The 130,877-nt window shown below is 37.5% G+C and overlaps 5 protein-coding genes across 9 annotated transcripts; 2 read left to right on the forward strand and 3 right to left on the reverse strand.

Moving 5' to 3' along the window:
- Positions 1-2,464: 2,464 nt before the first annotated feature.
- Positions 2,465-6,145, reverse strand: LOC311069028 (leukocyte elastase inhibitor-like). The gene is made up of 8 exons (XM_084091953.1): positions 6,082-6,145; positions 5,902-5,956; positions 5,514-5,688; positions 3,975-4,112; positions 3,710-3,827; positions 3,447-3,589; positions 3,098-3,265; positions 2,465-3,005 (listed from the first exon to the last, which is right to left on the reverse strand). The coding sequence occupies exons 3-8, from the start codon at positions 5,679-5,681 to the stop codon at positions 2,598-2,600; spliced, it is 1,143 nt and encodes a 380-aa protein (XP_083948079.1). The 5' UTR covers positions 5,682-5,688; positions 5,902-5,956; positions 6,082-6,145; the 3' UTR covers positions 2,465-2,597.
- A 5,531-nt stretch (positions 6,146-11,676) lies between these two features.
- mylk4b (myosin light chain kinase family, member 4b) lies at positions 11,677-44,541 on the forward strand. Of its 4 annotated transcripts, none has more exons than XM_084091433.1 (15): positions 11,677-11,890; positions 17,661-17,891; positions 37,720-37,807; positions 38,012-38,336; positions 39,106-39,341; positions 39,419-39,524; positions 40,687-40,780; positions 41,232-41,341; positions 41,517-41,658; positions 41,748-41,818; positions 41,913-42,041; positions 42,131-42,283; positions 42,374-42,452; positions 42,534-42,582; positions 43,098-44,541. In XM_084091433.1, exons 2-14 carry the CDS (start codon positions 17,763-17,765, stop codon positions 42,576-42,578), a joined length of 1,707 nt encoding a protein of 568 aa, XP_083947559.1. In that variant the 5' UTR covers positions 11,677-11,890; positions 17,661-17,762; the 3' UTR covers positions 42,579-42,582; positions 43,098-44,541. The 4 variants fall into 4 exon arrangements, with proteins under 4 accessions (XP_083947559.1, XP_083947558.1, XP_083947557.1 ...); XM_084091431.1 differs by lacking the exons at positions 11,677-11,890; positions 17,661-17,891 and adding exons at positions 25,403-25,522; positions 35,926-36,239; XM_084091432.1 differs by lacking the exons at positions 11,677-11,890; positions 17,661-17,891 and adding an exon at positions 24,847-25,522.
- A 1,195-nt stretch (positions 44,542-45,736) lies between these two features.
- On the forward strand, positions 45,737-113,098 carry gmds (GDP-mannose 4,6-dehydratase). 2 transcript variants are annotated; one of them, XM_084091434.1, is made up of 12 exons: positions 45,737-45,995; positions 51,506-51,550; positions 53,416-53,503; positions 53,586-53,606; positions 54,331-54,440; positions 66,281-66,473; positions 67,407-67,511; positions 74,044-74,171; positions 98,431-98,549; positions 98,765-98,861; positions 110,540-110,608; positions 110,699-113,098. In XM_084091434.1, the coding sequence occupies exons 1-12, from the start codon at positions 45,900-45,902 to the stop codon at positions 110,759-110,761; spliced, it is 1,134 nt and encodes a 377-aa protein (XP_083947560.1). In that variant the 5' UTR covers positions 45,737-45,899; the 3' UTR covers positions 110,762-113,098. The 2 variants fall into 2 exon arrangements, with proteins under 2 accessions (XP_083947560.1, XP_083947561.1); XM_084091435.1 differs by lacking the exon at positions 53,586-53,606.
- Positions 113,099-115,524: 2,426 nt separating this feature from the next.
- Positions 115,525-117,731, reverse strand: foxc1b (forkhead box C1b). The gene has a single exon (XM_084091895.1). The coding sequence runs from the start codon at positions 117,479-117,481 to the stop codon at positions 116,177-116,179; it is 1,305 nt and encodes a 434-aa protein (XP_083948021.1). The 5' UTR covers positions 117,482-117,731; the 3' UTR covers positions 115,525-116,176.
- A 6,755-nt stretch (positions 117,732-124,486) lies between these two features.
- Positions 124,487-127,212, reverse strand: foxf2b (forkhead box F2b). The gene is made up of 2 exons (XM_084091398.1): positions 125,864-127,212; positions 124,487-124,959 (listed from the first exon to the last, which is right to left on the reverse strand). Exons 1-2 carry the CDS (start codon positions 126,813-126,815, stop codon positions 124,790-124,792), a joined length of 1,122 nt encoding a protein of 373 aa, XP_083947524.1. The 5' UTR covers positions 126,816-127,212; the 3' UTR covers positions 124,487-124,789.
- Positions 127,213-130,877: the final 3,665 nt, after the last annotated feature.

Genomic DNA, 130,877 nt, shown 5'->3' on the forward strand with positions numbered 1-130,877 from the left:
ATCAGGGTCTTGGGAACCAGTTTGGAAGACACTTTCAGAAGTCCCCACAGCCTGCAGAGAACTTATCAAATGTTGCTGTAAGGGGGATTGTTCCACCTGCAAATGTGGCAAAGCAAGTCTAGACTGCTCACCTCTTTGCAAATGCAACTGTAACGACTCGTAATTATCAATTACAGGGCCAATAAAGACCATATTGCTAATACTTTAACATGTATTGAAGCTTTAGTTATGTAAAAGTTCATAAACATAAATAAACATATCAAAATGTTAACTTTTGGATTCATTTGAATACTTTATCTTGTGCAGGAACTTGAAAATCTCTGTGTTTTTAAGCATATTTCATTGATAATGATATACTTCTAATATGACATGTTACAACATTTATTTCTGAGGGCTCCTAGGCCAAAATTACACTATAGACCCTAAGGAAACACCATGCAAAATTTGGTGCTTTTATCACCTCGGTAACGGTATTTTCACTACACCACCGGACTATAAGTGTTGAACTTTTTGTATGTGCGTGTGTGTGTGTGTGTGTGTGTGTGTGTGTGATTTTAAACCGGGTGGGAGGGTTATGATGAACTGAATTCTTATGTAGTAGTCTGATGGCGTCTTGGGTGTGAAGTTTACGTGCATTGTGAACGTGTGCAGTGTTCTACGGGGGTGATGTGGGTGCTATAGCTTTTGCCTATTTATTGTGTGTGCGCTAGCTTTTGTATGGCCTATTTATTGCGATGTTCTTGTGTAACATGCTCCATTGTGGTGTTGTTCGCCCAGGCTGATTAGCATTTGTGTTTGGGACTTCAAAAACCTGACCCAGTCTGATATGTTTGGTAACTGTGTGAATTAAATTAAGATTATTGTTTCTACATCTGTGGTGCTGCTTGTTCTGTAGAGTGGATTCCTCAAGCCGCAACAATCCGACCTCACTTTCTAGGTTTATTACAATATTATATAATGTTAGTATTTCTTGCTGTCTATAATTAAGCTGAATAAAGAAGCATTGCATTAATGCTTTACAGTAATAACCATTTCATTCCCATCACACCATGGGAATGAAAAAACAAAACAAAATGCTGAACAAAAAATGCTTTTATTTTCTTTATGAACAATTATTATTTTATTTGTTTGGTGTGAAATGTATTTAATGATCCATTTCCATTCAGTGTAACTAAACACTTAGAAAGCAGCAGTGGTATGATTTACAGAAACAGGTTCTCTCACTTTGCGTAGGCTAATGCAAATTTGAATCCAGTGCAGTCGGAAAATCTGATTGACTTCTGAAGTTCGTGAATAGGCTAATGTATTTTAAAATAGAAGTGAGACTGAAATTAATAGCACCAATAGTAATACAATACTAATACCTTCGCCATGACTGATGATGGCACTGCTGCAAATACAACCCAAAACATCAGCAGTGAATACCATTGTGTAACCATCTTTCAATTCACTTATAAATGTATTATAAACGAAGTCCTTTCTTCGTAATTCAGTTGTCCTCTTATTTGTTTCTTAAGCTCCCTACTGCATACGTTTATAAAGTATTGTAGGCTACGTTATAATATTAACTGGATGTTCTAAAAGGTGTGGTTAAGCTCTAAAATGTTCAAGAATGTGTTTAATAGCCTATTGCACTGTGTGCATTGATTTGCGACACAAAAAGGGCGTGTCCCAATCAGTGGGCGGTTTTCAACCTCTGTACCTGACTTTACTAAAATCATGAAAGCTCATCCCTAAACCAAGCCCTAGTGGGTTAAAGCAAATCAGGTAATGCGGTTGCATTGGACTGCATTTGGTCTAAGTGTTCAAATGGGCATGAAGATTTAATGTCTGTTTTGATTGTATATTTGTTTGATTTCAATAAAAAAAGTGACATGAAGACAGCAAGAGTGTAGAACTTTTGATTTCCAGTAGCACTCCCGATGTGAGCTGTATTTACACATTTTTAATGTCAATACTTTGCACATACATGTCTAAATGTCTGTTCAGAAGTCCCTATGTAACGGATGACAAAATGTGCTTCTATTTAATGTAATAAAAAGCAGTTGCAAACGTTTTACAAAATACACATGCCCTACTCATCTCTGCAGCAATTCAATATGCAACACTTATCGTTTTATTCCAAATTGTATGTAATAGGCCTATCTAATTAATTTACCTTGCACTGCAAAGTTTCCCTGACATCTCATTATTTCTGTGCATAATGAATGATGGGATACGCTTGATCTCAAAAAGTGGTATTAGAGAATGTGTTGATTTAGTGCGTGTCTCAGCTGTATTATCCATTTTTTAGCAAACAGAAACATTAGCCTGCTTAATGACTGTATTTTGATTTACTTTTTGTCTCGGCTAGCAAATTTGCACAAAACAATACTGTGATAGTCTTAAAAGCATTATGAAAAATGTGTTGAAAATGTATTGCATTGAGAGCCATCATTTTCCATAAAAAGTGTTAATTTCTAAATGTGTGTATTTCAAGTAAATCCATTATCTTTGTGTTGTGGTGCTTCCTCTTAAAAACCGAACACACAAGATGTGAATTATTTAATAATAGTATTTATTGTTTATATTTTGGTGTTAAGACAGCCATCACAAATTTAAGATGGTCCTCTGAATCTGCCAAAGAAGAGGATGCTGTTGGTGGGGTTGTGCCTGATGTAGAATAAGAACGGGTGATCTGCCATGAAGTGCTCTTCTCGAAGCATACAGAAGTTCACAATGGCTGCTGTTGCTGCTGCCGCCTCTGTGCCTTCTTCATTCACATCAACAAATGCCTTATGGGCCACTGCTGAAATGAAGAGGCCACCCTGACTGCTCATGCCTGTCAGATCAGCCTTTCCTTCCAGGAAAACAGAAGTCATCCCCATCCCCATCAATGTTTCTGCTAAGGAGCTCTCAACCTCCAGTTTGAACTTTGGCAAATAGACTATGATATCTGTCTGGGTGTCCATATTGTTTCTGTTGGTCCATTCATGAAGCTTGTCAAGGGTCAACTCACTCTCCAGCTGTCAAACACACAAAATAATACTGTTGAGTCTCCGAACATACAAGATACCAAATATAATCAAGAAGATCAGTACTAAAACATTTAGCCAACCTTCAGAAGAGGGTCAGAGCCATCCTGAGTTTCCTCAGGAAGAAGGATCAACATGCTGAGCTCCTCCTTCACGTATGGCAACTCCAGCACTTGCAAGCGGTGCTCATAGATGTAGTTGAAGGGGAACTTTTTCTTCTGGTTCATCATTTGCACTGGTTGGCTCTCATTCTGATAAAAGACAGATACATGTGGAAATGAAAGAGTGAACAGGAAGAATATGACTCTCTGTCAAGGTATGATGTAGTACATCAAGTGTAAGGACGTACCATTGCAGTTGTACAATATTTTGCAAACAGACTTTGATTTTGATTCAGCAGAGAAATGTTTCTGTGTTAAATAAGAATTGCACCTGGTTTATTTTAAATGGCATTTCTTTAGTGTCTTGAGCATTAAATCTCTGCAGCCAGTTCCCTTTGAAGTAGATGGCATTAACCAGAGCTAGTCTGGTCATTCCAGTCACCATTCCTGGTTTGAGAAGATCTCTGATTTTATCTGAAAAACACAAGTTTGTGTTTCTGACTTCACATCTGTGACTTTTTAAAAAGGTTTTCTAGCAACAAGTCTAAACGAATTATTTTATCCAAAATAGAACTGTATAACTGTTCTTCTCACTCTCAGTCTGCTCTTCCACCCATTTGTTAATGAGCTGTCTTGACTTGTCCGATGCTCCAATGAAGTCCACAGCCTGAAGGTCAGCGTGGTACAGCTTCAGGGTGGACTCCAAATACTCCTGCAGGACACATGACAACACATTCAGCAAAAAAGAGGCCTCAAGAAAGACCTTGAGATTAGAAAGTTAAACTATAATGAAGCCAAAATGTTACATATCTTGGATTAGCCTCAAAATGTCTCATTGTTAAAGGCAGAATGGTCTCACAGGTAAGAAGCTGAAGGTTTTCTCTCCATAAAGGCGGTTGGCCAGTTTGAGGATGTAGGAGGCTGATGGACTGTTGATCGATGAGGTGAGGGTCTCAAAATGAGAGTGAACATCAGAGACAGAACTGAAAGACAAAACCTGCACAGAGAAATACTTTTTAAATAATAATACATCACAATTTTGGCATTGTGATATATGCCAATAGTATGAGTGTAAAAGTTTTTCAGCACACGTATATTAACTGTGTTTGTTTACACAGGAGAGGCTTTGCATATAATATTTTACACTACTGGCATATTATCATAGATTTCTCTTTTATTCAAAACAAAAACATGCCTGAAAGACTAAGCTACAAGTATGCACTGAAGAGCCTGTTCTGAGCACATTTATTGAAAGGAATAACTAAATCAAAGATTTCATATAATTTTCATTGAAGTTTGTGGTCCGTTGTCAAGACAGGAATGTATTATCTAAATGAGTGTAATTAAAACAAATACATGCAACATGCTGAGGATTGTTGGCCAAGTTGGCCTTTGTGGCTACAATCTGGAACATTTTATTCTAGGTCCATTTTAGTTGATTTTTCTTTAGTATTTTGAGGCAAGCTTCTTCTAAAAGAGCCACTGGTGGAGAGTGAGAGTGCAGCTGTTATCATTTGTTTACATTTATTTACATACTTCACCTCTCCCTCTCTCTGTTGAGTCAGTCGCTCACTGGTTATATCACAATCTGCATGCACTCTTTGGCCAATAAAATGTTCTGCTGTATTTAATCTATAAAAGTTAATACTTTGCATTCAGTATTGAAGTGAATTGTAGTCTAAGCATATTCAAAAACCTTCTAAAAGACTAAAAACATCTTATTGACAATGTATTCAGTCAGCATAGACACTGTGTTCATACAAAGAACATTGCCATTTTCTAATATGCAGTCAATATGTAACCGCAGTGACTAGTTCTTACCAAATACTTCTATCATGAATTTATTAGCTTATAGTAGGGAACTGAACTCAAAGAGAGCACGGTTTGCTTTGGAAATTGTAATGAGATGGCCACATCAACATGAATGATGAACTGAAATGTCAGGAAGAATAATGATAATTCAAAGAAACTCAAAGTTACACAGGAAAAATGCCGTAATGTTTTCTCAACCCTAATTAAAACTAATTTATTAATGAAATCATTCTCAAATCACTTTTAAAATAATTATCAGGCTCTATGAGAATGAAATTTATCCCCACCCCCACCGAATCGGTGTAACTCACTGGGTAACCATTGCATAACTGTGTGCCATTGTTTGAATATGATAAATGCATCTCTGTACTAAGCTCAAACCGTGTTTAATCTGACATCTGGGCCTCACCCCATTTTTTCAATCATAGGGTTGTTTTTCTCTGTCTTGTTTTGGGTTGTGTTTTTGTTTTCAAGCAGGATTTCCCAGTCACCAATTTTGCGTAATAACTTGTAGATTCACAATTACAAAAATTCGTTGGAAACCCTCACAGCCCTTGCTTGGTCTCCTGCCGCCTATACATCATACCTTTGCCATTTCTTTGGATGTGTCTCCTCGGGCTCCTAAGTAAACCATGCTGAGCGCTGCGCTGATGCTCAATGGGGAAAAGAACATGTTTGCCTCGGCGTTGCTCGCGCTCAGAGCCCGATAGAGATCCAGAGCGAAGAGACTGTTAGCACGAGCGACACCCTCCATGATGATACTGCAAAAAGAGCCCAAGTATTATGATAGAACCATAGTTTATCCCATCGTTACAATAGCGCTTCTGACAAAACAATTAGCCTACGAGTCAGATAACCTGTCAGGGAAACGCGGAAGTCGTACATTAGTGTTCATTATGGGAAACAAAACTGCAGTTCTGTGCGCCATTTTTTAGACACACATATATTTATTGATTAAATAGCCTATTACTTACATTTAATGAAAGATGCTTGTCCCAAACGTACGTCTGTGTGAGAGAGAAACCTGCCCTAGAGTCATGCGATATAAATGATCAGCAACGCCCATAATTAGCAGGAAAAAAACTAGAGAAGCAAACTGCAGAAGTTGGACATAACAGGTGAGTCAGTCTCACACTCATCCGCCCTTTTATTACCTTTTCATATGCTTCCCTTATTTTATTGCATGATTTCCAGCCAAGTTCAAAAGTGAATAAAACATTTTTTGGAATGGTTGTGTGCTTTCTTTGGAGAGACAGAAAGAGAGCGAGAGCGAGTGAGAGAGTGGACAATAGGAGATAGACTTTATGTTTTGTCAGCAACACAACGCAGATGCATTCAATGAATGTGACTGTGTGAATGCTCTGGACTAATCAGTTGGACTTTGTACATAAAGGCTGAGTCACACAGTTGGATCAGAGGTTCTGCGCAATAAAACCGTCAAAGGCCTTTCACAATAGCTGTGTTAGTCAGAAATGCTTCTTCCGTCAAGTGTTTTTCAGCCTATCAAAATGGTTCTTTGTTTTTTATTGATCTATTTGGCATAGATTGATTTATTCAGGATACCCGAGGTTTATACCTTAAGAGATAACATCATTTGGCAGGATAAGGAATTATGAATGAAAGAGTTGACCTCACTATTAATGCACATATAGCCCACAGATTGAGCAACTGAATTCATTGCTCAATCGACATTGCTCTGTTAACTTAAGGTTGGACCTATAGCCTACACACACACACACACACATTCTTGTAGATCTCTTTTTGTAGATCAACATTCATTGAAACAATACTATCTCTAGCTCCTTACCTTATTCACTTACAGGACTCCCTTGAGACTGTGTCTCAATGGGACTTTTCTTGTTTAAATAAAGGTTATACTACCCTAACCCAGGGGTGTCAAACTCAGTTCCTGGAGGGCCACTGTCCTGCAGAGTTTAGCTCCAACCAGCTCCAAAAACACCTGCCTGGAAGTTTCTAGTAATCCTGAAGACCTTGATTAGCTGGATCAGGTGTGTTTAATTAGGGTTGAAGCTAAACTCTTTAGGGTTGTGGCCCTCCAGGAACTGAGTTTGACACCCCTGCCCTATAACCCATACCTAACTAACTGCCTAACCCGAACCCTTACCCTAAACATATACCCTTAATAAAAGTCTTTACCATCAAACCGGCCTTTAAAGGGGTCTCAGAATAGTTTGGGATCAGTAAGACTATGTTTTTGAAAGAAGTATCTCAGCTCAAAGCTGCATTTATTTATATATGCCTATATATAAACAGTAAAAACAGTGATAATGTGTCTTAAGTTTCACATTCATGATCCTTCAGAAACCATTCTAATATGCTGATTTGGTGCTCAATAAACATTTCTTATTATTATCAATATTGAAAACCATTGTGCTGCTGAATGTTTTTTTTTATTATCTTTTTGAGGATGTATTGATAAATAGAAAAAGTTCAAAAGAACAGCAATTTCAGTTTTGATCAATTTACCTTGCTGAATTAAACTAATTTCTATAATTGTTTTATCTTAACCTACATTATTCAGCAATTATACAGTCTACTAAACAAAACAGCTGAAAACCCTTTGATTGTGAACAATAATTATTTTTAAGAGCTGAGTAGACGGAGTACTGTAATTTAAATATATAGCCTACATATTTAATATGCAAAGTAGTGAATTGGGTGCACACTGCACAGAATGCTTGAGGACTCAACAGCAGCACATAAATTAGCCTACAGTGGAAAATAAATTACAAGGAAGGGATTAGGCTTGCTGTGGTAGTCAGCTCAGCCGAAACACCGATTACAACACTTGCCCACCACGGCAAGTGAGAGTGAACAGCACCAGGATTCCACAACCTGAATTAACCCCCTGAGTTTCTGAGATGAGAGAAATCAGGGGAGAACAAACTGTTGATCAGCTATCCAGGTTTCTGGGCTCACAGCCTCAAGCACATATGAACGACCTGACTGTGAATGCATTACCTCTAGCGGCCTCCAGTGGCCACTCAAACAAGGTAATGTCGGCATACCACCATGTACAACGAACCACATACAACAGGTGTAACTGTGGATGTATAAGAGGAAGCTGTCTGAAAGGGATGTCCAGGTACTAACCCGGACTGTATCCATAAAACATAAAACCACAGCTGCCCAACTCACTGCAGAATTAAATGCGCACTTCGGCTCTCCTGTTTCCACCAAAACAGTTAATCGGGAGCTCCACAGAGTCAATATTCATGGTCAGTGTTTTGGAGTGGAGAAGCACCAAAGAGGCTTAACACCCACACTGTTGCTGCTCAGAGTGAAAGCATAGGGTGATGGTGAAGGTTTGGGCTACAATATCATGACATTCCCTATTGTGCTTGATAGCCACTTCACTGCCAAATAACTATTTTGACCATGTGCTCCTAATGGTTCAAACATTGTACCCTAAAGGGGGTGCTGTGTATCAGCATGATAATGCACCAATACACACAGCAAGACTTGTGACAGTTGAACATGTCCCATAGCCTGCACAGAAACAAGTTTGGGGTACCACTTTGGGGTATTTTTGAGGAGTGAGTCAGAAAATGTTTTCCTCCACCAGCATCACATAGTGACCTGGCCACTGTTCTGGAAAAGGAATGCTTCAAAATCCCTCAGGCCACTGTTAAGGACTGTCATTCCCAAGGCGAATTGATGCTGTAAAAGGAGGCTGTTCACCATAGTAATAAAGTATTGTCTTCTAAAACCAGGTGTTTCCGTTTCATTCAGTTTCATCCAGCCACTGTAGATGTTTTTGTACGTCGCAGGCAGACAATCACTCACTTACAAACATACACACACACACACATACAAACACAAACCATTGCTGCTCTTGAATTACACACAGACAGCAGCACTTACTTGGACGTCAGAATGAGGTTTAAATAAAACTCATCTTGTCAGCAACATGGTTTGCTGTTTCCACACCTCACACTGCATGCATACTTTCTCCAGAGTGTGTGTATGTGTGTGAGTGTGTGTGGCCTGGTAAACCCTATTATGGGGACAAAATGTCCACACAAAGATGGCAATATTCAAAATCCAAAATCCTTGTCCCTGAGGGGACATTTTTTGGTCCCAATGAGGAAAACAGCTTATAAATCATACTAAGTGATTTTTTTTGAAAGGTTTAGGGGTAGTGTTAGAAAACACGTGTGTGTGTGTGTGTGTGTGTGTGTGTGTGTGTGTGTGTGTGTGTGTGTGTGTGTGCGTGTGCGCGCGCGTGTGTGTGTGTGTGTGTGTGTGTGTTTGGCATTAATTAGCCATATAGTGTGTCCTCAGAAGTCAGCTAAATATGACAACCTCCCTTTGGGGGCATCCCCAATTAGAAAACTGATTCATAAATAAAGCAAATAATGTTTTTCTCTGATGATACAAAATATTTTCTGCTAGAGTTAAGTTTTGGAAAATGATTCATGTGTAATAATAAGCTTCATGTAAAACAATAGCAGTCTACGGTATGTCCTCATTTAGATAGCTAACTAATTCGGTAGGCTATATACATGTGAGAGGAGAGAGATTTAGTCAGGAGGGACTAAAGGGTATAATTTGGCTCCCTGGAAGTGAGGGAGGAATGGTTGGCTATGAAAATGCTGTATGTAACATTGCTCAGTGGCTGACAGACAGGCAGGCACAAACATACACATCAGCTTCCTAAGTGTACCAAACATCTGCAAATGTACTGAAACACTTTCCCCACCAACACACAGACAGACAGAGATACACCCTGACACATGCACTTTCCTTGACCCCATTCCCAAAACATCTGAAGAGATGATGTTGCAATTATAATAATAATTATTAAATCATAAATAATCAAATAATATATACATTATGTAAATATAAATGAAATATTTTTAGTTTTCTGTTATGATTATAAAAGCATGTGACCGTGAAACTTTAGAACCTTTTTAAATGCCTTACATGCTCATACAGGTTTATGAAAGGACACGGGCAGCTGCAGTTTGACTTTGATCCTGCTATTTTCAATGAGAGCACAATCCATCATATACAACAGCACAAGTGCAAGCTCATAGCATAGCTAACCCATATTCCAACACAATAAAGGAATCTTTATAGCTTTAATCACAAACACCAAGTAAGAAGAGATCATCAACCGTCTTAAATAAGCCAAGGAGAACAGAATTTGACATGGTTCTTCTGTCTGTTGGTCTGTCCCTTTTCATTGCACTAGATTTTCCATTCTCAGAATTATTATTTATCTGCAGATGTGGATTTGCCATATTGCCTAATGGGTGTTAAACCTTGAACAGTATTATTAAAACAGCATTTTTGGAAAAGAAAGTGCACACTTAAGTCTTAAGCCACGTACACACTGTTAAGTTTCAGGAGTGACAACCGTATGGAGAGAGAATTGTGTCTTTATTACATGCGAGAAAATAAATGATCTGAGAGAAAAAAAAAAAGTTTGAGAGAAAAAGTTATCACACTGATAGCAAAAAAGCATTTCATGAGAGAAAAAAAAAATATTTGAGAGAAAAAGTTTTCATACCAATAGCAAGAGTTTTTTTCAAAGTATTTTGAGAGAGATTTTTTTTCTCAGAAATAATTTTTAAAAATTCAGATTTATATATTTTTTTGTTCTATGAGAAAATACTTTCTCTCAAAACTTTTTTTAGTCTCAAATATTATTCTTTTTTGCTATTGGTATGAAAACTTTTTCTCTCAAATATTATTTTTTTCTCTCATGAAATGCTTTTTTGCTATCAGTGTGATAACTTTTTCTCTCAAACTTTTTTTTTCTCTCTCAGATCATTTATTTTCTCGCATGTAATAAAGACACAATTCTCTCTCCATACAACCGCATTTAAATGGGGGAATGAATTATCGTTCCATGTTTGCTGATTTGCTTGCAAGATCTGGCAACACGAATGAGTCAAGGCTCGTGTGCTACTTTCCCTCTGATTTCTTCTTGCACTGCACAGACGAGAGACACATCTCTGATGTATTTTAACGTTCATCTAAACGTTGCATCTCTCATAAATCTCGTCGTACGTCATTAACTAGTTCGGTTCCGTACACACTGCGTAGATTTTTTGTAGCTTAATGCACTCCAGTAAATTACTGAACTGTGTGTGTACAGAACAGGATTAAGCACTAAAAGGTGAACTGATAACCGAATTTAACTGCAGTTCGTGGTCATAGACTTAGTCCATTAGGTGGTTTCAATCACAGCTGAAGGCTATAAATAATATCAGTGACAAGACAAAGGTTTATTAGACTTCACAAAGCTAGGGAGCAGGTGCTTTAGACTGAATTTTCTCTAAATGTAGTATAGATAAATAGTATTGCCATTAAACATTTCAGTTAATAGGCTACTACTTACAAATAATATTTTTTTTCAAAGTCACTGACTTCACTTCTCGTCAGTAAATTCTTTCACCATCGTCATGCTATTTGATTAATCAAAATGTAAGAATTTATGGGGTATTTTTTTATGAATTGGTGTGTTTTTTAAAATAAGTATACTGGATATCTTTACTCTAAGATTTTGTACTTTGTTTGGGTTTGTTGGCTTTTACGGTCATGAAATTGCACAAGCACACACATAGGAAAGGGGAACACATGGCACTGAAATTCCAACACCCTCTACAATAACGTTTAACCCCCTTCCCACTCCCTGCCCTTCTGTTACACCCCACACCCCTCCACCCCCACCTCACATTTACACTTTGACTTGTCTCTGACTTTGCTGACCCGTTTCCACATCCCACAGACTCTCTCTCCTTCCTTATTTTACTGTGTGCCACTTATACAGTGTATACTATGGAGACAAGACACCATGTTTTATGCTGTTCACAGATTTATGGATAAACATATTTGATATAGAGTATATAGAATGTGTTTTACAACAAAAGGAAGAAAAAAGGAAAAGCCGACTTGTGACTTGGGAGCGACTTGTTGAACGCCTCATTGAATGTAAGTGGAAAACAAATAACATTTTGTATGGTATCAGTGTGATATTCTAAATATGCAACAATACTGTAATTAAATATGCTTTAATTGAATGAACAGCTGCTGTAATGTTGCATTAACAAGCCTGTACATTTAGCATGCCTAATGATGAACTATCAAGGTGCATTTGTGTCAATAAATGTTTGTGTTTAATCTATTGGTGTAAGTGGAAAGTGCATTGTAGTATGTGTAATTTTACACTGCACGGTTATTACCATGAGGCAGCTGCAAAAGTGATGGTGTTGATACAAGATCTGAGATTAAATGTTCCCTGGTCCGTCTGAGTATGAGGACAAAATGGCTCCACAAAATTTTATAGTCATCATATTTATTGTCATTTTACAACAGACATCAAGACATTCCTTCTGAATTTACTATGAATATTACAGGTTCCTGACCAAAACCCAATGTGAAATATTCTTTATTTGTGCTGTAGTTACGTCTATTGGTCTTGCTGTATGGAAGCAAAGCTTTAAAGAAACAAGTCCTGGCTTCAAAACTCAAATGTTTCTCCTAACATATGTTATCAAGTGAAAACTGTCAGTCAAAAATAATTAAGAAGAAGTGACGTCAAAGAAGCTATGTTCCAAGAAACAGCCTGCCAAAATCTCACTGAGTTCTTGGCTGGGTGGGGGTTAATGTAATGATATATTCTCATAGGGACCATATCAAAAGAACATCCTAACTCTAGAATCTAATCTGTTTAACAAACACGACAATTTCATTTAGTAGGCCTATCTAATTTAGGACAAATTCCCTATAGAGATGTAATTTGATGATTAAAAAAATAACTTAAATGGATAGTTCACCCAAAAATGAAAATTTGCTGTTAATTTATCCACCCTCAGGCCATCCAAGAAGTAACGTTATGTCATTTTTTCTTCATCAGTTGAACAGTAAAGAAGTTTTTAGCTGATGGTGATTTGTATAATGTAAGTCAATACTGTCATATTGAGAGTCAAAAAAACATGCTACAGCTTACAGGCAAAACAAAATTAATACGGAGGTCTGAAGCGAAACGATCGGTTTGTGCAAGAAACTGAACATTAGTTATAACAACATTATTGCCTGTAATCCACAGTCTCGGCAAACGGTCCTGAGCGCACAGCACTCTGAAGCACGAGCTTCCTGTCGCAAAATGACGTATGCGGGATCAAATCAAAAACTCACACATGAGCTGACTCTGTGTTTGTTTACAACAGAGATGGAGGACAGACGCGTGTGTTGTGTTGTTCATCAAAATCGTACTTACTTGTGCTTATACTGAATGTAGCAACCTATATATATGCCTGATCTCAATCGGGAAGATTGACTTTTCACAGATTCTAAACTTTTGAGCTCCCGCGCATATGTCATAATGTGACCGGAAGCTCGCACTGCAAAATGCCATGAACGCACACAGGACCGTTTCCGTTTGTTGAGGCGCTGTCAAAAGAGCTTAGTGCTGTCACTGATTATATATTTTTCATCCAAAGCATCACTGAAATATATATATATTTTTTGTTTATTTACATTAAAGTTATGTTCAAATCTATTTTCTCTCTTACTGTTATATTTTCAATGATTCAATAACATTAAAGTTAAAAGTACAATCTGTAATTTGTTCGCGCCAGAGGTCGCATTTTCAAAACAAAAACAAAGGCGAAGCTTGATGACTATGAAGGAGAGTGGAACGATGGGAGATGTCGTTTTCACCATCCAGAGATGTATGGAATTCACAAATCATATAAATTAGGCTATATATCAGCTAATAAATTTGTTTTATTAGCCTGTTACTATAATATGTGACTATTTGTCAAATTATTTGGTGGGTTAAAAGTACATTTGAACAAACCCACAGTATTTGCAAGTAATGGCTAAATATTTTTGTGAAACACATACTGTATTTAATTTCACTGCCATATGCTTGGTCACCAGACTTGATTAAAAGCATTACTGAAGTACAAAGAAAGTTCAATATAACTATGTGTGTACAATAAATATTATTTGTTTACCTGTCTATTAAAACACATGCGAGAACAGAGTCTCTGTCAAGTCCAAGTTTGTCGTGAAGCTCTCTCCATCTCGAAAACGCCACACCGATATTGATCCAATTGTTTTATTTCATACATTTATTTCGTTTTAATAATCGTGAACCACGAAGACTGAACGACACAACAGCGGCCTGCGCGATATTGTATCATAGATATGTATAGATTGCTCATTAGTGGATTACGCTTATTGAAACGGCCGCTAATGAGTGATCTATGTATTATAACTATGATTTCTACAAGCGGAAACCGAGGATAGCGCAGATATTACGTGATTGATATGCGACAATGACAAGGGACGAGCCATTATTTAAAACTGGAATTTCTCTGGATTTACAAATCCTTGGGAACTTTTGGGATAATGTAAGTACACAACTGCATGAAATACTGTATATCACACTGTGCAAGTGGTTTTTGAATATTTTAATACAGAAATCTTACAAATATATAATTTTTAGTTAAATTATTTAGTAGTCAGAGGTTTTTTTTATTTTTTAAAGGGGGCGTGACCAAAAAAATTGAAAACCACTGAAATACACTATCACACACTCAGTTTATGGACTGCCAGGCAGAAAGCATCTCAAAAGGCTGAATGGCTTGATCACAATGAATCTGATCACTTGTTATTTTACTGTTCACAAAAGATAGGGCTATGATCGGTGTGATATCTCAGGACAGTTATTTCAGTGATATCTTTCAGAGAGTATAGTTTTGTTACTATTTCCATAAAATAGCCTACCCAACATCACTATTTAAAGAGATAAACAAAAAACAACAACAACGTAATATTATACAAATGATAAATGCTGGCACAAACATATTATTTTGTTTGGTTAGTATCTCGGTATGTTCTGACAGAGAGTCAAAGAGTTTGCCTTTCATCACTAAGCCGTTCAAAGCCCTTTAATTGAGACTCTGTAACACTGCACCAGAGAATATGAAAGCAAGGCTAAGACCACAGTACATAGTCACGCACTCATTGCTCTGTACAGGACAAAACACCAACAAAATTGTCCACTATGAACATAACTGGGGGGGTGGGGGGTGTGGGGGGGGGGGCAATAAGTCAGCAATACTTGTTTTTTTAGAACAAATCCAAATCATAGGAGTTTTTTTAGGATTTGTTTGACTCCATATCAAAGTATTATGGAAAGAGACCTAAAGTGAACCTAAAATACAATGTGACATAAGGTATCCCTACTAATAGAGAGGACACAGTCAGAACCAACATTCTTATTTCATTCTAGGGAATAATGCTTGACCACAGGCGCCAGAGCTGATTGAGGCTTGTGTCTGGTTTGAAAATAGAGCGTTTTTCTTGTTGTTGGGGTGTCCCAGCTCCAGGGGAATCACTCCACTCTATGACTTTCTGTTATCCTAGGGCATGCAGATGGATCAACATGCTATGCACAGAATGGCATCTCAACTGATCCCTTGGAAACAGAACAACACACTTAGTTCCTATCAGAGTATGTTGAGCTAGAGCTGATCTGAATGATAGAGATAGAGCTGTCTAAATGCAGCTTGGATCATTGGTGACAGATATAGTGCATAAACTGAGTTATGTGAAGAGAGACTTTTGGAGTCACAGTATTTATTTATTTTTTGTCACATTGTAAAAGTACTTACCTTTAAACAAGACATAATAATTGATGATAATTATTTGAACTATGCATTTTTCAAAAGCAGTATGGACAAACGTCTTTCAAAATAAGGATCACCACCTGGGCCAAGTGCATAAAGTCAAATGCGCAAAATGACCACCCAACCCCCATAAAGCTGCTTATAGCTGCTCACCCTAAACATTACCCATCCCAGATGTCAGCACTGACCTGCACCTGCTCACTGACCCAAAACACATAACCATGAACTCATACATAGACATAACATGACACATTTCCTACCAATCTGTTCTTGTGTGTAATGAAATCCAGAAAAACAACAGACTTTCTACCTTTATGTCTAAATAAAGATGCTTAGATTATTGGACTATTAATATATCCACCTTATTATTTTGCAATGTGGAAGTAAGCTATTTTCTGTGAACGTGTGAGACTTCTGATTCATTAGTCACTATAGATAAATAAATAACTAAAATAATAACAAAGTGCATGAAACAGTAAAACTATTTGCGCACCAAACCAGTGTGTTTATAATTTCAACAATACATTAAAAACAATATGGTAAGAAATAGCTGACGAATGACGGATGACGGAAGCCAGACACATAGGTGCGTCCCAATTCAAGTGCATATGCACTATGCCGTTTTATAGTAGTGTGAGTGTGTTCACACTGAAAATTCCATATAGAAAAAGTGCACTTTAAATACCCGAATGATGCACTTAATTAACCAACAAAACAAATGGGTGTTTCTCAAATGTAAGGCTGCATTCCTAGTTTAGTCCTTCTAAGGCTTGTAGGCTAGTGTCCTCCTCAGCATTAAAGGGATGGTTTTGAGTAAAATCAACCTAGGGTCCTTTGCACCATGACCTCGAGCCAAACACGCCCCAGAAAAAGCCTTTTTTCCCTTGGTCGAACATTATTAAATTTAGAGCTTATTTAGAGATATCAGCCGAATGGCTTAGTGCAGGCACTAACGGATCCAAGGATGTATCTCGTAAATTACCCCACTAATAATGCCCAGAATGGTACCAAACTTCTACAGTAGTACAAATAAGTTCTGTACTCATAAAACGAGGCATTGGAAAGTTTGTAAGTACATCAGGAGTTTATTTAAATAACACTTGCCTGATGGATCATGCTACTGCTAACCTGGACGTCGAGGTCATTTCCGTGATATGGGAAAAGCACGTAAAACTCCAGGCAGAAAGCGATGCATTTATTTACTGTTAGTTGTAACGAGTGTTTTGTGTACTTCGCTGTGTATGTTGTTGATAATGAAAGGGATAACGTTAGAGAGAGAAGTTATGGATAAGACTTTAATGTGCACTTCTCATACTGTGTTTATTCAGCTCTTACAGTGATTTTCTGGAGTAAAACTAACGCTTCATCATTTGTGTGATGTACAATAAACTTAATTGAAATCATCAGTATATTTTTGGCCATCATTCGGAAGGGGTCTGCTACAGCAGGCTTGTAATAGAGGATAAAAGAAGGTGAAAATACGTTATAACAGTAATTAAACTAAAATATACCTGTTCTATCTCCATACAGCATATATTCTCTGATTCTATGGGCACTGAGAGTTTCTGTTTTGATATTATCATTCTGTGAGATGAGATTGTCCTGCCACTGAGCATGAGCTCGTGAAGCTCCGCCCTCTGTGCGACAGCAACAGCTCATTTGCATTTAAAGGGATACACAATAAAACGATGTGTTTCTCTGAGCCCCAAATTGTGACAATTTAAACATGCTGTAAAAAATGATCTGTTTGGTATTTTGAGCTAAAACTTCACACTCTGGGGACATCAGAGACTTATTTTACATCTTGTGAAAAGGGGCATAATAGGTGCCCTTTAAACAATGTGGAACAGGACGTGAAAATGATAACTGCGTCAGGCTGAAACTACTAGCAAAAAAACACTCGCGTCACGCTTGGCGCTGCATTGCAAAAAGTACACTGATGACCTACTTCTTCCGCTTAGGCTACTAAAATTAACATGTACCACCCAACTCCCCCCTGACTGATTTGTTACTTTTTTTTATTTCAAAAATGTTACTTTTTTCTCTTCTACTATTTTCAGCTCAGAAGACAAAACCAAGTTTACTGCCGACAGGAAGAGGAGGGGTGTTAGGTCCAGTTAAACCACCACTGCCCATGCACTGCATTTCTTAACAACAGAGCCATGGGGGAGGAATCACATGTCAAGGAGCTTGATGTGGGTCAACTTGCCGTTTTTGGGCACCTTGAACGAGTAGAAAGAATGCGTTGCTACTGGGAGCTCAAACATGTCCAACTAAAGACTCTAGAGCAGGTAACTCCAACAGATATGTTAGACACACACGTCATAGGTGTACACACTAGCGTTTAAAAGTTTGGGGTCAGAAAGATTTTTTAAAAGAAATAACATATTAAACTGATCACAAGTGGCATTTATAATGTTACAAAATATTTATATTTTCTGCTGTTTAAATGCTGTTCTTTTGATGTTTCTAATTATAAAAGAATCCGGAAAAAATTTATTACTGTTTCCACAAATGTATTAAGCATCACAACTGTTTTTATCATTGATAATAATAAAAGGGAGGGAGGGTCGGCCCCTCCTTGGAACTGCTAACCTTATCGTGGTGGAGGGGTTTGAGTACCCGAATGATCCTAGGAGCTATGTTGTCCGGGACTATATGCCCCTGGTAGGGTCTCCCAAGGCAAACAGGTCCTAGGTGACGGGTCAGACTAAGAACGGTTCAGAAGCCCATTATAAGACACAATCAATCAATGAGCCAGGCCCGGGGTTGGGGCTCGCATGCCCACAGGAGGACGGCCCCACATCACTCCTTCGGGCTGAGCCCGGCCGGGCCCAGCCCGAAGGAGTGATGTCGCATGCCCACAGGTGGACGGCCCCACATCACTCCTTCGGGCTGAGCCCGGCCGGGCCCAGCCCGAAGGAGTGATGTGGGGCCGTCCTCCTGTGGGCTCACCACCTGCAGGAGGGACCGTAAGGGGCCGGTGCATAGTGGATCGGGCAGTAGTCGAAGGCGAGGGCCTCGATAACCCGATCTCTGGACATGGAAACTGGCTTTAAGGACGTGGAATGTTACCTCACTTGCGGGGAAGGAGCCTGAGCTTGTGCAGGAGGTTGAGAGGTACCGACTAGAGATAGTCGGGCTCACCTCCATGCACATCTTGGGCTCTGGAACCACACTCCTTGAGAGAGGCTGGACTCTCTACCACTCTGGAGTTGCCCATGGTGAGAGATGGCGGGCTGGTGTGGGTTTGCTTATAGCCCCCCAGCTCAGCCGCCATGTGTTGGAGTTCACCCCGGTGAACCAGAGGGTCGCTCCCCTGCGCCTTCGGGTCGGGGACAAGTCTCTCACTGTCGTGTGTGCCTACGGGCCGAACGGCAGTGCAGAGTACCCGGCCCTCTTGGAGTCTCTGGGAGGGGAGCTGGAAAGTGCTCCGACTGGGGACTCCATCGTTCTACTGGGGGACTTTAACGCCCACGTGAGCAGTGACAGTTACACCTGGAGGGGCGTGATTGGGATGAACGGCCCCCCTGATCTGAACCCGAGCGGCGTTCTGTTATTGGACTTCTGTGCTAGTCACAGCTTGTCCATAACGAACACCATGTTCAAGCATAAGGGTGTCCAGGACACCCTATTCCGGAGGTTGATGATCCACTTTGTGGTCATTTCATCCGACCTCCGGCCGTATGTCTTGGACACTTGGGTGAAGAGAGGGGCGGAGCTGTCAACTGATCACCACCTGGTGGTGAGTTGGATCCGATGGCGGGGGAGGAAGCTGGACAGACTCGGCAGACCCAAACGTACTGTGAGGGTCTGTTGGGAACGTTTGGCCAAGTCCCCTGTCAAAATCGGGCCTGGTAGGGGACATGTCTTCCATTGAGGAAGCAGAGGCTGAGGGCTCAGAGGGGTACTCGTCCATCACCCAAGCTGAAGTCACAAAGTTAGTTAAGAAGCTCCTCGGAGATCCGAGTACCTCAAGTCTCTGGATGTTGTGGAGCTGTCTTGGCTGACACGCCTCTGCACCATTGCGTGGCGGTCGGGGACAGTACTTCTGGACTGGCAGACCGGGGTGGTGGTCCATCTTTTCAAGAAAGGGGACTGTAGGGTGTGTTCCAACTACAGGGGGATCACACTTCTTAGCCTCTCCGGGAAAGTCTATTCCAGGGTACTGGAGAGGAGAATTCAGCCCATAGTCGAGTTCAGGAGGAACTGTGTGGTTTTCGTTCACGGTCGTGGAACACTGGACCAGCTCTGTACCCTCTCCAGGGGGCTGGAGGGTTCATGGGAGTTTGCCCAACCAATCCACATGTGCTATGTGGATTTGGAGAAGGCATTCGACTGTGTCCCTTGTGGCGTCCTGTGGAGGGTGCTCTGGGAGTATGGGGTCCGGGGCCCTCTGTTAAGGGCTGTCCGGTCCCTGTACAACACCCTGTGGTTCGCATTGCCGGCAGTAAGTCAGACTTGTTCCCGGTGTATGTTGGACTCCGGCAGGGCTGCCCTATGTCACCGGTTCTGGTCATAATTTTTATGGACAGAATTTCTAGGCGCAGCCAGGGGCCGGAGGGTTTCCGGGTTGGGGACCACACGATTTCATCCCTGCTTTTTGCGGATGATGTTGTCATGTTGGCCTCATCAGACCAGGACCAGCTTCAGCTTGCACTGGGACAGTTTGCAACCGAGTGTGAAGCGGCTGGGATGAGAATTAGCACCTCCAAGTACAAGGCCATGGTTCTCAGTCAGAAAAGGGTGGCTTGCTTGCTTCAGGTTGGTGGAGAGTTCCTGCCTCAAGTGGAGGAGTTCAAGTATCTTGGGGTCTTGTTCACGAGTGAGGGAATGATGGAATGATCGACAGACGGATCGGTGCAGCTTCAACAGTAATGCGGTCGATGTTCCAGTCTGTCGTGGTGAAGAAAGAGCTGAGCTGCAAGGCGAAGCTCTCGATTTACCGGTCGATCTACGTTCCTACACTCACCTATGGTCATGAGCTGTGGGTCATGACCGAAAGGACAAGATCCCAGATACAGGCGGCCAAAATGAGCTTTCTCCACAGAGTGGCTGGGCGCTCCCTTAGAGATAGGGTGAGGAGCTCTGCCACTCGGGAGGAGCTCAGAGTAAAGCCGCTGCTCCTCCACATCGAGAGGCGCCAGCTGAGGTGGCTCGGGCATCTGTTCCAGATGCCTCCAGGACGCCTTCCCTGGGAGGTGTTCCGGGCGCGACCCACCGGGAGGAAGACCTAGGACACGCTAGGGGGATTATGTCTCCCGGCTGGCCTGGGAACGCCTCGGTATTCCCCCGGAAGAGCTGGAGGAAGTGTCTAGGGAGAGGGGAGTGTGGATGTCTCTGCTTAGACTGCTGCCCCCACGACCCGGCCCCGGATAAGCGGAAGAAGATAGATGGATAATAATAAGAAATGTTACTTGAGAACCAAATCAGCATATTAGAATGAATTCTGAAGGATCATGTGACACTGTAATGACTGCTAAAAATTCAGCTTTGCCATCACAGGAAAAAATTACATTTTAAAATGTACTCAAATAGAAAACAGTCATTTTAAATTGTAATAATATTTCACAATATTACTGTTTTTGATAAAATAGATTGAGCTTTGGTAAGCATAAGAGATTTCTTTCAAAAACATAATAAAATCTTTCCTCATTTTTTTTTAAATGGTAGTGTATAAGCCAGGGTGAAATTGCTAATTGTGCATTATTTCAGCTAGTTGTGTTGTGCTGTTTTAAATGTGCCCATAGAGGGGGCTGTATCATCATGGATCACACCCATTATATCTGAAGAAATTTTCTGTTTCTGTTTACAAACTGATGACATATTGTCTGGGGTATTTGACAGCATGCTACAGTTAATTTGAAAATAACTATCAAGTTTTATGCTTTTTCACTTACTAGCTGATCCATGGGAATTTTTTAGAGATTGGACATGGTCATGTACAATAAACGTGCTGTTGGCACTGTGAATGCTTACTGACCGTCCAGGAGGGGGTGACAGTTCATGAAATATTTTACTGCATTGCTTGCTGACTCACTAGGCTAGGGCTTTGAAATCTAACAGTATGTCTTGTGACTACACTTAAGACATTTCTTATAAAGTATGAATGATCATGTTTGAGACTATCTATCATCTATATATTTGTTAGTATATAGGATTATATATCATCTATCCATTTGTTATTTTACCAATCATTAAACTGAATAATAATGTTATGGGGTAACAGTTCAGGAACTAAGGAACAGATGTTTTAAAGAAGACCCGGAGTCAGAATTATAATAAATTGAAGAAACGTTTTACTGAAGATAGTTTGCAGTTTCATCAGCAGAAGTCAGCTTTAAGACAGAAGTTCGTAGGCCCTACACCAAGGTCTAAGCTACCTCCTTACTTCAGGTTGCAGTTTCTGATTGGCTAAGAACACAAATAGTCTAAGCAAATTTCCACACATAGATAAATAGGAGAGTATGTCACCATTAGTCAAGATAGTTGTCACACGATTCCTAGATTTAGGTCTGCGGTGACCTCGGAGGTCGGAGAAAGGCGTTTTCGGGTCAGTTGTTGCATGCCGAAGTGTCCCATAGCTCCTATACAAGACCTGCACAGAACATCCAACGCACACACAAAAGCCTGAGCTAGCTATCATCAGGACAAACTACCAAAACATACTGATAATACATTCCCTGATAATACATTCATTTTGACAGCCATAATATATATATATATATATATATATATATATATATATATATATAGGGCCGTCTATGTAATGTGTACGATTATGCGAGGGCTGCGAGGGTTCAAAAGTGAGTGCACCCCTCACATTTCAGCAAACATTTTAGTATATCTTCTCAAGTGACAATACTACAGAAATGAAACTTGGATATATTTTAGAGTAGTCAATGTGCTGCTTGTATAGCAGTTTATATTTACTGTCCTGAAAATAATAATTTACTGAAAATAACTCAATATACAGCTGGCAACAACAGTGAGTACACCCTAAGTGATAATAGCTGTACGTCGTTTAACCATGCAAAGCCACATGTCCTATTCATCATTTTCATGTTTTTCTCTGCTTGACAGGACCATACAAATTTGTGTATCTTGTATTAGAGCAGTTAAAATTTGTGCTTTGAGTACAATTCTCTCATACTGACCACTGGATGTTCAACATTGCACCTCATTGCAAAGAACTCTCTAAGGATTTGAGAATTAGAATTGTTGCTCTCCAAGGCTATAAGAAGATTGGTAACACCCTGAAACTCAGAGCCGGACAGTAACGGAGTACATTTACTTGAGTACAGTACTTAAGTACAATTTTGAGGGATCTGTACTTTACTCGAGTATCATTTTTGGGGAGTACTCATGACTTTACTCAAGTACATTTGAGAGGCAAATATTGTACTCTTTACTCCACTACATTTCTATCCATAACTGTGAGTACCCGTTACTTCTTCTAAAAAAAAAAAAGGAAAAAAGAAACATCTCGGAAACCCTCAATTTGTTGTTTCCCTCTCAAATGTGATTGGATTGTGCAGGCGCCACTGATTGGGACAGCCTATCAGCAATCACCTTCAGCTTTCCGCCAAAGTCAACTCCATGGTCAGATTTAGATAAGAGACGAAACCATGGGCGAAAAAATGGATGAAGACGCAGCAGGTCCATCCCGGGAGCGATATTTTTTTTTCCCAGGATGGTAGGGGAAGACTCATGAATATTCATTAGGGAAGTCATCCCTGATTGGTCTTAACCCCAGTGACAGGTAGGTTTAGGGGCGGGGTTAGGGAGGTCATAAGACCCCCATGGGTAGGTTTAGGGGTAGGTCATCAGACCAATCAGGGATGACTTCCCTAATGAATATTCATGAGTCTTCCCCTACCATCCTGGGAATGTGCCAACCCGTGGCCCCACCTCGCCAGACTATTTAAACTTTCTGAACAAGTTAATGATAGTTTTCGCTTCAAGTGTTTGCTGTGTTTACCAATGTAAGCACTGTGGCAGTAGTAATGCAATATTTAGAAAATGTACTCTTGTACTCTTGATACTCAAGTACTTTTAAAAACAAGTACTTTAGTACTTTTACTTAAGTAGACATCTGACTGTAGTACTTTTACTTGTACTTGAGTAAAATTTAGCAAGGGGTATCTGTACTTTTACTCAAGTAATGTAGCTGTGTACTCTGTCCGCCTCTGCTGAAACTGAGTTACAGTACAGGCCAGGGTCATACAGAGATTTTCCAAGACGGGTTCCACTTGGAACAGGCCTCGCAAGGGTCAATCAAGAGTCCTCATGCTGTGCGTCAGGTGCAGAAGCTGGCTTCAAAAACAGACGCATGAGTGCTGCCAGCAATGCTTTAGACGTTGCAGAAGCGGAAGGTCAGCTTGTCAGTGCTCAGACCATACGGCACACACTGCAACAAGTCAGTTTGCATGGCCGTCGTCCCAGAAGGAAACCTCTTCTGAGCCTGGCTCACAAGAAAGCCCGCAGACAGTTTGCTGAAAGCAACCTGTCCAAGAGCATGAATTACCGGAACCATGTCCTGTGGTCTGATGAAACTAAGATAAACTTGTTTGGCTCAGATGGTGTCCAGCATGTGTCGCGTCGCCCTGGTAAGGAGTACCAAGAAAATTGTGCCTTGCCTACAGTCAAGCATGGTGGTGGTAGCATCATAGTCTGGGGCTGCATGAGTGCTGCTGGTACTGGGGAGCTGCGCTTCATTGAGGAAAACATGGATTCCAACATGTACTGTGACATTCTGAAGCAGCACATGATGCCCTCCCTTCAGAAACTGGGTCAAACGGCATGATAACGACCCCAAACACACCGCCAAGATGACAACTGCCTTGCTGAGGAAGCTGAAGGTGAAGATGATGGAGTGATGGAACTCTATTGAGCACCTGTGGGGCGTCCTCAAGCGAAGATGGACAGTAAATATATACAAGCAGCACATTGAAATGTATTATACATATATATATATATATATATATATATATATATATATATATATATATATACATATATATATCAGTGTATATTTTATATTTCTGTGTATTGTGACTGTGTGCCAGATGACCTATAGGTTGCAAAGCAAAGTCAGATAGGAGTAATCTAAGAACTGCAGTCTATTTAAATCAGATTGCTACTGTTACGGTTTACCCCCCAACATGTCTCATCACTTTGTGAGTGTGAGTGCACAGCCTTGGTAGCTGTGAGTGTGTGCTTGAATGTCAGCGTGCACGTGCGCATATCTCTAGTCTGATTATAGTAGTCACACATGCTGAGAACCCATGACAAGTTGCCGTTTCTCTTTAAAATGTTCTGAAGTAGGCTATCAGTGGACCTGAGATAGGCTGAGTATGCTGCTGTCTATGGGCTGTAGCTATATGTGATGTGTCAGATTATACAGGCCACGTGTAATTCGCCCCATTGTGAGTGTGTGAGTGAGCACTTTAAGTGCTGTGTCTAACGTTAAAGGATACACCGAGTTCTGCTAACTGTTGCCGTGGAGCCAGAGTTCCACCTGTCCGCCTCTCGTCTCGCTGACTGACAGATGTTTTGCTCCTCATACGGGGAGCGTTCTCTCTCCCGTTTACCCATGTCTCTCCTTTGCTGTGACAGCCCACCTTTCGTAATCTGTAGCTCGCCTGGAGAGCTGATGTCAACAACCGGACCGGCGTTAAAAGAAAGAGAGAGAGAGAGCTAAACAAAGTTAAGGAGTTTAAAAAAGAAAAAGCAACGGTTGTAAGAAGGCTTGCTTGGTGTGAATGCAGTTGCCATGGAGAACTTCTTGCAGGATAAGGATTTCTGGATTGTAGGAAGTGTGTGTTTGGTTGCATCCATCCTATGGAGACGATTTTGGAATTTATTTACATACAAGAGGAAAAGAGACACTTCTCCAGAAAGTGCATCTATTGACATTCAGGTAAAACTCATGAATATATCCAAAACTGACATTAAAAAATTATGTTATGTGCTAATCCACACTTAGTTGTATTAAATGAAAATGCTATTTATATGCGGTTATAAAGCACTTTTTCATCTATGTGAATTATCTTGAATAATCCATAATATCAATCAATCAATCCTTATCTATCTATCTATCTATCTGTCTATCTATCTATATAGAAAGAGAGAGCTAAAGAATCATGTGACACTGAAGACTGGAGTAGTGGCTGATGTATTAAAATAGAAAACCATTATTTTCAATTGTAATAATATTTCACAATATTACTTTTTTTTTCTTTTTCTTTTTTCTTTTATCAAATAAATGCAGGCTTAATGAGCTTTAGAGATTTCTTTTAAAAACATTAAAAATAGTAATGTTTCCAAACTTTTGACTGGTACTGATATATATATATAAATTAAAAAAAAAAAAAGATAGATAGATAGATAGATAGATAGATAGATAGATTGTTGGTTCCTGACAGTAGTGCGATGTGTAAAGAAAATATAGAACATAAAATTTTGAACTAAATTGTACGTAATTTTCCAACTAATTTTCTACTAAGCATTATATAATACAGTGATGCAGTAATAACATTATTATGAATGTAGGCCTATTTAATTGAGTATTTCAGAAAATCTTTTAGACTTTTTAGACTTTTAGACTGGGGGTTAGGGTTAGAGATCCTGGGTTATCTGAGAGTCTGGCTGGGGGGTCGTGGTTGAAAACACCTGCCGTAAATGGATGAACCTATGATACTCAGAAGAAATAGATCTTAACGCTAAATAAAATAATGTGATTGATGTGTCCATTACAAAGATTCCTCTGGGTTATATATAAGTAAATGTGTAAATTTTATTTTGATTTGAAATTGATTATCTTTGTACTTTTTCACAGAGCAGCCAGTTTTGCTGATACTGATTATAATGCACAGGACTTGTGGAACAAGTGGACAGGACACTGACTTGAAAACAAGCATATGTTTTGTGACATAACATGACATTGTATGAACCTAAGAATCCCCAAAAGACACTTAACCTGAGTTTAAAAGTATAGCTACACACTTAATAAATCAATTAATAAACCACTGAGTAAACACAATTATTATAGTAATATTTTGAAACAATGAAATGACCAAACTGCACTGTTAATACCTAGAGTGAAAAGTGAAACGTAGAAGAGAGTACATGTAAAAGGAGTAAAGTTGTACAGTGATCCACTGTCTTCGTTCTCTCGTGTTAGTTTTTGACACCGTTGTAATTTCAATTATCTGCCCTGCTACCCAAGTGGCATTTGGAACAACATGTGTCTCAACTACAAACATTAGTGTTGCTTTCATAGTACATGAGGTAATTATAACCATGACTTATTATTGGTAGCCATGCTAGTTGTTTGCTTTTTACAGTTTGTAGAAAAAAATTAGTAAAGGGAGTGAAAATAGAAACTTTTTTTACCCATCAAGTTCTTTGAAAATGTAACTATCTATCTCAGGGGCCCTCTAAATCCACTTTCCTGCAGAGTTTACCTCCAGCCGTGATTAAACTCACCTACCTGCAACTTTCTAGGGCTGCGTTTTTATTAAAGTCTTTATTAAAACTTTTTTTATGCCCTACCCTTGTTCACTCAGATGTACGTCATTGCTTACGGTGCATGAGTGCCTACTACTGGCGGAACCCTTGCAATGGGTTTAAATGGAAAACCCTAAGTCCTTGATCACTTGTGGTGCGAGCAACAGCGAGTTGCTGTTGTGATGTCACAATCGTGTTGCATTGTGGTCTATGGATCTGTATAAAGTGTAGACTTGCTCCCTCTGCCAAAATAGAGGGGTCAAGGGTCTGTAAACATCTCTCGTCCACTTGATGAAGTTCAACGCACTTCAAAATAGCGGTGAAGATTCCCCCAAGGAGAAGTACTTAGGGAAGTTCGCAAGTGTGTCTAAATACGTTTACACAACAACAATGTACTAAAAATGGAAAAGTTTTTCCTTTTCTTTTTGCACGTACAGGTCCACAAAGTTGTCAAAATGATCCCCTTTCTCACAGATCTAAAAACACTATATTATTAGCCCTGTAGTTTGCAATGTCACTTTGTAAAGAAACACTATAGACTGAACATATCATACGCATAGGCTTGGTATCACAGTTTTCACAAGTTTGCGTTTTTGTAGTTTACACTGAGACGGTAACGGTATCCTTTTCAAAAACTTTGAACCTGTTTTCAAAAGTTTGCATTTTCAGGACGTACTTGTACCACCTGACTGCTACAGATTCATTTTGGTCATTGATAGTGCTGCCATATTCCGAGTCCGAGGACGTGAACAGCTCTGAATAGAACGTCACGTGTTGTCATCTTGAGACTACGGTCATTACGACATAGTGTGAACGCAGCATAATGCAGCCTGTAATAGTAATCCTGACAACCTTATTTAGCTTGTTCAGGTGTGTTTGATTAGGGTTGGAGCTAAACTGCAGGAAACTGGACCTCGAGGGCCAGAGTTAAGAACCCCTGAGATAGTTCATTCTGAGTTTTGATATTTTAAGATAAACATATGTAATGTCTAATATCTAATAATCTGAAGTAAATGTGGGATTTGTGCCTTTAATGCTTAAAAAAGTCATGGGACACCAAAGTGTACTATATATAGTAAGTGGTAAAGTTAAATTTTTTAAAGTACTTTTTTGTAATCTCTACCGCAGTGATCTGGCCTTTCAAATAATTTTACTTACAACACACAAAAATACATTTTATAAATCAAAGATTTGCAACAAAAAAAGTAAAAAATATATAAAGTAAAGCTAAGCATTGACATTAAGAAAAGACAAAAAAAGGTGTTAGTCCTGAAATAACCTGTCCCAGTGCGTGCTAATGTGGAAAATTCTGTCTTAACTCAAGTCTTGTCTTCGGGTCTGATTTAGAGGTGTCTAAGGAGGGAGAGAGTTTCTTACTGACATCTCTGCATTGTGAAAGACTGCAAACTTGTTAGTTGAGTGTCAGGTGGCAGCATGTGGCCATATAAATATTGAGAAATATGTCGGCATCTTGCACTCAAAAAGTATTTAGGAGTAAATTTAAGATTTGTGTATTTGAATCGCATATAAAATTTCCATCCATTTGGATTACACAGTTTTAACATAAAATAAACACACATACTGTAAATGAAACAAGTAGAATATTCCATGTTTTTTTTTAAAGCAGATATCTTACCTGTTTCTTGCCTGTTTTATATGGATGAATGACAAATATTCATCACATTACGTTTATTAATTTATGTTTTAACTGGGTAATCCAAATGGATGGTTATTTTATATGTAATTCAAAATACATAAATCTTAAATTTGCTCATACAGTTGCTCATACAGTTCTGCACAAATTTCTTATTTTTAAGGTTTTTAGCACTTTTATAATGTTATTGCATTCATTCAACATAAAACTTTAAACTAAGATTTTCTTTAAAATGACACAAAATGCTCTGGTTACTAACATTACCTTGGTTCCCTGAGATAACGGGAATGAGCATTGCATGGATGTTTTGGCACATGGGGGGAAAACTCAGTTTTTCTCTGAATATTGAAGTCTGATTGGTTCACGTCTCTGCACTTGCACAGACAAATGGCTTTTCAGCCCGCTAAAACGGGTGGGGCCAACTGCCTATTTAAGTCATGCTAAAAGCCATTTTGAGACAGAATTTTTAGACTAGTACTAGTGTCGACTCGCGCAAATGCTCAGTAGCACGGCAAGCTACGCAATGCTCGTTCCCGTTAACTCAGGGAACCGAGGTGACATTATGTAACCAGAGCATTCCCTTTTGATACGGTTCACTTGCATTGCGTCAATGTTTTGACACATATGAGGAACGGACTGCAAAATGCTCTGCTACTAGCACAAAACGGAAGCTGTCTTGCCAGGTTGCAGCCTGGGGGCACTTGATGACAAGGGCCCCAGGCAGACTACTAGAATCAAGGACCTAGGATGTCTCCAAAATGGCAGGCTTGGGTTTGGTACTTAAGCCTGTGGGTATGATGCCTCCTAAAGAAACCCCTGAAGGTGGCGGCCGATTAGGCAGAAAGGATCTGTGCCTTATGGGCAGGGACCTCGAGGTCATAGAACCTGGCAAAGGTGGGCGGCAAGGACCAGCCGGCCACCGCACAGATATCTGCTATAGAGATTCCACTAGACCAAGCCCAAGAGGAGGCCATTCCCCCGGTGGAATGGGCCCTAACTCCAATAGGGCACTGCAAGTCCAATGACTGGTAAGCTAGTGCTATCACGTCCACTATCCAGTGAGACAGTCTCTGCTTCATGACTGGCAGCCCTTTAGAGCGGCCTCTGAAGCATACGAACAGCTGCTCTGTACAACGCTCGATGTACACCTTGGAAGGGAGAGCAGAGAGTGAAATGACTTGTGCCTTAAAGGGCGTGGAAAGCACCATGGGCACATAGCCCTGTCTTGTTTTAAGGACAACTTTGCTGTCTTTTGGCACTCGAAGTAGGAAGCATCCACTGAAAGAGCAAGCAGGTCATCATTTCGCTTGACCGATGCCAGAGCCAGAAGAAGGGTGGTCTTTAGCAAGAGAGGCAGAAGGTCGGCTGTCGTGAGCGGCTCTAACGGAGGGCCCCGGAGCGCCCTCAGTGACAATGGACAGGTCCCAGGAAGAGACCTTGTTGGGGCAAGGCGGATTCAGCCTTCAGAAATCCGACCACCTGGTCGTGTCCTTCCTTAGCAGGTCCTTCCTTAGTGGGATTGGCCATGGTGCTGCTGACAGCAGCTGAACTATACCCGGGAACCACGGCTGGTTCTGCCAGAGTGGTGCCATGAGTAAAACTGAGCTTCTGTCATCCCTAATTCGGCTGATGACCTGAGGGAGCAGTGCTACCATCTCAGTTGCAGTGCCGTCAGTGCCGTTCTTGTTCTCCAGTGCGAGTGCAGCCACGCCATGGGCGCGTCCCAGGCAAATGATGCACTCTGTGAGCGTTTTGCATCAAACGTCACTGCTCTTTTAGAAAGAAAATTTGCTCTTTTGTCCTTTCGCCGGAAAGTCAGCTGCGAGCCGCCATTGGGCCGCTGCAGAGGCTTGCTTCGACGGCGAGTAGAGAGGCTTCTGTGTTGTCATCTTTGGAGTCAGCGAGGAGATGATCTTCACGCTGAAGGAGAAAAAATCTGACTCAAAATGACTTTGAGTGCGATTTAAATAGGCAGTGGGCCCCGTCCGTTTTGGCGGGCTTATAAGCCATTTGTCTGTGCAGGTGCACAGATGTGAACCAATCAGGCTTCAGTATTCTGAGAAAAACTGAGTTTTCTTAGCCCACTGGCATTTTTTTTAAGCATTAAGGCTCATTCACACCAATGACGATAATTATAAAGATAACGATAAAGATATAGTTCTAAAAATCATTCTAAATATAAAAGAATAGTGGAGTCCACATAATTATAACGATAACGGCACAAATCACATTCAGAACGTTTTTTTTTTCCTGCTGATGAGTAATAAAAACATTGACAGCAGATGACAAAACTGCAGCGCAAGCTTTAGTTCCCGCTCATGGTGTGAACGTGCCTTTAACACTTTAGAAAATTAACCTATTGCCAACTGACAAATAAGTGAATATAACTAAAACATTATAAAACTTAATATTTAAGCAGTTTTGCTTCTAAAAATAAAAATCTTAGTAGGCCTATCTGTAAGGATATTTAGATGCAGTGCATTCTACATTTACATTTATGCATTTGGCAGACACTTTTATCCAAAGCGACTTACATTGCATTTCAAGGTACACATTTTACATTCTTAATATTATAATCCTATTTTGTGGCAGAATTGAAGAAAATTAGTCATGAAATGGAGTCAGGAGGGGGTGTTGGATGGTCTGGTAAAGGGATAGTTCACCCAAAAATGAAAATTCTGTCATCATTTACTCACTTTTCATTTTTGGGTGAACTATCCCTTTAATAGATAGTTGTCATCACCTGAAGTGAGTTCATCAGTGTTTCCCTGGGACTCCCTCACAGTGCACACAATCAGGCAGTGCCAAGCACATATACTGAGAGAACACGGGGAGGGGGGTACTACTCAGTGACCTTCCTGGGATGGCAGGTTTGAAGGGAAAGGGAGGGAGGAGAGCGAGGATGGAATCCCTCAGGGGATGGGGGCATTTTGTTACCTCCCACCCTGAAATAGCCTCCTGTGCATGCTCTTCTATATATATGCATACATTGACAATGAGACCTAGTAACACACTCTTGTGGATACATACATGTGCACATAATGCACACACAAATCAGTTTTAAACCTTTCTGCTTACAGTTTGTATAATGGTGTGCAGTGTTGGTGTACCGTGCACATTCTCTGGCCAGTGCACACATGTCCACATGCTTGAGCCATCATGACACATCTAACACATTTATAAGGGGATTAGTTTTGAGGCATTAAAGAGGTGATTGACACTCAGTCTCTTCAGGTAGTTAAAGAGGTATTCAGCAGCAGTCTGACTTTATGGGCTGTCATCACCTTCAGACTGTTTTTTTCTTGGGCAGGCTTGTCTCACAAGGACAGAAAAACACTGTTGCTGATATTAAGTTAATTTTTTTTTTTTTTTTTTTTAACCATGAATTGACATTTAATATGCATCCTTGATGTTTTTATTAAGTTCCCACAAAGTAGATTTCTGGCATACAGTATGTTATATAGTCTCTGCCCCCTTGTGGTGGATCAGATCAACTGTCAAAAACTTCGAAATTTAAGATTTAAAATCTATAAGAAATGTAACTGAATCAAATATTTATTTATTTTTATTTACAATTTACTGACAAAAATATACATACAATAAACATTTTGCTAATAATATTATTAAACCTGAAGGAGTTTATAGTATTTTGTTTTGTTTTTAACATACACTTGAGTTGAAATATAATAAAATAAAATAAAAATCAGTTATATATATTCAACAGTGTTTTCTTTTCATTAACCTCAAAAGTTTGATTACAAATTTGTCAGGGTGCTTTAATTTGTTTTTAAAGATCTGAATGTGTTTCTCTGATGTCTTAACACCATTTTTGCAGAACTGAAGTTATGTGACATCTGCTGTGACTGTCAGAGAGTTTATACAATCAGTCTGCAGCTGCTGAAGTACAAATTATGTCTCTCTGTGTGTCCTCTGTTTGTCATTCTACACATATTCTACATGCTATATAATCCCTAGCTCTGTGCCCATCTTGTGATCATCTCTTCAGGGCCGTCATATCATATTCCACCATTATGTAACACATGCAATGCTATTACATTCTATTCCATCTTGTTAACTTTCTATGTTTATTTATCAGCCTCTTTCCAACATGAGTGCTATACACTGCTGGTCAAAAGTTTGGAATAATTAAAATTTAATATATATATATATATATATATATATATATATATATATATATATATATTTAAAGAAGTCTTCTATGCTCACCATACCAAGGCTGGATTTATTTGATCAAAAATACTGTAAAAACAGTAATATTGTATAATATAATTAGAATTTAAATAGAACATTTGAAAATATAATTTATTCCTGTGGTGGTAAAGCTGAATTCATGTGTGTCACATGATCCTTCAGAAATCATTCTGATATGTTGATTTGGTTTCTTATTATTATCAATGTTGAACACAGTTTCCACAAAAATATTGAGCAGCAAACACTGTGATACATTACCATTCAAAAGTTTTGGGTAAGGAAGATTTAAATTAAATTACTAAATAAAATATAAATAAATAATATTTTTATTCAGCAAGGATGCATTAAATTGATCAAAAGTGACAGTAAAGACATACTGTTAAGAAATATTTATTTTTCAAATAAATGTTGTTCTTTTTAATTTCGGAAGACTGGAGTAATGATGCTGAAAATTCAGCTTTGCCATTACAGGAATAAATTACATTTTAAATATATTCAAATGGAAAACAGTTATTTTAAATTGTTATAACATTTCACAATATTAATGTTTTACTGTATTTTTAATCAAAGAAATGCAACCTTATTGAACATATACTTTAAAAAAACTCAAACCTTTGACTTTTATATTTTTGGAAAAGCTTTCGTTCCTTTAGAGAGCCACTGGATAAAGGTCACGAGTAAGTGACCATCTCTCTGTCCTTGTTGACTGAACCCTTGTGTTTTATGCAAAATTGAAATGCATCTCTATAGCAAAACGCATTCCGATATAAACATTCATAAATGACGCATCGAGTCTAGATGGTTTTGTAATCTGTAATTAAATCACAAATACACACAGTCAGACATGTACGTATACAAAAACACCCCAACACACAAAGGAATGTGAGCACTTAGTCTCTTTTTATAAGCTCTTGTTGTCAGAATGGTGGAGCTCACTTCACATTATCAAGTTCCCATTCCAAAGGTGCCACCAATCCTCCCAAGATTACTGAATGTTCAGCGGCTATTAATACATCAGCCAATCAGTAAACAAACCATTACTGCTCCAAGCAATCAACTGCTTGCTTGTAATGAGGTGGCCTATCACACACAGTGTGACGCATAACGATCCAGGCTAAAATAAGATTATTGTATTAAATGTTATCGGTCCCTCCGCGTGGCTGTTTTTTTAAGCTATCAGGTTTCAGTGTAGCGTGTGAAAAGGCCATTTAGCGGGACTATATCTATCTGTGTATGGTAAAAGTATACTGTAGCACCTGTTTGTGTGTGTTTGAGGATTGTCTCCGCTTACTGTCATTCTCTTACTTGTGTGAATCTGGGAATTTAGCTGATTCTTTATTAAATTCATATTCCAACGGGTGACTATAAAGAATGAATGTCAGATTCTTCTATTGCTATAGGAAGGTGTTGTGAAAAGCTTAGAAACTAGGCCAGTTCACTGCTGACAGTTTGAAAGATAGGGAAGATTGCGGAAAAGGTTTTGCATAGGTTATGTGAGCTGGAGGGGTGGTGGAATGATTTAAAAGAAAAATTCATGTTTAAATTCACGTTAAGCTTTATTACCACACACTCCTCAGATTGTTTTTCCATGAACTTCCACAACTTTTCAGGAATCTATGGGATTTAAAAAATATTTTTTCAGATATTACATTTGCGAAGAATCATTTATAGCCAATGAAATATTTTGAGCTGAATGTAACTATAGAAATATTTATATTCATTGTAGAAATTTCCATGACTTTCCCAGTTTTTGATGATTTCTGAATAAAGGCTAAAAACATTTTATAAATATTACACTTGCAAGGAGTAATTCCTTGTCTGTTAAATAATTTGAGCTGAACATAATTCAAAAAGTACATAAAAAAGTAATACATCATTTATTTATACTAGAACAAATAAATAACTAATGAAGTATGTAATGACTTTTTACGTCACTGGAAATCAAATCGCAGTTTTAAAATTCCCTGATATTGCACGACTGTAGAAACTAACATTGTGGCAAACATGTCTGTGAATTTCTGTCAACACATTTTCTTTCCTTTTAAAAGACTGTCTGTAAGGTACTGTATCATATTGTATTCTTATTAGCATTTTTCTCATGCATAGTAGTTTAAATTCAATATCTTTATAGAGCTTCTCCGAACAAAAAAACAGTGGCACCACGTTGAAAATTGAGCTCAGAGCCATTTCAGTGTCTCGGCAGCTATTCTGTCCCAGTTCTTCAGTAGACTCAGCCGTGCACACCTGCTCTTGTTCAATCAAACACTTTCACTCGGCTCATTGTGTTCTCTAGCCTGGAACAAATGAATCAGGGTTACGTAAGGAACATATGGACACAGACCTTTATCGGAGGTGGTGATTGTCAGTCAATCAAGGGAAATCTACTGGTTTAACAGTCTCTTCATTTAAAGGTTCTGTCAGTGGTGTTGATACGTCACTCATTGAGTCCATCAGGCTCTATTCTCGCACCCACTCTGGTTTCAGTGTCTTCACACCTGGCTCTAGGGTTCACACTCTAATCGTACACAGCAGACCCTCCTCCAGATGATAACACTGACCACTCGCACACCGGCCAATAGGCAGAAGCATGCTGATCTCTATAAAAAGCATCGGTTTTAGAAGCTAGAGACACCAGACAGATGGATAACAAGAGAGAATGGGGAACCAATGATCTGTAGGTTGGAAAGCATTAGAAGACGTGAAGAGATCAAGTTAAACTTCTATTTGTTTTAAACCTGTTGTGTTAAAGCGTTTCATTATGAGTTCTAATCTTGTGAAGTCTCTTGCTCGGGTTTATGACCCCAAACCACTTCATGCTCAGAAACGATGCGGAAGAGCCACAACGAGAAGAGCTTTGCTTTCTACTTCAAACAAACGTCTATCTTCACCACTTTCTGATCAGCCTTCATCAAAATCCTCCTCATCTTCTGCTCTTGTACATATTGAAGGACAAGTCAATGATCTGAGTGATAAGATGGACAAACTCCTCGCCTTGCAGGAAGCGTCTTTAAGACAATTGGATGCCATCGGTCAAGATCAAGGAGCAGCTACCCGTGGACGGAGCGTTGAGCAGATGTTGTGTGACATGCGTGCCGTCATAGAAACTGTTCGAGAGAAGGAGGAACAACAGGATCAGCGACTTGATGCTTTGGAGCGACTGGTTAGCAGCATTCAACAGGTTGTCAGTTTCATTGCTGAAGTGTTGAAACACTCGAGATTGGCTGATCTCTTGAAAAACACACACTCAAAATCCAGCAGCAGGGTGAGTTTAAATGTTTTATGCACCAATTTAGTGTTTAAAATGTTTAAAAGCACTCATCTAGGTACATATTCCTGAAGTACTGTGGAAAACACTCATAAACTACAGTGGAAGAATTAATATTTTATACACACTTAACCTTAAAATTATTTGGCAATACTCTAATTGTAATGCCAAGTTGAACTAAATTGAATAAGCCACAAAAACAAAATTTTGTTAACAAAAAAACAAAAAAGAGGGTCTTGCATAAAAGACTTTTGTACACTAAAAATTACGTCGAGTCACCTTCATTTATATAGCGCTTTTAACAATATAGATTGTTTCAAAGCAGCTTTACAGTGATAATAGGAAATTAAAGTAACAGAGATTTTTTTGGCTTTACAGCAGCTCTAGAATAAAGTTATTGTCCAGCTAAAGTTAGTTTTGATTGATTCACTTCCGTCACAATGATCATTAGTTATTAACTTAGGGGCCACCAACACGTGTGATAGATTTTTCTCTATTTCGCACCTGGGTCTCGTCTACAGTCAACGTTAGTTTCCTATAATATTTATACTCTAGCGCGTCGATGTCGGCTGAGTCCTTTAATCCTATACTGTGGTATGCGCATCTGAATATATATATGTGCGCAGACTTGTAGTCCTTCTTTACAAACCAACCCTCAACAAACTACTTGTCTGGCCTTAAAATTTATAATACAGAATTTTTAACGCTTCCGCGTAGCCACGTGAACCGGAATTATCCCGACAACATTTAATCTGTACAGAGGTAAAGGGAAGAGAAGGAGGCCTTCACAGGGGGAGGCCTGCACGTGATCAATAAGTTATGACAACACATGTTTTTACATTACTTTAACTCAAATGCTTTTGTAAGTTATACAAGACATTTTTAAGTCAGTTTAACGTAATTTAAGTTGAAATGACTTAAGCATTCAAGTTGATTGTACTTAAAAATTTAAGGTAGCAACTTTTTTTAAAGTGTACAAGAGAAGAAATATTTTTATTTTTTCTCCGTATATTTGACTTGAGTATTTTACACATTTGCTTTTCATGTTGTGTGTAGTTTGTCATCTTTTATGTGACGTAAATGTTAAGTTGGATGCATATATATTAAATGTTCTGTATTTATTTTCCAGATGAGTTTGGTTTCAGGGGATTTTCTAGAGCATGAGTTGTCAGTTTCATTGTCCTTGTCATTTGCTTGAGCCGTTTATAAAACAGATTGACTGATGACATGATGAGTGATTCGCAGTACCAGCTCAAGGACACTCATAGCAGATGATTGTGTGTGATCAGAAATATCAGGTTCATTGCACGTTAGCAGCTCAGAGCATTCGAGTGAAAATACATGTCACTGAATAGCTTGAAAGCAGGTGCTTTTATATAAAGGTGTGTTAATAGATGATAATCTTGTGACCATAGACTTAAACTTGTGTAAAGTCACTCTTCTCTCTTTCTCTCCTGTTGTTTCTTTCTCTCTCTAGTTTAGAGAAAAGGATGGGAAGGAGAAATCTAAAGTGTGCCCAAAGGGACTAAAAACCCAGAAGAGAAAGAAACCACTGGAAGCATCAGGTGAGACAAAAAAAAAAACACACAGTGGGGTTTAAAAACTAGAAATCACATTGACAATCTATAATTCAAAATCTAATTTGAACCTGAAATTTTGTCAGATTTAAAACAAAGAAATGTTTGACATAAAAATGAAGAAATGTTTAAGACTCTGTGCTATTTTGGGTCACTATTTTCTTCCATTATTCCATTCCTTTTTTTTCCCAGACTTAGTGCAGGCTGGTTTTGAAGAAGTGCAAAAGCTCAATCAACAGAACAATCAGCTTTATCAATGCACAACAGAGACAGCAGCTGGAACAGTTGCACACCTGGAGCAAAAAGAAGACAGCTATAATGATAGAAAGGATGAGGCCGCAGTGGAAGGCGAGGCAAGAGAGCAAGAAATCGTTGCTGAATTATTGCCGATAAAAGAAGAGGATAAAAAAGAGGAAGAGGAGAGGTCAAAGAAAGAGGAGGCATTATGGTTATCAGAGGAGAGGCAACTAGCTGCTCCAAATTCATATGACCAGACTGATGAAAGCACACCAGACAAGTACATCCTCAATATTTTGTTCAGTAAATTACTTTTAAATAAGTATTCAGAAGTATTAAACCCTGCAAAAAAATAGTAATATTACAAAACAAATAATGTGCTTAGAATAAATAAAATTACATTGATCAGTGTAAATCATGCATACATACACCCATTCAAAAGCTTGGGGTTAAGATTTGTTTAATGCTTGGCAAGGCTACATTTATTTGATCAAAAATACAGTAAAAACAGTAACATTGTGAAATGTTATTACAATTTAAAGTAATTGTTTGCTACTTTAATATATTGTCAAAATTATTAATGTGACAGCAGCGCATAATTTTTAGCAGCCATAACTCAGTCTTCAATGTCACATGCAGAAATCATTCTAATATGCTGATTTGCTGCTCAAGAAACATTTCTTATTATTATCAATGTTGAAAACGGCTTAATATTTTTCAAGATTCTTTGATGAATAGAAAGTTCAAAAGAACAGCATTTATTTGAAATAAAAAAAACTTTTGTAACTTTATAAATGTCCTTTGCTGAATAATAAAAATCTTACTGACCCCAAACTTTTGAAGCATAGTGTCAGTAAAAAAAAAAAAAATCAGATATTCCAAAATAAACATATTCCATTTAAAATTTTAAAACTTCATTACAATTAATTTATGTAAAGAAATATATTTTGAAGTATTGTGATATACTAAAATAAGATGTATTTTATATTTGATACCTCTCTTTTAATTTATATTATCTTTTAATTTATACATATATTACACTCGTGTAGCTGTGAAGAGAATCTGGAAATAACTTTCAGCACTAAGAGGCATGTTGCTGACGAGACTCTGACAGATGACCTTAAAAAAAGCAGAGTGGAGGAGGCGTCAGAGGAAGAGGATAAGGAATTAAAGGAGGAAGAGGAGGCAGGACTTGAAGCTGCAGAGGCGGGACCAGAGAGACCGGAGGCGGGGACAGAAGAGGAGAGGAAAGATGCAGAGTCAGAAATTGACGAATATGTCATTGGTAAGAACATTGGTGTAGGTCTGAGAATAATGTAGATATATTTCCCTTTTCTAGTTACATTCTAATCTTTTCCACAGATTCTTCCCCTCCCCCACCTGCACCATTTGAGCACCGTCTTGTGACAACCAAAACCCACCAGATTACCAGCTACTACACTATCAATAAAGAGGAAGTTCTCGGGGGGTGAGTTACAGAAGATATTAATCTTACATCATATTAGGATGCCTGCGATATTAAACCCATGGCATAAGATTCCATTCTAAGAGCTTACAGGACACGTGATACACAAGGGGATGAAAATGACAGGTGTGTGTGTGTGTGTGTGTGTGTGTTGGAAAGAAAAACTTTAAGAGAGAGAGACGTTGTAAGGCCTGCCCAATTGGTCCAACGACAGTTTCCCATAAGCGGGTGAAGGTTTCTGCGTGGCAAAGTAATTTAGTTCCAATTAAACTTTTATCTGACTCCTTTTTATCACAACGTCGAATATTGGTTGGAATGCCAATTGGTTATTGGTCATTTATATAATAGTTTAGCTACACATTTGATTATTCAATTTAACTCTTTACTTTATATTTTACCCGTTCATTAGGAAATCTGTGTCGCTTTGAGGTCCTCGTGCCAGCTTTTTAACGAAAGATGAAAAGACATGTGAAAGTTTATGACATTCAGTATTACAGGCTGAAACCTGTAACAGGACAGAAACCTCTTTCACATGGAAACATGTGCTAACAATGGGAATTTGCATCAATCACGGTCTCCAGAGTTTACACCTTTTGAGGACTGGATGGCATTAGCATGAAAGACCCACCCTCCTCTGTAAGGAAGATATCTCTTAAAACCTTTATTAGCTTTTTGGTTTACCTCTGTGGGGATGAGACTGATGTACCAGTCGCTGAGCCACCGAGACATTTCAAATGATACCAAACATGAATAGCGTTGTATGATAATTGTTCACATTAAACCATATAGATTTGTGGGTGAATTTCAGGTTATCCCAGCATGAGGAGTGAAGAAATGGGTGATGAGGAGATTGTAAGGGTGAGGCATGAACTGCTCAGTGTTGTGCGTCTCGGATGCAAGAGAGTGTTCAAATGTTAATTCTCAGGAGAGTCCTTTGTTTCCTCGAGGAGTAGTTTCTCAGTCCAGACTTTCTGTCATCCGCCTAACAGTTGCAACATATTTTTAGACCTTGGTGAAAGTGAATAGCTAGAGAAAGGAGATTTAGGGAATATCCTCTGTGGCCTTACAAAAAATGTGGGAATTTAGACTTTAAATGGGGTGTGTTTGTGAATTTAATATGTGTTTTTAATTTTTTATTGTATTGTCTTATTTTAATTTGGAATAGAGGACGCTTTGGGATGGTGCACAAATGTGAAGAAAAATCTTCTGGTCTCATATTAGCAGCCAAGATCATCAAAGCCAGGAGTCAGAAAGAGAAGGTAAATGCCTGTGTGCATTTTAAGACATCAGTACTATGACTAAGGTGGTGGTTCTGATTTCTCAGTTAAGTTTTAGTTTTAATCAGCCAATCAACTTATGGACCACTTGGTGATATAATGACACTGTGTGCTGGTGGAGTCAGTCATTTACTTTTAGAGTATTTGTTTTGTGCTTTTATATATATATATATATATATATATATATTTTTTTTTTAATGTTGCTTTATTTTAGTTAGTTGCCAAGGCAAGATTTCTAATTTCATGTTTCCAAAATTTGAAATTTTCATCTAATATTTATATTTGATGTTATTTCAGCATTATTTCAATTAACAGAAATAATTTTTAATAATTTTAGATTTAGTTAACAACAGTTAACAACACTGGTCCATGAACAAGAGTGCTTATAACTGTGTAGCAACGAATCACAGATTTGACATGTTTGTGTTGTCAGGAGGTAGTAAAGTGTGAGATTGAAGTGATGAACCAGTTGAATCACGCCAATCTGATCCAGCTCTACGCTGCCTTTGAATCTCGACATGAAATCATTCTAGTGATGGAGTAGTAAGTTACATCCACAAACACACATACATCTCTGTCTCTCTCTCACTAACTAAATCTCATTCATGCTTTCTTTCTCCTAGCGAGATTTCACTTGAATGTGAATCACAGAATGCACTTTGACTTGAATCACAGAATGTGCTGCTAACATGTATTGTGTGCCTTGTGTACCGCCTAGTGTTGACGGTGGAGAGCTGTTCGACCGGATCATAGATGAGAACTATAAGCTGACCGAGTTGGACACAGTGCTGTTCATCAGGCAAATCAGTGAAGGGCTTCAGTATATGCACAAGATGTACATATTACACCTTGACCTAAAGGTACCAAATACATTATTTTAAATAATATGTAATTAAAACAGCTGCATAAGAACAACAAGAAGTCTGAATACATTTTACTGTTCCAATAGCCTGAAAACATTCTCTGTATCAGTCGAGAAACAAACAAGGTCAAGATAATCGATTTCGGGCTTGCAAGGAGGTAAGTATTTGTATCTGTGTCTGTGTCTCTTAATTTGTATCTTCATGAATCTACTGTTTTTCTCACACCGATTTGTTCTTCATCTTCCTTTCAGATATAAACCCAGGGAAAAGTTGAGGGTGAACTTTGGTACTCCTGAGTTCCTGGCTCCTGAAGTCATCAACTATGAATTTGTCTCATTCCCAACCGATATGTGGAGTTTAGGTGTCATCACTTACATGCTGTGAGTCTGTACCATAGACATCAATGAACAATCATAATTATACAAAAGGAGGAAGTTTTGTGAAAACGTACTTATGTTTGTGTTTCTAGGCTCAGTGGCTTGTCTCCGTTCCTGGGTGAAGATGATAATGAGACGCTAAATAATATCCTGGCATGTCAGTGGAGTTTTGAAGAGGCCGAGTTTGCCGACATCTCCGAGGAGGCCAAAGACTTTATCACACGCCTGCTTGTGAAGAGCAAAAGGTTTGTGTGTCCCCAGAAATTGGCTTAATCTGACAAAAAAATCAGACTTTTATACCAATTACCAGTATGCATATTTCTTTTTTCATGCAGTTGGAGAATGAGTGCATCCCAGTCCCTGAAACACCCATGGCTTTCAGACAGAGCGCTTCACTTCCGTCTTCACCATCAGGTTAATAACAGCCTTGGCTAAATTAGAGCATTAGTGAATTAATGCAAATTAAGATAATTAATGAATGTGTTTCTCTCACAGAAAAACAAGTGTCACTCTTCACATGCCCCTCCTCCAGAGGGCTAAACAGGTAAGAGATGCACGCAAACCATTAAGTCGACGTGAAATAAAAAATTCACTCCATCTGTTTTCTAAATGCATTATATAGATCTTATTGAGAACAGTTCATCTGTGCATCCATTTAGTAAAACATTTAAAAAATGATTTGACCTTGTAATGTTTAATCAAAATGTCTAAAAATGACTTCTGGTGCAAGAATTTTACAATCATTTAGTCTGCTTAAACTCACCTTTGCAAACCCACATTTATCTGCATCAACTTTTGAGCACAACGCATCTTAAAATCCAGTCAACAACCGATGGATGAAACCAAGTCCTACATTTCTTTTCAATAATCCATTACACATTGATGCATGTCACAATATGGAAAAAAAGATCTGTTTCTACTTCCCTTTCATTGTGACTTGAACAATTAAGCCGATAACAATAAATGATAAAACTCAGTTGATTGCACTTTGTGTGTCATTGACTGTCTAATATGATTAACTTTTCTTGGGGATAACATTAATTTTCATGTTTTTTGCAGAAGTGATCATTGGCTCTCCTTGTGCCGTGGTGACAAACTGGACCAATACTGTTGTACCTGAACAACTACACAACATCTGTTTAATATTACAGTCACATACTGTACTGTACATGAATGTTACCTGCTTACCTCAACCTCAAACTAAAACAGCATTCAACACATTAAAAATACTGCTCTCTTCTTGAGTTACAAAAATATTTCATCATTTGTAAAATGGTAACCATTTATGGCTGCATGACAAACTGGCCCTGTGCTCCAGTCTTGGTTTATGTGGGTTTTAACTGTCTTTTAGCTGTTGTCTTATTAAAAAAATACTACAGATAGTTAATACTACAGTGATTTGGTCTCGCATGTGCACTTTATAATAGGACAGGACTGGAAGAAGGATGTTTATGGCTAAAAGTGCAAAATAGAAATCTTCATCCATACTCTATATGCACAAATATACTGAGTCTTATCATGGTAATATTCTGTATGTCACAGGTTTATGGTAACATTTCAATCACGTGATATTTGTGAGGGCATTGGAGTTTTGTTTTGACTGAAATTCGCACAGGAACTACCGTACTGTATTTTACACTTGAAAGCCTAGATACCTTAATGTAATCCTGCAAATTAAATGTTATGTCTTTTCTGATTTTCTGCCTTTCAGGAGGTCTAAGTGACAAAGTTTGGAGTTTTTCTGTGTGCTTGTACCTACTGTTATCTGATACAAATAGCCATGCCCCACATTTTATTCTATAATATCATTTAGAGGGTTTCCTCTAGGGCAAATGTATTGTACAAAACGAATTGTTCAGAATCCCATGAGCTTTAAATGCTTAGCTAATGCCTCAAGCTGCTGACTTTATTGTATTGTTTTTTTTAAGCTTGAAATTTGAGACTGGGACACTGGATCCAAGACTGGCTCACTCCCTCTCTTTGTAGTAAACATCTCACCTTCCATGAAGGCAAATGAAAAAAAAACAGAACACTACCTACCAATGTTTTGTGTGTGGTTCTACATATGAAGACAATGTTTTGCTTTGATCACCCTGTCTGATGTTTACTTGAAAAGCTTTCACAGTATAGTGAATGGGACATACTTTACTGTACGTCAGCTGATAGCTAACAAAGTAATGTTTTTAGATAACACTAGCATTATGAGTGAAAGATGAAAAACCCAAGTATCACTTTTTGATGTTTTTGAGAAAGTTTCATTTTTAATCATAAGTGAGAAAAGATTTATTTATTGTTATTTATGTTTGATTTCTCTTTCTGTATATTTGAGGACTGGATTAAGGAAGGCATAAACTATCAGGAAAAATTAAAACATTTCAATACTATATTAATTTTATTTAGTATATTAGTTCTTGTATATTATTGTAAGTGCCTTATGTGGTGTATGTGCCTTAGAACTTTAAATATTATCTAAATTAAACTAAATATATCACTACTCACTGTTGATGTGTGTGTGTGCACTAATTCCAGACTGACCAGACTGGAAGACCAGCAAAATCAAGAAGGTTTGCTGCTAACTTATTCTGAGTTTCTAGATTTCCATAAAATTCCAGTGACGCCCAGGGAGTTTTCTATTGTCATGGATGCAATTCCCACAGGGGTCTTGGCATTATTTAGAGGTAATAACCAAACCAGTATTGCGCCCCTTTCTTTCGCTAATTTATTTGATACTGAAATTGGAAAAATTAGTTTTGCCCCCGGAGTTGTAAATATTAATAAAACTATTCGTTCATTATTTCAAAAAGACATTGTCACTAGGCCAAACTGTATTGTTTACTGGAATAGATTAGTTGAAGGTTTGTTATGGAAGGCCATCTGGTCCTTACCAAACAAATATTTATTGGTAAAATAAAATAAAGGAAATAGTTTCAAAATCTTACACAGGTACTACCCAGTAAATCATTTTCTTGTTAAATTTAAAAAGGATATTGATATGAACTGTGCATGAACTCATGTAAGAAAATTTTGGAAGGATTTGTCTAGATTTATAATTGACAACATTGACCCCACTTTTTCTTTGTGTTTAGACAACGTTATATTTGGTTTTAATAATATTCTCTCAAATAAAAGAAAAGAGTATTATATTATAAATTTAATTTTAATTTTTGCTAAATTCCATATACATAAATGTAAGTACAATAAAACTCAACCTTTGTTTTTGGTTCTTGAAAAAGAAATGCAATTATATATCAAGACGATCTTTCATTCCCACAATAAGAAAGCAATTAAAGCTATTTCTGTTTGTGAATCCTTTGATATTTTTATATAATGTTTAGCCTCCACCCCCCTGGCTGTCTGTTTTTTTCTCTCTCTCTCTCTTTCTTTTTTTTCCTTCTTCCGATTTGTATATATTGCAATTCTGACTGTTTTGAAGTACAATAATAAAAAATTAATGCTTAGGCTATTTTTTACATCAGTGATTTAGGCCTAGGAAAAAATCTATTTATTTGTTTATAATAATATATCTATATCTATAATATTTATTATCGTGTTGTTATTCTTATAATAATTATAATGAAGAGATTAAGTAAAAAGTTGTTCCTCCTGAACATCGAGTCCTTTAGAGGACGCTGTGATACATGTACGCCCTAAGCCTAAGATTTGTCTCCTCTTTGTTCTGTGGTGCGTACGTCACTGGCGCTCTGGTCTGTGATTGGCTGCTGAGTGCAGGTTCCTGATGTGCCTCTCAAGGAGTGCTGGAGTTTCGGATGTATGCAGGTTTGTATCAGTACGTTATAAAAGATCTCGCAAAGTGAAACCAAACCCCACAGACTCAGTCCGAACCGAAATCAGCTCCAGACAATGGCTCAGTGTCCAGCAGCGTCGGCCAGTGGTGATGTGAACGGAGGCAGCAAGACGAAGAGGAAAGTGGCCATCATTACAGGCATAACCGGTCAGGTAATGTGAAGGCTCGTCTCTACTTATGCGACGCGATGGTATATACGGATAGTTCACCTAAAAATTCAAATCTGTCGTATTTACTCATCCTTATGCTGTTCCAAACGCGTATGACTTTAATTGTTCGGTGGAAAACAAAATGAGATATCATGTCAGGCTGAATGACATCCTCAGTCATCATTCAGTTCATCAGAGAAAAAAATAGAGAGAACAGTAACAGTCCTGCCATTAGGGTGAGTAAACGGTGACAGACTAATATTAAACAGTTTTATCCTAAACACATACTGACTGCAAGGCTAGATCTCCTTACGGTTTTTGTTTACCATGGTAACCATAATTTTCGCTAAAATACCATAATATTTGTAGACCTTTAATACTTTTATATGGACATATATAATATATATATATATATGTATATAACACATTCATTATTGTATTATTATTATTATTATTAATATTGTATTATTATAATTAATAGTTTCATGATCACACGTGGTCATTTCCTGACTCACTGAATGAAGACAAAAACTGACAGCTAGCCTAACTTGCACTACTGCCAGCCTCTTGCACAACATTCTTATTGCATAACTGAAGATTAATAGTTGATGATGTGTCATTACTACGAAGATGAACATCACATTTTTATTAAAAGCTATTACTATACATGTGTTAGAGCTCTGCCCTTTTCACTGTTACCTGAATGTACTTGTGCACTATTCTATGGCATTTTTTGTAGAATAAATAGTGTGAGTAGTGTGTTCGCACAGAAAACACACTTGTATGTGGCTGGAATGAAAATGTTTGTTTTGACAATTTGCATACGGTAAGCAACGTTTACAGCTGTCGTGTACAAAAAGGAGAGTCTTATGTGAGGCCCATAGTTGCCGGCTGTTGCTCATCTATCCCCACCTATGCGCCTTTTCATTATGAAATGAGCGCAATGTTTCATTATACACAATGAAATATGTAACGAGAGAACTCTGTAACACATATTTGATACCTAAAGGTTCACTGAAGATATTAGCAGGTAGCAAGCTGTCGTTTTCCAGATTGCTGATTGAAGACAGTTGAAACCGTTCAGAATAGGAAGTAGACAAAAGGGCATAGGCTAACTATAATTTCGGTTGAAAATAGTATATTTGTAAATGTTTGGGAATGATATTTAACAGTATATTTCCAAAACTGAGAAGAAATACAACACATAAAAGTTTCTGTGACTGTATAAACCATATGAAGATTTAACAAGGCAAGTGTCGCTCATTTATTTTTTATTTTTTAGTAAAGGCTACACCCATGATTACAAACATTCTCTACTCAAATTAAAAACAGAAATATGAGGAAATGTTAGCTTTTGTAAATATTAAATGAGTGTAAAATGCCGGTATCAGATGATGTGTGCAGAGCCTCTCCCATGAAACTTCATTAGAAGTCTCACATTGTTATTGTGCAAACACAAGGGGTTTCTATATTCTTCTGAGAAAGCTTGAATCTGCCTCGCCTTCATTTGTCAGTTGTTGTGATGGTGACAGTTCCGTTGGCATTGTCTGAGGAGCCTTTTTAGCTGCTGGTATTGGTGAGCTACTTCACTGTTAAAAGTAATGTAATGCTTTGATGTACAGGAGACTAATGCAGAATAACTTGCTTAAAGGAGAACTCCGTTTTTTTGTAAATTTGGAGTGCTGTCAATACAGAGAACAACGACAAAAATCGATGTTGCCTACACCGTGTTATCCTCTTTTTAAAATTTGCACCCTGTTGACTTCAATGGGGCAAGTTTTAAACCTGCTTTTAGCCTCTTAACATCCTTGATGTGTCATTACAAGTGCCCAGCCATTTGAGTGATTCCTTCAGAGTGAACACGGGTGAATCTGACTGCAGTAGATGTGAAAGATATGAATAAAAATGATGTTATTTCAGCCAGCGCTCATACCTGTATTTACATCCTGTTTTCGGTCGAAGTCCATAGTAATCGATTGTCGAGTTCACGCGCATAGGTTTAGTTACCTATGATCACTCGCGTGAACTCGACAATTAAAACCTTGGCCCTTTCCCTTGGCCTTTGGAATTAAAATAGCCCCACATCATCACATAGCCTTCACCATACCTAGAGATTGGCATGGGGTACTTTCCATTCATTGATGAGTAAAACGTTAACAGCATTTATTCATAAAAACAGCATTTATTCAAAATAAAAACATTTCTAACAATATAAATCGTTACCATCACCTTTTATATCAATTTAACGCATCCTTGTTGAATTAAAGTACTAATTTCTTAAAAAAAAAAAAGTTATTGTTCCCAAACTTTTGAACGGTAGTGTATATTGTTACAAAAGATTTCTATTCTAAATAAATACAGTTCTTTTTAACTTTTTTATTCATCAAATAATCCTGAAAAAAGTATCTCAGGTTATAAAAAAAATATTAAGCAGCACAACTGTTTCCAACATTGATCATAAATCAGCATATTAGAATGATTTCTGAAGGATCATAAGACACCAAAGACTGGAGTACTTGCTGATGAAAATTCAGCTTTGCATCACAAAAATAAATTACATTTTAAAGTATATTAAAAAAGAGAACCATTATTTTAAATTGTAATAATATTTCATAATATTACTGTTTTTTTTGTTTTTTTTTAACTGCAGCTTGATGAGCATAAGAGACTTCTTTCAAAAACATTAAAATAGTAATGTTTCCAAACTTTTGACTGGTACTGTATATATATATATAGAGAGAGAGAGAGAGAGAGAGAGAGAGAGAGAGAGAGAGAGAGAGAGAGAGAGAGAGAGAGAGAGAGAGAGAGAGAGAGAGAGAGAGAGAGAGAGAGAGAGAGGAGAGAGAGAGAGAGAGAGAGAGAGAGAGAGAGAGAGAGAGAGAGAGAGAGAGAGAGAGAGAGAGAGAGAGAGAGAGAGAGAGAGAGAGAGAGAGAGAGAGAGAGAGAGAGAGAGAGAGAGAGAGAGAGATTTAAATAAAAAATACATTAATTTATTTCATTGTGTGCCGTCTGCGTGTCATACATGACGTCATGTTCATTGTAATTGAGCTCTTTTGATTAACAGGAAAGACCAGCTTTTAACGTTCGCTTGGGTGCATTTGGTCAGGAAAATCTCGCATAACTTGAATGTTTGCAGTACGTGGTGTTTAACATTAACATACTGAAGCAGGAAGTTCCTGGTTCGTCTCATTATAATAAAAGCGTCAACTCGGGCAGGGCGATACAGAGAAAATACTTCCTGTATTTTCTCCAAACTGCATCGGACAGAATGCAACAGCAGAGGGCGGTCGAATGACAGAAATCATTCACACTGAAGCGTATCTGCGTGTTCTTTGCTGATGCATTCTGTCCGATGCAGTTTGGAGAAAATACTATTGATAGTGTTTAGTTCTCACATGTCTTGAATCTGTTTTTCTAAACAAAAATTAGACTGCATTACATATTACATTGTAAATCTGGCCCAGTTAGAATATTGTTGTTGTTTTTTATATACAGTAACATTTAGCATAACATGTTTGGAAATGTTTTTTGCTAGTTTACGTTGTATAGGCCTACACTAGAAAACGGACCAATCAGCTAAAAGCTCGATGACTTAAGCAACGGTACTAAAGCACCGACTTTAGATAGTTATTATTATTATTGATGTTCTTAGAAACAAAGCAGACAACCCTCACTGGACGCACTTTCAAACGCAGTTTCCATAACCGAAATGAATAGTGAAAACTTCAATTTTGTGTCTTTTTGATGTACGCACTTAATTATGTTAAAATTGTTGCGCCCACTTGTGGTTCACAAGGGAACACGGATCCATTTGTTTGGAATTATGCTTTGATGTGGTAAAGAGAGAAATACTCTTTTACTGCGGTCACGGGCAAACGTACGGGACCTTTTTTCACACATGCAAATCAACACGCAGTACGTGCACAATCACAGATGATACGTCACGGACAGAGAGACTGACACTTGGACTGGTTTGGTTGGGCAAGTTAAGTGGGCTTATTTGATTAGCTTTCATTCTTTCCTTTGCCATTTTGGTTTTCTCAGCACAAATGCATCCACAGTTTGCCACGAACAATTAGCCTGTGTCTAATGCAGAGGTCTAAATGGCTATAGATTTATCTTTATGTTGGGTGATTGCAATGGAAAGTTTTTCCAAATTAGCCAGCATTTCTGAGACGTTTCGTACATGTGGTTTGACTCAAAACAAGAGATTAAAAAATGATTTTAAGTTTATAATTCAGACATAAGTAACCCGGGATGGTGGGTTACAAGGTAGGCCTGTGTGTGCGTATGCACAGACTGGTTGGAATGTCGTGTCCGTCTAGGTTTCCTGTCTATGAACGTAATCTGCGGGAAACAGGCAACGTTTCCCAACAGTCTCAGTGTGACGATAAGCTGCTTTTTATCAGGGTTATGAGTCCGCGCTGCAGTTGGCACTGCTTGTGTCACACACACACACACACACATGCACAGAGAGCCTCAGGTGGTCAGACATTGAATGTTATGTATGTAAATGCCCATTGAACGGTGTGAAAAGGAAACGGAAATGCATCTTTAAGCACATCTTTTCCTCTGCGGACATATATACTTACATTACAGGCACACACATGGCTGTTAGAGCTTCTCTTTTTTTTTTTCCCAAAGGTCTTTGGGACTCTGCCTATATCACCCCAGCAGGAAGTAGGGGGCGGAATGCCATGGCCGGGGCGGAATGTTCCAAAGTTCTAGAATGTGCGGTCGGGAAGTATGAGAGGGGAAAAAGGGAGAACGAGAAGGAGACGAGAATAAGAATGAAAGAGACTCAGCAGGCCTCGAAAGTTGCTTATGTTTTAGGTTAAAACATGTCTTTAGGGTACGGCCGTGTCACTTTTTGACAGTCAGGTGGATTCAGCGGCTTAGACTGAGCTGTCAGACTTGTACTGACTGACATGATGGCCTTGTTTGCTTGATTAATACTGTGTGTGTGTGTGTGTGATGCACACCGATGATTCAGTAAGCTTGTATTACACTGGCTTACAGTGTGTGTGATGTAGCTCGCATAGACACTCCTTACTTATTTGTTAGCCGTCTTGCCAACTGCATTCTTTGCCGACTATGTATGGAGCTCGAGTTTTTTGCCGTTAAATGGATACTTAATCCAATAATGACAGCTCTGTCATCATTTACGCACCCCCATGTTGATCCAGACCTGTATGATTTTCTTTCTTCTTTGGAACACAAAATAAGATATTTTGAAAAATGTCTATTTGTCCATAATATCCAGTGGGACAGGAACAGTTGTTTCAGACAGAAAGTCATATAGCTTTTGGAACGACATATGGGTGAGCCTCGACACGAGCATGTACGTGTGCGAAAATGTGTGTTTGTATAATGTAGGCGTGTATTCGCTGTGGTCTGGCTCATGAAATTCAGAAAGAAATGGTCATTGTGTTGCATACTCTCTTGGGTAATGCTTGCCGTAAATGCGTGTGTTTCTCAAAACCCAAAATAATTCTCCCTCTGTGTGGTTTCAGGATGGATCCTACCTGGCTGAGTTTCTGCTGGCTAAAGGTTATGAGGTGGGTAAGCCAATGTAACCCTTAAAGACATCTCACAAACTCGTCAGAAATCATTCCCACATTGATCTGATGCAAATCTGTCTCACTGCCTGTTAATAATCAAAAATAAGATTTAAATAGGTTGCATCTCATTTAATTTCATATTTTTTGCTCATTAAACAGTGTTTACAAATAAAGAAATACACTACTGTGTATTTGTGAAATGTTACTACGGTAACATTTAAAAAAAAAAAAGTTTTTGGAAGAAGTCCGAAAGTTTTTTCAGAATACTTGGATATATAAAAAGTTCACATTTATTTGAAATAGCAATCTTTTGTAACATTATCACTTTTGATTACAGTTTTTCTCGATTGCTTAAACACTATAACCAGGCTTTTGAACTAAAATTTCAAAACCATAATGCCATTTATCAAAAAGCACACCCATTTCACTAAACTATAAACACTATTCCCTGTTTTGACACATGAGTCAGATTTGTTGAACTGTTACTGCAAAACTCTACACACAAATCCCTTCATTTCTCATTGCCTAGACCATGTTGTCATTTAGAAAGCACTAGCATTCAATATTGTTCACTCAAGTCAGCACAGCTTCAGCTCAGTTAGCACACAATTATCCAGGTGGAAACACTAAGAGTCAAAATTTAACACACATCAATCAGATCCTTCAATAGATAGATAAAAGGGCCCAAATCAGATTATTGAGTTTTGGAACAATGGATCCAGAAAGACATGAAGGAAGAGATCGAGGAGGAGGAGGAAGGGCAAGAAGACAAGCAGTCTCAGATGAAATTCAAGCCACTCTAGTTGCCCATGTCTTTGTCAATGGTATGACTATGAGGGAGGCTGGGCTACGAGTAAGGCCAAATTTGAGTCGCTTTACCGTCGCCTCGAGAACCTTCAGGGAGGTGTGGTGGCAAACAAAATTCTATCACTGAATAAGAGACAAACATTTCCAATAGTCTTTGATGAGGTTTATTTTCTTGCAAGAAAAGGCCAGTAGTCGTACAGTCACACAGAGTGGCTGCAGTGACAGTGAAGGGAGGGCATCCTTTCTCCTTTATAGTCTTGACTCCCAGAATGTTATCTTTCTAGGCAAATTATGGTATTTCAACCATACATGAAACATTCTTAGAAGTGTTCATCATATTGTCTCCTTGAGTGGAGGCCCTCCTGTCACGACCAACACTCTTTACCATTCCAATACTATTCCATATTAGAATAAGGTTTGTGTGTGCTCTTTTACTGTCATATGATGGTCACACACATCTTACTGTAAGTAAATAGAAAAAAAATTAGAGGAGAGAGTAAAAAAATATATAATTTTTTTTGTGTGTGTGTGTGTATTGTAATGTGTAGTACATGAATGAATAAAAATGTGCCAATGTATCCACTGGTTGTGTCTTTTGTGTTCATCATGTGAAAAGGTTTGTGAGGGGGGGAACCACAAGCGACATAACTGACCAGTTTTGGAAATGTGTTTTGAATTTATTGCACCAGTGTGTTAGACTATGTCGTAGTGTGTGTGATTTTGAGGGCTTGTATGTCCTGTCTGAGGGCAAAGTTTGGTTTTTCAGCAAGAGTGAATGGTTTTGAGTGTAGAGCTTCATTTTGACCTGAAAATAGGATGTTTGGGGAATTGGGTGAGACGTTATGGATTTGTGTCTACAATTTTGAGAATACGAGGCATAGTTTCAAGAAATGTGTTTAAGCAATCGAGAAAAACTGTAATTGAATTTGTCCTTGTTGAGTAAAAGTATTCATTTCTTTTTTTAATGACCTCAAACTTTTGAACGGTGATGTCTATACAGTTTATTTCAAATCATGTACACTTAGATGAGATTAACTTGTTGGTGTTTTGGACAGGTTCATGGTATCCTCCGCAGGTCCAGCTCTTTTAACACGGGCCGGATTGAACACCTCTATCATAACCCTCAAACGCACACAGAAGGAAGTGAGTTTCACTTCCTGGCTATAATAAAAATCATGTTTATTTTGTTTTTAAATGTCTTCTAACCTGTGTAAAATATCACTAGGTATTGGATCCTCTAAGTGTTGTAAGTTGTTCATTCAGTATTTTTTACTTTATTTTGTATGTATGTATTGTCCTTCATGATTTCAGTCTAAATGTTCTTATGAACTATTTGGATGGTAATTATTTCTTTTGGGTTGGTCTTACACAATGCAGCTAAATATGGTTGTCCCTGTTCTTTTAAGTTCTTAATCCCATTCTGAACAAACAAGAGTGGGAGTGACAACAGACACAATTCACTCCCCGAAATTATGGCGGTTTACAAAAAATGCCTGACAATACTAGTGTCCTTTGAAGTCAAAATGCAGTATTGCAGAAATGCAGAATTTTCTCCTGGATGGTGGGAGAAGAACATTGACATGTACGACTCAAATGGTAATAAAGTCACTGACTAGTCCCTATGTAAAACAATTGCCATCCAAATAGATCTATTGTCTGTATCTGGTTTTGAAAGGGAAAAAGAAATCAGAATTAAAAAGAATGAAATTTAAAATCGAAAATCCAGATACAGACTGTTTATTTCTTTCCAGTAGGCGACTCTATATATTTTTCAGCAAATAATTGTATAAACATTTTAGACATGGTTATGGTTATGATCTCTTTGTGTTGGGTCTGGTAGGCTTCGCTAAGGTGACAATCTTTTAACTTGAGCAGATGTGGAGGATAAAACTCTTTCTAAAACTTCCCCTGGCGGTAAAGCTATATCAGATTGCTTTATGTGAAATAATATTTGATTCCGTCCATCATAGACATGAAGTTGCACTATGGGGACTTGACTGACAGCACTTGCTTGGTGAAGATTATCAATGAAGTCAAACCCACAGAAATATACAACCTGGGAGCGCAGAGTCACGTCAAGGTAAAACACCCTCATTCTCTCTGTATTTCTCAATCACACAGATCCTCTTTGTCTGCTGACTCACAAACTCTCCTTCTGACCGGACGCACACACACACACACACACACACGCGCGCAAACTGTTTCATAATGACTTGGGTTTCTTTCTTAGTGTCTTTGAGGTGAACAAATGACCCCATCCAAGTAATTCTTTGGAAAGGAAGAAGTCTTAACCAAATACAGAAGACTTTCTTTCACTCGCTGTTTCTTTACCCACACCCCTAATGTCTAGTCATCAGGGATGAGGTCAGGGGGATGTTAGTCAGAGAGTTGGCCATCATATGGTGTGTGTGTGAACTTCTGTGTGGGTGCTCCACAGGGTATTTTATGGGAAACAAGCACAACCGGCAGTTAAAGTGAGGGAGAGGAGGGAAGAGAGGAAGATGACTGAATAAGAAGATCAAAAGCAGAATGAGACAAGACATTGCGGAGGGATATGAATGAGACGTTAATATTGACATTGTTTCCTTCAGATGCTCTGATGTTCAATCACAGGAAAAACCAATTAAAAGTGTTCATCTGGTGTTAGAGAGAAATAACAGTGTCATGTTTTTGCTGTAGCCTAATACGTTTCAACCAGACAAAACTGAGAAAGTTATTATAGGTTGATGAGAGATTATGATATCCACAATAAGACCAGAGACATTTATTAAGAAAGTGAATAAGGGTCCATTTTGATTTCATGTTGTCAAGCTCAATCATAAACAAACTACACAGAATGCGTTTTTGCATTCCACTGCTCTGCTTTTCCATTACTTTTATATGTAAACTTGCCCTAGACCGACATGTTTGACTGTTACACTTTTTTTACAGCGTCTTTCGCCTGACGCAGCATTAAAAAATACGTCGCTAAAGTTCAATTTTAAAATTAAATGCTTTTAAAACAGGTTCTGCATGAACAGCTCCTAGAAAGCAAGTTTTTCCTGCTAAAGCTTTCACATTATTTAACCCTTGTATTTGATAAATGGTGGCATTAAAACTATTTGGATACTTTTGGACACTCAAATCACTTAAAAATGTCTGAATGTCAATGTATTTGGTAACGGTGAACAAATAATTATTTACTTAGAACTATTGCCGCCTTTTTGAGTCATTTTTGGTGGATTCAAGTCAGTTCCCCTTAAATTCACACAGGTGTACTAGCAAAGTAGCGTTTGTGAAATGTTTTGCTTAAAAAGTGCGTTTGTGCTATATATATTTTTAATATAAATGCTAATTGGTTTGATATTTTGTTGATATAATTCAAAGACATTCATACATTTTTAAATATGGCTTAACTGTTCAAATACTTTTTAGAGCCACTGTTTGTCTAAAATGATTCATGAGCCTTAATGGTTGGTTTGTAAGGATGGAAAGATCCAGACAGCACCTGCAGGCTCACACTGAACGCGTACAGTTAAATACAGCAGCTGCCGTAATATGGAACTAAATAATTCAGATGGAAACTGACTGAGAAACACTGGCCAACAGAACAGGCATCCATTCTAATAATTGGGAGGTGTTCTGGGTGTCCCATCAGGAGGATCATCTGCTGTGATGACAGATAACAGCAGGATGCTCACTGTCACAATAGAGCTTTAGTACAGCTGTGGCTCTTCAACAAAGAGAATAAAAAGTACTTTAAGCACAGACATAAGACGGAGGGAGAGTAGTTCATATTTAAAGATTGCTGTCATACTGTGACAACCGCAATCAGGATTGCTATGTGGAAAAATAAACAAGCTTGATTTAATTATACCTTCAGTTTAGGCTTGTTAACTTGTTAAATGTGTGTGTTAGCCGGGTATGTTCATTAAAGATGGGCGTTTCAATCAGTGCCCGCTGTAATGAAGTGGTAGATCACTGCTACTCTCTGATTGTAGTTTACATTTTATGCTCGCCACACTTTGTTTGGATATGGCAAAAAGAGTGGCAGAGAAAACACATACACACACATGCTCGGTTTCCAGTTATTACACACAGGGGTCAGCAAAGTGCTATTTTGTTTGAGAGTGCCGCTTGGCGGTTTTTGGAGGTTATTTGTTTATTCTTACAGGAATGTTTCAGGAAGAAAGTGAGGTGCTTTTTTCCCTCCTTCCACATTCTGTCTTTGTCTGTGAGCATCCATAGTCCTGTTTGAGTCAGTCAGATAAATCTGAAGGATATATGACGGAAAGACAACAAGTGCGAAGACTGTAATGAGCTGTGATTGAATTAAAATAGTTATGGGGTGTTCGGGTCTAATGTTGCACAGCAAAATGTTAGCTCTCTGTTAGTACGACTAATTAATGTTGAAATGATTGATGATTTATAATAGAGTTCGACAAACTGTTCCTTCTTTTGCCCTGTTCCTGCTTATTTCAGAAATATTTTTAAATTTAATGTTCTAATAATTTATGTAGAACAAACTATATATTTTTAAAATTGTTAGAAAGAATTGTTTTAAAAAGAAAAAATATGGCATTGAAAAAAAAATAATTTTTTATATATACAGTATACAGTACAAACATATACAGTGTGTGTGTGTATATATATATATATATATATATATATATATATATATATATATATATATATATATATATATATATATATATATATATGATTATGTGTTAAGTAAAAGTTGTTTTATTTTTAATATTATTACTACTACTACTATAAATTGTATTTAATTTACATGCTAATATACACTACCATTCAAAAGTGTGGAGTCAGTACGATTTTTAAAAAAAAAGGAATTCATACTTTTATTCAGAAAGGACACATTAAATTGATCAAAAGTAACCTTTAAAAAAAAAAAAAAAAAAAAAAAAAAAAACATTATATATATATATATATATATATATATATATATATATATATATATATATATATATATATATATATATATATATATATATATATATATATAATTCTATTTTTAAAAGTCTATTTTAAATCAATGCTGTTCTTTTGAACTTTCTATTCATCAAATAATCCAGAAAAATATGAAGCAGTACAACTGTTTTCAACATTGATAATACTAAGGAAAGTTACTTGAGTATCAAATCCGCATATTAGAATGATTTCTGAAGGATCATGTGACACTGAAGACTGGAGTAATGATGCTGAAAATTCAGCTTTGCATCACAGGAATAAATAACGTTTAACACATATTAAATATTGCCGAATTTTTTATCAAATTAACGCAGCCTTGGTAAGCAGTAAGCACAAGTGACTTATTTCAGAATCATAACAGTCCTTACTGCCCCCAAACTTTTGAACAGCATCTCTTTAAATGGAGAAGTACTAATGATTCTATTAAATATAATATAAAATGACATTTTTTTTTTTGTGTGTCTGAATAAAAATCCAAAAATATCAAAATCTATCAGATCTAATAATTAATTTATGACATTAAAATGGAAAATCTATAGCACCTGTTAGACATGCTTAACATGAAATATGAGGTGATAACAATAAAAGAACACTCCATTATTCAGGTGGGATATACCAGCTTCAGGAGGTCTGTGTGTGCAAACACAAAGGAGAGATAAAGGCGTTATTTACATGTGAATGCAGACGGTTCTGACTGGCATTTCAGCATGTTGTTTGGCGACAGATAAAGAAAAGTTGTAAACCATAATGTCAACTTTACCACCAAAAAAAGCACAGTGTCCTTTATATTTTGATGTTTGTACAAGTTTAAACCTTGCGGTTATTATCAAATAACCACAAATGGAGCTGCCTTGTGGGATAGCAAACTACAATTAGTCACGTACGACCACATCAAACTTAGATCACATGATTCTGAGTTGAAGTGGCACTTTTTTTGGCTGAGATTGTGAGGCAAGTAACACACACACAAACACACACAGGGCTGCAGAGTGTGTATATGAGAGAAGAAGAAAAAAAATCATAAATTAATGTACCCTGCTTGATTAGAGGAACTTTAATTCTTTCCGAATCACTTTTTGACTTTTTACTTTAATTTGAAAGCAATTAAACTGAGAACACATGTGAACATCTGTGGTATTTGGGCTGCGTTGTTCTGAGTTGACCTCTCCGGCAATTCCAAATGGTTAGTATGTTTCTATTCGACTCCGAAAGTCTCATTGTGAATGTGTTTTTGTGTTTGCACAGATATCTCTCTTATAGTGCCGGCAGAATCTGTTTGCTCAGTGTTAGGTATGGTGTGATTGGCATGAGCTTTGTGTTTGTGTTTGGATAAGTGCAGAGCTGTAGCTCATATACCGGTGTTGGACTAGAACGTGTTTGATGTACAATGTAAGTGTTGTCTAGGTAAGACTTTTGGCATTGTACACATGCTCGTAGACAGATGTGACACAGTGACACACTGAAAGATAACTCTCTCAGCTCAAGAATCATTTCCGCTAATGACGACAGCATTTTTTATTAAAGTCGCGGTTGCAGTGTAGGAGACTTTGTGTTACACTGAGCCTAAGTTTCCTTGTTTCCTAATTGGGTATCTAGAGGATGCAAGCGCTCACGCTTTCACGCAGACACACACAGTTAATTGCTTGTGTAAATCATTCCACTCTTGTCACCTGCAAGGACTGACGTCACCGCCAACAAACAGGCCTTTATTCAGTGGCGTTACATCACGTTAAAAACATGATTTTGATTTATCTAAATGACAGCACGTATTAAACTAGTGATTAATTATGAGATATAATAATCTTTGCACTCCCATTTCTGTCACTCTTTTAAGGGTTGGACTACAGATGCATTTTAAACACATTTGTTTGTGTGGTAGACATGTTGTATAACATGCTTATTCAGACACTGGGAGCGGTAGAAAAACTATGTAATCTTTTTTTTTTTTTCTGTATTTGCTACTCGGTAGACTAATCATTATAATCATTATGTATACAGTACAGGTCAAAAGTTTGGAAACATTACTATTTTTAATGTTTTTGAAAGAAGTTTCTTCTGCTCATCAAGCCTGCATTTATTTGATCAAAAATACAGAAAAAAATGTAATATTGTGATATATTATTACAATTTAAAATAATTGGTTTTCAGTTTATTATACTTTAAATTATCATTTATTTCTGTGATGCAAAGCTGAATTTTCAGGATCATTACTCCAGCCTATCACACGATCCTTTAGAAATCATTCTAATATGATGATTCATTATCAAAGTTGGAAACAGTTATGCTGCTTAATATTTTTTCATAACCTGTGATACTTTTTTAGGATACTTTGATGAATAAAAAGTAAAAAAAATAAAAAAAATAAGCACATTTTTTAAAAATAGAAATCTTTTGTAACAACAATATACACTACTGGTCAGTAATTTGGGGTCAGCAATTTTTTTTCTTTTTTTGAAATAAATCAATACTTTTATTCAGCAAGGATGTGTTAAATTGATAAAAAGTGATAGTAAAGAAGATTTATATTATTAGAAAATATTTTTTTATTTTGAATAAATGCAGTTGTTTTTAACCATTTATTCATCAAATATATTAGGCAGCAGAACTGTTTCCAACACTCATAATAAATCAGAATATTAGAATGATTTCTAAAGGATCATGTGACAGACTGGATGTCACATGTGACACTGAAGACTGGAGTAATGATGCTGAAAATTCAGCTTTGCATCACAGGAATAAATTATTTTTTAAAGTACATTCAAATTTTAAGTTGTAATAATATTTCACAATATTACTGTTTTTTTTCTGTATTTTTGATCAAATAAACGCAGCCTTGATAAGCATTACTGTACTGTATTTCTATAGGTATATTATATTAATTATATTATATTAAGTATAATCAGTGGGTCATTTTTATTTATTTATGTATGTTTAAAGGTGGTATCAGCGATTTCAGGCCCAAACATAAATGTTCACATTCATCTAATCTTACCTAACGATCCGCTAGCTGCCCGCCCCATAAGCATGCCGTCAAAAAATCGCGTCTCTGACACAAAAACCCCCACAAAAACAGTTGTTTTCACCCGGTTTAGCCAAACACTCAAAACCAAAATAAATAGTGTTCCAATCAATCACAGACAGGGGAGGGTGTTGTGAGGTTTTGCGCTTGTGCACGGCTGCCTATGACGGCTGCACGCGAAAACCTTGCAACACCCTCCCCTGTTGGTGATTGGTTGGAACACTATTTATTTTGGTTTTGAGTGTTTGGCTAAACCGGGTGAAAACAACTGTTTTTGTGTGCAGATCTCAGAGCCTAGGCTGCCTACAGAGACGCGTTTTTTTGACGGCATGCTTATGGGGCGGGCAGCTAGCGGATCGTTAGGAAAGATTAGATGAATGTGATCATTTATGTTTGGGCCTGAAATCGCTGATACCACCTTTAATGAATGTCCGACTAAGTATTTGTGTGCATATTTTGTTGGCCAGTTACAGACACATCACTTAGTTTGTGAATGCAAGTGTGTTGAAGCGGGGGGGGGTTTTCTTCGTTTTTTTTAAAGATGACCCTATAAACTTGTCATCTTTGGAAAGTTGCAACATAAAGCACATCAAGCAGTGTTGTCAAAAAAACAAAAACAGTTTTGACATCTCTAATCTCACGTAGGTTTTGACTGTTTCACATTAGGCAAAGGAACGAGTGCAAGATCTGTCATAGTACACCTTGTATTTTTTTGGCAATATTCAGTCTAAGAAAATGGGTTAAGATGGCTTGACTTATCAACATCAGCTCGTAAAATTTTAGAAGGAGTCTGATTGACACTCCATGGTACATCTGAAAAATATGCCAGTTTTTGTGAATTCACTGGCACAAGCACTCGACGCTTGATTGAGAGGTGGAAAATAGCCGTTTGCAGAATAAAAGCAGGTATTGCAATAAACAGTTCATCCTTTGTGTGGTATAAACTGACACATTCTTGTCTCATGCCCTGCCCTAAAGGTGTTAACAAGAGAAGCCTTTATTATATACTTGCGTTGATTATGCTTATTCTTATTTATTAGTATTAGTATTATTATTGCCATTACATCAGGGAAATATGTTGAACAGAAGTAAGGAATGAAAGAATAAAAATAAAGAATGATAGTTTGGATCATAGCATTACCAGAGATGTTGGCTCAAGTGACTGGAAGACTAGAATCAGGAAATATTCAACGGCAGATTAGTATAGTGTGTGATTCCAAAGTAAACTCTAAAAATGATTAATGATATTTAAGATTGTGATGAATGTAAAATAGGATGAAAGAGAAGGCTTGAATTCAAAAACATAAACCACCAGTTATCACGTTATATTCAGAGAAATGTTATCGATGTTTGTACTTTACTCAACGTTTCTATTTTACGTCTTTTATTTCATGCAGATTGGTGGAAAAATCTCAAAGCGCCACGTCGTGCTTTTTCATGTATCGCAGAAACCTCTCTGCTTCCTTTTTAAGCTGTGCATATTATTGGACTCTCTCTGGTGCCATTTGTCTGCATGACCTTTAGATCTGTACACTGTAAGTTCAAGATATTCAAGCAGGGCTCAACAATAAGGAAACAATCTTTTTTTTTGCCCCCAGTCAGGCCAGCAGCTTATATTTGTACTGCCCTGACAATATTTGTACACGCCTTAACACATAAAAGATATTCACTTTATTTTTTAGAAACATATACTGTGTGTTTGATCAATTTAAAGGGATAGTCCACCCAAAAATAAAAATTCTGTCATTTATTCCTCACCCTCATGTCGTTCCAAACCCGTAAGTCTTTCGTTCATCTTCTGAACACAAATGACGATATTTTAATGAAATAACGCGAACCAACCCTTTAAATTTACAGTATATTTTTATTTATGTATTTTCATATATATATTTTAGTTTAGTTTTTGTTGTTGTATTGTATTGTCATGTTATCCAGCTAGATCACATTACCTCTTTGGTGTATTTAAATCAGAATTTGCAGGGACAGTCTTCAATATAATGCGGAGAACAAAATGTTTGCATTTGCAAGTCATTAAAACAAGCGGGTATGAAGGGTAATCGATTGGACAAGTGAGAGTCTCTGAGATTGTGAGTTGTATTGTTTCAGAGAATAATACAACTCATGTTAGTGGATGGCATGTAATGACAACACACATTTGAGGGTAAAAAAAATTATATGGTAATGAATTTGGTCTGCAGAAAGACCTACTAGACACCAGAGTCTATAATTACAGCTATTTATAGCTTGGAAGCATTCATCATCTTCTCTCAAAATAAGCAGGTCAAGCCCTCGTATTTGATATTATGGTGTTTTTTATGTTAATCTGAAGCGCATTCTGCACTGCTCAGTTCTTTTAATGCAACAAAACTAAGGCGGATGCTCAGCGTTGCGGATTTTGGCATATCAGTTTGTGCATTGTCAGTTTCAACATTGTTTAGTATAGGCTGCTTGACATACAGATAAGCACACACAATTGCTCAACTCGTTCTTTTGAGCTCCTAAATGACAGCACCTGTCATCTGTGATGACACATGTGCTGTGTGTGTGTCAGAGAGTTGGTTCAGTCAGAGACCACTCACATGTGGTAGTTGTTGGTTGCTGTCAGCGCAAGGTTAACTGTCAACTGTCAGGAGCTGAACAGAACCTTGTGTGTGTCTGTGCTGTTCTCAAGCAAATGAAATAGCATGATGAAAAACGTGTGGTCGGATTATGTGGACTGCACTATGCTCGTCACTTTAGAAGTGTTTGTACAAAGCCCAGACCTAAACACCTTTGGGATGAATTTGAATGCCGACTGTGTGCCAGAACCCATCACCCAACGTCAGTGTCTGACCTAACTGACGCTCTTCTGACTGAATGGGTACAAATCCCGCAGCCTTGTTTTAACATCTAATGGAAGACCTTCCCAGAATAAATTCATGTCATTTTTTTTTAGCCATGTGTTTGAAATTAAATGTTCAGCAAGGTCAGCCACTTAATGTTTTATTTAGTTTTAGTTAATTATATATATATATATATATATATATATATATATATATATATATATATATATATATATATATATATATATATATATATATATATATATATATATATTATTTTTTATATATATATATTTTTATATATATAATAATAAAATTATTAAATAAAATAAATAAATAAAATATTATAATAGTTATTTATTTTCTTATTTATTAAATTATTTTTTTGTTTTAATTTAAATCTTTCTTATTTAAAAACAACACATTAAAATAAAATTGAATGAAAATAAAATAAATAAATTAGAAAATAAATAAATTAGAAAATAAAATTTGATGCATCTCTAGTTTAAAAATAATTAATAATTCATTTTTTTATATAATTTTTTATTTAAATCAAATGACAAAATGAATTAAAATCTCTAGTTTTGTGTCAATGAAGGGGGTACTTGAGCCCTACTGATGGAGCTGTGGGGCTACACGAGACAAAAATGGTTGAGAAACGCTGTCTTCTGGAAACATAAGATGTGGTAAAAATAGAGCTTTGTTTTTACAAGGATGGAGACAGTTTAAGGACATCTGTAACAGGCTAAATGATTCCCTAATTATTCGCAGTCATGGTTTCTCCCCTCCCTCCCTCAGCTCTCACACACTCAAGCTGTTATTGGCTCTGCGATTGCTTCAGACAACTTGCGCCTGGGGCAACCCCAACCGCAGCCCATAATGATCCAGGCTGTTGCCATGTTTACATGTGTGTTTATGTTTGAGGGAACGAGTGAATGATGAGGTGAGCGTGTCTGGTTGAGCAGGCAGAAGAGCGAGGGAAGTTGGTGTCATCTCAAGCATAGATTTAATTAGCTGATGAATTCCAATCCTGACGTGCCGAAGCCGTGAGGAGTGTAGGAGTAGTATCGATTGGGGGGAAGGGGGGGTAGGTAGAGCCAAAAGAGAAAAGGGTGTTCGCTTGTGCACGAGTCGCCTGGGGCACGGGGACTTTCCCAATGGCAGACATTAATTCTGCCCCCCTGACAGTTCCAAGTTGCTGTGGAAACACGAAGAAATTGCTTTCGCTGCACAATTTTCTACACACAAGTGTAGCACTCACTTCGGATAACGTGTAAAATGCGGCCGCACTTGCGTAAACAACAAAATCCCTGTAATTTCCACGTCTTTTCTTAGCCTACAAATGCATGCAGGGAGCAATTTTGAGTTCACTTGCATCAACGCAATGGCTACTGCTACTAGAAACAGCTGGAACGAGCAAATTACGGTATCGGTGTTCCTCTAATAGCACTATTTTGGCATATTTGTGACATTTGAAATCAGTGTCCTGGCTGTTTGTTTGGAGAAAACAATGCCCAAGAAATGCAAATTGCTTGCAGGGTGGCAAGATGCCGTGAAAGCTCTCCGCAAGGCACAATCTAAAAACATAAATCTTCTTGTACCTGACAGAAACATGTCTCTCTTAGTTCTAACTGGTATGATTGAATGTTTTGGCTCACATTTAAGAGCATGTTTGCACAGTCCAAAAAACTTAAGGCTAATTATCCCAGCAACGGTAATGATAGCTATTGGACGACCGCCAAGCAACACATCTAAAGTCAATCCATCCCAGCATTATAAGGATTATTTTGAAAGTGATGCGAATTTGCGTTGCGAAGACACTTAAATATAGTTTCAGTCTCACGATAATCAGCTGTCAGTCACTTTTTGTTTTCATGCTGAGGTGTGGTTATAGATGCGCACTTGGGTATTTCAGAACTAATTCAGATCATGCCTGTTGCAGAGGGTTTGTCTCATCGGAAAATCGTGTAGGTGCGATTCTGAGAAGTGTGTGTCAAATTTTAGGAACAGGTTAGATTAGTTAGTCTCTCCCTCGCTTGCTCTTGCTCAGTCCCTGTCTTGTCTTTCTCACCATATCTTTACCATCTCAGTTTCAGTTAGGGATTCCCCGGCTCGCTTGTGTTTGGGAATTAAGTATGTCTGAACTCGTTAAATTAGAGCAGAGGCCTTCTCTCTCAAAAACACATCATGTAATAATTCAGTCGCATGATGTAGCACCCCAAACTATTTGCAATATTAAAGTAGTTCACCCAAAAATGTACATTTATTAACTAACTCATACCCTTGTTACATATCCCATGATTTTCTTTCTTTGTGGAACACATGGTGGTTGTTAATGGTTGTTTTCTTCCATGCAAATACAATTACTAGGGTTTCCAGTTATCAAAATGCGAACGTACAAAACTGGTATCGTGCACTATATTAATCTTGCAGAGTTTTGTGAGAAACAGGCCTAAATTAAAATCTAAATTTACAGATAATCTTGGCATCTGCTTGTTCTCTTTCCCGCTTTCATGAGAGAAGAAGGGATGACATTCTTCTTTCGAGTCAAATCTTATCAGTGAATCAGTTCACAAAACCTGAGGTTCAGATTGTTAGTTGATTGTCAGTTTTGTTAATGTGATAGTTTCAAGCACACTATTAATTCAAACTAGAGAGGTTTCCTGGATAATGTAAAACAGAAAAAATGCAATATTGTCAGATATTATTTTGTTGTTCTTTTGATTTGCTTGCAAGCTATATGCACCGAATACAGTCATTCATACACAGCATTTAGTTGTTTTACCCAATTTACATGAGCTAGAAGACAAACCCTTTGATGCTCTGTGTGTTTTCCACTAACAGCAGAGCATGCAACTCTATGCAAACAAAGACACTTGATATCAACCATCAAGGACAATAATGTTTCTCTCAGCTTTGAGGGTTTTGTGCCGAGTTTTATTACCAGACCCTTACTTGTTTTCATATTTCCTTAAATTGTTTATGTTGACTCTGGCAACTTTTTGGCTTAGGTTATTGGGTTATGTCATAACACTGAATTTAATTTATCCATTTACTTGTATACTTTTGCATTAAGTCTTATGCATACATGCTTTGTGTTGCCAGATTTCCTTTGACCTGGCTGAGTACACCGCAGATGTTGATGGGGTGGGTACACTTCGGCTGCTGGATGCTGTGAAGACCTGCGGTTTAACTGACACAGTCCGCTTCTACCAGGCCTCCACCAGTGAGCTCTATGGGAAAGTACAGGAAATTCCCCAGAAAGAGACCACGCCATTTTACCCACGATCCCCTTATGGTCAGCACACACACATGCGGTTCCTTTATACTTTTGTATATTTATAAAATATGTACACTACCATTCAAAAGTTTGGGGTCAGTAAGATTTTTTGAAAGAGATTAATAGTCTTATTCAGTAATGCAAATTTAAATTGCCATTAAGTCAAGACAACTCACCTTTATTTATACAGCGCTTTATACAATACAGATTGTTTCAAAGCAGCTTGACAGTGATTACAGGAAAATGATTCAGTGATGCAAACGGTTCATTTCGGCTGTACAGCAGCTCTTAAAGAAAAGTTTCATTATTCAGCTGAAGTCAGTTCAGTGTTGATTCAGTTCCATTGTAAAGATCATCAATTATTAAATTAGTACACTGTTTTCTGCAGAGCTGCTTTATAGATGAAATGAAGTCGTCATCCAGCTCAGTTCTCGTCCAATTGTGTCAGTGCAGTCAAATCAATAATATTGTTGAATTTGAAATTGAGCAAAAGTTACAGTAAACGCATTTATAATGTTTCCACAAACATATTAAGCAGCACAACTGCTTAACATTGATAATTATAAGAAATGTTTTTGAACACCAAATCAGCATAGAATGATTTCTGAAGGGTCATGTGACACTGAAGACTGGAGTAATGATGCTGGAAATTTCGCTTTGCCATCGCAGGAATAAATTACATTTTCAAATAGAAAACAGTAATTTGAAATTATAGTTTTTACTGTATTTTTCATGAAAGAAAATGCATCCTTGTTGAGCATAAGAGACTTATTTTATAAAAATGTTTTAAAAAATCTTATTGATCCCAAACTTTAGAACTGTAGTGTGTATATATATATTTTATAATTTGAAAATCATCATGTGTCTGAATTATTGATAACATTTCTTTAAAAGTGCTATTGCAGTAACCTTCTGTCTCTCCCTTGTTTTATCTCTCTCTTTTTTCCACAGGTGCTGCTAAGCTCTATGCATACTGGATAGTGGTCAACTTCAGGGAAGCCTATAACCTCTTTGCTGTGAATGGGATCTTGTTCAATCATGAGAGTCCTAGAAGAGGTCAGAGTTTAAGACACACACCACACACAAGATCTGCCTACATACTGCAGATAGCTTTAAAAAAATAATTGAATGTTTGGTTGTTCTAGTGCAGAGAAACTGAAAGTACTTTACTTAGGGGCAACTTTACGGTATTTTCATTGGTTGTGAAAAATGTGGAGTAACCAGCAGCCACTGCTATGTGTTAGACCTTATAACTTTATCACCTCATTCTTCAAAACATATGACACGTATATCATTTTGTTGTTGGTCAGTCTTAACAACTCCAACCCCCTTTTATAACATATTAACAGTGAGTTTAAAAATGTAATTCTTGCACACAAATACATTTAGAATTCATAAATGCTTCCAGTATGTTAAAGGTTCTCTCAAGAAATGAAAGGGTTTTTTCATCATTTACATGCCGTCATGTCGAATGAACACAAAAGAAGATACTTTTAGGTGAACTTTCTCTTTAACTTAATTCAACTACCCTAAAGTTCAAAAGTTTGGTGTCAATGCGATTTTTTTTTTATATATTTTTTTTTATTATTATTATTTTTTTCATTCTTATGCTCACCAAGGCTGCATTACAGTAAAAACAGTAATATTGTGAAATACTTTTACAGATTTTTGGATAGTTCTGTATGCTCACTGCACATGCAAATATATTTGATATTCAAGAAAATAAATTCACTTTAATGTATTAAGAACCAAAAGATTGATAACAATGAGGCAAATTAATCAGTCCATTTTGTGTTAAATTGTCTATTTTAGGTGTCAAACTTTCAAAGTTTGCTGAGTAACTAATATTTGCTTCTAGACGAAACCTCTGGAGTGTTTTTTACCCTGTGAATGCGCTGTCAGTGTTGTGATGGCAGCGCGATGGAACTGTTTACATTGGAAGTGTGTAGTGTGACGCACTAGATGGCTTCCATTATAAGTGCTTGAAGTGGCGACATTTTCAGTGATTGTAATCGGAGTGACAGTTTCATTTCTAATTCTGAGAGAATTCTACTTATCTAGCCAACAAATCAAGACATCAAGATGGCTCACTAGGTTTTAAAACATGCAATTGCTGTGTCCGAAACCGCTCTCTCGTTCACTCATTCACTAATCCCTATACAGTGTATGGCAATTGAGTGCACTATATCTGCAAGGAGTGAACGAAATGAAGTGAGTGAATTTGGACGCTGACGTATACACTGTGCGTCGGAGAGCTGGAGCTGGAGCAGAAACGGCTTCGTCACACGTAGTGATATAACTCCTTTTATCTTACATGTTACGTACTTTATAAAATAATATTAACAACAATAACAATCATAATGACTTTTTGTAATTATATATATACCTCCGTGCCAGCTTTGTAGTTTCATCGATTGAAATTGTTAGAAACTCTCACGCTCACAGATGCCGTGGTCGTTGAGCGCCTCAGGTTACTGTTACGATTACATTCAAATGAATACGCTACTTACAGATGATTATTGAATATTTTTAAATCATCCACCAAATTATTATCTCTTCTTTACAGTTTAACGAATTAACAACAATGCCACAAATTATTAAAACACCTGGCTGTTAGTAAAACACATTATATTGAGTTAATGCCTAAATAATATATTTTAATAAAAAAATTATATACCTATAAAATGTACCTTATTAATATCATTTCATTTTAAAATTCATCTATATAATATTGTTTCAATATTTTAATGTTTTATTCAAGTAAGGATTATTAATAAAAAATATTTAAAAAACTAAAATAAACTAAAACTAGCATGAAATAAATGTTAAAGCAAAAATAAGAAAGCTGTAAAGCAATTTCTGGTTTAAACTCGCTCGCTCCCGCACTTTCACAGGAGCTCAGTCCTCTCCGCAATGGATTGTGGGAAATAGTGGTTAAGCATTTGATGTACACTCGAATTCAGAGAGGATTGTGGGAAGATTGTGGGTTCACATTCGTTCCCTACATAGTGAACGAATGTAGGGAATGATGTCGTTCACTCAGAATCCGGACACCACTACAAAATGGCCGACACCCGATATAGTGCACTATATAGTGGATGGGGAGCAGTTTCGGACGCAGCTAATAACAGTGCTGCAGACTACAGTGAAGGAAGTGATGCAAGAGTCCAGGGAGAATGTTGTGTGTGGCCAGCTTCGTTGTGATTGGTTTACGGGGGAGTATCATGACACAACATTTGGTAAAGGGTGCAGCCATGACATCTTCTCAACAACAAGAGTGTTGTTCTGTGCCCCCACCCACAACCTCAGAGCACAGGAAGAGCAGTGATATCATCCACTAGCGTTAGTGGCAGGAATTTTTACGCCGGTGAGACAAACATTGCAGACTAGACTTTTAACCAACTGTGTGTGTGTGTGTATGTTGAAGGAAGACGAGGAAAAAGGGAGTACAGGGGTGGAGGAGGGTTAGTGATAGCTAGACAGGGGGAGAGATGGATGGGATAGTGTGAAAAAAGCCAACTTCATTTCCTGTCCGATCGCCGTGGTAACCTCCCGTCATTGGGCGGGCCGGCGATGATGAGTTAATCTGGTTTGGAATTCACTTTGGAATTTCAGCCGGTGTCCACTTACACCAATAAACAAACCAGCTTCGAAAGAGTTTACGAAAGATGAGAAGAGTAAAATAATCTGTTACAAATCCACCACAGAGACGTCTGGGGTGTGTGCGCATGTGAAACTAGTTGCACTTTGACACCTATTCAGATTCGTACGTCTAATAGTGTGTAGTTCTATATGAGAGAAATGGTCATGCCAGTCAATCAGACAACATCTAAAGGGCTCCTCCATTACACACTCATCTCTCGTCTTTTTGTTTGCTCACATTCCCTCTTTCCTGTTGAAAGACGAGCGTTTTAAGAAGTTAAACCTCTCCAGGTGAGAGGGGCTGCACCTGTATGAAGGTGTCGATGGACCTCTCACCTATCGCAGACACACACACGCGCACACGTACACACTGCTGGATGAGCTGTGAGATGTTTTGCTCTTTCACTTCTTGACTACCCACCTCACACACCTGTGTTTGTGTTGTCGTGCAGTCATGGCAACAAAGAAGGGAAGTAAACGAGATGCTCCTTTAATGTCTCAAATTAAACATCACTCCTCACCTTGTATCTCTCTCACACACTCCCACATGCACTCCAAAGCTGGCATAGTTTGTTACTTTGCACTCAACAATAAGGATTTTTTTTTCTGCTTGCCCACTTGGGCCAGTAGTTCACATTCTCTTCTTGCCCCGCAGTGTTTTTACTGGCCCCAACACAATTATTTGTATTATTATTATTAATATTATAATATTATAAAGAGACAAAAACTCAAAAATAAGTTCAAAAAGGTCAAAAAGTTTTGACAAGGTCAAAAATAGACTTGCAATCTTTGTCATGTAACCTATATTTTGATTGATTGATTGAATACTAATTTGAAATGATTTTTCTTTTTGTCTGTAAAAAAGCTTTTGTCTAATGTGACTACCTAGGATTTTTAGGTATGTGAGGTTCATTGATTTTATTATTTTTATATAAAAAAATATTAAATTATATTTATGATGCAATTTATTATATAAAATATTTTTTTATGGATAGAATTTTATATAATTTTACATTTATACATTTAATTTTTTTTATGAAAAAATTATTTTTAAAAATGTTTATTATACATTTTTACAAATTTGCAATAATAACTGGAAGTTATACAGTCCATAGTTACCTTTTCACAACCAAATGTCACAGAAAGCGAGTTTCTAAAGCATAATGATGCATGTACTGTACATAAGAGAGTAAAACACAGTACTTACCCAGTACGGCAAGTGACCGTTCAGGCCCGAAACTGTCTCACACCGACTCCCAGGTCTGCAGGCCATCTGCATTTTTGAGCCCTGTTACTGTTTTTCTGATTTGACACCGCAACTTTGCCGGTTCTGAAAGAGATCAGGGTGCTGGTGTGTGTTTTTGTCATTCATTTAAATGAACGTGGCAATCTGATTTTATGCGTTCTTGTGTGTACATCTGCATGAATGTGTGTTCAGACATGTGTCAAGAAACAGGAACAGGGCCTTGTACTGACAGTCGTTTTTTTTTTCACATGCTGGAAATATCTGAGTGTCAGTGACTGATAGACCAGACATCTTGACTGCACTTTATTTCCACCTGGTTTGGCAGGGCGTCTTTCCATCCATTTTTAAATTTCGCCTTGATACTCGACATTACCCTTGCTCATTACTCTTAAAATGTGCATTGACAGAGCCCGGGCACATTCCCACTGCCAACACGCACACCTGCAGGTCTGCCGCCTGCTTTGAGGCTTTGCCGTGCTCTTGTCCGCATAACCACGGTCTAAACCAGCCCTAAACTGGGCTGTTTTAGACTTGATGAGAGCTCCCTGCGGTCGACTCCCTGTGACTCTGCTCCTCGTCACAGCTTCCCACCGTGTGCTAAGAGACGGCCTAATTACACTCCGACTGGAAACAGGAGCCGGTGCGCGGAAATGGCCTGTCTTGGACTTTTAAACACACTTGCACACAGACGCATAGCCGACCCATTATTGCTGACCAGGGTTTGGTCAATCGGCTACGATTCGCTTTTTTCCCCCCCTCTTTTTTTTAAATGAGTGAACCGAAATCAGATCCTTGAGTCCCCCCTGTGGCGTGTCTGTGACGACGGATTGACCCGGCTGTTTACAGTGTGGTATTTTAAACTGTTCTTCTCGTGCCAAGCTCAGGCACCTGGTCGTGAGCTGCGTTTAGCACGGATTAGAAAGAGCCCTTTGTGATAGCAGCAAGCCCGCGCACGGGGGGCCCATGACGGACATCCTGCCTTGGAAAGAGTCCGTTCACTTATGATTTTTTGAATTTTCATTTTAGCTTACTTTACGGATCAGGGCTTAGCAATTAAGATGACCCACTGGCTCAGAGCCACTGTGAAAAAGTTTCGGGTCAGTGCTATATCCTAAATTTTTTCATCACTATAAGCATTTTAGTACCTTGCAAATGTAAACATGGTTTTCTATGACATTTGGTTGCGAATTCTGCTTACTACAGAAAGTATACATTGCCTTTTTTTTTAATAAAGAAAACTTAACGTTTGATAATGTGAATAGTGTGTAATAATAAATAATATTTTTAACATTTACACTTCATGCTTTTATCCAAATTGACTTGCATTGTGTTCGAGGTATAGATTTTCATGACCTTGGCGTAGCTAGCGCCATGATCTACTGTTTGAGCTACAGGAATGCTTAAACATTATTTTAGATCATTTTCAAATAAATTTATATTTATGCATTTGGCAGAGCTTTTATTCAAAATAATTTATACTGCATATAAGGCATTTTATCAGTTAATGCATTTCCTGGGAATCGAACCCATGATCGTGGCGTTGCTAGCACCATGCTCTACTGAGCTACAGGGATGCTTCTAAATGCTTCTAAAGGATTTTCTAATATATTTATATTTATGTATTTGGGAGACTCTTTTATTCAAAGCAATTTACACTGCATTTAAAGTAGACATTTTATCAGTCATTTTATATGAAAACTTGCAGGAAATAAATACTGAACAATAGCTGAAACCGTTGCATATTTCAAATGATTCATTTACAAAATGTAAGTATAAAATTATCAATTTAATTTCATGAAAAATGATGTGGCCAGTGGAATACGATGGCAGAGCAAGTAGAAATCTAGCCTAACCGGGCAATCAGGGAAAAAATCCTTACTCTTGAGTCTGATGTAACACCAGTGCCCAACAAAAAAAATCATCAAACTTAGTGGAAAAAAGCTTAATATATTTGTAATGTAGATATTTGAGAATATCAGTAACTCAATTTAACAATGTTTTTGTGTGGGTATGTTTTAGCCTGCCCAAATTTGTAGGTGACTTTTGTTTAGCAGTAATAGGGCATGATCTTCCCGGCATTGCTGATTTTGTACAGAAAACTTTTATGGCCAAAAACGCACACACAAGCAGGCTTTAGCCCAAGTCAAGAGTGTAATAGTCGTCATTCACTTATACACTTAAGTAAGTGTGTTCCTGTTCTGACCTGGGCCTGGTATTATAGGCGTTGGAGGTTCTCGTCTAGAACTCCCACCTCTGTCTGATTCTAGCTATAGCACAACTCAGCAGGACACGAGACCGTCCAAGGTTTCCCACAGATGAAGCATGTGTGTGTGTGTGTGTGTGTGTGTCTGGCAGCTCAGTAGGACTTTGGACTGGCTTACAGATTCTCCAGGGTGGTCCACTGACTAGACAAGACTCTGATTTTATCCCTGTGTGTGAATGTTAGTGCGTTTTTATGCCTGTGTGTACGAGAGGGACACATTAACTGTTCGTTTTGGCCGAAACGCACACATTTGCACTGACATTATGTATGGTGTTGGGTGTGGTGGTGGTGGGGGGGGGGATTCAAAATGAATGCAATTTACAGGTACAAGAAAAAATTAAAGAATGAAAAAAGAAAAATGAGGGAAAGAGCCTGACAAGGCAGAATGAATGCTTCATACTAATATTTACCCGATCTGTGTGTACATGTTTTTTCAGGTTCGAATTTTGTAACTAGGAAGATCAGTCGATCTGTGGCGAAGATCCATCTCGGGCAGTTGCAGTGCTTCAGTCTGGGCAATTTGGACTCTAAGCGTGACTGGGGCCATGCCAAAGATTATGTGGAGGTACTCGCACACACTCACAAATCCAGTGTTCAATTGTTTTGAGGACTTTTTACATGTGATTGTGTGTAGGACTGAATGACTACAAATAGCAATTCATGTACGTCTATACGTCTCCAATAGACGTCAAGTTCTTCCATGCTACGTTACGCACCAAACTGTTGCCACGTTGTCTGTATGAGTGTGAGGGCTCCATCTAACACAAAATCTCATTTAGACTCATTTTAATTTAATCCGATGATCAACATACTGATTTAGCATTTGAGATGAGGGCATCTTTAAGAAAAAAAAAAAGGATATGTAGATAGATATCTTATCTATATTTATTTATCATTATATACATTTACAGATCTTTAATATTAATTAATTATATGAAATCTGATAAATCATGAATATATGTTGAAAGACAGACTCTGTATTATATAAAAATGGTGCACATGCTTTTGTATTAGTTGCATGCAACACATTGATGATTCATAATATGAGGTAGTGATGACTCTCCCTACTTTAAAAATCAAAAGTTTGGAGAAGGGTTGTGTGAGAATTCATTGCATTAGGTCTGCTGGATTGCATAATTGATTTCTTGTTCTCATCATTTAGTTGTTGTTACTGTTGATGCAATGTGCATTCCTGTTTAATAGCTGTCTGCATTCTTAGTTAGTACTGTTTTTACAAGCATTACTATTTGTAGTAATGACTGATACAAAGTGTACATCAGTTCAGTTGTCGTCTGTTGCTATTTTTTTTAAAGAAAGGAATCCAGTGGTCGCATGTTATTTCTCCATAATTATTTCAACATGTATCAGCCAGCTTTTTATGATAAAGATCACAAAATTCCTGATAAACTGGAATCCAGAAATGAGAGCAACAGTGCATGAAATCATCTGCAACCTATTGACCAATGATTATTTCTCACTTGTTGAGTAGTAATTTGCAACTGCACTTCTGTTTATGCCATTGTCATCCAAATTCGGTCTGCCCATTGAATCGAGTCCACCAAGGGACCCCAAAACAACTTCATTGTAGAATTAAGCATTTCTCATTGTTTTTGACAAGTTCACCCCTCAAAATGCTATAAATGAAATAAATTATATTTATTTTAAAGGGAATGAATTACATTTTAAAATATAGTACAAATATAAAACTATTATGTTTATTAATATTTCAAAATATAAAAATATTTGACCGTTTTACTGTAGTTTTGATCAAATGAATGGTAAACATTAGACTTCTTTTAAAAGCATTAAAAATTCTTAACTTCAAAACTCCAAACTTCTGAATGGTAGTGTATGTATATGCATTCATGTATGTGTGTGTGTGTATATATATATATATATATATATATATATATATATATATATATATATAGTAGTGTGTGTGTGTGTGTGTGTGTGTGTGTAGCCGATTGTATAAAATATATAGTGGAAAAAAGTAATGTTATATTCATATAATTTAATATACAACTATATATTCAGATTTGGAACTATACATTCATTTTGGTCTGCCATATGTAATATGTATTTTGACCTTGCACTTTCTTTTCAATTTGCTTGTAATTACCCTCTGAGTGCACAACCATGCTGTCGTGTTTAGCCTGGATTAGAGAGACCTTTAGTTCCTTTAGGTTTTTGCCAGAGTGGGAGCTTTAGGTTTGTGTGTGTATGTGCATACATGTGTGAGCTGCTCCAGGTTTCCTGTGGGAACGCTGGTATTCCAGGCGGCTGAATCATGCAGCCAGGTTTATGTGGCTCAGGACTGGGGCAGATTTCGGGAAATCGGACCAAAGCTGTGAGCGTGTGTATGTTTGTGAGAGTTGTGTGTGTGTAGATGGAGTAGATCAGTGCGGTTTGCTACAGAAACAGTCCATATGTTCTACTCCATGGCCTCCTCCAGGCTAAGGGAAAAAATGTAAAAATCTTTTGTCAGATCCATAGTTTTAAATTCTTCAATTGTCAATCATCTTTTGTTGGCGCCGTAGATTCACGATTCATCCACATGCTATTCGAGTCTGTGCAAAACCTTTAATGATAGACATAAGACCTGTTTGAAAGTGAGTTTGTTGTGATACACACTGGAGACGCGTCTTTGAACATGTCAAGCGCCATCAGTCACCATTACTGTTTATACGGTCATAAATGTGTGTACACAACAGTTCAAAAATTTGCGGTCAGTAGGATTTATTTAAAAAAATTAATTCGCTGCTGAAAATTCAGCTTTGCCATCACAGGAATAAAAAAAAAAATAAGTTATTTTAAATTGTAATATTTCACAATTTTACTATTTTTACTGTATCAATTAAATTCAGCCTTGGTAGCAATAACAGACTTCTTTCAGAAACATTAATAAATCATAGTGACCCAACACCTTTTAACTCTTCTGTGTGAGATCAAAACCTTTTCTATTCATGTCTGTGCGCCCGAGTGTGTATTTTGAGTATAAGCGTACAGATATGACTCTATGTAGTTGAGGCAGTGGGAGATGAACACTGTATGTTTATGTAAACTCTTGAACCGCGGACAGTTTTAATTGGTTCGCTGTTTGTATGACTTAATAAGCTGTTTGAAACGTGAAGCTTTATAGTTTTATGGAATTCAGACTTTCAGGCCTCCACTAAAAACATACATAAAATCAGGGCGCAAATGAAGTGAAGTTCAAAGATTCCTGTGAAAACACACAGGCTGAGCTGATAGCATAAAACTCTCGACGGGGTCTTAGAGGTTGCTGATGTTTTTGTTATTTTTAAGATGATTTCACCTCAGACCACTTTGTTTCTCCAGCAACAAAATGATTTTGTCCTCGTTCTCACCTCTCGCATCTCTCCGCACCACCGACCAATCGCGTACTAAAGAGAGCTCGGAGATGAATCACGCTGGTCTTTATGAGAACACGACGGCCAATCAAATCACCCATTAGCTCGGCGACCGACTGTACCTGCAATGACCCTTCGCTCAGAGAGACTCTTCTTTCATAGTCGTAATGCTTTGTAAGAACACTGCATTGGATTTTTACAGTAAGATGAGGAGACTGGGAAACCAGCTGGAACTTTTGCAGCCAATAGGATATTTTGTAATATCTGTGTAAATGTATGTGTCTGTGTGTGTTGCATGCATCCATAAAATCAGTGTAAAATACAAACATATATATAATAGAATGTCCTACTCAAAATAGACTACTTTTTGTTTTCAAAAACAGTTTCATTCATTATTACATGTATTTATTATTATTATTAATATTGTTTTTAATTGTTATTATATTTATAATCAGTATAATATACATATACTACATACAATACAGTATATACACTACGGTTCAAGATATTGGGATCAGTAAGGTTTTTTTTTTTTATACAAGAAGAATTTCTAAGAATTTTTTTAATTCATACTTTTATTCAGCAGGAATGCATTTAATTTCTGTTGAATAATTCTGTTCTTTGAACTGTCTATACATCAAAGAACCCTAAAAAATTGAGTCAGTCACACACAGATATATGTATATGTCATAATGTCCGACCTGTGATGTAACAAACACTGTAATGTCAGAGTGTGAGTTGGGTATGTTTTGTGATAGGTGGCGGGTGCTGTATAGGGGTTCGTAGGATTCGATGCTCTGATGGGTATTTTGGTATGAAGTGGGTGGTTTTGTGTGAGAGTGTTTTTTTTATTTTGGGGTGGGGGTAGGAGGTGGGGGCCTTAAACTCCAGTGGCCAGCATCCAGCAGAATAAATAAACACAGCTGCAAGCTGAGACCACCTTAATGTGTGTGTGTGTGTGTGTGTGCGTGTGTGTGTGCACGCGCACATATTCATTCCCTCATTTCATGTGGGAGAACTTGGAGTACAAGCTTTAAAAGCCGCTAACGTACAGATACACACAAGCACACACACACCCACAATATGTAAGGTGATCTAGGGAAAGGGCTGATTTTAAGGTTGATTTAGCAGAGCATTTAACACAGGGCATTCCTGAGCTTGTGTAAAGCTCTCTATGCTGAGAGGAGGTGTTTGTGAGCGACTGTTAGACTCCTCGGTTTGTATGCTTCTCCTCTCATATGAAGAATGTGGGTTTATTCCACTGCATCTGTGTGTGTGTGTGTGTGTGGCAGCTGGCTGTCTGTGTGATTGACATGGCTGAGCTCTTCCCCACTGTGATGAGGATGAAAGCAGATGCTCTCGTTTCGTTTTCTCCCTTTTTTTTCTCCCCTCTCTTCACATGCCCTCTGTAACCAGAATCCTCAACTTTCAGCCTCTCACCGAGCTGAAGATATGAGGGAGAGAGGGAGTGGGAGAGGGGAGATAGGAAAGGAAGGGAAAGAATTATTGAGTGGAGGAGAGTCTTAGAAAGTGGATGAAAGAGATGAATTTTATCACATTGTTCTGTTATCACGCCTGTGCTTTGGCAGTGCGGCGCAGAAAATGAACATTGCAATACAGCCTCAGTGAGTTAAGAAGCTCTTCGCTCTTCGGCTTTCTGTTGCTCATATGCATTCAGTCTATAAGGGCGTTTTTTTTGTGGCTTTGTTCCAAAATCTAGTGAGCATATTAATGCATCTTAGGCACGTTCTCGACTCAAAGGCTGTTCCAAAAGGTCAGCACCTTAATCATGATGGCTCCAACATACTTCATACTGGAACTGATATTACATCATCAATATGTAATATATAAAATAGTTGTAGTACAGTGTAGTGTATAGTTATAGTTATAAAATCCTGATATATTATTGAGATTTTTTTTTTTCCCTCCTTTCTTCTTTATTGGACTTTATCTGTAAATAAATAAATAAATAATACAAAGAAGGTGATGCCTTGCAACAAGCCTAGTTAAAAAAGAAATCCCAGATGCCACAGATGGGAGAAAAATGTAAATTATAAATGTATTTAAATTTAATTCAAATGTATATTAAATATTTGATTAAATATAATTAATTATTTTTAATAATTGTTGTATTATTATTATTATTATTAAAATACTGTGCAATTAAATATTTAAATAAACACTATAATTCAAAAAAAAAATTCAAGACTGCATTTATATCAATACAAAAAAAAAAAATCATTAATAAATACATTAATCTAATTATTACATTAAAATTTTCTATTTTAATGTTTTTTAAAAATGGCAAAGCAGTCATTACTCCAGTCTTCAGTGTCACATGATCCTCCAGAAATCATTTTAAAATGCTGATTTGGTGCTCAAAAACATTTCTTATTATTATCAATGTTGTAATTTATGTATTATAATGCTTATTTATTTCCCCATTAGCTTATCAACATGCTAACATCAAACTCTGTTTATTATAAGTCTGGTTTCCAGCGAGGAGTGCTATTTTTGTACTGCACTGCTGCCTATGTAGAGCGTTCCAAATCGGTCACTTCTGAGGCTCCATTACAGTTCGAACGCTGCCTACGTAGACGGTGGGCAGAGAGACAGCTTACTAGGTTTTGGAGCAGAACTTGTTTGCCTCTTTCTTCTCTTGCACACGCACGGTTTCTTTTTGAATTAATGACTCCAGGGACGTATCCAGTCTAATGGTCTGTGGTCTGTTCATTCTCTGGAATAGATATGAAGACTCACCACCGTTTCTAATGCCGCTGTAATATCAGGCTCCCTCAGCTAACGTCTGTTTTCTCTTAGTGTGGAGTCACACCCATACGCTCTCGATCCCAGACCTGGCTGACCTCTCCGTCACCTCTCACCTTGTCCTTTCTCACTGAGTTACAGACCTCCTATGTCGCTCCATTTTCTGTCCATTTCATTTTTCTCTTGCGTACTCAGCAGCCAAAGTCTGTCATTACAGTGGAGACACTCACACACGTACACACACACACACACACACATATTTATTCACACTCCATCATTCAGTGGAGTCGCATATTTCCCCTGACAGCTTCTATATTAAGCTCCAGAGTTTTTGTCTTTTGCAACATCGAGACCAAATAAGTAAATCTAACCCTCTGTTGACTCACCACAGAAAGTAACGAGGGGTGTGTGTGTGTTGTGCCATTCATGACTGTGTACCATGGTTTGCAACAGCCCACATTTTCCCACTTTCCTCCATGTTAGCACACCAGTTTTCCACAGAGCCGAGTCTAACCGTGACACAATGTTACCGCAACGTTAATCCTCACTAAAAAGCTGCGTCAAAGTTTCTGTTTGCTTTTTGTCCACCTTTAAACAAAGACACACAGTTTTCGCCATGAAGACAGATTTTAATAATAGTTCAATGTGACTGCAATTAAAGGGATAGTTAAGACAAAAATTAAAATTCTGTCATCATGTCGTTCCAAACCTGTATGACTTTCTTTCTTCCATGGAACTCAAAAGAAGATATTTTGAGAAAAAAAATTGGCCATACAAGTTGAAAGTCAGTGGGGTCCAGTGTTGTTGGACCCCATTGACTTGCATTGTATGATAATAAAAAGTGAACACTGTTGAGTAAAGTTTATACAGGTTTGGAACGACATAAGGGTGAGTAAATGATGACAGAACTTTTATTTTTGGTTGGACTATCCCTTTAAGCATGTGCATGAGTTTTAAAATAAATGTATTAATCTGATCTATTAATTCTTGGATTTTTAGTTAGTGTCAACAACATGTTCATACTGTGTTGCTGTATCACTGTCAAGGGAATTCAACTTTAAAGTAACAAAAAGTATTGAAATGGTGTAAAAGTTAATAGATTAATCATTTGAGTCTCTCAGCAGTGAAGGTGTGTGTGTGTGTGTGTGTGTGTGTGTGTGTGTGTGTGTGTGTGTGTGTGTGTGTGTGTTTGTGTGTGTCCAAGTCTCAAGACTCAAGACAGGCCTTGTTTGTCCATTAGACACAATTCAACTTTAAAGTAACAAAAAGTATTGAAATGGTGTAAAAGTTAATAGATTAATCATTTGAGTCTCTCAGCAGTGAAGGTGTGTGTATGTGTGTGTGTGTGTGTGTGTGTGTGTGTGTGTTTGTGTGTGTCCAAGTCTCAAGACTCAAGACAGGCCTTGTTTGTCCATTAGAGCGTGAGAGGAAGTCCAGACCACACCGTTTGAAGTGATGCAAAGTTCTGGTGTGTAAATGTGTGTGTGTTTGTGAGTTGCATTTACTTACTGGAAATGAAAATATCCCACATCTGTCACGTTATTCCACTCATAAATAATTCATATTTGCTTTCTGTCTCTCTGACTCTCTCTCTTTTTCTTCTTCTTCTGTCTTTTGGTTTTGTCCTGTAAAGCTGACAGATGTTTCTGTATCTGTCACTCCCGTTTCATCATTTATTTATCCAGAGTCACTCGTGTGCACAATTTTTTTTTATATATCTGTCATGAATTATTAATAAGCAGGAAAGACCATTAATGTCATACATTATTGGATGGAAAAATATAAGTACACACAGGCACTTTTCTTTTGTAATGTTGGGGTTTGCCAGTAAAAATAACAGTTGTTAGGACAGCATATGTCACATGGACACACATTCACACAAAGTCACTCTCTCTCTGAGTTTTGAGACTGGAGGAACAAGTGACACAGAAGAGAGAGAGAGAGAGTGTGTGTGTGTGTGTGTGTGTGTGTGTGTGTGGTCAAGAGAAAGAGACTGTTTGCCAAATGGCATGTGTATGCAGAGAACAGAGTACCACTGTAACACATTATTCTGGAAACACTAAAGGAACATAATGTGTGTGTCCTTTGCTCTTGCTTTTTTTAAATTGTAGGATGAGAATGTATTTATTTACTCCTTTTTTTAAAAATAGTAACTATGCGCGACCCTTAAAATCCTTTTTTTTATTTTTATTAAATTGATCAAAAGTGACAGACTTTGATAATGTTACAGTACAAAAATAAATGCTGTTCTTTTGAAATGTATATTCATTAAAGAATCCTGAAAAAGATGTATCATGGTTTCCACAAAAACATTTAACTGTTTTCAACATTGATATTAAATAAGGAATGTTTCTTAAGCACCAAATTACGATTTCTGAAGGATCATGTGACACTGAAGACTGGAGTAATGATGTTGAAAATTCAGCTTTGCCATCACAGGAATAAATTACATTATAAAATATATTTAAATAGAAAACGGTTATTTTAAATTATAATAATATTTCACGATATTACAGTTTTTACTGTATTTTTGGACAAATAAATGCAGCCTTGGTGGTATATATATATATATATATATATATATATATATATATATTATTCATATTAATATTATGTTTATTAATTCCTATATTCACTTCTTATTATTATATTATATATTACATTGCATTACAATACATTATTGTTTTATCATTTTTCTTTACCCAACTCTTGTACAGTAACAGAAGAAATACTAAAACCACTTTTTGTGTGTGTGTGTGTGTGATTTCTATATAATCTGGTGAACAAATGTAGAATGTAATAAATCCTGTAGAAGCTCCTGCCGATCAACCCACACTCACTGAAACAGGAGAGCTCAACTTTCTCCTTTGAGAGTGTGTGTGTGTGCGCTGTCCACATTCACAGTCTGCTGTTGGGTCATCAGTCAGCTGTGGTAATCTTTGTGATGACAGGCACTGGCTTTAGCGATGAATGGAGTTTCCATAGCAATACGTGACCACGTTACCTATTTATCTAAAAATCTGATGTTGTGGCGGCCATCAAACTATACTGTCATGTAGGAGGAGGGAGATTTGTGGAGCCTCGACATGATATGTGTGTATTTGCGTGTATGTGTAAACGTGTTTGTGCGCGGCAGTGTGTTTAGATATGTGGGTAATATCATGCCCTGCTATATGTCTGTCAGTGTGCCCGCCTCGAGAATTCAAAAGCATCCCTTCGGTGACTACAGGCTAATGTAACTGGCCATCCTTTGACGGCCCGTGTGTATATGTAAAGAGGTGATAAGTGACTTAATGAGTTTTCTTACCTTTTCACCCGCTGGATCTAATGGAGCATCTCACACACTTAACTGACATGTTTTAAATGATGCTTTCAGGACTCCATCATCTTTCATCACGTGTGCATACATACAAACACACATTCACACACATACGTCCTTATCCAGCCCGATCTGACCTGGCCGATCCAGTCACCTCCTCATCTGGTTCTGCTTTGCCCCTCCCTTAAGGCCAGGAAATAGTTGAAGAGCCATGTGTTTCCCTGGGGCCACATTTCACAGGTGCACCACTGTTTGTGTCTTGCCTTTTACATTTGTCTTAAATAATAGAAATAACAAATACATCTCTACACAGAGAAACAGGACCCACTCTGAGCTCCACACAGTCCTGAATCTCCACGTTCAGTCATGCATACACACACGCTTCTGCACATCTGTCTGTCTGTCTTTCTCGATCCCTCTGTCTGTCTATTTATGTATCTGTCGTTCTGTCTATATGTATCTATTGTTCTATCGATCGTTCTGTTTGTCTGTGTTGTTCGATATGTCTTGTTCTATCTATCTCTGTTGTTGTATCTATTGTTGTTATATGTGTCTGTCTGTCCTATCATATCTGTGTGTCTGTGTTTCTGTCTGTCATGTCTATTTGTCATATCTATCTATCTGTCATATCTATCTATCTGTCTGTCATATCTATCTATCTGTCATATCTATCTATCTGTCATATCTATCTATCTGTCATATCTATATGTCTGTCATTTCTATCTATCTATCTATCTATCTATCTATCTATCTATCTATCTATCTATCTATCTATCTATCATTCTTTTGGTCTTTCTGTCTGTCTTTTGTTCTGTCTTCTCTTTGTATAATTTCATACATTCTTACTCCCTTTTTTTCGTTCACTAGTGCACATGCGCATGCACACACTGGCTACACTACACGGTAGTTTGAAGGGTCTGGTTAAGCCAGTGAAACTAGAGTACTTTTTCATGTCACGTTTAAACATCTTAATGACACTGCAGTCTGCCATGCACCCCCTGCATTAATCATCTCTGCACTCTTACGTTACACACTCACACACACACTCATGCAGTATCCAGATGTGCGCGCTGATGCGTTTGATTGGATAATAGGCTTGGAGGGACTGTTTAATGGTCAAAGTCTCTGCTTTAGGGTTTTGGGGTGAAAGGTCAAACACTGCTCTGCCCATTAAACCTGACCGGCGGGTGTGGGGGCGTGTGTGTGCTCTTCGGTGGGTGGCGGGATCTTCGATTACTTGTAAATTCGCACACAGAGAGGGTTAAAGAACCCCTATTTTATTGCACAATAAAACATTTTCATACTGTTTTGTATAGGTTTACAGTCAACCACACTCTATTTCTCTCTTATTATCTCTGCTGTACTGATTTAATATCATATCATATTATATTTGAACTGCCAAAGAATAGGTTCATGCGATATGATTACTCTCTCATACACATACGTAGTCTGGACATTATCAGATATGATGTGAGGGAAATAGCATGCTGTTTTCCTGTGGGTTTGTTGGGATATTGACTAATATGTTCCTTTCTTGATAAAGATAAAGTAGTTATTGAATCACCGTTTGAGTGTTGTCATGCCAATACACTTCATTATTGTGTGAATGTGTGCGTGTGTGTGATAGAGGGAGTGAGAGAATGCTAACATTTGCGTAAAGGGCCTGAATGGTTCCTCTGTTTAAATCTCAGGAAATCAGTAGAGACTGGCTGCTTAACTGAGTGAGTGCTTCCTGTCTCTACAGGAAGTCCAGGCTTTTAGGAGGAGGAGAGGTAATTTAGAACAAGAGTGTGAGTGTTTGTGTGAATGTATTATCTAGATACCCTGTCTGCTCTCAACTGAAATTTGAGGAAAGCTTATAACATAGGGCCATTGAAATATAATTTCAGTCACGCAACCTACCCTTGTTAGTATGAAGGACTAAAAATGACAGAACGAAAAATAAATAAATAAATAAATAAAAGTAGAAATAAATAAATGCAGAAATAATAGTGAAAATAAATACATTTTGGTAATATAAATGGCTATTTCTGTATTTTTACATGTATTTATTTATTAATTTATGCATTTCTATATGTATTTATTTATGTATTTATACATTTATTTATATATTTATGTATTTATATATTTATATATGTATTTATTTATTTATTCCTACATTTATTTATTTATTTCCACATTTCTACATTTATTTATTTCTGTATTTCCACATTTATTTATTTCTGTATTTCCACATTTCTACATTTATTTATTTCTGTATTTCCACATTTCTACATTTATTTTTCCCTGCGCATGTATGCTAATTGACCAATGCCTAAGCCACGCTCCCAAACGCGATGAGCCAATCACAGTACGCATAGCTAACCCAATACACTCGGACATTCTCTGCTTGCTTCCTCGTCCATTGCAATGCATTGCGGTTATCAGTTTTCATTCGTTTTTATGTTTTTTCTTGTCATTTTGGCTTTAAACAGCGTGTGTGTGTGATTTTGGTTGGGTGACAGTTGTAGGTTACAGTTTGACAAGAGTTTACAGTTTGACAAAAGCACAATGTTGTGTTTTACACAAATATAAGTAGGCTAAACACTTTGCAGTTTTAATTATGTCCTGTATGAACAAAATGGAGTATGTTTTTATGTTTCCACTGTTCGATCGAGCCCGCTCTCTGACACACACACACACACACACACACATTCCAGCAATGCAATCTTGACATCGCAGCCTGTTCATTATTCTGCGCTCACACCAAACGCGAATAGAGCGTCAAATTCGCGCGTATCCGCGTCTAGTTCGACGCTTGAACATTTTGAATCCAAAGCGAATAGGACGCGCGTATAAAGCGAGCGTTTGAAGCGAAATAGCACCAAACTATAACGTTTACACTGTGAACTGTAAATCTTTGTTCTGGAGCTGAAGCTTATCGACCTTCTCAACAATAAAATTATTAATATAACCCTCCAATGCATATTTAAGGCCCTTTTGGTGACATCGAGATGATATATAATCTTTCTGTCTCCAAAAAAATCATCAATTGCCTCCTGTGAAATGTCTCCTACTGTGACACCTGCCAAAGCGCCTGTTACCGAATGTTGACTGTTTGTCCGAGTGAGTGGAGGGGGCGTGGCTTAGCCATAGGTCAATTAGCATACACGCGCAGGGAAAAATAAATGTAGAAATGTGGAAATACAGAAATAAATAAATATAGAAATGTGGAAATACAGAAATAAATAAATGTAGAAATGTGGAAATACAGAAATAAATAAATGTAGGAATAAATAAATGTATAAATAAATACATATATAAATAAATAAATATATAAATACATAAATATATAAATAAATGTATAAATACATAAATAAATACATATAGAAATGCATAAATAAATAAATAAATACATGTAAAAATACAGAAATAGCCATTTATATTACCAAAATGTATTTATTTTCACTATTATTTCTGCATTTATTTATTTATTTCTACTTTTATTTATTTATTTATTTATTTTTCGTTCTGTCATTTTTAGTCCTTCATATGTTAGAGGTAAGCATTGTCATGTCATGTCATGGGGTAAATATGAAGTTAAAACTGATTTTTTAAATTTTTTAAAAAAAAGCATGTTTATATGATTCATATATTCATAAAACAACCAGGTAAAAATATTTTAAAAAATTCAATATTTTGTAATAACATTTGTGATTAATAGTATTTCCTGCATTAGGAGTCAAAGCTCAATATAATTATTAATTGAGTCACTGACACCTGACCCCACAGCTACTATTTAGATTTTTTTTTCCAAAAAAAGTTTTTTTATTTTATGGCTAATATTTAGTGAAAACATTTACATTATTATTATTATTATTATTATTATTATTATGATTATTATTATTAATTTTTAACATGTTTAATTTCCCAACATGTGTGATATACATTTTTAGACCTAAATACATTTAAATTGACTAATCATTTTTACTTGCCATGTAGAATATTTACTTTGCAAAAAGTAGTTTTCAGTCACAAACAGCTGCCCCTTTTTAAATATTTTATCACATGACACAAAGTTTGTTATATTAAGAGCCATTAACATATCTTACCACACTCTCACCTACATACCTGTTTGTCTTGTGATCTTTTTTCAGAAAGTTTATATATGTAATTGTCATCATTGTTTGCAAATATACGATTTTGGGGGTTTTATTGCACAAAATCCATGTGTTTTGTGGATTTATTGCGTCTCAACTTCATGTTTGTTATTATTATCATCATAAGTTTCTCCATAATGACTTTTTTCTTTGCAATGTTTAATCAAAAAGTCATTTGCCTCATTTCAGGCTCATGCAGCCAAACACAATCAAAACCTGATCACACAAACCATGTGGGGTGTGCAGGAAGCCTGAACATGCTATACACACACACACACACACACACACAGCTGGATCTTGTTATAATCTTTACAGTAGCTGACTCGCTCTCTGTTATTAGAATTGTTTTGTACTGCTGCCGTAGCTCAGAATTTATGCAGTACAGGTGTTGAAGAATCACACACACCATCACGCATGTGATCTATAGCTACTATGTGTACAGTCTGGCATTTCTCCTCCTACCCTACACATACACACACACACACACACACACACACACACTGTCTGACTCCTGACTCACACACACCTCCCTACAGGTTGAACATATCATGGTCTGTCTCGCTGAAATTGCAACATATGATTCTGATTTCAGGGCCTTCAAATCCAATATGAAAAAAATGTATTTCATTATAACTTCATATATTTCTGAAGGCTGAGTGTTTGTGCACACATGCATGTCACCGTATGTTCATGAGGTTGGATGTTTCATTGAATGTGTTTGTTTACATCTCACTAGGTGAATATAGAGTGGTGGATTTGTGTGTGTTTGTGTATGTGTTGGTAGACATGGCATTTCCTCTCTGTGTGTTCAGATTGTTGGAATGGAGGTTTGCCAAGGCAGGAATGTGAGTTTATACGGCTGTGCAATATCAGAATATTTCGGCAAAACAGAGTTTGAGTGCTGTGACCAAACTTCCTCTCTTTAAGAATTTGAATGGTTTTTGTCATTAACAACTACTTTTAAATAATAATACAAGTTTCTCACAAAAGTAGTTTGTTCTTTTTTTGGCAGCATTTTTAAACAAACACGTGTCTTGCGGTATTACCTGTTGACTTTAGAAATGTTTTCATTGAAAACGAAGATAAAATCATTTCTTGTGCATTGCTATCTGAAAAAGAAAAAAGAATACAGAGTTTTATTAGGTATACATGAGCTTCTGAGATACATATCCACATTACGCACACACGGGGAATATAGAATAACTGAATCCCAGCTTTCCATGACCAACAGCGATATAAAAGTGGAGTCTCAAATTTTACCTAGCATTCCTAACACAAAACCTCATACATTCAGATTCACACAAACGGTTATTCATTAAGGAAGCACAATGTATCCATATACAGTATCAATACAACAATTTACCATTATTATTTTTAATTACTGTATTGATACTGGAAGCGGATAATACTCTTCTTATTTTTTTCCAAACAAACAGATCCATTTCCATCTTTTCTAATTAACAATATAAGGTTTTTGATACCTAGTTTTATTTCACAGTGTAAATGTCAAAATGACCATCATATTTGTCATTTTCGGGCATAATATAAAAACAAATCAGTGATTGTATCTGCCAAAATGTCACTGGTTTTCATATATTTTTTCAGTTTATTCTCATCACACTCAAATTGAGTAATAACCTTGGTGTTTTGTGAAACAGTGTGTTTGACACTGATGATTATCTGTGGTAATGGTTAACGGCGGATTCTCTTTGATGTCCTTATTGTTTAAATGCTTACACACACACACAACCACACACACATTCCATCAGCGTCTGTCGTCATTTTTGAAAATGCTTTTTTAAAATGCGGAATCTGTCTAAATTATGAATTCGAGTGAAATATGTTCCTTGTAATCCACAAACACATATACACTAAGCCGCTACGTTCACATAAACACACGACGAATTTCCCTGAGGTCTCACTTTCACCCTTAAACGCATTTTAATGCAGATCTCAGAGGTGGTCTGGGTGACCCTGGGAATTGTCAGCATATTTTACGAAAACACCTCCAGAGAAGAGCTCCTTCTTATGGTTTGTTTTGTTTCGTTTTAGTTCTCCGATTTCATTGGAGTCTGCAGGAGTCACACAACTTGTTTTACTTTTCCCAGGCTAATAAGGTTTTAATTAGGTTTTAAGCTGTGTATTTGAAATGGACTGACAAGAGGTTAAACCATCCCAGATCAGGTGTCTTACCTCCACCCAACCTCCTCGAATGAAATCAGATCGATTAAAGAACCGCTGCAGATATTAAAGCCGAATCAAACAAACAGGTATCCGAGGTTCAGGCCGGTGCTGATCTTTAACAGTTATCAAAACAGCACATTCTGCACATGCCTCCACCGCTGCCAGCACCTCGGGCCAAGCGCGAAACACTGACAAGGCTTTTGTCCTCTCTTATTCTTCAGACAAAACTGTAGGTGAAGAATTTGACAGTTTATTGGTTGGCGACTTTTGAATCGGTTTCAAACGTTCAGCAGGAACTGGCTCCCTCTCTACCTGCATAGAGCTGCTGTAAACACCTGAAACCAACACCTTTTATGCTTTCCTTCTCACACTTCCTTTAGAGGGCTTCTTTTGTGTTGTGAATATCACTGCTAATCTGTAGATTATAGGTTTGGTCTTGTGGATGTGTGCCGATGTTTGTTTAAGCCTGGTTGTTGGTAAAGTGAGATGATTATATAGTCTGTGCATGAATGTTGAGATGAATGGATTTATTGTACCTTTTAGAGAGATTACAGAGTTTAATAGCCACACACTTGCTTCTGTGCATTCATTTCACCTGATATAGACGCGTGCCAGCTTGCAAATTCACTGATTTATTATACAAACTAAGCACCCGCACAGTTATAAGGCTAATTTTTAGTTTAAATTTCATCTTCTGAAGTATCATCAGATTGGTTGGACTGGATCTAGCTTGACTGATAGCACTAGATAGGAGGTGGTTTCATCTTTTAAGGCAAAAATGACAAAAAATATAGCAAAATGTGCACATAGAAGATGCATTACTATCTTTCCTCGTTGTATTGTTGTTTGCTTTTTCCCTTCAGTGAAAGTTGTGACTATGATAGATTTTAATTTCTCTTCCATATCTTCCAATCAGATTAACCATTTTAGCATATGAACTATAATGTATCATGATAATATCTCATGTGTTATGAATGATGCATTCGTAATATCTGTGGTTGTACATAATTGTAACCGTCGTTATAATGTATTGTAGTACTTATCTATTCCTGGTTATACTTTTAATGAATTTAATGCATTACATGATCAAAACCAAATTTGATCTTTAGTCACATTTTATAATGCACTAGTTTAGCCTATGTAAGTGTATGAATAAGTAAATACGTTTAGGAAAACGTATAAAAAGTACCTTTTGTAATGAATCATATAAAAAGTTATAGAGCATTCTGACTAGATATGTGCAAAAAAACTCTAAAAATGTAATCTGACAATAATTGTCCTAAAGTTTGATGTTGCTATGCTAAATGTGTGTTTCAGTGGCTAGTTTGAATTAAAATTTGAAGAGTTTTCTAAAGTGCAACACTGTTTCAGCTCGCAAAACTTTTCTCTGAGAAGATGTGTCTAAAAATTCCAATTTAAAGCAGCAAATATTTTTTTAAAAGTTAAATAAATCTAATTGACTTGTTGGTTGGTGGATGCTTAGTTAACCCTCCTGACCTATCCCAAATTCGGACTTAATATTTTCTGTTCTTTCTCTGTTTTGATATATTTTCATGGTTCATATCAGATCTTTTGCTCGCCACTTTTTTATTCAGCATTTGCCGAGACCTCTCCGCTACAGGACTGATATTTTTGCACCTCTGACCAAGAGAAGGCAGATCCGTCTTTCTGTCTGTCGGTCTGTCTGTCTTTGTGACAGTGCTAAGACAGGCAGGGAAATGACAGACTCACATACACACACACCTCTCTTTGTTCATTGTACTCCAGGCAGTAAAAACTCACCTGGGGAAAGCATCAGCGGTAAGATTCGCCAGCACAGCATGCCTCCACAAATACAACTGTCATCGCTCTGTCTCACACACATTCTCACACACACATTGTTCATTGGGCAGAGGTCTTGGCCACATAAATGTTCATTCAATCTGTCTCACACTCACAAATACAATTAAAAGCGTCTTAATGTGTGAGAAAATTCCCGACAGTGTTACAGCTTGACCTTTCACTTTTATATGACCACACAAAATGAAGCCACCTGTGAAACAGACAGCAGAAGAACAGAGAGAGGATGTGTGTGTGTGTGTGTGTGTGTGAGTGAGTGTGTGCGTGCCGTCTCATCTGTGTTTATTGCGAACATTTATAGAACTCTTCTGTTTTCCCGCTTGCAGAATTTATGTGGTCGCAGAAGTTGTGCACTGCTAATGGATGTGTATGGGAGTGTGTGTCCCTGCTCACACACCTGTTCCTCATTTTCCAATTTGTAACCAATCTGCTCTCAACGAGGGGCTAAACGGCCCTGATAACCATCTTGACTGCTCTCTCTTTCTCTTTCACACACACACACACACACACACACACACACACACACACACACACACACACACACACACACACACACACACACACACACACACACATTTCACTGTCTGAATGCATATGAGTTCCAGTCAATAAACTGCATCTGTAACCGTTTTTTTATTTTTTTATTTTTATCTTCCATCAGATTAAATTATAGTTTTTTCCTGTCTCTTCTGGTCAGTCTATTTCATGATCGATATGTCGATCTACAATCTGGCTCTTCAGCCTCAGTGGTTGTGAGAAAGGTACCACTCAAACTTATAGGACAGTGATTTCCAAAGTGTATCTCAGGATGTGCTTTAGCAGGTATTTGAAAAGATGTTAAACAAAATATAATTTAGAAAAAGAAAAAAAAATTAAATAAAAAATGCTACGCTGAAATCTGTAGGACAGGTATTTGGAAGCATGTCAAATATAGAGTACAAAGTATAATTTATAAAAATGTGAAAAAATAAAAATGCTAAATATAATCATAAAATAAAATTGAATTAATGAATTAAAAAGTAAGCAGGTATTTGAAAGGATGTCAAATCTAAAATGAAATTGATAAAAATGTTTAATATAAAAATAATTATTAACCAAAAAGTTTTTTAGTGTTGTTAAAATGCACTTAAGCCTTGTTAGCCAGCTTTCCATTCATGTTCCATTCAAAAAATTAAACATCCTGAATGGAAACATCAAGATGCAAATAAAATAAAATAAAAAAATTATCAGTTTCTTATTCAATAAGAAGATATACTTATAAATTACAATGGAAAACATTTGCTAAATAAAAACCTAGATTGACATTAAATATGTCATGTGACTTTGCTTCAATCTGTCATGTGGCTTTTCCAATGGCGACAGCTTTTGTCCCCCCTAGATATTGTGGAAATTTTGTTCTCTTGAACAAAAGGGATGGAAACTGCTTTATTCTCCGATTTTTTTTCTTGATATTCCAATTTTATATTATTTAAATGAATATAAATTGGGTTGAAGGAGCATATATGGACCATTGAACAGATCCACTAATGCATCAGCTCAGATGATCTGACTGGAACTTTGCAGTTTTGGGCATTTTATATTGGCCAGCACAAGTAATGTGAGCTGTGTGTAAAAATCCATTTAAAGTAACATTAATGAAGTAACCAGGTGATCCGCAGTCAAAAACTTTTATCGTCTCTCTCACTCAGTCATTTAGTGGCCAGTGCGAACTTTCTCTCTTTGTCTACTCTTTCACACTCTCTCTCTTTCTCGTTCAGTGTATGTGTGTGTGAGCAAGTGTCACCATATGACAGCCTGTCTCTGCCTAATTCAAACCACCTGCATTAAACAGAGTACTTCTGTGCTCCACACAAAAAAAGACTGTGTCTATGTGTGTGTTGTGGTGGGTAGAGGGGAGTATTTAAACTTTCAGCAGCTCCAAAAATAAAAATAGCCTTTTAAAAACAGGCACCCTTTTAAACCAATGACTCCTGGAGCTATAGAGTCAGTTTCAGTGTGTGTGTGTGTGTGTGTGTGTGTGTGTGTGTGTGTGTCCTTCCCAGTGGATAGTTATGAATAGTTGTATTATTATGTGCAAGATCTACCTGAAAGACCTGATAGAGAAATTCTTTACATGCCATAAAGTGAGCTGAAATGTGTGGGCCCTCTTTTCTTTTTCTTTTTTCCTTTCTTTCTTTCTTTCATTTTTTTTAATTTTCTTTGTTTGTTTGTGTGGTTGAATTGGATTCAGTGTTGCAAAGAGAAATGCAGGTTTGTTTATTGCCGAGTAACAAACAAATGTTCATAGGCAAAAGGTTATATCGAGAGAGGAATTTTAATTTTTGTTTTATTAATAATTTAACAAGTTGTTAATGTTTAAATTTAAAAACTTTTTAGTTCATATTTTACTTTTTTTTATCAGTTTGTACTTTATTTCACTTTTTTTAGTTTACCTTTTACTTAACTTTGTATTGTGTATTTCACTTTTTACTTTACTTTTGTTTTGTAAATACACTTTTTTATTTACCTTTTTACTTTTAACTTCTTGCTTTTTATTTTTTGTAATTTTTTTACAGTTTTGAATATATTAAGAGTATGTGTACATTTTACATTCCAGTCAAAAGTTTGGACATACTTCTCTGCAGTTTTGGACTACATTTGTTTCTCATGATCTTAATTATTTGATCTAAAGGCTTAGTTCTAATATAAATTATGCCTATGAATTTCTTTACAAATCAACACATTTGTGACCCTGGATCACAAAACCAGTCACAGGTAGCATTGTTATATTTGTGGCAATAGCCAACAATACATTGTATGGGTCAAAATTATCTATATTTATTTTATGTCAATAATCATTAGGATTTTAAGTAAAGATCATGTTCCATGAAGATATTTAATAAATTTCCTACTGTAAATATATAATAAAAATATTTTTGTGGGTGAATGCAGCACAATCGCAAACATAAATGGACAATTTTAAAGGCGATTTTCTCAATGTTTTCTCAATTTTTTGGCACCCTCAGATTCCAGATTTTCAAATAATTGTATCTCGGCCAAATATTGTCCTATCCTAACAAACCATAAATCAATGGAAAGCTTATTTATTCAGCTTTCGGGTGATGTATAAATCTCAATTTCATAAAATTGACCCATGTGACTGGTTTTGTGGTCCATGGTCACATTTTTGCATGACATTTAAAGTGTACTGAAATGCGATCTAGACAGCGGATGGCTACTTTGAAGGAGATTAACATTATAATTTATTTTACCACTACATAATTCCCATACTTTGATTTGATCCATTTCATAGTTTCAATAACTTTACCGTTCTTCTAAAATGTGGAAAAAGAGTTATATTAAATAATGAGTAGGTGTGTCCAGACTTTTGACTGGTATACATGGATAAATGTTGATCACAAAAAAAATTTGCTGCCCAGTTAATGTAAATTTGTTTGAAAAATATGATTGGACGCATACAGTCACATGACCATCGATTGCATAATCTGTCATAATTTACCATTCCAGACCTTAAGATGATTTGAATATTTCAAGATACTTCATTCTAAATTGCCTGCGGGGGAATATAGTCGCACACGCCCAGATGCACAAAAACAAAAGAGGCATTGAAGCCGAGAAGAGGATGTCATCACAGTTAATCCTTTGTTTTCTCTTTCACCTTTTTTTAAACTCGCCACCCTCTCTTCCAAGTTTATGTTTGCTTGCATGGACGGATGGCAGAAGGAACACTGACACAAACTGCCGTACATGTCATTTTTGGGAAAGCTCAATCTCGTCCTGATCCACTGGAGAAGGAAACTGCCCTTGAACCTCACATTCTGCTCTACCTCTGTGACCCTTTAAAGTAATCAGTTAAACAGATGTACAGTATGTGTGCGTTCACCGATCTATGCACAGGTCCTGGATCAGATGGCAATTTTTAGGCCGATGTTGGATTGAGCAAAGCTGTTCGCACCTGTATGACCTTCTTCCTTTCGTGGAACACACACAAAAAAAGATATTTTGGATTAAATGTCTGTTGTTTTTTCTCCATACAATAAAAGTCAGTTTGGGCCAGTTTTGTTTTAGACCCCATTGACTTTTAGCATATGGGCAGAAACGCTTTAATCATTCTTCAAAGTATCTTTTATTGTCTTCCACAAGAAAAAAAATTAAATACAGGTTTGGAACGACAGGAGGGAAGTAAATAGTAAATAATTAATGATTAGTAAATCATTTTTAATTTGGGGTGACCTATTACTTTTAGGTAGACTTTTTCTTGCCAGGTCAAGTCACGTTTATTTATAAAGCAATTTATTTATATTCACCAAATACATTGAGATCAAGCGAATCAATCAAATCAGTTTTTGTTTCATTAATACAAGAGTAAATACTAACAATATTTTAATTGTTGGGTAAACTGTTCCTTTAAAGCATCAGTAGTTGGAGAGAATCTAACATGCGTGGGCCACGACAGAGAAGGATCATCTAGGAACCAACAAAAACAAGTTATCTGAAGACCTTCGAGACCTAGGAATATGATATTTTGAGACAAAAGCACAATATATAACGAGGTGCTAAACCATTTAGACAAATAATGAAAGCATCCTTTTCTTTTTTGTACACAAAGTTTGCAAATTTGCTGCTGAAATACCCAGAGAGCCTCAGTGTGTCCAAACTCCTCCCAAAACGGCAGGAGAGAGAGTGTGTGTGAACAGGAAGGAAGGGGAAGGGAGTTGTGCTGCTGGCCTCTCAGTTGTCTCTCACAGCGCTAATGATCCTTGGAGAGAGGTGTGAGGGAGGAATGGAGAGAAGAGGACGGAAAGCAAGGGATGTTAAGACAGATACAGCACGAGCCGGGTTTCGGTTCAGAATATTTTTCCTGTTGGATACATTTACAGTGGTGCTAAACCATCTCACATTTCCCGAAAGTCTTTGCTGACAAATCCAAAAAGTTGCCAAATAATAATGGCCGTAAAAGCAAACCTAACACGGTGGAGAAGATTACAACAATGAATCTGTTCCAGTGCTTCACTTAGCTATCAGTGTGTATGATTGTGATAAAGAAAAGAGAGAAAAAAGAAGAGAGAATGCTGTTTGTTATGACTAAAATAAGATCAGAGAATTGTGCAGGCCATTTCCTCCCTTCGCTTGACCTCTCCGTTTCATGCTATGTTTGCGTCTCTGGTTTTCTCTCACACGCATGCACACACACGTTCACCTCTGTTACCTGTAGGTTTCATCATTTGGAAGCTGTAGTGGTTTTTAAATTACATTTTTTACATTCCTCACACTAGCCTCAGTATGCCATCACGGTAATTATTACATATTTTATGTGTGTATGTGCGGTTATACTTCTCACAGATCACCAACTGCCATTAAACCTTTGTGTACATAAAATTACTTGCCAATTTTCTGTTAATTTTACTAGGAATTGCAACATTATATGATTTATGTCAAGCTGTAAGAAGTCTGACCCCCTCTTGATGTCAGTGACATGCGTCTTCTAAAGAAAACATCTGTCACAACTAACAAATTTCGCCTCAGGGTAAAATGTACTGTCAGACGTTTATCTTCTCCAGAACTCTCTGACAACACGTATGTAGAATATTCGTTAACAAAAATATGAGGAACAACATTGCATTGTGTTGTTGTCATGTTTTTGTGACGAACGCTGAGAGCTGTGACAGTGACTTGAGATGTTTGCCACAAGTATGTTTAAAAAAAAACATAGGGGCAATATATATATAAAAAAATAAAAAAATAAGCATGTTGAAATGTGTCCAATGCCTGTAACCATTCAGGTGTGTGATGGGTTTTTTATGTATAGCTTTTAATGAAATAATGTAAAAAAAACTAAAATCAGTTTATTGGTCGGTAAAATTATGGCTGGTAAATGTTCTCAATTGTGGCAAATTTTGGATTCTCTGCATGTGCGCGTTTAGGGAGTTTCTACATTTCAGACTAGACCAAATCAAACAGCAGCTCTGAACACAGTGGGTGTTTAGTGGTGTGTGTGATGTAGAACGGTCATATTTAATGAACCTACAGACGTTCAAAATGCAGTTTGACTGCTTAGACTTTGTGCCGTTATAAAATCCAAAGCCGTACCAGTTCCCTCAGTGTGTCTCTTTTCTCTTTCTGTCTGTCTGTCTGTCTATCTCATTTGAGAGTTTTTTTAAGTGAGTGCTGCAGGAGTGAAATATGAATGAGTTGGGCGGCCAAGTGCTGTGCTCCCACTGCAACGTATAAAACGTGCTGATGGGGTCTTTATCCCTCCATCAAGCTGAGGGGAAGAAAAGAGCGCAGTCCTGTCAAGGGAACTGTGCGATTCTCTGGCCAACTGGCTGAATGCTGAAGCCCTGCAGTCAGAAAATGTGTATGAGTTAGAGAGGGAGCTAAAGCCAGAGAAAGAAGACAGAAGAGCATTACCCATTGACCTCTTGGCAAGCGTTCTTGTTTTAAGTATCTCACCATTTATTTCTCCAAAAGCACTGCCTCTTTCATCTAGATCACCATTTAGATTTAGTCTGTGCATTTGTGTAGTGGTTGTATGGACTTGGGAACTCTGTGCTTTATTCCCACAATTGACATCCCATGAGGCCTAGTGTTGACGTCAGGATGCGATGGCCGTGTGTGTTGGTGTGTGTAAGATCGTGACCACATAAAAGCACATCCTACTGGGAGCAGATGTGTCTGCGTTTAGTGTGTGTCGTGTGTATGTGGGGGAGTCTTGATACTTGATCCCAAATATGAACCTGAGAAAATAAAACTGTTTTGATACTGTTAGTCCTATGAAGTCATTATATAATTTGGATCTTGATATGATGTCTTCAGTCACTTTTTATTACACGTTTTGCACGTTTACAAGGTCAGACAGGGAACATGCCAACTTCGTACGGTACACTTATTGACATACAAAAAAAAGCTACATTTAAAATGGAATGGATTTTATGGACTTTAACCAAGATGCAAATCAGGACAGTATTAAAACAGTAAATAATTTCACAGAGGGCCATAAGCTTTCCATCTTTAAAACTATTTGAAAAATGTTCACAAAATCATGAAGAAATAAAGTGAAGCTTCCATTTCTTCCATTTACTTTTGTGAATATATTTACCCACCAAAATTACCATGTTTACAAGGTCAGCATTGTGGCATGCGTCATCTCAAATGGAAAATGCTTTATAATAATGATATTGATCTCTGTGTTTGTTTGTCTTCTAGGCGATGTGGCTGATGCTGCAGCAGGAGGAGCCTATCGATTTTGTCATAGCGACAGGGGAAGTGCACAGCGTACGGGAGTTTGTGGAGAAGGCCTTCAAACGCGTGGGCAAAACTATCGTGTAAGAGCACGCATACACACACATCAATCTCAGATTAAGCCCATCTGGTTAATCTGGTACATCTGGTGTTGATTCGCAGACGGGCTGTACAAGACCGCAAAACAACATGCAAACACACCATAAATATTGTAAATATGTAACACATATGCTAACAGCTGAATTGGGAAACAAATAAGATGAAGGAATGTGTTCAAAGCTTTTGTTCACGCACTCAGGTGGGAGGGGAAGGAGGAGAATGAAGTGGGCCGCTGTCAGGAGACAGGAGTCATTCATGTGAAGGTTGATTCAAAGTACTACCGGCCAACTGAAGTGGTGAGTTGCTTCAAGACTGTTTCTTCACGCGTAGACAAAGGCTGGAATACACTACACTACTTTCGCTAAGATTTATGCCCCGAATCTTGATTGTACAGACTAGTTGCCGAAAATCTGAGCCAGTCTACAGATTTGAGTTGACATATTTGACAGAAAATCACTTAGTCTATGATATGCACAGGCTCCACTTTTTTAGCTTCACACTATGATTCCTTTCAGTTAGAGCATGCATGAGTTTGTTGTGTTTGGAATCACCTTAAAGTCTGGTAGTGTGTGACCCTCAGTCATTTAATGTATGATGCCTAGTGTTTTAAAATCTGTTGCGTAGTTGTATTGTATTCCAGCCTTAAGAGCATCCAATGTGCCATTAGAAGAGATTTATTATGTGTTTGATATTTTATAATATACAACAGGTGTTGACTTCTAGATGTGTAGTGAGAATATATGTTTCCAATATAACACACCGATATTCTGGAGGCTCTGCTCTGGCATGGGCTTGAGTACCTGGAAGTAACAGTAATGATTGATCATGAAAATAATTGTGAAACTATTTCAACTTCAAAACATTTCATACTGATTGAAATATATTAACTACACAATAATGTATCAAAAGGGATCTTATTGCTTATTGTGTGGCATCAGTAGACAGCAGTTTGTGTCAGTATTGTTCATGGTGACTTGCACTCGATTTAATCAGCAGTTCTCAGATCTCTGGGCGTTCTAGCAGGATTTCTTTATTTCAAAAACAATTTTAAATCTTGAAAAATATTAAGCAGCACAACTGTTTTCAACATTGATGATAATAAGGAATGTTGCTTGATTATCAAAACATTGGTGACCATAAGAGACTTTTCAAAAACTTTTGAACAAGAAATTTTACTAACCCCATACTTACAGTTGTAATCAAAATTATTCAACCCCCGTTGCAAATCAGGTTTATTGGCAAAAAATAAATATTGGCAAAAAAGTAATTAAAATAGCTCAACACAACAAATGTTTCAAGTGGTTCAACAAATTCAACAAAGTGCAACTTTTAATGACTTCTGCATCTCAAAATTATTCAACCCCTTCATGGCAAGCATCTTTAATACTTAGTAGAACACCCTTTTGCTGTCATGACCTCCTGCAAATGAGATGTATAACCAGACACCAGCTTCTGGCAGCGATTCTGAGGAATCTTAGCCCATTCCTAATGAGCAATGGCCTGCAGTTCAGTAATATTCTTGGGTTTGCGTGCTGCAACAGCCTTCTTTAAATCCCACTAGAGATTTTCTATGGGATTCGAGTCTGGTGACTGTGATCGTCACTGTAGAATCTTCCAGAACTTCTTCTGCAACCAAACCTTGGTGGAATTTGAGGATCATTGTCCTGTTGGAAGGTCCAATGGTGCCCAAGCTTCAGCTTCCTCACTGACGGCATGACATTTTCTCCTAGGATTTCCTGATACTTCAATGAATCCATTTTGCCTTCCACACACTGCAGGTTTCCAGTGCCAGAGGATGCAAAGCAGCTCTAGAGCATCACAGAGCACCACCATGCTTAACTGTAGACCGAGTGTTCTTTTCAGGATGTGCTTCATTCTTCTTTCCTTGATTCATAGGGCCGAAAAGTTCCAGTTTTGTTTTATCGCTCCATAGAACTGAATCCCAAAACTTCTGTGGCTTATTTATATGATTTTGAGCAAATTGGAGCTGACTTTTCTTGTGCTTTTGGGTCAGTAGTGGTGCACGAGTTTCGGCATGGAAACCATCTGCGTTTAGTCTTACTGTGCAGCTGAAACCTCAGTGCCTGTTGCCACCAAGTCTTGCTGCAGGTCTTTTGCAGTCACTCAAGGGTTTTTCTGGACCTGCCTTCTCAGAAATCTGGTTGAAGCCATTGATAGCTTCCCTTTTCTGCCCCGTCCAGGTCAACTCCCCCTTCCAACAATGTCTTCTTGGAGCATTTATTGCCTTCGCTATCTTCTTGAATCCTGTTCCTTGTTTGTGAAGGGCGATGATCTTCTCTTAACTTTTTGGACCACTCTTTTGACTGAGCCGTATTTCAAACATGCAGTCAAACGTGAAACTCAACAAACCTAGTCAGTTCAGATATTTCATGTGTTCTAGCTCAAGCACACCTTGTGCAACTAATGAAGCCCTTGATAAGTTGCATCAGATGTGCTTGAGACAACACCTGTTTTGCAGATTTGTGCTGCTGTGAGGGATTCTGTTCAGGGGGTTGAATTATTTTGAGACTGCAGAAGTCATTAAAAGTTGCATTTTCAGTTGAATTTGGGGAAACCACTTGAAACATTTGTTGTTGAGCTATTTCAGTTACTTTTGTTTGATTTGTTCATTGCAAACAGCTGAAAGTCTGTACATTTTGCCAATAAACCTGATATGCAATGGGGGTTAAATAATTCAGGTGTCGATTACAACTGTAGACAATGAAAATGTAAGTTTCTTTCAAGTAGACAAAATGATCAAAATGCCCATGCATAATGCATAAGACATGTAGATGTCAGTTTGTGAATGTGTGTGGTGGGTGGTCATTTTGGAATGAGAAAGGGCACCACATTTTTAAAGAAAACATACGTACTAAATGATTGTTGACAGATCAGAGGTTTTCTCTAAGACACATGCTTGCTTTGTATGGGTCAGCGGGGTGTTTCCAAAAAGCTCTTTCAGTCAGAAGAAAGAATCATGTGAAGGTGAGACCAAAAGATGTGTGAGTGAGTGTATGCAGTCTGAAGATGAGTGACATCAGAGGATTAAGAGGAGCTGGTGCAGAAAGAAGGAAATCTGTTTCAAGGACAATCATTGGATAGTGTTATATAATATCAGTACAAGATACTTAAAGACACAAGCTGAACAGGTCATCCATCAACACAGAGGTGAAATGGGAATGTGACCTTTAACCTCTGTGATAGGAAGTAAATCACTGCATTTCCTCTGGAGGCAGAAGTGTCAGTGCTGGGTGCAGGTCACTTCTGAGGATGAATGAGAGTATGTGTGTGTGTGTTTGCGATACATTTACAAATACGTTGTCCACAGGCTACATGTGTACATGTTTCAAACCTGTTGAATTAATCAAATAACTTATTCTGGCTGAATAGAAAAAGGACCTTTAATTTTTAACTGTAATTTTTACTTGGTCCTCTTTGCCAGCACACTTGAAGGGAGTAACTGAATGAAATACACACACCTATTAATAGGAAAGCAGTGAGTTGAACTACATCACATGTTTTTCCAAAGAGACCCTTCAATCGTCACTCAAACTGCTGTTTTTGAGCCATCCTAATCTGTTTTCATTTATACTACACCTGCATGATTTATGAAAACATAATTACTGACAGATAAAAATCTTCTGGCTTAAAGATCCCACGTTAGAACTAAAAATAACTGTCACACCCAAAACTGCTGTTAGATGAATGGCTCTATGCATTATTATCATTCCCAAGATCAACATATGAAGCCTCTGAGTGATGGCTATCACGTCAGACGTAACTTGTGGTTGGAAGTGCGTAAATTGTGAGCGAATGATGAAACCCAAATCGGCCATCTTTATTTGCATAACCTTTAGAGATCTCATAACGAGCATATCTGCATGGAAGCGTGTGCGTAGGGCAGGATTTCATCCGTGGCTGTGCTGCAAATGCATCTCGCTTTTACTGGATGTGTTCTTTCAGTCGACACACACTCGCTCACATTCCTTAAGGAGGTATGCGTAGTTTTAGCTTCACAATGAGAAAAACAGGTAATGCGCTTGGCCTTGTCTGTCCATCACACGCCATCTACTCGCTCAAACAAAGAAACTGTGTGTGTGTGTGTGTGTGTGTGTGTGTGTGTGTGTGCGCGCGCGTTGAAATAATATGCTAACTTGCTTTAAGGCCTGAAATACCCCGATTTAAATGAAGCTTGAAATATTGAAGCGAATTTCGGTAACTTTTTACGATTTACAGCAGGAGAGCCGTGTAAAGTAAATAGTGGCCATTCTTTTATTTCTCTCTCGCTCGCTTTTATTGTCCCTCTTGCACATACACAAGGACGAGGCGGATTGGGTGCAATAACGAACACTTCAGAACCGAGCGGTCTGTCTTTTAGCTGATTGAGGGGGTTTAATAGTGAAAGCTTGAACTGATGAATGTGTCCCCCAGACGGCCGCTGAAGACCGCTGCGTGAACCCTGCGGTCCCAGCTCTGCCTTTCAGTGAATATGATTTTGCACATCCATTTCATTCTTTCGGATGCTGATTTAAACCATTTTTATGAGGCACTTTGGGGAAGGAGGACCAAAGTTAGCCAAAGGCTTTTTTTTTTTCTTCTTTTTTTCACTTTTTCTTTTCCAGACAGTCCCCAGGAAACCCTCTTTTTTTTTTTTTTCGTTTTTCATTTTGAAAGAGGGAGAGAAAGGAGCACGAGAGAGGGCATAATTAAAAAGTAAAAAGCTTTGATTTATGCAACAAACTCCACAGACAGCGAGTTGCTCCGTTTACTCACTCACTGACTCATTTGTGAATACCCTGCTGAACTTGTGTGCACATCTCAAAATGACACAATTTTTTATTTTGTATTTTTTTTGGGGGGGGGGGGGGGGGTACATCATTTGTTATATGATGTAATTTAAGCTGAAAATTGGTTTTCAGAAAATTGAAACTTTTTACAAGATTTGAGAATGTCTCAATGAAAATGGGGTTATGGGGTGGCATATACTATGAGGATTATTGAAAATAAGTATTAAGTTGTGTGTGAACGCATATGAATGCTTTTAGGATGTGTCTGCCAAGAATATAAATGTAATGAACAGTAAATAAGTGTAAGTGTGAGCGTGCATGCTGATGATAGACAAAACACAAGCTGCACAGGCTGCAGTTCACCAGCAGCGTGTATTTCATCAAATCAACTTACAGACTTGACGACCCTGAGGAATTGCCCCAACGTAATGATGGAATAATGTGGATTATCAGAGATTAGTAGATGAGTCAACATGTTTCCTCTGGCAGCTCGAAGACACAGTGCACACATATCGCTTAGAGACTTGGATTTGAGATGGTTGTTCTTTTGTGGCCTATTAATTTAATGCACATTAGCATATTTACTCTATGACTATAGGCTTTGCTAGTAATTTTTTAATGTCATAATACAAATAAAATATTCTAGTAATGGTAATTAAAATAAAATAGATATATACTATATATATATATATATATATATATACACACACACATACACGCGCACACACACACACACACACACACACACACACTGTTTGGATTTAAATAGGCAAATGCTTGACTGGATCATTATTACTGTGATTATTATGTTTCTAGCATTTTTGGCAACAGTTCTTCTAACCCTAATTGATGGAGTGTGTAGCTTTTCATTTCTTAAACAACCATGTAAGAAGACACGTCATGGCCATATTCCAGGATGACAAAGCCAAGATTCATCAGGCTCAAATTGTGACAGAATGGTTGGAAGGAGCATGTAGAATCATTTTCACTGAGTCCAGACCTTGAATTCATTGAAAGTCTTTGGGATGTGCTGGAGTAGACTTTACAGAGTGCATGACTCTTGCATTGTCAGTACAAGAAAATTGATGCACTTCTTGATGGAAATAAATGTTGTGATTGTTATTTCCATCAAGAGGTGTGTCCATTTTTGGTCAAGATCTTGTATTGACTATGCAAGAGTCATGCACTCTGTAAATGCTATAGCATTCAATTGAACTACATGATATTTATTACATCATAAGTTGGTAGACAGTATTATTGGCACAAGTGCATTATTATGATATGTATATATATATATATATATATGCTTGTGCTTTGTTTGTGTAACATGTAAGCGCATGCTTATTTTTTTGGGTTTCTGTTGGAATGAAAGATGGCTTTGACCTTTCACTCCAAGGATCAGGATGGGCTGATCTTATCTGCTCTGTGGCAGAGGTCAGGAGCGAGATAAAAAGAATCCTGTAGTGAGCAGCACACACACACACACACATGGAGGCACTCACTCTGTGAATGCAGGAGTCTGTCTTATCTGACCCATGCTGAGCGTCATAGTACCAGCATGCAAAACACAGCTGCATCATCACTTACCTGCAGCTTTGCTTTTAATTTGAATGCAAGATCCATTTTATTTCAGGCTTCAGTTCAGTGGCCAACTGATCTGCATGCTTTTGTGTGTTGGTAGATTTATGTGCGCGTTGAAGGCACCTCTAGCGGAGTTTTAGCCTCTGATGTCTGTCGTGATGCTTTATGGGTAGTGCAGTCTTTAGGGTTTTCTGGGTATTATAGTTGCTGTGGTTGAGAGGCTGGCTCTGTGTGACAGTTTTACGGTGATATGCAGTGTAATAGGTCAGAGTTGTTAAAGTTGAGTGTGAATGATGTTGTAAAGAGTCTGGCCAGGGGCCAGGTGGAACTCAAACCTGCAATAAAGCCGTGCTCTTACCGTACAGCCTTTCCTCATGATGACCGTATATATATCCACTTTTATTTACCTCACACTTTACGGTAGAGCTTAACTCTCTTTCATAACATTACATGGCACTTTTTAAAAACGTGGGGTCCTTTTTCTTCCCGCCCCGGGACGTTTTCTTTTACTTTTCGTGCTACTCTGTCTCACACTCTGTCTCTGTTCTCGTTGATGCATCGGGGAGAGAGAGAAAAAGAGAGGGAGAGAGAACAGAACTAAAAAAATAAAGAGGGAGAGAGGGGTGTACGTTCTCCCCTGGCCTACTCTCTGGTATTTCCTGAAGGACTTTGACTGAGCGGAACCACCCTGGGCCCCACGGAGGGGAAAGAGAGAGAAAGAGCTTTTAAAAAAGAAAGAGAGTTGAGAATATAACACTTAAAAACCAAGCCAAGTGTATAGCTTCTCAATAAACAGGTGAATTTATATATATAGATATATGTTTAGAGGTGAAAGACACTCCCTTTTGAGAGAGAAAGTGAAGATATCACATCAGTAGATGTCTATTACTGAACTAAAATGTGCGACATTAAAGAATTGAGAGCATTTGTGGCGTAATGTTGATTACCTCAACAAAAAAAATCGGCTTGTTCCACATTTACTTTCAAAAGAAGCAAAAGTTAGGAACGTGAGACGTATGCATTGAAAGTGAATAGAGCCTATTTTTGGAGGATTTAAAATGAGAAATTTGATGATTATAATTTTATAAAACCACACATAACTTCCATTAAAACTTGAGTATTATTTGAGCTGTAAAGCCGTTTCGATCATTTTCACAGTCATTTTAGGGTTTTGAAGAGTTATGTTGGGATGATAACATAAGTCGTCGTTTATAACTTTACGCAGAAATGGTTATGTTTTTTTTTTTTTTCTTCCCCACACTAAAATCATGTTAACACACTTATTGTGTATGTCTTGTATGTGTATACTATTGAAACATTTGTAGACTGGCCCCATTCACTTTCAGTAGCTGCTTTTCCATTATCCTTCAAATTGCGCAAATTGAACTTGTGAATTGAAAATATGCCCAATGGAAATGTATGTAGACCTACCAACATCCGTTGCCATTATTTTTGGAATGACTTATCGCGAAGAAAAAAAAAAAGTTTTAGTGGCATAACATCAGTAAACGGCGTCATTTCGCAATCGTTTTTAATCGACATTTAGAAAATATTGCAAAAGTTTTGTGCAAATCTGTAATGGAAAACGGGCTACTGTAAGAGCCAGTGTTTGTTTTTTTAAAGGGGTCATAAGTCAAAATTAATTTTTGTGTCAATCAACATTATACCACAAATGCTGTAGACTTAGATGAACTTGCAATAAACCTGAAATATTTTGTGGTACATTTTATGAGAAAGTACAGTGTATTACTATTTCTTTGTAATTAGTATTATATTGTAATTGTAATTAGTAGCAATTTCTGAATGAAAATTGTTTCAAAGCAAATCCTACACCATTTTTTTTTTTAATGTAGGTTTGAATCGGTTGCAAATAAGTAAAAGTTATGTTAATGAAAGTAAAATTTGAAATACACTATTTAGCATTAAATAAAATGATCACACGCATTAGTAGTTCAGAAATGTTTTTTTTTTTTTGCAGGTGTCTTAAACTTTGAAAATGTGTTAACTTGTGTAGCAATGTTGGGTTTGTTTGTGCCATGTGTCATAATTTCCTCGTGTGTGTGTGTGTGTGTGTGTTCTGTGTGTAGTGGGAGAGGGGAGGTTAATTGTGGGCTGCCCTCTGTAAATGGCATGTCCCAGGCTCGTTATCTTGATTGAGTAATTAACTCTGGCTCTCGGCACTCTTACTCACACTGTCAGACTGCTGAACTCCTGACACCTCGCATTCCTCACTCCCTCTCCCTCTTGCTTTCTCCTCTCTCGCTCTTTAACTTTCACACAGCTCGTCTCCCCGAGCTTTCAATTTATCATCATTTTCCTTTCTCTCCATGCCATTCCTGTCTCGTCCTCTTTTTCCTCCTCTTCTCTCACTCTCGATCACTCCAGACAAGAACGTTTTTTTATTATACACATGAGTTGGAAATGTGAAGGAGCTCAGGATAATAATTCTAGTAGTTTTAAAGTGATAGTTCACTCAAAAATAAAAAAAATTCTGTTTTCAGTTACTCACCCTCATGTCGTTCCAAAACTATGACTTACTTTCTTCTGTGGAACACAAAAGAATATTTTTTTTTCCTACGTCAATACCAGTCCAATTTTGTTTTGGACCCCATTGACTTTATGGACAAAAACAGTCCAAATATCTTATTTTATGCTCCGCAGAAGAGGAAAAGTCAGATGATGAGGCTGTGGGCTTTCATTTCTGGGTGAACTATACCTTTAACTGAGGCACATGTGTGTCGTAGCTCTTCTTTCTCTCCCCACCCAGGCATAATAACAGGTGAGATGAAAAATGAAAAAGTATCTGGGTCATTTGAATGAGGTGAATTATGTACATGCTGGCAGGCTGGACTCTTGTATGCTCAGCTCCGCTGCGGTCACTCTGCCAAAACATGTAGACTCTGCTCCAGAAGATACAGCTCTCCAAGGCTTGTAAACACACAAACACACTGCCAATACCACATGTAAGCACATACATATCCTCTGTAATAAACGCACCATTGAGTACATGTGACTCTTACTGATGCTTTCATGCTGCGATCGTGTCATTCAAGTCTGGCTATTAACACATTGACACTGAAGTTATTTAGATTCAGATGTTCTTTTGCATTTAATATAGTTTTCCTGCTCTGTGATTGGCTGTAGTTTGAAAAGGGAAATCATTGGAGTCTTTGATCCCTCTTAAACATCCTGCATCAAATAACACAACTCACTCACGCAAAACTGCACAGCACATAGCAAAGTCTGTCGAACAGCCGTGGATTTCTTGTTCGGTTTCACCATGTACTTTTGGATTCATCTTGCTCGTGTCTCTCACATACGCATGCATTTAAAGTGTCAGACACTTAGGGTCAGTGTCTCTTTGCTTGAGAGGGTTTACATGATCAGATAAATATTTATTAAACTCTTGAAGCAAGAATCTGAGATTGAGGCATTCTCCCTTGTGTTAATTCAGGTTTTTCTGCATTGACTTTTGTCTCTTTTACACGTTCGGATATCTGTTTTATATATATACAATACCGTTAAAAAATTGAAGGTCTGTATGATTTAATTGTTTTTAAAAGAAGTCTCATGTTCACTAAGACTGTTTATTTGATTAAAAATACATTATAAATATTAAATATTATGTAAATAATATTATGTGAAATTAAATATATAAATGTGAAATATGATTACAATTTAAAATATTTAAAAGTGTCACTTATTCCTGTGATGGCAAAGCTGAATTTTCAGTAGCCATTACTGCTGTCTTCAGTGTCACATGATCCTTCAGAAATCATTCTAATATGAGGATTTGATGCTTATGAAACATTTCTTATTATTATTAATTTTGAAAACATTTGTGCTGCTTATAGTTATATAGTTTTGTGGAAACCATGAAACCAATATATATATATATATATATATATATATATATATATATATATATATATATATATATTATATATTATATTTATTTTTTTATGGGATTTTTTGAAGAATAGAATGTCCAAAAGAACTTAATTTATTTGAAACTGACATTGTTTTAGTCTTAGATCACTTTAATGCATGTTTGCTGAATAGAATTATTGAGCATGTGTTTATATAAAAGTATACATTTGCATGTAAAGTAAATTTAATGCCACGGTATATATTTAGAAAATAGGATGCCATCTGATAGTTTCATTTCAAAATATTCTTTTAATTATCTATTGTTCATCAATAGAAGTTTGACAGACTTTTGAGTGCTTTGTCTAATTGGTCATACTGATTTTGTGGATTTGGCCTTTGACTTGTTGGCCGTTGCTCAATCTGTGTGTGAAACAGATAGTTTGAGCATGCTGTTTTGTCATGAAGCATGTCTCAAAAACATTCAAACTCCATCAGAAAGTTGCATGCAAATATGCATCTCAAATGTCATGTGTAGTCATGCCATAACTTAACAAAAGTTTCTTGATGTGTGTCATGGTCCGTCTCTCCATTAGTCCTGAATTCCTTTACGTTAAGTGTTCAGTCACACACAATAAAAATGCGCCCAGATGATGATTATCAATTTTTTTTTTTTTTTTTTTGCATTTTATTTGCCATATATGCAGGTACGGCTTCTGTTATAATCCCTGACACATAAATATATAGAACTTCTTTGAACAAGCAAAAACGCCCAGTGTTTGAAACTAAACTGTGAAATTGTGCCTTTGATATGTCTTGACTTGCTGCCTTTCTATTTAATAGCAACAGCTATTGCACACAACGAATGATTCACATGCGCACGGTTTCATTGAATTAAAACTCTTCTTGTTTTCTTTCCTTGCAAATGCTTTGTAAACTTGCGTTGTCAAGACACAGTTACCGTAGTAGTTTGCATGTGAAGACTTGGATGGGTGACAAAAGCAGCTGATGTTAATTTAGCTTTCAGAAAAGTGAAGACTAATTATGATTAATATGCCGCATTAATACATGTCTTGATTATGATGGTTGCATGCTGTTTCATATGTTGATGAATGAATGCTATTTTGCTAATTAGACTTTAAAGTATGGTTATGTCATTTAAATGATTTAATTGGAGCTAAAATGGAACCATGAGTTTGTGACTGTAACTTCTCAGAGTTCAACATAAAAACATGGGCTTTGGAACAAGAGCTCCCATTTGTCAAGGCACAAAAGTGTGTGTGTGTGTGTGTGTGTGCGCGTGTGCGTGTTCTTGCTGCTTGTGTAATCAGATAAGCAGCAAGGACACCCTCAAACCCTTTACCGCCACCCTGAGAAGCACCCCAAAATGTGTGTGTGTGTTGCCATCCCAGCAGGAGAACAGAAGGGGTTAGGCCACAAGAGTCACATAATCCATCATGCTCTGGCACTGGGAGAGGGCTGGAAAAGAGGGGGTGCTGGATGGATGGCCTGCCTCGGCCCTCACCTTCCCCCAGAGACATGGAGCTTGACACCTGTGTGTGTGGTGCTGGCGACTGTATGTGGGTGTGTGAGAGTGAAGAAGAGTGCGCGTGTGTGTGTGTGTGTGGGGGGGGGGTTGTACAGGTTGGGAGGTCCAGTTTATAAAGGAGGACTAAACCACCCCCCTTTTTTTCACTTTGTTTTTTTCCTCATCTTACACTCTTTTGGTCTTTTTCTAGGACTTCTTGCAGGGAGACAGCTCCAAAGCCTTTAAGGTACTGGGCTGGAAACCACGTGTGACGTTTGAGGTGAGCGTTTTTGTAAAAAATAATAATAATGTGGGTCACTTCCAGCACTCTCGAATTTGGGAAATAATCGTTGTATGTGTATTTGAACAGGAGCTTGTTAAAGAAATGGTGGACGCGGATGTCGAGCTCATGAAGAACAACCCGAATGCCTGATTCTACACGCCTTCATCTCCACGCTTGTCAAAGAGGCGGCTGTCGTGTGTGTGTGTGCGAACACTAGAGGAAGCATTCAACTGCATTTCTGTTCCTCCGTCTATCATTTTCGCTCTTGATTCAGCTTTCTGATCTCACTTGCACTATGTTTTGAGGGTCCCCGGTGTTGCCTTTTTCATTCTTTAATACAGTCATATTTACGGTCATGTGTGTTGGTTTTTAGTTTTTCTATCTAAATGATTTTTATCCATTTTATAAAGCTGTTTTTATTCATAATCATGAGAAAAATATATATATAAATAAGGGATTAAAGGGTTTGTAGAGCTTTTTAAATGTCTCTGTTGCGGTTTTAGCCATTGGTTAGAACATTAAAAATTATTTAAAACAAAAATACAAAATAATTATCAAAGAGTCTGTTTGTGGTTCTCAACCTTTTTTTCTCTTTGTTGTCCAAGATGATTTTCAAGATATTTTCTCTGGTACTGGTAATTATGATAGATCTGCTTGCTTTCAAACTTCATCTTAAAAGACACTAGGAATAGATGAAAATGATTAACCTTTTTTTTTTTTTTTTTATAAAATTTTTGAGGTGGGACAAATATAGGTTTAAATGTTTTGTTTTTTTGGGGGGGGGGTTATGTTGGCCTAATTATTTATTTAGTAGGCTAGTCATTCCCCTGAGGCCTGGTCTATGTGTTGAAAGGTTTGGTAAATTTGTAATTTCAACCAACATTTATGTAGCGTGATAACAGTGATTTATTACTTTTTGTAGCCTATAATTTACAATATTAAACAGAACAACATAGACCTAGCTATAGACTATTGCAGACTTACTGAGTAGAAAGCTCGAGATTACATGGTTAAGGTCAGTAAACAACATTTTGAGAATAACGGTCAACTTTTCATTTTCATTCTCTGGCCTCAGAAGTTAAATGCTGTATATAGTGAAATGCGTCAGAAAGCGGCTCGTGCCAGCTTTCGCGGGTTGCCTGGCGGTCATCGAGCCCCTCGCGCCGAACACAACCGCTCTCTTGTATTCGGAGGGAAACGGGCGTCCACGAGGCCTCGCGGTCCCTCATTCCAGATGCGCGAGCACGGCCCACCGCGCGCAGCTTAGGGAGCAGTAACTCGGCCTTGTAAAGCAGCTCATGTTTAATCACCTCTGACGTCGGGCACAGCTGGGCCACTGAACCCTGACAGTGAAGACATTTCACTGTGTGCGAAAATCCTCCGTTGTGTTTATTTGTAATGGTGACACGGTTGTCCTCATCAAAGTAACAACAGATTGAAGAGACCTCTGTCACCTGAAGTGTCCTCAAGCGAGGAGAGAGAAAACCCGGTAAAATCTGACTCAAGAGGCCACAGATATTCTAGTCTATTCGAAGTGCCAAATGAGGGTCATTTGATACCGACGTCTAAAGAAAGTGGGGTCTTTGAGACCCCCACAAGACAGGCGATTGTGGGGGCGGTTGATGTATGTGTATTTGTGTTTTTGAGACGACATCTCTCTCGAGCCAGTAGAGAGCCATTTAAGCGCCTTCAACAGCGCACCAGTGTGTGTGAAGGGGCCTGATTGAAACCAGACGGCGCCTCGCCGTTCCGCGAGCGTAAAGAGCACTTTTCCACTGGCCAGGGTCGCGAGCTCTACCACATACAGGTGCACAGGCCGCGAGCAGCCACTAATTACGTTATATATAGGCCTACCGGCGAATTTATTTGTTACGCTTGAGCGGGGACATTTTTGGTATTTTGTTTGACTACCCAGCTGATGTTCCCGTAAAAGCAGTGGGAAACGTGAAATTCAATTGAACCAATTGATTAAAGTATCATAAAACTTTAAGGGACGTGGAAAACCTTAACATTGTTAAGTCTCTGAATTTATAAGTAGGCCTTACGTATTTATATATTTTCTGTTGGAAACTGTCAATAACATCACAACACGTTAAAAGAGAGTTAATAAAAAAAGAAAACTCAAATTATCCTCTGCCAAAACTGGTTTGCTCACAAATGTTGATTGCTTAAAAAAGTCATGAATTGAAGGTGTTCGAAAATGAAATATTATTAAAACCCATTAATATCTATAGAATTAATTTCGTCTAGGAATGATAATTAGCCTATACGTCGATCATGTATAATTGTTATCTTATATTTTATATTGTTATATATCAATTTATTATATTTCTCTGGACTTGCTTAGTTTTATAACTATAACTGTGTATAATTAGTCTCATATCTTGACCGGTATTGTTTTTGTTTCTGGATTATATTTTGGAAAAGCAGAAATTATTTTCTTTGTCATTAAAGCATTACAAACATTTGGATATCATGGATAAAGAACTTTCACTCTCATCCGTCTCACTATTTTTCCCTTTGTGATTTTTTTTTTTGCCATGCAGAAGAAAATAATTTAGTTTAAATCCACTCTTTCAAGGTAAGTATTCAAATAACTAGGTAAGTATTTTTCTAGTGTTTATTTTTCATCGTCATGCAGAGATTGCCTTGATAATCCTCTCGACCTTTCTCACAGTCCACGGCATTAGGCTATAGTCTATGTTTACTTCAGTTCTATTTGGAATTCGGAATTGGACATTTTGAATTGGAAAAGTGAATTGAAAATTATTATATTGTTCTTAAAGTTTGAGGGTTATCCTTTACATTTAAGTACAATTGTCTTGCACTGCAAGATTTTTTATAGCCTAGTTATATTTTTGTTTACAAGGTTTTGAATTATTGTTAAATATGCGTGAATTTTTATCAGGCCTATTAGTATTGAGAAAAAAATCGTTCAAGTTCGTTTTTTTTTTTTTTTTTGTAAATTGGGCACAAAGCGTTTCATCATATGGCTCATGGGCGTTTATTTTATTTAGCTCAAATAGGCTAGTAAAAGGTATAAATCAGAAAGAGGTTAATTAATATAGCTACTGTAAGTTAATGATATGAATGTTAGTAACATTAAGCATAGCCATATGTTCACTACAACAGAATTCACAACATTGTGTGTAATTTAGCCCTGAGCGCAGGCCTCATATAGTTTGTTGTTTGCCAAATCAAACTCTTTTTTATAGATTTACATTTGTGTTAAATATAAACAGATTTATAAATTCAAATATCAAATCTAGAAGTAGCCTATTAAAGAAGTTTGGATTGCGCATTTACACTATACTTCATTGTGTTTTTTTTAGGCCTATATATATTTTTTAATTGTTATTAATATAGGCTAATTGTTAATATAATCTATATTATTTACATGCTATTATCATTATTATAATAATCAACAAACTGTTTTTATGAGCACAAACTGTTAACGTAGGCTAGAATAAATAAGCAGCACCTCGCAAAAACGCATTTGAAACTATTGAAAATGAACTGGACAGATTGTCCTGCATTTAACTTAAAGAGACGCAAAATGTAAAGTAAATGGTAATATAGGCCTATATATTACACAGAATATCACGCATGATAGGCTACTCGTCGACTAAAAATACACAAACAATCACACTTCTTTAGGCATGTTATGAGATCTGCATCTGGTTAAAACGTGTTACGTTAATACCAAAAGGCTCTCTTGTATCATATTCCCCTTGCGCGCAACTCAAGCCTAAAACACGCAGCTGATCACAACAAAGACACCTTTTCACTGGCACGAGCCCCTAACACTGCCCGCGCGCACCTGTAATGCATTTGGCACTTAAGCCCTTCATACGAAGTCAAATCGCCTCGGGCTGACCTTGCTATACGCACAGATACTTAACGCTGTAAAGCTTATTCACAGCCTGTTTTTCTTTCTTTCTTTCTTTCTTTCTGTCATTTTCCATCTCTCTTCCTCTGTTTCTCTTCAGTTGTTTCTCTGGATTTAAGGCTTGAGGCCTATTCACAAACCTTATTAAATCACACCGTAATCACAAAAACACCACAGCAAATAAATACAAGCGTGCACTGTTGCAGGACATCAAATCATCAATCTTATTTCTTATAGGCTACATTAAAAAAAAAAAAAGATAAAATGCTAATCCGTTGTTTGGATTGTGTCGGTATATGAGTTAACAACAATAAGATTAGGCCTATATGCATGGCTTGAGTTAAAACATATTTACGTAGCCTATAGGCCAATAATTTGTATCTAGCCTATTTGTTTTACATTTATAATATGTAAAAAAGCCATGTAGATAATATCAACAAAGCACAGATTCATAGACCGAGTTAGAATGCGTTTGTTTGGAGGTTTTTGCTGAATTAATCATTTGATTTATCAAGCCCATATTTTACATGGCTGGCTCAACGTGTCTGGCCTACAGCAATTCTTTCATCTGCTGTTTATCAGCTTTTTAATCTATTATGTGTTTACAAATGAAAACTTCTATCGAAGACAAGATTGCAAAAGTGCATTTCACAAAAGTGTGCCAACAGAACAGAGCAACATCGCTCAACTAAACAGCATAAAATAAAAGGACTGAAAGTTTTATCTCAGTAGCTAAAAAATTAAAGCTTACAAATAAAAACGTATTCATATCCAAGAAATCATATCCTTTTCTCGAAATGATTAGTTTAGAAACAAATGACATAAAGAACGTTTAAATCAAATTATAAAAATGAACGCTGTGAGGGAAAAGGGGACAAGCGACTGTCAATTAAAGTGCTAGATTATTCTTTTTGTTTACTTTGACATTATAGTACTGAATTTATTATTTTTTACTAAAGTATAATAATAATAATAATAATAATAACATTAATAATCATTACAATTTTGGTGTGTTTTTAATGTTAGTAAATGCATTTTTATTAAAAAAATTAAGGATTCCTTGCACGCGTAAGTGACACAGAATAATTTCCAGATGTTTTTAAACCTTTGACCCCCACCCCCTGTCAAAAGAGTGTCTTACTAAGAAATATTTTAGGAAGAAAATAGGAAAATTGACAAACGTTGAAACAACGTTTTAAAAATATACCGTGCTTTTGGTGGCCTCTCAATAACAAGCTTTGACAGTCATTTAAGTAAACAATGGATTCAACAGGCATTATAAATCGATAAATCACTCGAGAGTTTAACTCCAACAAGACGTCAATTTATTAAACAAAAAGTAACTTTAGATATTTTCAAAAAGTATACGAAAAAAACTGTAACTCAGTTGTACACTCGTTACCTTTCTATACTGAATTGATTATAAATACATTTCCTTGAAAAGTTGGTCCACCTGGTCTTATACATGAAATAAATTAACACATTTTCTTTTAATCCCTTCTTGATGGACGAGCAGGGAGAGAATGTTTATGTGCAGCGGAATTATCCTACTTACCAACACAAACTCGCATATCAGCCCGAGTTCACTGACCTAAATGCTTCCTTAAATTACAAACACATGGGAAATAATACGAATATATATATTAAAACAATTTTGAAATTCATAAAACTTTTGGTCAGAACTTGCTGCAGTCGTATACAAAGGCTCCGGGAGCTCGATAGAGTGGCTGACTGGACGGGAAAGCCATTTGACAGCTATTGCTTCCGGTCACCGGAGAGCTGTTCAGCGCTATCCGCTGCGTCTCGAACATCTCGCGCACCGCGTGAAAGTTCTGCTGCTGGCCGGGATAGCTCGCGCTCAGGTGTCCCAGCTCTCCGGACTGATTGAGGTACCAGGGTGCGAGTCGGTTCTGCTGCAAGTGCTGGCTCTCCTGGCTCGAGCTCTGGTGGGGGTGTGAGATAGAGGAGGCGCTTGTTGTGTTTGTGTATTCCGGTAAAGTGTCATCCCCGTGGCCGCGGTCCCCTGTGTACAGGCTCGTCGCTTGCATGTTGCAGTGATAAGTGGCGGGCTGGCCGCAGGGTGGACTGTAATGGGCGGGCTGCGGGGATGGCGAGTAGGTCAGAGACACTGAGCCTGGTAGAGCGGCGCGAGAGGCCGGCAGCTCTGCCGCGTGCTGCGGGGACCCTCGAAGTCCTGTCATGATTGTATCCATACTAAAGGCCTGCTGTGGCGTTTGCGACTGAGGACTCCCGCTACACGCACTCCCGCCGCTCCTGTCTGGACTCTCCGTTTTGGGCACAGTGCTGAGGGGTGGAGTGCTGTCATGCGGGGGCGTGCAGGCCCCGTTCTCCGTCTTTATATCCCGGAGCTTCACAGGTTGCTGTGCTTCTTGCTCGCACGCTTGCCCCAGGTTGTCCTTGCCCTGTTGGTCCCGCTCCTCTCTGTCCCTCAGCACGTCCTTCTTCTTGAAGCGGCGCCTCCGTCGCAAGAAGCTGCCGTTTTCAAACATGTTATATGAGTCCGGATCTAGAGTCCAGTAGCTGCCCTTACCTGGCTTCTTATCATCTCTTGGCACCTTGACAAAGCACTCGTTAAGCGACAGGTTATGCCGTATGCTGTTCTGCCAGCCTTGCTTATTGTCCCGGTAAAATGGAAAGCGCTCCATGATAAACTGATAGATTCCATTCAGTGTGATCTTTTTGTCGGCTGAGTTCTGGATCGCCATGGTGATGAGCGCGATGTAGCTATATGGCGGTTTCACCATATCCTTGGGCTGCTGTGCAGGGGCGTACGGCCCATATGCGCGGGCCATGCCACCGGGGTACTGCTCGTGCGCTGCGTGAGAGTACATGCTCATAGGCGCAGGCATACCGGTGTATCCACCTCCGGCCGCGGCTCGATAAAAGCCTTGATCTCCGGTGATATAAGGCACTACGCCTAGAGGGCTTTGGCTAGACACGGGGTAGCGCGCCTGCATCATACCCTCTCTCCAACGAGAAAAAATAAGGTAAAAAAAAAAAAAAGTAACTCGGCAGACGTCTTAATTCACTTCGAGAAAAACATCCAAAGCATTCCAAAGCCAACCTTTTCCTCCAGTCTCTTGTCTCAAAACTTTCACCCAAAGTTTCTTTCCAGTGTGATTTTCAGGTCTTGACGAGGAGAAGTCAGTGAATAGGGAAAACCTGTGAACTTCCCGCATCCGTCACTTCACAGGGACTTTTTCACCGAATTACCAATTCTGCCTTTTGGCTGCGCTGAGCGCTCCTCCCAGAACTCATCTCACGACCAATAAGCGCTCGAGAGCTGTTTGTGGAAAGACTGTACCCGAAGACCTTTTCCCTGTGGGCATAGGCATAGTCTACCCTTGAGTTAAGGATAAGGGAGACGCAAACAAACGGAAAGAGTAGAAATGTTGACAGAAAACGAGAAAATTCGCATAGCCTATATCCTTAGCTTCTTATCACGTGAAATAAATATAATGGCTTATATCATTGAACTTTTATAAAATGACATATTTTGTATAAAACTATATGGTCAATAGGCTATTAAATACACGAGGCTAAACAGATTTACAATATTCGCAAAGATGCCTCGTTTTCTTTTCTTTTTTTCTTTTTCTTTTTTTTTAAACAGGGTTGCAGCCCTGAATGACTCCCTGTTTTCGTTCATGTAGCCTATGTCATGATTCATTTCAATCATTTGGCTCTAATAGATGCGCTGGAGGGGTGAAGTAAAGCGAAGTTTGTTTTTCAGAAACATGTAGGCTACTACTGCATGGGAGCAAAGCAAAAGCTCTGCAGGCCAAAAGGTGTCTTTTAGTCTTTTTTTTTTTTTTTTGGTGGTAGGTTGACGAAAACCCACCCAAGATTTACAGGTATTCTTTGTCAGTGCGTTTACTCACACTTCACTGCTGCTTTAATTTTCTTTAAATGTTAAAACATGTCGACATAGCTTTACGTTTCCACTGAGAAGTCGCACCGCTTGTGACATTTTTTCTTTATTCTTTTCGAAAAGGAAGGGATTTAAAAGTGGAATTTTAGATAGCTTTAATGACAACGGGCAGTTTAATACATTTGTTCAACTTGACTGCATAAGTTGTAAAGTATTTATTTGGCCTATTAAACATTTTTTGTGCACTTGCAGAAAAATAGAGAAGACAGAATGGAAACAGAAGGAAAGAAAAATAAATAAAATTGTTATTCTCTTTGGCAAAATAGTAAAATATTAAATCAAAATAGGCTATTATAATAAAATATTAAATTATACTAAAACACAATTATCAATTCATTATTATCAATAACAACAATAATAGCAATAAAAAGAAATAAAACAGCCATATAAAACATTGAGTAGGCCTAGCCTATTTCATGTTTATGAGCCTATCAGTAATAATTATAATAACATACAAAGAAGCGTTTTTGTTCATTTCTATTTCATTTTTTTATTTTCTCTGCTGTTTGTTTATTGACTTTACTTTTTAAGAAGGATTGAGTTAATTCTAATTGACAAATATAATATCATATGCCTCGGTTTCAAATAAATTTTTTTTTTTAAAAATGTCACAAAGCATCATTCATTTAGTTTCGTTTTTTTAACCGTCTATATCAAATAGGCTAACTGGTGTAAATGTAAATTTACGTTGGAAAAGTTCTTTTTTTTCATTAAAATCCTTGGAGCCGGCTTAATGTCATCATGGTTACTCGGTCAAAATTACAATTTGGTTACAATTTCCTGGCTCATATTTTTCACTTTGAAGTTATTCTTCCTTTTCTTGCATTAACTCCTGCTACTTTAGCTAATTCCAAAACCAAGGAATTAGGCCAATTCAATTCAATGAGGAGCAACAAGCAAAATGAGTAGCGCGTCTGTTGTTGGTTGGCCAAATTCACCTGCTAAATGTGTTTCTGTCTTTGGTCGCCCCCTTGTGGCCATTTTGTACAAGCACCCATTTTGGGCAATTTGTTTTCTAATAACAGCCATACACTACCTAGCATATACCCATAGGCGGATTAACCATATGGTGAATTGTGGAAGTGCCCAGGGGGGCACCACGCAAAAATGTTTTTCTCTTTTAAAACTAGCGATTCATTCTCAAACGTATTTCTAGCCTAGGCAGGGGTAGGCTATATATTCTAAATTCCCTGAATGTTTTGTTGAAAGTTTGTTTAAATTATTTTGTAAGTGTTTTTTTTTTTTTTTTTTTTTGTGGATGCCGGATTCACATTATACTGCGTGAGCACGCGCGTTTCATTTCAACGCCCATATTGCACTAGCGTGTCCACTGGCACGGAGCAGAGCGAGTGTTTTCAATTAATTCCAATGGAAGTAGAGCTTTAAGCTCGCGAACTGAAAACGCTCGCTCTGCTCCGTCCGCGCTAGGCTACTGGAAACGCACCATTTAGCACTCCGGGGCTGAATCCGAAATCGTCCCCTATACCCTTAAATAGGGCGTTATTTGAAGGGACAGCCATTTGTAGTGGTGTCCAAAACCATAGTGGACGTTATTTAGTGCACTTATTCTATCCCACATTCCATCCCACTGTCGATGTACGCTCAACGACTGTCACTCTAGGTGTCAGTGCCCAGGGGTCTTAATCCGCCACTGCATATAGCCTACCTATATGCTATAAGTACATGCTATATAGCCTAAATTGTTGTTGACGTACAACGTGCCATTTTTTTATATCAGATTTGAGGTTAAAATGCATATTATAAGAGAAAAATAGTATGCTATATCAGGTTATTATAACCGGTCTCACCATTTTCACAATTGTAAAAATTATTTTAATATATTGGTTCATTTTAAATGATCTTGCGGTGTAACTTTTGTATAGCCTACCAGTATTCCATGTAGTTCATATAACTACCCATTTATATGTAACTTGTAGTTAAACATTTAAAAAAAAATAAGGCTATGTTTTAACTTAAATGGTACAAATGGTGTGTTTATACTATAGCCTATTGTGAATATTAATTTCATGGTCCATTCATAAGGTCAGCAGTTTGCATAATGGTGCCAAATGAAGCATTCAATAAGAAATGAATCTGGTGCTCCTTTTGCGTTTGAAGAATGGGACTCTGCACTGGTCCACAGATGTCAGGCTGCACGCGAACAGGCAAGACCACACACTAACTTCTTCAAACAGTGCGGTTAGCTACAGCCAATGGGTTAGGGATGCAATCAGCTAATTTACTGAAAGGAATGTTCCATCGCCAGCTGCATAGAAGCAGCATTATTCTTTAGCATGAGGTGTACGAAGCCCCTCATGAGCTTGTCTCAGCAGTTGTCCATAGTCTTTGTCAAGTTTAAACGAGAGTTTGGAGTCAAATTGTCAAATTTGGATGTTTAGCCAATCAGAGAGCCTTTTGATGCCTTTTCTGTCTGTCAAAACGTTTGCTCTTTCACTGTCATAGCGTGCAGTCCGTATGGAAATCCGGAAGTTGCCACTGGGCCAAGAAAACAAAGCGTGTGAACACGAGCAAGAGAACTTTGGTAGAGATTTTCAAGGAGTTGCTGAGAGCTTTGAAGGGGTCAGATGCAGAGCTTGCTTTGCTTTTGCTTGACAGGTACAAATACCGTTGAGTTATGCATATAACTAGTTCCCAGAAGGAGGGAAACTCGGTACAACACATGACTATGGGATATGGTGTTGTACCGAGTTGACCGACTGAATGGGAACACGGTTACGCCGAAAGCGGAAAAAGGGGGTGTGTTTATTTTGTTGGCTAAGTTTGGCGGAAGTTCCAAACGGCTAACATCGCAACATTAATATGCTATTTATTGATAGACTACTTGTTGGGTAAATCATATTGTTTATTTTTTTCTTTCTTCGTTTACTAGCTATACTAGACATTGCGTTTTAAAACAGTAATCAGAAATCATTCATTATAAAATCTTGTATTTTGTTTCCTTCCCTCTAAAAAACTATCACAAACATTGATTATCCCAAGTCTTGATAGCCTATGGCCCACTAAAATTAGGCCAAATCAGATATCAATAATACTAATAAAAAAATAATGTATTTAGTTTGATTCACATGGAAAAAATAAAATAAAAAAATAAATAGAGATAACGGCTCTGGCCGCTAGGGGGACCCCTTACACCCCCTCTATAACTGAAGGCAAGATCATTATTTCAATTAAAAGCACACACGAAAAAAGGGGGAATGTCTTTTATTTGCCCTCAATTTTACTTTAGCACTATTATGACATTTTAAAACTGAAAATGTCATGATATATAATATTATTATAATTTTGATTTCTTAGTCTGAACTCATAAAATATGTGACTTGTAGGTTAGGCCTAAATGTTTTTGTTGATGGTAAACACATTGCTGGTTTGTCATCATTTTAGCTTTTTGTTCTGCTCACCATCCTCCACCATAATACCAGATTCTGTCTCATATGAGGCCTTTGAACAAAATATGCAAGAGCCAAAACACATGCGCTGACCAATGCTGCAAGTCGTCTCTTTAATGAAAGTCATTCTCAACCCAGTTTATGCACAAAAATCCTTGTAGATGTCCTCTGAATCTGTTGTACATTAGATAAAAAGTTCTGCGTACATTGTTAGTTCATAAAACACATCTTAGTGAAAAAAATTGGGCATCTCAAAATGTCCAATAAAACAGTTCGTTTTAATTTAATTGTTTATAATTTTTTAATTTTGAATCTGAGCTAGCAATGCACTGGTACGGGGAAAAAAAAAACACCGAAAGCTGATTTGTTGAATTTAATTTTGATTGTATTGTGCAAATCACGTCATATACAAAATGTTCAGACAGACATAGGCTACTTAAATGTGTCTTTGTTTAACAGTCAATCAGCAACGAACTCTTTGCTCTATACAGAAACACATCTGGTGCACAGTTTTCATGGCATGTATAAGAGAGCATGAAACTGAAAGACAAAATGAATTTAGCAATCATTTGGTTCAGGATTTTTATCATTGTGAAATATCACAATATTTTTGCCACTCTTCAGTTCATCTAAGGCCAATGCATCAGTGCATTTCCATTTCGCTGAGTGGAACTGTTTCACACTATCCAATTACATCTTATTTGACTAATTATAATATACAATATTGACTGAATAGGCTACAATCTATTTTGTAAAATTTCTTGTTTGTTGAAATGAAAAATGCACTCCAGATCTGTTTTAACCCCCTAATAGTTAATATCCCAAGCTTTGATATATAATTGGCAGATTACCATATGCACTAGTGATTCTTTCTGTCTATGTTTACATTGTCGTGATTTTAAGTGTCTATATAAATACCTCCAGTAGCCTATGCTTTAATAATGATGTATTTGTATTTTCTTGGATGATAACTGTGTTTTGAATACGGGTGCGATTGATGTGGATGAATGAAGCTGTGAGTATTATCAGTGTTTATTAGGAACCACAAATGTCCATTGTTATCCTCTCCAAATATTCGCTCAGGTATGCCGCTTTGTTTATAATAATCAGGAAGAACATTGGCAGTCGAGTGTATTTCACAGGTCGCTACATCTAGTCACCGATAGATGGCGGTAAAAGACCGTGCAAAAGCTTCGACTGATGCGCCACCAACAATCAACCGAACCAACTATCTGAAATGAGTTGAACTTGTTTTTGACATTCTCACGGTAATACCCGTGTCCTTTTGCTTTTGAAGGTCAAGAAAAAACTGATTTAAAAACTGAAAACTCCATTTGCACGAGTCACATTCCTTGGGCCATTGCTGAAGTAGGCCTAAATGAAATTGGAAATGCAAAGTATGTTCATTGCTTTGCTGCGGGGGGAAATTACAATTACAATGTTTTATCAGAAATATCCTAATTTATTCGAATAACACCTGTAGACTAATTTATCATATTGGCCAAGCGGAAAAATAATATTAAAAAAAATTAGAAATTAAGAAAGCCTATTTAAACAGTGAGACAGTTCAAATGAGACCCAAAACTTCAAATCAGTTTCACAAAAATATGTAATGTACATGCGTCGTAAATGGAAATGTAATTATAATCTATTTTAAATGATCGTGATAGCGCTTTACAATAGGCTGTGGTCTCGATTTTTAACATTAGTTAAGACATTAATTAACATGAACTAATATAGCCTATTCTTGCAGCATTTATTAACATTTGTTAAAGTTAGTTGATAAAAATGTTTATGTTTGTAGCAGTGCATTAACTAATGTTAGCCTAACAGATAATTTTGATTTTAAAAATGTACTAGTAAATGGTCAGATTAATATTAATTAATAAATGCTGTAGAAGTAGCCTATTGATCATTGTTAGTTCATGTAGTTAACTAGCCTAATGTTAACAAATGAAACCTTATTCAAAAGTGGTACCATTACCGTTTTACACAATGTCCTAATTTAATTTTCTTATTCCTATTTGTAGAGTAAAGATTTTACATCATTAGCTAGGCCTACTTTGCACATGATAAAGTCATATTATATGGTTGTTATGAAATTATGAAACGCAAAACAAAACAACAACAAAAAAACAAAAAAATGAAACTGCAGATGTAAAAAGTAAAAATACAAAATCTTTTTTTCTTTATCTAGCCTATTTTTTTATTATTATTTTGTAAAAATTAAAAGTGTGACAACTTACCGCGACCTTACATGTATGAAAAATATAACCTTTGGTTAAAAATAGGCTATTGATTATATAACGGACTCACTGTATTTAGCTTGTTTACACAACCGCTATTGCAAAATATGAGGATAGAGGAATATTTTTAATATTCTAAGTTTGGAGGACATAATTCACAATTATTCGGTTGATGTTTTTGATCAACATTAAACAATTAAACATTAAATAAAGAGATACAGATGTTGTGACACCATGGCCATAATTTCCCCATAGCACATCAAATTTGCAGTAGCCTCATGTAAATCTTAGATAGATAGATAGATAGATAGATAGATAGATAGATAGATAGATAGATAGATAGATAGACTGCTATTGGTCAGGCAAAAAACACACTGCTTTCCTTGAAATGTTTTATTTCTAACTTCCACACATCACATTGTACTGTACAGATTAAGTGAAATATATACTTAAATGTGCTTAATTCAACCTCTATTGAAATGTAACCACAAGACATAAAATGGTCCGTCCATGACTTCATGAGTTTAACTGTTTCATATGCGCTCGCTGCCAGGGCTGGTTTTGGAAAATAGGCCTATTTCCAATCGCTTTATGAGTGCAAAATAATTAATCCTTCATTAATTTTCTTTACCTCACAGTTATCCAAGTGCTTATCTTTGTGCAACTTGCTCCGCAAACAGCGGACTACATCACGCAAGGTTTGACGTCTTGATTCACACTCTGATGGTGATGATGATGGTGATGATAATATCCACCAGCAGAAGGATGGAAAGACGTAATTCCGTTAAAATTCAACATGAAGTCCTTCCGTTCTCCGACTGGGGAAGAATGTGTCGGATAGCGCGATATTCCCACTGGAGACAGATCATTTGCACAATGAGATAAATATACACATGATAAAATCTAATATTTAATATTGTTCATTTTACATTTATCAGCTCATATGAGTAGAGCTTTTACCCCCACATTTAGAGTAAAATGTTCCATATCTGCCTTTAAACAATTTTCTTTTACATTTTTTTTTTCTAATTATGTTTCTCAATCAATATTCAATAACATTATATTTTCATTTAAAAAAAAATGTAAATTAATAAACTGTCTTTCATGAGCTTCACACATTTTCTTCATATTTTATATTGACGTGAAAAAATAATGATTCTTGAACCCTAGGTTGTAATAATAATAACAGCAACAAGAACAATTATTATTATTATTATAAACTTATTTAGCTGTTTAGAAACGTATAAATAAACGTATTTTGCTACCCCACACATAACAATGTGGTCGGACGTAAAAACAGTCTTGCAAAATATGTCATTTGAGCCATACTGCACAGAGCATATGAATTCAACAGCTAACTCAAAACATTTTGTACAGTTTATAGTAATCTTTTAAAGTAAAACATTATGCCTTTTGGTATTCTGAGATATCTTTCTTTTTTCTATCGTGCTTTTCATTCTGATTTTGGCTACAGAATATAATAAATAAAAATATTTCAAAGTAGGGTTACACTTTATTTTAAAGTGTCCTTGTTACAGTGTAATTATACATTGAATATTGAGTAATATTAACATAATGTAGCTTACTTAGGGTTGAAGTTAGGATTAGGTTTGGTTTAGTGTTAGTTGCGTGTAGCCTAATTATACACAAATTATACAAATTGTAACGTGTAAACAAAGACACAATTACCCAAAAAAGTTAGGCCTATATAAAAAAAAATGGTGGCATCTAAATGTTTCCGAGATTACTTGCCGTTACCTGACATGTCTGTGTTGTCTCTCGCACTTTGCTGCATATAACCCTGCTCCAGAGAGTAGGTGAATATCCCGGGATGCTGCCCTGTGGACGGAGAACTGCTCGTGACTGTAGACGGCTGTTTTAGGTATGGAGAACTGGAAGAAGCCCACAGTGCCGTGCTCTCTGAATACGACGAGTGACCATCAAGCGCGCCCGCTATTGCAGTAGAGGACGGAACTGGGCTGGTGTTGCTTTCCGCACCATAGTCTCCGTTCCCGGGCACTGGACAGCTAGCCATATAGCCATGTCTGGAGCTGGGGGACATGTGACCGTGGTGCCCGCTGCTCATTGACTCATAACCATTACCAGACAGATCCAGGTTGTAGCCACTGCTATGGCACGCAAGTGCGCCGGAGGGAGTTTGGTAATCGAAGCTCTGAGGTAAAATGGCGGAACCGAACCCAAGGCCATTCATCATTCTGTACATTGGTTTCATAGCTTGACATTTTCTCCTAAACCCTCGCGGTCTTCGCCGAAATGACCCTTCCTCGAACATAAACTCACTAGTGGGGTCTATGGTCCAGTAATGTCCTTTACCCGGCCGCCCAAGGCCTTTTGGAAGTTTAATGAAGCACTCGTTCAGAGACAAGTTGTGTCGAACAGAGTTTTTCCAGCCCTGATAAGAGCCTCGGAAAAAAGGGAAGCGTGTTTGTAAGAACTGGTAAATCTCACTGAGTGTGAGTCGCTTTGTCGGCGCGCTCTGAATTGCCATGACAATGAGCGCAATATAAGAGTAGGGCGGTTTCTCCGGGCGTCGCAGTCCTGAATTAGGCTTTTTGCTTTTGGGCACGGCGTCATGGTCCTCCAAGCTACCTGTGGAGTTCATCAGTCCTGGATGCAGCGCGCTGGACGCTGGACTGGTCCTCATCGGGGGCGTTGACCGCAGTGGTCCGTGGGAGCTCTCAGTCGTCATCTGTCCCGCTCTGACGTACGAACACAACTCGTTGACAGACGTTGACAGAAGAAAAAGGTAAAGCAAAACTCCAAAAGATTGAGCTGTTCAAAAACCAATAGAGTTCAAGAAAACAACCGAGTAGCCTATAAACACGACACTTATTCATTCGAAAACGTATGCTTATTTAATCAAGCATTCTATGCAAAGCAACTGTCTACTTTTCCTGGCGTTAAAAGTTGTGGTCAAAATCCTGCAGTTTGTGAGAGAAAATATCCAAGGAATACGCACATTCGTGGTCGTTATCAACGTTTTACTGCGGGTCGTTTTCTGCCACTGTCTCCGCGCTGATCCGGGTGGCTGTAATCCCTTTTTGAGAACGAAATGGAAAGTCTTGAGTTCGTGCAGCGCCTCAACTAAACAAAACCCGACAGCCAATCACTCAATAACTCTCTCCGGCTTTCTCCACTCAAATTGCTCCTCCTTCCTCGCCTCACCCACCCCCTTAACCCCCTAAGACTCCAGCAAACTCAACTCTTTCTCTCTCTCTCTAGAGCCTCATGCACACTGTCCACCAAAATCAACTGACCCTCAATCTATCACTATATGCAACAACAAACTTCGTCTCTCATCATCATCATTATCATCTTTCTAGCTTGAGCATGCTTATTCTTCTGGCTTATTTATAAAACATGTTTTGGTCATTTAGCCTGAATGAGTCAGTCAGTGTTGCACGCTTTATGGGAATAAACTTGGGTATAATAGAATTATATATATTTTAATAAAGATTATCTTAGCTTATCAAGTGAGTGAAAGCAAGGCCAATGCCAATGTTTACTACTTTCTGGAATTTGCATTTGCGACTCGAATTTTAATTGGATGGATTCCTCTAATGGCCTTGGAGGGCTGTCAATACGATCAAAATCGAGCTGAGCTTTAGGGGCCTTCATAAACGTAGCAGGACTAAAATAAATAAATCATTTCATCAAATGAGGAGACAGTGATCAGTGAGAGGCGAGTGAGAGAAGATGGGAATGACTTTGGCTCGAGTAGAAGCAGCTCGTCTCTGTTGAGAGCTTTGGGTAGGATACCACACACAGCGCTCCTGTATCAGCTTACGGGCCCGGGGCCACAGCACATCCCTTGAGTCCAGCGTTCATTAACAAAAGAAAAAGCTAATTAGCCATTTGGACGTCGACAGCTTCCGCCAGCAAAGGAGGGTCACAGCAGTCTTCATACAGACCAGTATAAATATTGATTTATTTATACAAACGTAAACTTCTAATGAATACATATAAATATAGTAAATATATTACATATTAGTGTTATATTATATTTGTTATGTGAGAAAAAAAAAAATATCTATGTAAGAAAAGAATTAGAGCAAATAGCAATTTCAGCCTGATCTCATGAAAATGCGTCTCTATTGCACGCATTTTGTTTATCGTGCAATTTATACGCGAAAATGAGTTTTTACGTGCATATGATACGCAGTTTTCGCGTGCATTTGATACGCACTTTATTGCGTGTAATACACACGCACCCCACACGACTAATCCTACCCATGCGTATCATATGCACGTACCCTACCACTACTAAACCTACCATAAACCTACCCATGCGTATCATATGCACGTAAAAACTCATTTTGGCGTATAAATTGCACGATAAACACAATGCGTGCTATAGAGACGCATTTAGTGTGACCGGGTTTACATTGGCTTAGCTAGGCTATGTAATCGAATTGTGAAATGTCCCCTTTTTTGTGTGTGTGTTTTTTTAACTGGGCAGCATTTTATTAGCATACAAATGTTTAAAATCATATATTATTGAATTATAATTCACATTATAATTTGCCGTTTATTATAAAAAAAATTGACGATAAAGACACAAAAACAGCATTACTTAAATAGCACGGATATGTTATCTCTCGCGCTCTTTTTCTCCCCTCCCTTTTTAATCACCCAACTCTTTTAAGTGTTCTTTTGAACAAAGCGAATCAACAATGCCCTAGTTTAGACTTACCGTGAGGATGTGGATAAAAGCATGTTCCCGCGCTATATAAGCAGTATTTCGGCGGGTTTCCCCCGCCCGCTGAGCGCCTGACCCCCGCCGAGTCCCGGATACCCACGGCTGCTCTGGAGGAAACCGAGCTCTGCACGAGACTTTGAACACAGGCCATCGCTAAGAGTGTATGTGGGTAAGAAAGCATCGTGCTCCCTTGCGCAATTACACTCACTGAACTATTTTCATTACCGACCTAATTGAGCCTCTGTAAACAAGATTTATGACTTCTTTTTTGTCAAACGAATACGCATCAAAGGGTCCAGTCAAGTTTGATCTGAGACGATTTTGTGCTTATAATGTGAAGTATCAAACAATTTTAATGAAATGTAAATTAAATGTTTTAGGGTAAAGTGTGCACTGAATTATTACAGAAAATGGGCGTTAATAATATCTAAATTATTAGAATTGTAGAGTGAGAATATTAATGAATAAATCATTAGAGATTAAGACACTAAATAATGTGTTGTTGGTTTTTTTAATCTATTGATGCTTTATTTATCATGTTTTATATTTATTTAGTTGTAAGCCTTCATAAGCCTTATGCAAAATTCATCCCACGAATTTGGAAAACTTAGTTTATGTGATGCCTGCTATTCTTTTTTTTTTGGGGGGGGGGGGGGGGGCAAGTTGGAAACAATTGATCTTGTTTGATGAAAGCATTTTTTACAGTGCGTTCATTTGGTTTGGATGCCAGTGCTTGCACTGCATGAGCGAAACCATAAGAAGTGTGTGATAAAATAGGCCCTACATTGTAATGTGTTCCGTATATTTTCATCTGCTCTTTTTGTCCTGATGATTTGTGTGTGTGTAGATAACAGCGTCATAGGCCTGTATGTTTATTTAACTTGTTGATGTGACAAGCTTGCATATTTATAGCCTGCGAATGAGCGCTTCACTTGTAGCCGAAATGCTGCAGGTCATGATTTTAATTCTCAGCTAACGGTTTTTTCATAAACAGGTGTGTGTCATTCCGTGAGTTCACCTGCAGGTTGCAGCATCGCACTTAAATGGCAAGCATTTAAAAGAGTGAGAATTTAAAGGTTGCCAGCAGAAACCAATGCTGATTTGCGAGTTATACACGTGACATAACCACAGAAGTAGGCCTACATAAATTTGTGAGCTTTCCTTAATCTTATAGCTAATATTATTGCAATAAAGTACGATCAACGTCATGCGTCTCGATTTCTCTCAACTTGTATCATTATAGGGCTACTGATTGTTTGCTTTGGCGCTTCATACAACAAAGTATTTTCTTAATTCGTTAATTAATTAATTAATTGATTAATTGATCAATTGATTAATTGATCAATTGATTAATTGATTAATTAATTAATTAATTAATAATTCGTTCGTTCATTCATTCATTCATTCATTCATTGATTGAGGAGTAAGGAACACATATATAGGCCTAAGTGGAGAAAGACAGGTCCTCACTCCTTGACCTGAAAATTACAGGGCTGTCAACCCAAGGAGATGACGTGGCTGGGGACTAAAATTGAAAAGAAAAGCGATGGTCCTCTTTCAGTACCGCGGACAGCGCAAAAATATTTTCATGTTTGAGACCAGCAAAAAAAAAAATGTCGTGTAAAAAAGTAATAAATAGGCTACACAAAAATTAAATAGTTAATAATAAATGTAAACGTAAAATTGGTTATATTGGTTATTCTATTTAATGATTTATATATTTCTAAATACGTCCCATTTGTCCTTTTGTCGAAGCCTATACTTACCTTGCTGGTTTGAGATTAGAGTTTTACTGAACAAGTATTTGTGTGATTTTAAATGGAAGTCAATTCATCTGCAAGCATTTTAGATTCTTTTCTATCAACAGCCAGCAAATATATATAGGCTATATTGTTTATAATTTAACCGAATAATCACTGCTTACAATATTATTTTTAAATTAACGATATTAATTTATTATATTAATTATATAGGACTAGTATCGATATTAAAGAAAATGGCAAGAAAAGCGTTCCTATTAATTCCAACTTAACATTAGATTTATTTTGGGAG

This window comes from Abramis brama (genome assembly GCF_963993115.1).
Source record: "Abramis brama genome assembly, chromosome: 18".
NCBI lineage: Eukaryota > Metazoa > Chordata > Actinopteri > Cypriniformes > Leuciscidae > Abramis > Abramis brama.

Coding starts and splice junctions, on each gene's coding strand:
- LOC311069028 (XM_084091953.1), bottom strand. CDS start 5,681: ATGGAGGGTGTCGCTCGTGCTAACAGTCTCTTCGCTCTGGATCTCTAT. Junction 3,590..3,709: donor GGTGGAAGAGCAGACTGAGA/GTGAGAAGAACA, acceptor TGTGTTTTTCAG/ATAAAATCAGAGATCTTCTC. Junction 3,266..3,446: donor TGCCATTTAAAATAAACCAG/GTGCAATTCTTA, acceptor GTCTTTTATCAG/AATGAGAGCCAACCAGTGCA.
- mylk4b (XM_084091430.1), top strand. CDS start 35,736: ATGAGTTCTAATCTTGTGAAGTCTCTTGCTCGGGTTTATGACCCCAAA. Junction 36,240..37,719: donor ACTCAAAATCCAGCAGCAGG/GTGAGTTTAAAT, acceptor TTCTCTCTCTAG/TTTAGAGAAAAGGATGGGAA. Junction 40,781..41,231: donor CCAGGAGTCAGAAAGAGAAG/GTAAATGCCTGT, acceptor TTGTGTTGTCAG/GAGGTAGTAAAGTGTGAGAT.
- gmds (XM_084091434.1), top strand. CDS start 45,900: ATGGCTCAGTGTCCAGCAGCGTCGGCCAGTGGTGATGTGAACGGAGGC. Junction 98,550..98,764: donor CGCGTGGGCAAAACTATCGT/GTAAGAGCACGC, acceptor TCACGCACTCAG/GTGGGAGGGGAAGGAGGAGA. Junction 110,609..110,698: donor AACCACGTGTGACGTTTGAG/GTGAGCGTTTTT, acceptor GTATTTGAACAG/GAGCTTGTTAAAGAAATGGT.
- foxc1b (XM_084091895.1), bottom strand. CDS start 117,481: ATGATGCAGGCGCGCTACCCCGTGTCTAGCCAAAGCCCTCTAGGCGTA.
- foxf2b (XM_084091398.1), bottom strand. CDS start 126,815: ATGACGACTGAGAGCTCCCACGGACCACTGCGGTCAACGCCCCCGATG. Junction 124,960..125,863: donor AGACAACACAGACATGTCAG/GTAACGGCAAGT, acceptor ATCTGTCTCCAG/TGGGAATATCGCGCTATCCG.